This window comes from Falco biarmicus, chromosome 12 (assembly GCF_023638135.1).
Source record: "Falco biarmicus isolate bFalBia1 chromosome 12, bFalBia1.pri, whole genome shotgun sequence".
Lineage (NCBI taxonomy): Eukaryota > Metazoa > Chordata > Aves > Falconiformes > Falconidae > Falco > Falco biarmicus.
Window position 1 is genome coordinate 8,018,871 of NC_079299.1, and position 135,495 is coordinate 8,154,365.

At 42.0% G+C, this 135,495-nt stretch overlaps 4 protein-coding genes across 9 annotated transcripts; 1 reads left to right on the forward strand and 3 right to left on the reverse strand.

Annotated features, from left to right (window-relative positions):
- Positions 1–18,535: 18,535 nt before the first annotated feature.
- On the reverse strand, positions 18,536–28,995 carry LOC130157599 (mitochondrial amidoxime reducing component 2-like). Its single transcript, XM_056357433.1, has 7 exons — positions 28,564–28,995; positions 28,223–28,396; positions 24,641–24,803; positions 22,830–22,970; positions 21,756–21,817; positions 21,596–21,667; positions 18,536–21,055 (listed from the first exon to the last, which is right to left on the reverse strand). The coding sequence occupies exons 1-7, from the start codon at positions 28,824–28,826 to the stop codon at positions 20,929–20,931; spliced, it is 1,002 nt and encodes a 333-aa protein (XP_056213408.1). The 5' UTR covers positions 28,827–28,995; the 3' UTR covers positions 18,536–20,928.
- Positions 28,996–29,747: 752 nt separating this feature from the next.
- Positions 29,748–30,319, forward strand: PFN3 (profilin 3). The gene is given in 2 exon segments (XM_056357731.1): positions 29,748–29,866; positions 29,868–30,319. Coding segments are annotated over 2 exon segments (402 nt in total). The 5' UTR covers positions 29,748–29,801; the 3' UTR covers positions 30,205–30,319.
- A 7,446-nt stretch (positions 30,320–37,765) lies between these two features.
- C12H1orf115 (chromosome 12 C1orf115 homolog) lies at positions 37,766–41,973 on the reverse strand. The gene is made up of 2 exons (XM_056357704.1): positions 41,675–41,973; positions 37,766–39,272 (listed from the first exon to the last, which is right to left on the reverse strand). The coding sequence occupies exons 1-2, from the start codon at positions 41,936–41,938 to the stop codon at positions 39,153–39,155; spliced, it is 384 nt and encodes a 127-aa protein (XP_056213679.1). The 5' UTR covers positions 41,939–41,973; the 3' UTR covers positions 37,766–39,152.
- A 3,320-nt stretch (positions 41,974–45,293) lies between these two features.
- Positions 45,294–107,647, reverse strand: MARK1 (microtubule affinity regulating kinase 1). 6 transcript variants are annotated; one of them, XM_056357337.1, is made up of 18 exons: positions 107,233–107,647; positions 82,350–82,553; positions 81,592–81,645; positions 73,705–73,753; positions 72,475–72,540; positions 71,413–71,483; positions 70,357–70,413; positions 66,282–66,518; positions 66,073–66,192; positions 61,874–61,973; positions 61,185–61,297; positions 59,835–60,009; positions 58,516–58,709; positions 55,765–55,865; positions 53,419–53,580; positions 52,368–52,622; positions 49,533–49,577; positions 45,294–47,400 (listed from the first exon to the last, which is right to left on the reverse strand). In XM_056357337.1, the coding sequence occupies exons 1-18, from the start codon at positions 107,281–107,283 to the stop codon at positions 47,046–47,048; spliced, it is 2,409 nt and encodes an 802-aa protein (XP_056213312.1). In that variant the 5' UTR covers positions 107,284–107,647; the 3' UTR covers positions 45,294–47,045. The 6 variants fall into 6 exon arrangements, with proteins under 6 accessions (XP_056213312.1, XP_056213315.1, XP_056213314.1 ...); XM_056357340.1 differs by having other exon boundaries at positions 52,368–52,619; positions 59,856–60,009; positions 107,233–107,646; XM_056357339.1 differs by having other exon boundaries at positions 59,856–60,009; positions 107,233–107,646.
- Positions 107,648–135,495: the final 27,848 nt, after the last annotated feature.

Genomic DNA, 135,495 nt, shown 5'->3' on the forward strand with positions numbered 1-135,495 from the left:
CTGCATCCTCCCAGCATCCAGAGGCTCTCAAACCTCTGAGCAAGACGACCCTGTACCACAGGGGCCTGATATTCCCTGAGGAACAGCCCAGGCCTTCAGAGTTCCGCGTGAATACAACCACCAACAGCTCCTGGCACCAGGTCCAGGGCCACGGAGCGCCAGGGCAATGCGGTCAGCACAGCACCGCCCGTCCGCCTGCTTCACCCAGCAGGTCGGCAAGGGGCTCCCGCAGGGTGGCCAGGGCACAGGGGCAGAAGCAGCAGCTCACCCATCCCTGGCTGGAGCAGAAAGAGCAGGGCTGGTCCTCCAGGGCTCAACCCAGACACCTGAGCTCACCCTCTCCTCCCTGGAACAAGAGGACTCCGGCCTTGGCCCCTTACCCAGGCTGACGCCATTTACACTTTCCTAAGGTCCTAAGCAGCCTTGAAGGGCTCAGAGCAAAGCACGCAGCGAGCAAGCACGGTACAACCAGCCTGTTCAGGTACTTGTAAATTAGAAGAAACCCCCCCCCCCCATGGTTGTCATCTCTGGACATTATCCCCCACAGCGTGGACAAGGCTCCCTTTGCCGGAATGGCAGGCACGTGTCTTTTCTGGGGAAAGACTGGCCTGCTCACTCTGCTTCCAGTGACCGCGGTCCCCGAGGGCAGGACGTGCCGAGCATGAGAACAGCACACATTCTGCTCAGCACAGCGCTCTGAGGCTGTCCCCCACCGCAGCGAGGCAAGCAGCTGAAGGCAGCTCCATTTGAAACTTGGGAAGATGCATATTTAAGGGAGAACAATTTTTCCAGTCGGTTGTTTCACGTCTCTGCAGTTCCCGCTCCCAGCTTGAAGAAGCTCCACGAACCATCAGCAATTTGTCCAGTTTCAGAGGAACATCAGAGGCCAGGGACAAGGAGTCAATCTCCCTGTCTCTCTCGTTAAGTGGAAGGGTTTGGGGGATGGGGGTACTGCCTAGCCCCCGGGCAGGGCAGCAGGCTCAGCCCCAGGGCTCCCCGCACCGTCCGCTGTATCCCACTGCCCTCTACCCGGCGGCGTGGGACGTACAGCACGGCTGGAGCAGCCCAGCCCAAGCCCACCCCTCGCCAAGCAATGCCATCAATTATAAAAAAAAAAAAAAAAAAAAAAAAAGAAATGCATCCAGCCCTTAGGACATACCCTCTTTATTTTCTCAAGACTCATGCCACAACGCCCCGAGTAAGGAAAATGTGCCATTGCAAATGTTTATAACATCTGATTTAATGTTATGCAGCTTCTCCCAGCCATAAACCAGAACAAATACTCCCAAGATTTATTACATCCTTCCTTCCAGGGCCTGAAGCAATTGTACTTGATTAATTCAGCAGTTAAATGGCACCAAGCAGAAGCTTGATAATTTTGCATCCAGGATTCCTAAGACACATACTGTTTTCTGCAAGGATTTAGGTCTAAAACCAGAAAGATGAGTTTCTAAATATGCTCTTACCCATTTGCATGGGATAACAACACACACTGGATATTTTCTCCTTGCAGAGAGATGCTGAGCAAAGTTTCTTCTTGCTCTCTGGCAGTAAGAACTCCTCATCACTTTGTACAATACCTGTTCCTCAGTGTACATTCTGGATACTTGTCCTAACAAGTATTCTCAAACTTGACTTACTGCAGTGTCATTTTAAGTGACAGAAATATTTCTTCAGTTAACAGGAATGAGACCTTCCGGTGCATTTCTCCCGAGCTCAACATCTGCAAGCAGAGTCCAGAAACTTCCCTTTGCCCCAACCCCATGCACAGATACCCAAATTTGCCTCCATTCTGCTTCCTTGCAAACCTGTGACGGCATTTTGGAAGTTCATTCTTTTCCTTGCTCTGCATGAACACCTTGCAGCAACGTGTCCAGGAGGGGAGATTCAATTGCACTGGCAGCACGCTGGCGTCAGAGATAGGTATGGTGACAGTTCCCCCCCCACCCCCCCAGAAAGGCACTGGAAAAACAGAGACCACAAGTTTCTTACACACTGCCCCAGGACCTCTCAGACCAGGTCTATCCACATGACAAGAGCCCTTCAAGTGCCAGCTTGGAAACATGGACAGGAGCTGGAAGAAAACAGGTAGCCCTCCTGCTTCAAAGCTTCTTCCAGGGTCCCATCATGCCCCGCAAGTGACCTGTGTCCCCAAGAAAGGGTGTAAGCCAAGGAAGAAAGCAAACCTGCCTTTTGCATAGAGTTAATGAATTTATGGCAACAGAACCAGAAAGGAGTGCTTGCGGACAGTGTATCAGCTCTGAAGTGCTCCAGCAATTGAAAACAGCGAGCCTATTTTATATCATCACTGCAGTGAGCAGGGGGCACCGAATAAGGTGCACTTCAGTTAACAATAACGCGCAGAATTTATTGCAAATTAATCTGTTTACTGTACAAAGCAATTTGCAAGCACTGTCACGCTCACAAGTTTTTTTACTGTTGACTTTTCAAGTATTAAAACCCCATCGAAACAGTATTAATTGAATGCTCCCTATGCCCTTCCATATCCTCAAAGACATTTACGCATCTTCAAGTAATCCAGAAAAACGACCGAGATTGTTTGCATCTAATGGGTCATTACTGTTCTACAATACCCATTGGAAAATGCATGTTAACAGCGGTTTGACAATAATGTATTTGAAGAGACACAAAAAATTGCGGAGTGTATAGACTAGTGCTTCAATTGATTTGAAATATGGTCTAGCATTTGTCTTGGCTGCATTAACAAGGTCTGTTTTACCAATACATTTGTATTTATGATGACTAAGGGCAGATTATAGTTGTTAAAATTTGTCCTCCTGACATGAAAACACTATTTTGTCATTAATACATTTTGTAGCATAAACTATGATGTCAGGTCAATGTAAAGGGTAAAAACTTTCCTAAAGTATGCACACATCATTTTTTTTAAAGCTATTGAGCCTAATGGAATAACAGAGGTCATAATAACAAACCATTACAGCTTTGGTCTTGGCAACTATGTCCACAGAAGAATCCTCCAAGAAACAATCATCATTTCTCCAATGTTATGGCATTAGGACGACAGGAATGGTTCACAAATGAGTCATGTGAGCCCAGAAACGCAGTAGCTATGTGAAAGCTGAGCAATCAATTATTCAATTGTTTACCAAGAGCTTTCTCAGCTGACATTAACCAGAACTTCTTAAAAAGAAGAACTTTACAGCTGTCCTTGGCTGTCCCATGAGGCTGCGCTCAGAGGCTGAAAAGATTGCTTAATTTCTCTGTAAGTAATCTGGTATTTTTATTGAAATAAACAACAATATATGGATTAATTGAGTGGGTTCAACCTGAGACCCAGCAGGTGTCAAAATATCAAAGACCCAGGGCTGGGGTGACGGTAAGATGGGAGACCAGGGCAGAGAAAAGGATGGTTTAAGCAACCAAAACTCTAGCTCTTGCTCAAAACGCAGTACACAAAATCCCAAGTGAGCTGTCCTGTACGTGGCATGTTGAGGATACAGGGATACATCTTGGTTGCATTAATACACATAAATAATCCACTCTGATTAAGTTACTTTTTTCTCATTTTGTAGTGACTGTTTACCCTAGATCCTATCAAAGTTGTTACACTGAAATCTTTTTCAACCACAAATGAGTAAGATTTAAAGAGGTTTAAATAACGCACCTTCAACTCTCTTTAATCTATGTTCTTTTTACCTTTTTTGGTTCGAACGACCCATCCAAACCAGGGAAAACTGCCACATGAAAGGAACTGAGAAAATCTGGACATAAACACAGCGCAATCAAGTGCAAAGCAAGCACATTAAAAGAGCTGATCTGAGTGGAGTTAAATTTTTTTTTTTTTTAAACAGTTACTTCTACATGCTAAAGCTATGAGGAACGCTAAAGCTTTGGATAAATGCAGAGAGCAGAAAAATGTTTATACATGGGACTCTACCACATTACATCTGAACTCCATTAATATTTCTAGATGAAACAAAACTGAGAAAAACCTGGAACAGTAAAGTCTTTCATGCTGAACGTGCCCATCACGTCCAGGGTAGATTCTCAAGATGCCATCTGTGAGACCAAAGAGAAATTATTATGGAGTTGGGGATTTCAGTTTTTCAAAATTGCTAGCAAATCAAAAATCCTACCTTAACCTTTTGATATTTACCCTGATCAATCAGCCTCAGCTTAATTTTGTTTTCTTTTTCAGACAGAACACACAAAAATGTGTGCACACTTTAGGAAACGTTTAACCCTTTACATTGCATCCACCTCTAGCAATAAGGGCAGTAGAAAGTACACTGTTTTAACAGCATACCTTATTGGTTGGACTCGATAATCTTAAAGGTCCTTCCCAACCTAGATTATTCTATGGTTCTTTAAAAAGCCTGTTATATTCCTAGCATTTGTAGCAAGAATTCAGAATTTGTCAAGAAGAGCCTCCAGCAGGATTTGAGCGGTGACGAGGCGCTGCTGTGAAACCCGCTTGCTGAATAAAGAAGAATCTCACTTTTCATAGGCTCTTTTAGCATTTCTAAGTGTTTTACCTACCCACCCTACACATGTTGCTCGAACCCAGTGTCCCTCCTCCATCATTTATAAAAACAACTGAACAAAAATCAGCAAAATCTTGCACTTACTGGAAGAGCAGCTGGGATTGCTAGAGTGCCTCGGTAGCCAGGGAAAAGCTTGGAGAGGACCCAGGAGTCCTACTTTTACTTCTTCCCCCAATTATGCTTAACGATACTGACACTTCAGATAGTTTATTACTAAGCACAGCTCCGTCTTCCTGCTTTATGAGGAAAGTGAGTATCAATCCACCTACGTCAAAGCTAAAATGCAGGAGGCTCAGAAAGGCTGCGCAGGGTCACTTTAGGCTGAGCTAGGAACAGAATCCCTGCCTAAACAAAAGTCTCAGCTGTTTCACCCCACTACTCTCCTCTAAATGATTATGCCAGTCCTGTGAGCTATAGGCTGTCTATAGGTAAAATCCCACCCCGTCTACTTTCACTAACAGAAAAATGAAGAGATACACTGTGAACAAACAAAAAGCGAATGAGAATAGCTGCCTTTCTGCATTAGCCACTACAAAGAGGAAATTCAGGAGAATAGGGAAATCCTGGTTCCAATCATGAAGCTACAGCCAGAAAACAGATGGATGAAATGTGTATCACCACCCTTCCAATACATTTATCTCTACACCATGGGCTACTTCTCAAGGTATTTAACCATCTAATACAAAAGTCTGTGTAGAAGGAAGAGTCAACGTTGCTTTCGATAGACCCGCCTTGAAAAGCAATTGCCTCTTCTGTCAAACGTGTGACTGTCACCTGAGAATTGTGGTTTGGTTTGGGGTTTTTTTGTGCATATATGAGTTTAGGGATGGAGGTGTACAAAACACACGTAACAAAGACCAGGAGCTGATAAAAATGAGAACGCATAACATGAAGCCATGTATATCTAGATTGCTTTTAAAAAAAATAAATACTGCATTTAAACAAACTTTTTAGCATTTCAGTTGATTTGAGCTCCTATACGTGAAATGCACTCTAAGTATACACACTGTTCATTTGCATGAGGTCTGAGCTGCTTATTCAGATCAAAGAATGAAGAAGTCACGAGTAAAGAGTGAGAGTTATCACTCACAAAAGGTTGAACATTCCCAAGGCCACCTCTCCTCAAAAGGGTCTCCACCTTCGGAATATCTGAGTTACAGTCCTATCTGCAACAGGTAGTATAATACTTCATGCAGTTAGTTGGAAAATCAATCCCACATTGTGACATATGAAGGCACAGACCCCAAGTGAGACCCCCCAATTGCATACAGATATATAATCACTTATCCACCCAAGTTTTGCTCTAGAATATACCTACCTGCAGCAAAGCACCTTTGCAGCCAGTTCACACTCCACCAAGCTGTTTACTCCCTCCCTGCTCATCTGAGGAGATCTCTTCTTCCCCGATACTTAAGCTGTGGGAGGCTTTGGGCAGCCCCTCACTGCACACAGGTGTGCACAGAATTAATTTGCAGGTGAGCTGAGAGCGCCACGTTTAGTGTTGGTTGTTTCCTCACTACATTTTCAGGTGTAATCACTCTGCAACCTGGCACCCAGACAATGAAAAAAGCCTTTTCTCAGAAAGGGCCCCTACACTACATATTAATTAATTTTCCATGGAAATAATGACACGACATGACATTATTTCTATACAGTTCTAATAAGTTAATGGAAACAAATAATGCTACACTAATGGAGCTGCGCTAGGGTGAATGTAAAGTTGCCACCTTCACCTTCTTTGCCCCAAACTGCTAACTGGGAGCAATGCAAATGAAATCCCCATCTTCTGATTTCTTTCACTTTTCCCAAAGCCATTTTTGTCACAGATGATTAAACCTTCCCTGGCACTCTGACTACTCTTCTCCAGCAGCCCAGTTTGAGGAAGGGTTGACTACGGGTGGCACATCAGCAATACAGCGGTAGCCAGCTGCTGCCCCAATATATTCTTCATTTGGAAACCAGCCCCGACACCCACCCAGCTACCATGTGGCTGGTTCCTGGCTCTGGGAGATCCTAAATCCGTGGCCTAATTTTGGACATCCTTCTCAGAACAGTTTCCAGCCCCTTTTTGATAAAAGCTGATCTTATAATCACTGCAGCAGAATCGCTAGGTTTCAAACGCTGACACAGCACTGCTTGTTTAAATATCCCATTGCTAAACCACCCTGCCCCTTCCCTCCTTTGTCCTGCACACCACCACGCTCATGGAAAGAGCCACCTTCAGTGCTTTAGGGTTTCACAAACAGGCAGCGATGGGTACGGGCTGCAGGAGGTTGCATCTCCTCCCGGCACCTGCCCAGAGGCACAGCGAGCTCCAGCTCAGCACTGGCCGCATCCTGCCCGAGATGCTCAGCCCCGCTCTGGGAGCAGCAGAGCCCAGCGCTGTGGCACTCACCCTCTGTCACTTTAGCGCTGGCTGGAGTATCTGTGCCTTTCGGAAAAGCAGGGGAAAACAAGGTCTTGTGGAAGTCAGTGGGAGGCTGAGCAGGGATTATCCATCACCAGGCACGTCGGTAGCTCATGGGTGTTATGGAGAGACAGCAAAGGCAAGGAACAACCACACGAGCACCGGCAAGCAAAGACAAAGTAAAGCCACAAGGACAGATTAGCACAGGGGAAGCAGACAGGTGGCAAGGAAAGGAAATTAATAAAGACTATCACAATACAGATAATGATGCTCATGACTAAGTGACTTGCCACAACCATTTAACAGCATTCTTTTTGGTTGAGAATATTTTTTCAGGCCATTGCCCAAGTTGTAACTGCACAGAAAAGAAAGCAAATTTCTCTCATCTAACCTGTGTTCTAGTGAACTGGTCTGCTAGAAAAAGTACCGTAAACAAGAACTGCCTTCTTTGTCATATTCCTTCTGTTTCACTCCCCCACCGACCAGATAAAAATACACTCTGAAATAAAATTCATATTCATTTCAGGACTGTTCTTTTATTAGAAGGAGCAAGCTCATGCTGTAAAGAAAACCTGAAGATTGAACACGGATATATCACCTGGTGACATGAGAGGAAAGAATAAATAAAGTTTGTCAAGTCCTAAGATCTGTGTATGGATAATACTTTGCCAGAAGTCTATGTGATGCAAAACCCAAATGAGAAGGGAATATGGTAGTTATTTCAGAAATACAGTTTGGAAAAAAATATTTGCAGATAGCTTTCAAGAGAAATGTATTCCCTTGCTCAGTTTTTAAGTGGGAGCCTGGATTCCCTCCAGCCAACTCCATGTATGAGATTATCTTTGCTTTCTTCAAACCGGAAAGACAGAGGCACCTCTTGAGGATGGTTTGGCCCTGGTAACTCCAGATTCCTCCTCCAGACGCTGCAGCTAGGTGGGAAGTTTTCTGGAAGGCATGTCTATGCTGAAGTGCATCACCAAGCAGCTGATGCTTTCAGAAAGAGCCTCCTCACTGGAAGTGAAACCAGTTTATTAAGATGATTCAGAGAAGGATCATTTAAGCTGTACCTTGAGTACCACTAAAAGTTAAACTCATCAGCAGAAAAGCAGAAACACTGTTTCTTAAACACAGTTTTTAGCTGGCACTTTTCCTCCCCCCGTGATAAGAGGGCAAAATATACTGCAGCATAATGTGTTGGCAATGCCTGCTTGTGGATGTGCAAAGCTTTGCTTTCTCTCCCAGCTCATCATTAGAAACCCCTCATCTGCTGCCAGAAGAGTTGGGTGCTTTCGGAATTTGCAAGGAGCAGAGAAGTGTATCTGGGAGAACCTGAAAGGCCACAGGTTGCCTAGTATGGGTGGCCTTGTTCCCCGCTTTTATTATACATTTTTCATTCAGTGAGTGAATTGAAATGCTCTGAAACAAGGAAAGCACATAAAATCAAACTGTTAAAGGTCTGATCCTCTTCCTATGGAAAACAATGGCAAAACTTCCACTGATACACTGGGCAGGCAATTCAACAGTAAAACAACCAGCGGGGTGTTTGCAGACACACCCCAAACAAGCAGCACATGGGAGAGGAAGATCTCTCCTAGGATCCCAGCCAGAAGAGTTTCATTTCCAGTAATACCAACACCCCCAAATACACTAAGGGAAGCAAAGCTCCCTGAAACATTCAGCCCAGGGTGATCTGAGCTCCAGTAACGGCAACAGAGCCCTGACAGGTGAGCAAGAGCGACTCGATTCAAATGTGGGTTTAAAGTGAATTTATACTTTACCAGTGACTTAAGATCTTAACTTTTTTATTTATTTAAAAAGCAGCAGCACTGTCAAACAGCTGACAATAAGAGTAAAATGCAGCTTTACCTCTTGAACATCTGGAAAAGGATAGGGATAGGAGAACTGTTTGCTGACAACTGCAGAGCTAGCACAGATTTAGGACCCCGCATTGCCAAACGCAAAACCTCTCCAGGCAAAAGCGAAGAATCCTCAGCTGAATCTGTCATCTGGGATGCAGCAAAGGACATCAGTCCCTCAAATTAATGATTCCCTTTCCTAGAAACCTACGCTTTGTTGTATTTATGGGAGCTTAAAGTTCATGCACAGTCCTAAGGGAGGCTAGAGAGCTCAGGGTGAATTCTTTTATCTGGGAGAAGTTTATGAGTTTTTTAAGATGGTTGAAAATGGGCAGAGTTCAGTTTATTTTCATTGAAGTCCCTTACAGACACAGTCCTTATTTATCCACACAGACACTCTAGTGAGCAGGTACACAGCAGCGCAACACATCAGGACTTCTTGGAGTGTGGACGTCAGCTAGAACAGGTCTCACAGCAAAAGTGCTATGTTTCCAGTGCTCCATTTTTTAATATAAATAACACAGTAACAAAACCAGGGATGCTCCTGCGTGGGAAGTTTATCAGGCTAAACAGCTCACAAAAAACCAGAGCTCTGAAGAAACAGCACAAATCCCTGAGATATTGTTCAACAAAAACATCTCGAAGAAAGGGGAAAGGCAAAGAGCATCTGTAGCACACTGAGATCTCAAGTCCAATCCTACTCACCTTACTCAGGTGAAATCAGTCTTCAGTTTCAGGTCTTGGAGATGCTCACTCTTGGAGATGCTGGATGTATGGCTTCTTAGGGCTTACAAAACCTTAACAGTTCAAATAAGATAACTAAAAATGCCTGTGCTAAAAATGCCTGTGATTCAGCCTGTGTGTATTCAAATGAAGAGCTACTGAACTGTGGAACATGTCAGGAACCACAAAAAGAACACAAATAAGGAATGAGTCAGTCTAGAAGCAATTTCCAGTGGAAAGGGAGGGTGAAAATGTACTATATTGTGCTGTGCGATTTGACAAATATATATGAAAGCTGAAATGAAACCATGTCAGTTTGTTGCGCTCTCTGGATAAGCAAGGCTCATTCAGCTTTTCATTGTGTCCACAGATGACATATGCTCTAGGTTGGGTTATTTTTTGTTTTATTTTGTTTTGCCCAGAAGGTGCAAGAGTTCAATAACAATCTAAATCACTTCTAGCCTGTCTATTCTTTGTACGGAGTTTTCTATCCAAAGTTATCTATTCCAGCATAGGCAGGAATTAGCATTTGTTTTTAATGACTTAAAATGCCAGATCTATACTGTAAGTGGCTAAACCCATAGGATACACTGTTTTAAACACCATTCCAGGCCATGCCTGCTGGGCCATACCTACCTATGCATACTTCTTTCTTACATCGCCCAAAGACCACTTCTACAGTTGGAAGAACGCATCAGCACAGGCCAGCGTGTTTTCGTAAGCAGGGAAGAGGGACGTCATAAAACACATCTGTGCTGCCAGCACCCTTGGGAAAGGACATCACTGCTGTAAGTGCTGCACTTACACATCCAGAAAGAATTTACAAATTAAACCAGCAACGCAAAAAAATAGAACAAGGGGATGGAAAGGACTGTGATAAATCATCCAATTTCATCCCTGCTCTAAGGCAGGATTGGTTACTATGATATTTCTGGGCAAGGTTTGTCCAACTTGTCCTTAAAAATCTCCAATAGCAAAATCCAGTCCAGCTTCTCCCCCTTTGCCACTCAGAAACGTTCTCCCCATGCCTAACCTGGATGAGCTCTGCTGCTCGGCTACCCACAGACCTAGGGCTGCCATACCTGCAAGTCTCCTTAAATCCTTTTACGCCCTAAATTTATCAGGGCAGGCTGCTTGGGCTGCAGCAAAATGAGGAAGATGGGACATCTTGCACAGAAGCCTTCTGCCCTCCTCCCTGAAGGAACAAAATGCTGGATCCACTGCAGCTGTGGATCAGCCTTGACAACCCATGACGGTGACACACCATTATCACCAGTCTTTGCTTCAGAAAGGGAGACAACTACAGCCTACACCTCACGGGAAGAGGAGCTAAAGGTGTTTCTACCCCAGGAAGCCAAGTACAAGGCAAAAATGTCCTCTGTAGCACCAACCCAGTCTCACGGCACAGCCAAGCACCAAGCAGACACCTTCAGCAGGATTCACGTTATGTCCATGCTGCATTCAACCCAGCCAACCCTGGGTGCCAGGTCCACCCCGCACCACCACGGGGCTCCCGGACCCAGGTCTGGCGCAGGGTGCCCCCCGGCACGCCGGGGGCTCCTGGATGCTGCCGGCTCACTGCACACACCCCATGCACTGCCGGTGCCCAAAAATCGCCTGGCAGCCCTCCAGAAGCCACTGCTTTCTGACTGTGAAATGCTGGCAGGAGCCGGGCTGTCATTACCAGAGCACTTTGCCGCTCGTGTTTCACCCTGCCCCTCTCCGAGCAAGAGAGGACGGTTGCCCGTGCCCCTTGGGGGCCGCAAGAAGCCCAACGGCTGCCAGGTGCAGAATTAACATGCCCGCGGTGCTGCAAGCCCTTTGCGGGGCAGCCGCTGGAGTATTTTACGTGACTCCTGGCTCTAATTCAGAAGGGGTCTCCTGCCCACTCAACAACATTTTCACGAGCTTGTTACCACCAAGATAAAAACCAAGAGAGACTGGAGACTCTTATCCCTCCACCCCCCGCTGGTGCCACCTCCAGCACACACAGGCAGCACAGCACTGCTGGGCAGCAGTGCCAAGCAGGATGGTACCCGGGGCTGAGTCATGCATCCTGGTGCCCAGAGGAGGGATTTCCCTAGGGCTCTTCCAAAATGTAGTGGAAGTCCATTTATTTTTTTGTAACATGCACAGAGTGCTTTCTTCCACGTCTTCCGATCCATCAAAAGGATGTTAAAAGAATGATGTTAAAAACACCGAACTTCTGGCCAAAAGGAAGGCATGTGAGAAGGCAAACCACTTCCAGGAAGCCATGCCCCTCTCCAGTACTGCACACCCCAGGAACACCAGTACCCCAGCACCCTTGCTCAGGGTGCGCTGCCCAGTCATTACGCACCCACGTGTCCACAGATAACTTCTCAGTTATTGCAACTATTCACATGTCAATTCAGCAACCATAGGTTACTGCAGATAAATCCTGCCCCCCTGACTCCAGAAAAGACTCCCTGAAAGAACTGCTTTGTTGAACGAAGCGTCATTTCTGCAATGTCACTTAGGCCTGCCTTGAGAGCAGCTCCCAGAGATCTAGATGATTGCTTTCCCACTTGTTTAGTCCCTGTTGCAGAATTTGTGAGGGTATCTTAAAGCAGAAAAGCAGCTTGCAAGATATTGCCTAAAGTAGTTATTCCTTTTCAGAGACTGACAGTGTGCACAGCTTTTTTTTTTTTCCCCCCAAGAAGCTGATCTGTGTGAAATCTTCATGCATTTATTCTCACCCTTGTGTTTCTGCCTGGCTTGTCCCATGCAGTTGAAGGAAGGCTCCCTAAAGCACTGGTTCCAGTCACAGATCCAACCGAAACAAAAATAATCATGCACAAAACTTCACTTGGGACAGCTCTGAAGAGAGAATCTCAGTCCGTTATTTATTTCTTGGTGCTGCTGATTGCCAAGATTTTTTAATTTCAATATGGTGTGGAGATTCAAAGCAGAGAAGCAGAACCCCTGACACCAATGGGATTACACATAAATACATTCACTCTAACCCAGTAAGCCTGGGACATCTTACATCCCAAACTGATTTTGCATCTTTCTTTCTCAGTATATATCATCCTCAAGAGGTAGCTATTTGGCACGCGTCTACAGTAAAGCCAGGTGATAACATTAATCAAAAGCTTCTGTGACAGCACAGGTACAATCAACATGTAGGAAAGCGTATCGCACTGGAAAACCCCACGTCCCAGCACAGTGCACCTAAGAGATCACTTGGGAAAGACAGGGAAAGATTTACCGAAGCTGCAAAACCTAGATAAGCAACGTCATTCTCCAGAGAAGGCCAGAAGACAGCCTTCCGCAGAGAGCACCTCCCAGTCACAGCAAAAGCTAAAGCAGACTACACACTGCAACTGGCCATTAGCACCCACCAGGCCGGTTTCCAGTTCCACTGGATACCTCTGGGGATGCCACCCGTTGCCATCCAGCATGCAGAGGCTTCTTTTACAAGGCTGCACAGATCTGCACATGTTGGAGCTGTCACTCGGCTCCACAGCACAGGGGAAGGCTGCAGGACCAGTTCCTTGTCTCCGTGCACAGTTACCCCCGCAGATGCCACTGGGATGGCTGGTGGAAACCCCAGCTCACCCCAGCATCACAGACTCCCTCACAAGCACGTACACCTGCGACGCAGCCAGGTGCAGCCCACCAGGCACTGGGGGTTGGTGTTTCCAGGATGGGGCTGCATTTACGACCATGTGCTCATCTCTTTCGGAACCTGCCAGGCACACCGGGGTAAAACATGGAAACCAGCCAGCAATGGTGAGGGTCCTGTGTTCTCGGCAGAACATGCCCTTATCCAGCAGAAACACATTACCTCCTGGGCCTTATATCAAACTATTTCCCATTCTAATGAATTATGATCATTGTTCTTCTCCCTTTCCTTCCCCTAACCTCACTACACACTAAGGTGAGCGGAGTCCCAGTGCCATCCCACCACCTGCTTCCCACCCGACTGCACTACACCCTGAGAGAATATGTGAGCAACCGCACCAAGAGCCACTGTAGGTCTAGGAAAGATTTTCAACTTGCAGAAAAGGTGACTGAGTACTCAAATACACTAAGGGATGCACCATCTGTATGACAGAGAGGGATATGAAGTGCAGCAGGGAAGCACCGAGGCCAGACATTTAGAAAAAGCTTCCTTTAAGATCCCTGACACTAGGTAACTTCCCAGTCACTAAAGATGGAGAAAGGAGAAAGAAAACTCAGCCAAGAATCACAACTTCATCCAGGGCTGGGACACTACGTACCATCTTGCTTTATTTCACTGATGCCAGGAGACTTTTAATCCAAAGGATGTACCAAAAGTGACGCCTCCATTTTTGTTTTTTTTTTAGTGGAAACCTGCCAGGAAAAAGAACAAAAAAATCCATGCAAACATCTATAATAGGTTGTGGTGAACATGAAACCAGAATAGCAAGCCAGGGAACCTTCACATTTTGCAGGAACGGAGCTTCCATTCCCTTACACAAGTTAAATATGTCATTCAAAAGGATTTTCTCATGGGAAAAAGTAAGCAATCAGGAATGGAAATAAAGTGGTCAGAGCTGATTATCTTGCCAACTTGAGATGCCTTCCAACATGTGTTTGGGGCAGGGGAGCCTGACAAAATGAAGTATTTGAGTATGAATGCAAACCATGCCATTTTGAAACAAAGGTTGGTTTCTTATGCATTCAACGATAAATATGCATGCATGCATATATACACCTAGACACACACACTCTGCAAACAGCTGACCACAGTAAGGGTTTAAAAGGGATGCAAATGCAATGTCCATATTGCATTACCCCCTAAAGAAAGTGAGAATTTGGAAGAATTGAATTGCTTTCTCAAACCCACATCTGTGTTGTATGATTTTTGCGGAGAACTTCAGGTTTTTGTGATTTTAGGGGGAATATGCAGATTAAACGTTGACACTCCACAAATAAAACCTAAACAAAACCAAAAGCATTATCTGAAGCCTATTATAAATAATGCACCATCAAATTTTATTTTTTCAAAGGAATAAACGAGCTTGGTTAAGTGTGGTTGTATTCAGACTCACCTGTGGGCATGCTTCCCTTCCCCCCTTTTAAATTTGCATCTTGATGTCTTCAAATCCAGCTCCAAATCCACATTGACAGCTCCACCTAGATGAACAGATAAAATACACTGACCTCTCCTACTTGAATTAACAGAGGATATATTAAACAGCACCTGTGGGAGGCCCCTTCAGAATGGGCCAGAGACACATACTTTACCCAAACCTACTCCTTTTAAAAAGGGCAAACAATCCCAAGGGGACCGGGGAGGGCAGGAACTATCCGTGATGCTAATAGCTTTAAATATACTCTATTTTCTTCAAACGTAGCTGGCATCAAATATATTTATGTATGTAGAAAGTTCAGCAGGGTAGGAACAGCTATTTTTGGGTTGCAGAAATGTCAGAGGAATGCAAGCTAAGCATTGGTGTTCCAAAGCTCTTGTGAGGACGCTAAACTTGACAGGGCTTTTTAGGAAAACGCATCTTTAGTAAAAAGATGCTGGTTGATAGCTTGATGATGATTACATGTATTAAGGACTCTACTTGTCGATCAGCGATAGGTCTTTTCTACTGTTTGGAGATGTGTTGTTGGGAATCCTTTTCACAACAAACAAACCAACCCCCCAGGATTTTTTGGTTTTAGGGGTTGGGGTTTGTTTTTTCTTGGGGGGTTGGGGTGTTGGTGTTTTTTTTTGGGGGGGTGTTTTGTTAAAGTTTGTTTTTTCTTTTTTAAGTAAAATGAATGATATTTTAACATACCTGTGCAGCACCACTTTCAGAGTACAGTTGGAGCTCAGCCTCCTGCCATGCTGGAGGAAACCTGCTGTACTGGAGTGTTCGAATAAATCCCAGCTGCCATCTGCCTCACACCCTGCCCGCAGATCCGGTGGCATTTGGGGCTCAGAAGCTCTCAGCCAGGGCCACGGATGCCCAGGTCCCAGAGTACTTTTAGCAGCAGCAGAGTTGCAAGCAGGCTTTGGAAGCACAGCGCTTTGGATACACTGCTACCTCGGACCTCTCTGGGTGCAGGAGCTAACCACTTCTGCTCTCCGTGCAAGAACATTTACCTATGCCATCTGTGTTTGCAGTTTCTCTACAGCTGGCAAGTGCAACAGAATAAAAGAAGGGGAACTTGTTTTTTTTTTAAATAAGCACACTAATCTTTTTATTTACTCTAACAAAAACTTTGTATCACCTGTCCCTTGAGCTAATTGCAAAAAGGTTGATATTCTGCTCTACCTTACATAAACCCAAGGAATGGAGAGTTAATATTGACCATCAAACCACACAACTGCAAACACAGTGGAAAATTTGTATTTTGAGCTCAGTCTTTACCTTTGAAAGCATGTAGGACATTGCTGGTACTCTTATTAATCTCTCCCATGATCTGCTTGCAGTCCAATTATTCCTGTAGCATTTGATCTTTCACTAAAAACCTAAAGTTTCCAAAGCACTACAGGCAATGCCCTGTGGCCCATGATAAGTGAAGCCAGATGAAGCAGGAATTCTCCAAGCCTGAATTTAATGTCTATTGCTTTGTTTTCTGCAGTTAAGAGAAGACTGCATTCTGTGATCTGTCTAGTTTCTTTCAGTCCTACACTTCCATGAGTGAAATCTTGGTAAGAGAAGAGATTTAGCGATCACCTCTTACTCGCGCCAAGGTGATACAAGTAGGTCTGTCAAAAATAACTGTCCACGAGTCAGTGCATATAATGGTTCCTGCTATGACTGAAGAATCATCATTCTTCATAATCTCTGGAATCCAAACCTCAATTAACAGTGAATGCAGCTGGTTTTTGGAGTTAACAGCAAAGAGGTTATAAGGGTTAGTGCATCAATGAAGCTTGGTAATTGCTTCACCGTGCTTATTATCTCGCCCCTAAAGAGAGTGAGAACAGTCAGCTGGTAAACAAGCAGTGATAAACTGTCAGAGCAATTTTGTGCACTAGAGCAGATACAGTTCTTCTCTACAACACCGACCCTGGAGAAAAGCAAAGTTTCACTCGGCTAGGTGCCTAGTGCATAATGGTCCAAGGGTGAAGGAGAGATGCTTTAGCTTTACATAGGGGCAGAAAAATGAGAAGTTCTCACCCAAACTCTTCACGATGACGTACCACAGCCTTCTGCGGGTCTATTGTCTGCACAGGTAGGAGACAGTCCCCACCTGCTGTTTAGCTCAATTACTCACTTGTGTTTTGATCTCCTGAAGTCAATGTGATGAGCCATTGCCCACTGGGAGCATGGCATTCCTCAGGCCAGGCTACAAGCCATTGTGATGCATATCGGAAGCTGACCTACCCCACAACTAAGGCTCATTCTCAGTTTGTCTGCACAGACACACCTTGAGAACGTGCAACCACCCTGTTCCCTGCCTTGGTTCGCAGCCCCGTCTCTTGCAGCTCCAGCCCTGACACCCCCCCTCTACACACCTGAGCCTCACCCACCCTTCCACCCAGCCCTGTTCCATGGCCTGCCTGACCAACAAACTGCCACTTGCCATGCTGACACCACCCTTCCCTTCGCTGTAGATGGGCACCTCCGCAGCTCTCTGCTTCATGGCTCCATGCCAGTCTCAGCCGTGGCAGATGATACCCGCTTTCACCACAAGTTCAGTCCAAGCTTCATTGCTAGGCTTGACTGCCCACATCCTGGTTGTAACCGTCCCAAAGAGGCATTTCCCAGCTAATGAGCCAAGAGGTATTAACCCCTGCTTCACCAGCACTGACCAGTACCGTGTGCTTCCACACAACACAATGCAGTCACGCTGCAACATCCAGCACTCCCCTCGGCACCTCCATACACTGCCCAGGCAGCAGCTCTGCTAGCAGACTGGCATGGCACTGTTGCAAGACACTTGAAAAGAAACACCAACAAATAAAAGCGAGGAAAATTATAAGTACATCTATAGGTGAAACCTCTTGTCCCATACCTGGAAACTCAATACAAGTGAAGATTCTGGCTCCAGAATCCAACTATCATCATGCTGAGTAAGCAGATTTGTTTCAGAGGCGGCCCAGGTCTGAAACCCTTACCGACTTCACCAATTTCTCCAGGTAAAATGCAAAAATAATTACTAGCAACAGTGACACTCAAAGTAGAGATTGTTAATATTAACACAACGGCTATGTAGAATATATAGAAACAATAACCTTTATGAGGTATCAGTGCTGCTTCTCTTCCAGTTGAAGGGAAGACTGAAACATGTGGGTTTGATGCCTGCATTATCTTTTAAGAACCTTGTCCAAAAGAAACAAAGGCTGTAGTCCTCAGCCCTGCAGTGGCCCAGCACAGGGCATTTCTTACAGATCTCAAATGAGAATAAGGCAATTTAAAGTGCTAGAACAGACCAGAAATGATCAATCTGTGGCAGCCCTGTTTGAAACCTTTTCCACTGGTAGTGGCAAGGGCCAGGAATCCCTTTTCTTCTTAGGGAGAAGTGCAGCAATGGCTTTGGAAGGTTTTTTTTCCTCCTTAAGATGCAGAAGCATAGATATTTCTCAGTATTTTTTTTTTTTTTGGGGTGGGGGGCAGACATGCCTGAAGATGTACCCACCTCAAATCTAAACCAAACAGGAAATTTCTGCCTGCAAGGACTGTCTTCTCTGATGGTCTTCTGCAAGAATTATGTTGGTGCAATTAAGTGCTGTAAAAAAAAGTTCTAGCTTTATACTTAAGAGACCTGAGATAGGAAACACGACCTTCTGTTGACTTGAGTGTGCAAAACTTTTCTGCTTTCAAACCCATTTTGACCTAGTTTCATGTGTCTGTGGAAAAAAGAAGATAGCCTGCAAACAGACTACTTAAATCTGATGGTTCTCTTATGCATATAGCTTCCTCTGGTTAACTGTGTATTTTCCTGAACTTAGAAATAAGAATTAAAAAAATAAAAATAAATCATCACTGTTAATTATATATGAGGACCTGGAAACAGCAGAAGTTAAATATGAAACAGAAACAGAAAACAAAAGAAAAAAGAAGATTCACAAATTTTACACCTTAGAAGAGTTTGGATTCATAGAAGTTGATACTTTTTGTTTTCTCCCTCCAGAGTTAAAAAAGCAATTAACATTTTTTAAGTAGACAATTTTAAAAAGTGTTTGATGATTGACATGTTTTCAGTTGATTTCCTGAACAGCTTAGGAAAATCAAATACAATTCCTACAGTTACAGCAGTTCAACATTTATACGAATACATTTATACTGTAATGTTTGTAAGTTATGCTCTCCACTTCCCAGAACAGCCCTCTTTCATCACATAATTGATTTAAGTGTCATTGTGGCAGGTGGTGTACACTAGAGGCATACCTGATTTAGGATTCTAGCTTCTAAGGTGCTTTTACAGGGATAAATCAGTTTTAGATCCATGGCACTTTCTTAACAGGCACGCAGATGCAGTTTCTCATTGGAAAGACAGTTCCGTTTCCAAATTAGCCCAATTGACAATAGCCTATTCCACACAATTTAGGTTACATAAATTTTAATGTGGTGCTAAAACAACAGTGAAAAAAAATTTTCTGGCTAGAGGCAAAACTTCAGCTCTTTTCTTCTTTCTTTTCCTTCTGCTTCTTTGACTTAATGAAGAGACTCACACTTAAGCAGGCTGTCTTTACTTAATAATGCCATTAGGAATTCCCCAAGGTATTAAGGATCTTTAACATACGCTTTTCAAAACTGAACTTCAGGATTATTTCCTTTTCAGAAGACACTTTTTCTCTTACTTCCTCCCACTAGTTTCTGCATCAGGCATAACAATACACAAAGATGCATCGTGCAGTCTGAACTGGGCACTTATCTGTCACAGAAAAACTTAACACTTACAGAGCACTCTGCTAATAAAAGAATATTCGAAGCAACACTGAGCTCACAAATAAAACTACCTTCCTCATATGCCTTCTTCATGCTTCATACCTCTGTCTGAATTTGCTCAAAGGCTTAACAGCTTTTCATTTTATAGGTCTGAGTTCTGAACATGCCGCAGAATTGCAGTTTCATATTCATAACAGAAAACAAAGACTCTAGACACCAAATTGTGTCTTATTTATCCCTCTTCACACTTAATTAGATTCCTCTTTTTGTCTAGTTAACACACTTCCTAGATCTAGTAATCCACAACAAAGCAACAGGCATTTGAAAGATGGCTGGCTTTTGTCTTGGAGTTCACTTATTTTTTTAAAAAAAGTCATATAATATTTAAAGTACTGCTGCCATAATCCAACTAGTTTCCTGCCCTCTCTGTTTTATGCAGTATAAAATATAGCAGAAAATATAATTATCAGCCTCCTACAAATGCCTGACATTTTAGTTGTAATGGGGCAGGGGAGGGGGCAACCAGAGATCTAAATGCATAACCAGCAAGGAGGTCCACATGCTCAGCCTAAAACTGCAGCTTTCCAACTATCTGCTTAGCAGCCTGCCTTACTATAGCAAGAGATGCACTGAGCCAGAGAGGAACTATGCATGAACACAGAGCCACACAATATTGGCCTGGGCATCAGCTTCAGTGGGGCAGGCTCAGAATTAGATCCATCCCAATAGCTTTTCTTCCCCTCCAATGTGCGTGAAGTGTCTGACACAGCGAACACCTAATTCTTTCAGTCAAACTGGAAGTTCTACTGATACGTTACCAAATGCATCACTCCCCTACACCCTCGGTGTTACAGTATGCTTCACAGGAGAAAAAAGATCAACGGTTCAAACTCCATCAAGCAGAGGTCATAAACTAAACAAACCCACAGCCTTACACATCATTAGCCAGTGTTTCCACCTCTAGACTAGAGCAGCATTCAGTCAGCTCGCAATCCTCCTTCTGATTTGCTCCAAGCTTGAAAGACAGTAGCAATCTTCAGAAAACAATTGCAGGGTAAGAAACATTGCAAAAAAGTACCTCCATACATAGATAGGGTTAAGATGATTGGGATCAAAGAAGGGTGGAATCTAACACAGAGACTTGCCACCTGCACTCCACATTCACTTGTAAAGGCAGTTCCGTAACCAACGCATTTACTTAATGCTTGGCATGACTGGTTCGGTGGTTCTTCATAGGCACTGAACGTATGTAATACATGCCCTTGTACATGATTTTGGATTCTGATATTGAGCCTGACATAAAATTTTAGGAGGCATGATACCCACAGTAGTGCTGTGAAGTCTGTCTTGGATCAGTTTCCTCTATCACAGCCTCCAGAAAAACTAAAGACATGGTTGCTACCCGCGTGCTAGTAGATTACATGATCTGAAATGACTGGCACTTCCCAGCCTCAAAGACCACCCTGCACCTTAGGAACGTAGCACAAAAAATACTGCAAAGAATAAGAAAAAGTTATGCTGGTGACTATGTTCATGGGAAAACAATTTGCATATCAAAGTGAAAAGGCATCTTCCGATCAAAGTCTCTCTCATTACTGGACCATCTTGTACACAGGGTCGCCAACTCGAATCGTTCCAGTTCTGTCAACAGCAAAGTACCTCCCAAAGAGAGGGCTGGATTTGTATATGTGTTGCTCAGATGGATCACATAAGCGGTAACTGCAGAGAGAGAGCACCCCTTTAGAATCAGTGGTAGCAAATTTTAAACATCAAAATATCAGTGATGAGCGAGAGGACGTATGAGCAGTGATGCCCTGTTTTGGCCACTACGCTAGACTAAAAATCAAATAAATATTGTAATTAAGAGAACCCAGCAGTTCAAATAGAGGAAGAAAAGCCTGTCTGTATGCACACATCTGTCTATAATACACATACAAGAGACATTCTAAAAAGAATTGCCAAAGTTGCAAAGTCAGACCTTTAAATACCTTAAATAACTGTTACCCCAGGCATTCATCGTAGCAGAGATGAAAGAGACAAGGAATGTAAGGTTTGAGAGAAAAAAGAGAAAACTTCCTGAATTTTCTTACTATATAGAATTGCAGAAAGTAGAATGGAAGCCAATACACACAGACCTTTACACTGCATTATTATGTCCCACACATACCTCAAACCACTTTTAAAACACTAGTCTAACATCTGTTGGGATCTAGCCTAAATCCACTCCCACAGCCTAAGAAGCACTGGTATTTTTACAACCTTTTCAGTGTTTCCAGAGGCTCCTTCCTGTCCAGGACCCCAGTGTCTGGGTTAACAGTTGTTAAAATACACCTGCAATGACAGACAGCACCAAATCAGTAACAGCTTCTTATCATAAATCTCTATACATCTATATAAAATAATGGTCTCAGATGTCTACCTGGCACAACACACCGTCCCTTTCATCTCCACATCACCAATGAGAATGTCCTCCCAGGTATCCTGAAGGAAGGTAAACATGCAGAGATTAGGCATAGCCACATGCAACCATTTTTGCCAGGGTACCACAGTCATTCCTAGAAGCAGTATCATTCCAGATGAGTACCTTTACTTGTACCTTCAAAGTAAGTACAGTTCTATTACGGCACTATTCTAATGAAAACCCTACGGTTACTGCATTCATCCAACTCAGGAACAGCTAGTAATTATATCTGGAAAGAAAGATATGCAAATAATAAATCCCGTTCTGCAGTGTGCACTTGTCTGAACCTAAAGCAAGCTTATTCTTACTGTATGTATGATAATCTGAACTGTGACGTCTGTTAAGTCACCAGTTTTGCAGGTAGAAAATTTTTAGTAGAAGTAACTTTTCACTTCTTGTCTACACAAGCTTTCTATTGCAACCTCTCTTGGAAGACAAAAACCCATTCTGACTTTAGGAACTTCTTAGATTTGGGAAATTATCAAATATATCCAGAGCAAATTCTTTGGAAAAATAGCAACATGACATAAAAACACGTAAACACCAGCATTACAAGTTCACTTCATCACCAGATACCTTCCTAGGTAGCGTTTTTTGAACTACTAGCATATTGTCAGAGATGCAGTGATAGACTGCAGTATTGCAAAGGTCGGTTTTACTCCTGTGCCAAAGGCTATAAAATATAAATTAACAATTTGTAAATTGACAGTGTGATATCACTAATTGATCAATTACAGCATGCACAGCTTTCCCTACTTTACACTTAAAAGACGAGTTTTCAGTAACAAGCCTGTCATTTAAATACACATATTTTATCCTTTGCTAAGCTAAATAAGCATTCGCAGACCCGTCTCCTCCCTCAATCTTTTATATGCACTGATGTGAGCAGCAGCTGTATCTCTCTGGAATACAGCTGTAAAAATCACAGGCTGGCAGCTTTCCTCACCCTTGTAGGCACCATCACACAAGGAAACTGAGTTACAAAGAAACACAACCAAGCCTTCAAAAAGACATTTAAGACCATTATTTTACCTCCTCAAAAGCACTGCAATCTGTCACAAGAATATTTGGCCTGAAGTTCTGTATCTTAACCTTCTTCTCCAGCCTGGCATTTAAATCGTCCAGTGAAGCTTCTGAGAGGATCAAGACTGGGCTACAGTCAGGATAGGCAACCTGCATAAACAAACACAAACAAATCCTAATGCTGCTGTAAGAACACGCGAGGAAAGTTACTAAATGGCAAAAGGGCTGATATGTTGGAACCAGTGGCCACATATGAGCCTGCCCGTTAGGCTGCTTCATTCACGTTTTAATTTTCCTGGAAGTAGGTTAACAAGTAAAATAACATACCCCTTCCTATTTCAGTAACCACAGCAAGTTTCATTTGCTCAAATTGTAAAAGTAATCTTCTACTTAAGAGAACTTAACCAAAATTATTTAAGCTACCACAACTTCTTACAAAATAATACTGTATGCATGTCCCAGATATTTATTCTGGATGTTACAGACAGAACTAGTATATCAGTAGAACACGTCATGAAATGTACTTAAGATGTTTATGGACCTGCTGAATTTACCTGGTTGACCATAACAAACTAACTGGATTTTTCTATATGATTAATCTATCCTATCACAACACCAGAGGGAGTTTCACATGCAGAATAGCAATACTAAATTGCAACTGTCCATTCGTCAGTCTAAATTTGCTTGGAAGCAGGAGGGCTGCCATTGTAGCAAAGAAGGCCAACGAACAGTATTAAAAGAAAACTACTAAATATGCTAGTTCCACAGACAAAAAAAAATTAAATTTGGCAATAATGTTAGTATACAGCCCTCCTCCTGTCTTTCTATTATATTATCCTTCCCTCTACCCCCCTGTACATGCCTTTACAACCACAAGAAGTTGAGTGTTGAAATAATTACACAAATAATTCTGCCCTCTTTTCCTGCTGGGATCCCTGAACGTCACCCCTCCTAATCTGACATCCCTTTTGCTGAAACCTGGTCTTCTGTATTGGTCTCAGTGTCCTCACACAATAAATGCATATCTATAAAAGTCCATTAATTGAATTCTTTGTGCAACAGCAAGCAAAACATCGATGTCCTATAGATAATACCATCACATCGGTAAGGCAAGGTACTCACAGTCTGCATTTGCTTAAAAAGCTTATACTCATCAGGTACAGTTCAAACCACCTTCACATGAGAGAGTTGTTCAGACAGAAAGAAGGGCATCAGTGGCTCCAGTGATACGAGGATGCCTGAGCACAGCACCTGCTTTCCCTACCTCCATTAACTTTCTCTAATATCACACCTTCAAGCCTTTTCCCACAAAAAAGAGAGAGAGGAAACATCTGTAACCTTCTCTGGACTTTAATTCCTAGGCCCACAACTACAGGCCCCTGGGTTAAGCATTGCTCCTTTAAATATGAGGTGACAATTTATATCAGTGTACTCCTAGACCTAACAAGGGATAAGGAATGGAGTATTTCCATGCAACACAGATTAAACCATCAAAACATCTTTAAAAATGTAACTTTTTTTTCTATTTGCTGTGGCACAACAGGAATGCTGTTCTGCAATATAATAGTCACTCTTTAAATATTAGTATCAGGCTCTTTAGTTGTGAATGGTCAAAAGCTTACAACAGATTTAAAGTAAAATTTAAGCAAGTCATCTCATCATAGAAAAGGAGAATATTCATGTGATTTAAGCACATGACTACACACCTACTAAACTTTGCTAAACTGGGGTCATTCACCAATGACAGAATGGACAGGTTTCAGTGGGTGGCTGGGAAATGGTTAAAAGAAAGTACTTCCGAGAAAAAGAACATTCATTACCTCATCTGTGTTTCGGAAAAGTTTTATTATGTCCTTTGACTTTCTTGGCACCATGGAGGGCTCAAAGTGCACCAGTCGATACGGCTCTGAATTCAGGAAAGTGGTGATCCACTGAGCCACTTCATCTCCGCAGTCCCTGCCTTGGATATCCAGTCCAAACACCCTGAAGAGTCACAAGATGCATCAGTGAGTTAGCTTGAAAGCCAAAGGGTCAAGGATGCTTATTATTCAAAGGCAAACAACTTGTTTTAATAGCAGTAGCAAGACACAGTAAACAAACCACCTGGATTATAATGAGGTGAAAGTCAGGTCTATGAATTTGGCACGAGAATCATTCCCAGCGTGCAACCTGCAAATGTGGCCACCTTGTTTTGAAAGCTAAGTAACATGGACATGGCTGGACGACGCCAGTTGGTGAACGAATGAGCCAAGAAGTAGCCTTTAGGTACCCAGAGCTAACTGCCACATCAATGACCAGTCACAAACCTACTTGCTGGCCACACTTTCAGCAAAAAAAGGGTCTACTCTTGTGTTTGTTTGCATGTGATTGCAACACCAAAAGATTTCTACCCAGAAATCAACTGAAAGGTAACTAATTTCAGAAAACGAATGACAGTTTGAAAGGATGAGGTTAGTTACTGTAACTGACATTTGTAAATGTTATTAATTGTGCATGTCCCCAGCTGTTAAGGAAACTTTCCTCCAGACTTTACTGCTGTAAAAATTTAGCCAGAGCTGAAACTCTTAAGCCCAAACTTAGCATACAGAATAGCTTAGTACCTTAAGCGTGGTCAAAGGTTTATAATGGAAGCAAAGTCCACGAGGCACAAAAAGCCAACGGCAGTGGAATACAAACAAGTTTACACAACGAACACTTTCTTGGCAAGAAAAGGTAAACCTCAACTCATCCTTTTATTAAACTTCAACACCAATCATGAGTAGTTTTACTACTCTTTTCACAGTAGCAATTTTGACCCAGAAGCACTGCAGTTTCCTCTACCTCTGCAATCATATCCGGGACAGTTTAAAGCACAGAGATGCCCTGGCAGTCCATCTAGCCTGAGCCCAGCTCCTAGGAGCCCTCCTTCACTCAGCTGGCAGAGAGATGAATCATAAGGGTGCTGGCAGCAATGTCCCTGCTCTGTTTGTTGGGATCCCTGTATCAACTCTTGTGTCACAGGTTGGGATTAAGTGCCATTGCCCCAGACAACATTCAACCGCCTTTCTCTTCCCTCCATTCTCTCATTCCCTGTGTGCCTTCTGGCTGGCAGGACAACAGAGGTGAGAGTCTTAGAGCTTCCAACACTACTGTTTCCTACCCATGAAGCAGATCTACCCTGAGCACTCGGTGGAATAGGGATAATGTGATTTAAGTATTGCAACACATACAGACAAAGGGCACAAATGAACATGAGGCTTCTTAACCAGAGGGCTACAGAAACCCTCTAACATCTGCACAGATAGAAACTGTACCTACACAATGGCTTCAGTCCTACATTTGACCTCCTCAAACACAGGCTTTTTCAATATCCACATTAAAATCTGCAACCGGACTTGACAGCTTTAAAGACCAGCATCTGCACAGCCTTTGGAGCCAGACACGCTATTGCACTGCCTTAGCTCCGAACTCCCGGGCACGAGCTGGCACCAGTCTGAAGGCAAATACAAGTCCATGCAGAGGGCCTTGCTGGCAGAGCGTACTGTGCAGTAAGAGAGCTACTCCCACTCCCAAGCTGGAAGGCAAGAAACTAGGAGCAAAAGCCAAATCTTCGTCTGGCTGAACATAGTACTACTCTCAAACCTCATTCTTACAAATGGCTGAATGGATCAGAAAGAATCTGCCTTGAGCTGACAAATGGTAAATTGTTTAAGCACGGCAGTCACACAAAATCTCAGGATTCTTCCTGTGAAGTACAAAGCAATGTTTAACTATGGGTATTACTAATTCCACATCCTATGACACTCCCTACAAAACCAGACGACTCGGTTATTTTTAAAGTCCATTTACACGCATCTAACTTCTGCTTATTTGCATTCCCAAATTCTAGCAATTTTAAAACAAAGAAAGGAAAAAAATAATAAAAAAGAAAAACAAATCACTGAGATTTGAAGTTGGAAAATCCAAGACAATTTTTCATTACTGAAATTTATTTACCCTAAATATTTTTCTAACGGCACAAAAAATTTTAGAAAAATAACAGCTTGAAAACCGTATGTTTTTGTAGTCTACGCCATTGGTTAACATGTAGGCATTATAAGCAGATCTTTAAGACTTTAAGTCCTATTTCTCCATAGGAAATGCTATAATTTGTAACTTGCACCTGCCTTGTATAAACAGAGATACTAAGCTATGCTGACCATGGATTTCCACAGCAACACATTTATGCTAAAAGCTAGCAAACACAGTTCCTTTCCAGCAGTCTCTTAATAGCAGCCTGACACATTAACCTTCTCTGCTACCCAAAGAAAAAACACTTATCGGTATCTTTGTAGGGGCTAACACCATTAACAGTTACTAGTTTTACATGCTAATTGACATTTCAGCAGAGAAAAGGCTTCCTGCTTCTCCCTGGCAATTTTCCCATATGGATTTCAATACATGGATAAAATAACTAGGCCTGCATTTACACACCGAAGCTCTAAGCACACAGCTAAATGACTATGTTTGCAACCTGTTCACCTGAAACCCCTTTGAGATAGCACCTACAGGGAATGACCGGCTCTCTGGGGATGCCTGTCCTTCCCCTTGACCACAGAGCGAGCCTTGGGCAATCAAGTTTTTAATTTAGGCACCTCAGTTAAACGCCTGCACACAGAGGTGAGGGAATCCAAACTCTGATATCTCACTAATTCCAAATGGCCAGCATGTATCCAAATAATGCTGGTGCATATACTAGTGGTGATCAAGAATTACCAATATGCATGACTCAGGCTGAGATGCAGTTGCCCACCCAAGATCACTGTTCATTTGGCTGATGTATAACATATGGTCTTTGAATACTGTGTCATCTTTTCTCAAGATTTGTTTCCACCAGTGTTTAGCAGATTAAGACCAGCTCTTTTGTTGCAACAATCAGCTCTGGCCTCCTGTATAACACGCTGCAGAGAATGCCACAGAATCACACAGTGGTTTGGATTGGAAGGGACCTTTAAAGATACTTAGTTCCAACCCCCTGCCACAGGCAGGGACACCTTTCATGAGACCAGGTTGCCCAAGGCCCTGTCCAACCTGCCTCATGAGCACTTCCAGGGATCGGGCATCCACAGCTCCTCTGGGCAACCTGTGCCAGTGCCTCACCGCTGTCATCGTAAAAAATTTCCTCCTTATGTCTAATCTAAACCTACCCTCTTTTAGTTTAAAGCCATTACCCCTTGTCCTGCCAGTACAGGCCCTGCTCTGAAGCCTCCCCCCATCACGCAGATGGGGACGCAGACCCATGCAGAGAAGCAGCAGCACCACCCAACTTTCACCCTCTAATTTCTGTGTAAGAAAACGCAAACTAGCACACGATCTTGAAAAGCAAAGCGTGTATGCGAGGCAGTATTTAGAGAGAAGGGAGAGAAACCCCCCTTCTTCAGTACCTGCAGTTCAGCACGCGATTCTTCCTGGGGACCTTCACGGGCACGCACAGCCTCTGCATTTCGGGGGCCTCCAAGGTCAAGTGCCCATCTTCACAGCCGACAGAAACGAGGACCAGCCGCGGCTCCTGGCGAGCGGTGACCATGTGCCCATCTTCCTTCGTCACAAGCCAAAACCTGAGGGCGCCGGGGGACAGAAACACGCCGCACCGTCACAGGCCGGGCCGGACACCGCAGGTGCCCCTTCAGGGGGCTGAAGGGAAGCGCTGGCGATGCCGCAGCCCGGCCGGTGGGGGCCTGCCCCCGCCACGGGCCGGCCCGGGCCCCCCGCCTCCCCGCCGTACCTGTCCCGCAGCTCCCCGCTGCGCAGCCCCATCGGCGTCACCTGCGCCCGCGCCACCGCCATCCCCCGGCACGACTTCACCGGGTACACGAAGAGGTTCAACACCGTCCCCACCCGCTGCAGGCGGCGGCGCGCCCGCCTCCGCCCGCCGGCCCAGCGCCAGGCCCCCAGCAAGGCGCCCAGCGCCGCCAGCGCCGCCGCCCCCCACAGCCAGCCCGGCCGCGGCCGCAGCCAGGGGCCCAGCGCGCCCCTCGCCCCGCTCATGGCGACTGGGCCGCGGCGGCGGCGCGCGGCCGGAGGGGCCGGGCGGAGGCGGGTCGAGGGCTGGCGGCCGCCCCCCCGCGGCCCAACGCGCCGAGCGGGCCGCGCCCGCCCCGGCCTCCGCGGCCTCCGGTGGGAGAAAGGCCGCGCTGGCGGCGCCCGGCACGGCAGCAGGGAGGCCGCAGCCGCGCGTTCCTGGCGGCCGGGCGGTCGCTCGGAGCAGCGTCGCCGGGAGAGGGCGGGCTCGGCGGGGAGAAGGGGGAAGGGGTGGCGAAGGGCCGGCGCGGGGGGCAGCGCCGAGGCTGGGGGGTCCCGTGGGGTTTGGCCGCCCCGGGGTGCCCCCTGCGCCGGCGCCTCCCTGCAAACTCGCCAGGCCCCGCCGAGAGGGTCCCCCCATCGCAGGGTCGCGGCAGGAGGCATGACAGGCCGGGGGGACGCCATGGTGTGGGTGGGAGTCACGCCAGGCCAGTGGGAGGCCATGGCGCGGGTGGGAGTCACGCCAGGCCAGTGGGAGGCCATGGCGCGGGTGGGAGTCACGCCAGGCTGGGGGGATGCCGTGGCGCAGGTGGGAGTCACGCCAGGCTGGGGGGATGCCGTGGCGCGGGTGGGAGTCACGCCAGGCTGGGGGGATGCCGTGGCGCGGGTGGGAGTCATGCCAGGCCGGGGGGATGCCGTGGCGCGGGTGGGAGTCATATCAGGCCGGGGGGATGCCGTGGCGCGGGTGGGAGTCATGCCAGGCCAGTGGGAGGCCATGGCGCGGGCGGGAGCGGCGAACGCCGCTGCCATCACACATCCCACCTCACAGGCAAAGCAAGAGCCTGGGCTGTTGGTTTCCCCCAGCTCCCCCTTGCAGGAATCTGGCCAAACTCACGCATCTAAAATTTTAGGATCAGTGTGCCGAGACCAAAGCCCTGGCAGGCAGAAGATGGGGAAGCTTGGCGCTGGGCGTTCCTGAGCGGTTCGGACAGCCCAGCTGCCATGGGTTGCTGGAAGTACTATGTCAGTGGCATCCCGGCGGGCAGGAACGCTGATGATGGGGCTGTTTGGGGCCTCTGGCAGCAAGTGTGTGTGGGTGGCCAAGCCAGGGGGGCTCCTCGCAGCCATCTCGCCTCAAGAAGGGGGCTTGATCACAAGTCAGGATCAGAAAATGTTCCTGCTAACGGGAATCACTGTAGCTGGCAAAAAGTGTGGTGTGATTTGTGACAGCCTGCTGGTGGATGAAGGCAACGTGCTGGATGTCAGAAGCAAAGGCAGTGACAGCAGATCCATCTGTATTGGCAAGACCCCCAGAGCCCTGATCTTACTCATGGGTGAGAAGGGAGTCCATGGAGGAGCCCTCAATCAAAAGGTTCACGATATGATTGTGGACATGAAAGCATGAAGCAAACAGCACAAAAGAGACAGACATCATCTGCCCGAGCGGGGGGGCACAGTCATTGCTGTAGGCCAGAATGGAGATAAACCTGATTTTGTTGCAGATGTCTTTGCCTGCTTCTTTTGGGGAGGGTGTGCTGGGCCGGCAGCAGTGCAGGGACACCAGCAGTCTACCAGACCACCTGTGGTGCAAGCAGGGAGTGAAATGAACATTCCACATCAGGATGCTCAGTATTACTTGAGTGGTCTCCTGGCCACCTTGGGTAATTGCTCCCTGTTATTCCCATTTTACTGACTGATTTGGGGGTGAAGGTTTCTGATAACATTAGCTTTGGGAAAGGACAGGAGAGAGGGCAACCCTTGTGCCCTCTTGCTCAACACTTTGCTGTTTAAATCATGCCCTAAATGCCAGTCATTGTTTTTGAGACCTTTCTGCTTCTACAAGTAGGACACAACACTAAGAATAAGCAGGACTGGTGTTTATTTTGAATTTCCCCCTGAACAAGCCCAGTTTGTTCTGGAGATTATTGATGAGCAGAGCCTTGTGCTGCTGTTGGACTGCATGGGAGGCACGTGCAGAGACAGTGTGCCACCTGCTCACCTTCCACATAATTTGAAACCCCTTCTTAACGCCGCTTTGAGAGCCCCTTGCGCTCTTTGATAACTGTTAATCTTCTCATTTAATATGGAGTCAATATTTTGTAATTTAATTTAATTCACATGGAGATCTTTAATCTGCAACTGCACCCGCAGGAGCAGAAAAACACTGTAAGGAGAGCCAGGCATCTAATGTATTAGCAAATGTTCAACAAAACTGCAGTGACTGCCTAATTAGTAAGCACCGCCTGATAAGCAGTGTTTACAAGCATGAATCAAAACAAATTAACGTAAGTACTAAAGGGATAAAAACACAAAACCACAAACTGGTTTTAGAATCTAACAATAAAAGCAATGCATCAAATGCAAGAAATGAAAAAAAAAAGTATTATTTATGTTGGCCACAAGGTTTTTAAAAAGCATGGGCACTCCTGATGAACATTCATGCTTATTTTCACAAGCTTAAGGCAAAAGTAAGTAACTGTCTCCTCTGATTTCTCAAGTACTGGTGTTGCTCTGCTGTGCAAATCACAAAATGCAGAAAGCCTTTGCCCTCTGAACTTTGGTCTACAAGGCATCAGAATGACAAGATTTGGAATAAAGGAAAAAAATTAGGGTGATTTATTGCTTGCTCCCTTCTTCTGGGTGCGAGAGAAAATAGATCTGGAGTGCATACATATTTTGCTGGCATGAGAATTTGGAGAAGTACGGACCTATATAGTGTGATGGTGGTGTGAATTGCTACAGCTCCTCCCTAGTTACACATTACAGGCAGCACAATGGTATACAAAACCAGATTCTTTCAGTTTGAAGGACTAAACTGACTAGTTAAGGACTAGCTAAATTCAGAAATAACAGCTTTGCTAACAATTGCATATTAATTTAGAGAAAAATTTCTTTCCAAATCCAAGAAGGACCTTACATTTTCATTCTCTAAATCTACCAGCTTGGAGCCTAGTGAGATTTTGTTCAGCCCAGGCCCAAGAAGCAGCTGTCACATTCAGCCCTGACTTTTCTTGGAGACTATGGTGTGAAAGAGCTTAAAGAGGAGTAACAGAAGGCGGCAGCATCTGCATAATCTCTCCTCTCCTGCTGTGATACAAGGAATGTAAAATCAAAAATAGCTGCAGAGAGCACGGTTGTGGCTTAGCATTTCAGGTCTAAGGCTGCAGCCTTGGAAGAAAGCCCTGTTCATCCATACACCAGGCACCTCAGAAAGCCTCCAGTAAATAGCTTGACCCGCAGGTTTGTTTAATCCTCCATCCCAGGTACACCTGTGCTTATCTAGCAGCCACCAACTCCTGCTGCTGTAAAGCAATGTGAACAGAGCCATGCAGACAAAATGCAGGTATTGCTTTTGCTACAGTCCAAACGCAGCATCTCGTGTGACAGAATTCTGTTTGCTGTAGCCAGAGCGGGCAGGGTAAAAGGAAGTGACTGTGTTTTCAACTGCTTAGAACTTCATCAGACTTCAGGACAGTTATGCTCAAATTCTCTGGACCAGGTTCTTGCCTCAGGCTCCTTAAAATGTGTCTGATCAGATGAAGGATTTGCAGTGTCGGTCCCACAGCAAACTGGGGCTGGGCACTCTCAGTCATGAAAGCGGGAGATGCTGGCCTATCTTGAAAAAAAACCCATGGTGTCTGCTCAGAAGCATCCACATGACACATTTTCAGGTGGAACAAATACTATGGGGAAAGTAATGACATCCCTGCCTTCAGATGCAGTAGGCAATTGGAGATAATTCTTCTAGAGTTAAACCTGGACTCTCTTGTAGCAGCGGCTCAACCAGAGGTCTAAGATGAATGATGAGGAAGGAGTTGAAAGATCTTACTTGCTTCCACTAAAAAAAAGACAAGTGACTAGGGTCTTGTAGGTCTTCAGTATGTGCACAGTGCTGTACTTTGGAAAGGCATAAAATATCACCCTGAGGTGGAGATTTGGATGGGCATTGAAAAAAAAAAAAAAAAAAATCCAGTAACAAAGACAGCAAAATGCTTGCCTAGAATAGGTGACAGAGTGTTAGGACGGAGCTAAATGCAGGCTGGGCTTGTCTCAGTGAAGGAATAGGGTTAAATGACCACACCAGGGATATGCCAGTTATTTTTCCAGTGAATCTGATAGTTCAGCAAAAGGCAGGGACGCGGAGATGACGTGGCCAAGCATGCAGTCATCCTATGCTGATTTTAACAAGATATGATGAAAATTATATTACACCCACACAAGTTATATCCTTCTTCCAAACTTAGAACAAACAATAAATTCAAAAGATCTTCATAGAGAGGAGAGGAGGATAAAAGCATTGCTGTTTCCTCTTAAAATCTTCAAAGAAATCAGAGTTCAGTGAGTCATGCACTAGAAATGAGCCAAGTGAAATTCATGTATGGAAAAATCTCAGATGAATAATTGGCGATGATAGAATTTAAAATAGAGCCATTAATGATAAATGCCTTTTAATGGAGCCAGAGCAATGAGATAAAGGGATTTTGTGTGTGTGTGTGATTTTTTCTACACAGAGAAGCATAATACCAAAAACCCAGGCAGGTTGGTAGACTGCTTTGTTCACTGTCCAGTCATATAGGAAGATGAATTGAAATTTTTCTTTTTCCTCCAGTCAAATGGGAAACTTCAGTCTCTTTAAATTCACCAAGACAATACAGAAATGGTTATTCCAGGCAAATGTTCGTCCCAGTATTAACTAACACAGGCTAATTTAATTTTTTTAGATTTCATTAAAATTTTAATCAATAAAATTAAATCACCATTTTAATTTTAATTTAGCATTACAAGTTCTCCCAATGTTCTGTAAATGCAGTTCTCCAGGTGACTATAATACCCGCCAGGCAGCTTCAGGAGTCTGAATAGTCAGGGTAGAGCTGCATGTCATCTGGGAGAGCAGGTAAGGATGAGAGGAGAGGCTTTACCGGGGAGCAGTGCATTTATTCTGCAGCACAAGCACTTTTGCAGCTATGGTTCAGCAGCCATCACGGGGAAGGATGGGATTCACCAAGGGCAGGCAAGTCCATGCCGTGATTCAGCCACAGCTGAAAAAACAGTCTGATGCTAGCTTAGCGTCCCAGGAAAGCAAGGAACAAGGATTCCTTCATGGGCAGCACAGACAGGGGGATTCCAAAGTATTAGGAGGCAAGTACGCACGGCGTGCTGGAGCTGGGGTCCAAGGCAGCTCCTGGGGGAGGTCATTCCAGCCTGCCGACCTCCATTCCTCCTGCATTTGAAATCACATGTCCTGCCTCAAGCAGTTGTGATCCCTCCAGTGGAGGATGACCTTCAGAAGCGAGAAGTGGCCGTGGTTCATCCCTGTCCCTCCACTGAAGCATCCTTAATGAACGTTTCTAAGGTACAGCAAGAACCTCGGGGCAAAGCGTAATGCAGTTTCATGTGTTGAAGGAAAAAAAAACCAGCTCAAGAACAGTGTTCTACGGCTTTATTGAAACACGTGCTTACAGGAGGCTCTGGGTAGAAAACACTGGTATATGGAGACGCACATGCCACTGCTGGGACCCAGCATCCCGACGATGGGTGTGGACAAACCGGGAGGCCAGCCTCCGGGAGGACGGGAAATCCCTGCAGGAGATGAATCACAACAAGGAGGCAAGCTGACAAGGCTGGAAATCTGATTTTTTCCCAGGAGATGGCACTAAAGGACAATCGCCTTTCAGCCGGTAAAGTGCGATGCGGTGGAAACTTTGCTGGGGGCCAGACTGCTCCTCAGGTGCTTCGCGCTGCCACCTTCCCAAGGCGCTCCTAGCAAAGCTTTACTCGTAGTGTCTGGGTTTTTAGCAAGAGTGAGGATGTCAGTCTCTTACATCTCCATACAGTAGGTAAATATAAGCTTTCTGCCTCTCCTGGCAGAATCCACCCACCGGACCAAGGACCCAGGAGGTTTATCCTCCAGCCCCCTGCTCACAGCAGGGTCAACATGGAATTCACACCAGGCTGCTCTCCACTTTGTGCAGTCATGTGCCGTGAGAGCCCCCAGGGCCGGACGCTCCCCAGGCTCCTGAACTAACCTCTTCTCATGCTTAATTACCGTGTTACTGGGTTTTCCCCACCTCGTATCTGGCTGGAAACTCCCCAGTTTCAATTTATGGCCATGGCCTCTTGCTGTCTGGCTGCAGACCTCAGCAAAGAGCCTGGCTCCATCTTGTTGGCAATGCCTTCTTAGGTCTTGAAAAGCTGCTGTTGGGTCCCTCCAAAGTCTTCCCTCCTGCAGCTGAACAAAGCCGGAGCCCTGAGCCTCTCCTCGCAGGCGACGCGGGATTTAGGAAGGAGCATTGCCCTCCCTGAGCTCAGGCTAGACTTCACCCCCAAACAGGCCCGGCAGCCTGATACTACTTCCTATGAAGAGAATGAAAGGAGAATTTTATTCCTTTACTTTCTTTTAATTTAATTATCTTCATTAATCTACAACCTTTTTAGGGTCTCTGTTGCTTTTTGAAGAAAAACTATTTCCAAAGCGCACTCTGTACAGCTAACTGCAGCAGCTTGGTACACATTTTAGGAGCAGTTTTGTCTCAGAAGAGGCCAGTGCCTAGCTAACAAGGGGCTCGGGGTACAGAAAAAGAAAGAACTGGTTTTACAGCACCCCAGTGCAAAACCTGCCCTCTTGCCAGTCTTGCAGACCGGCAGAAGACAGAAAGGTTGTTCATCCCTGAAGGGAACCTTGGCCGGGGACTGGCAAAGCACCGAAGTGACGCGGTGTGGCGTGGTACGGCTCTCTTCAGTTACAGCACTTCAAAAGCAAGCTGTGCAAGAGGGCTTCCTTGTGCTAACCTCGCAGGACAAAGGACAATAGCTCTGCCATTTCCTCAGAGCCTACGGTAAGCCCGATAGTAATTGAATGCCCTGGAAAACCAACAGAAATAAGCTTTATACTGCTCTGTGACTCACCGAACAGGCACTAGGAATGGCCAGGGATTTAATTTAAAAGCGACTTGCTAGGCTGTCACGTTAGTGGAGTTCATTCCTGAGAGAAGCCTGGACCAGTTGACTGCTTCTTGCCACGCTTGCATGTAGTCAACTTCCTGAACTTATTTATCCTGTTGTTTGTTATAGGACATGGTGAAAGGCGGGTGGAAACCTGGGGACACACACTGGGTAGCACAACAGCACACCGCTGAAAACAAAAACTTGCAAGGTGAAGTGGTGGGCAGAGGTGCCAAGCAAGTGCCTGAAGGGAGGAACGTATTTCATCCAGCTCAAACATCAAAGCTTCCCCTCGTGCCCGCTGTACCGTAATATCTGCCACATCCCACCTTTGTCTACTAGAGGGTCAAACGCCTGGTTTGTTCCTCAAAGGCACCAGGCGAACCCATTTTAAAAGGAGCCGGCCTGTGCCTGTGGGTTGACAGCTCTCCCCGCTGGGGTGGCTCCTCCAAAGCCAGCCTCATCAAGAGCACGTGAAGCCCGTGCAGAAGCTGCAGGTGAATCCTGGGCTGCCCTCCTGGCTTGGCACGCCGTCAGGGCTGCCCCGGCGAGCCCAGCCTCCACGCCGGCACCAGCCTCTCCTCCGGGTCACCTGCAAACTCCTAGCACAACAGCTCTACTTCAGGTGGAGGTTGCCATCTCTTGCTAGCTCAGCAGGATTGCCGCCCGATGCTGAGCTAGGTGGGGTATATTTCCTCACCTATTACGTCACTGAGACAACATTTAGCAACAGCGCTGCAGGACCTGCCCTGTCCCACCTGTTTGCGTGATGGCTAAGCCAGACCTGGCGCAGCAGGGATGCTGCCGTGATTGACAGGAACTACAGCCCTCTGCCATCTACCCCGCTGAATGAAAATCAAACCTCAGGCCTCTGCCCCGATTCAGATTTTCTAGACACTGCTGTTGTCAGCTGGGGCTGCTGAAGAGAGCAGCAAACCCTCAGGCCAAGGTTTGGCCTCACAAATTCACTCCACCAGCTGAGGAGTAAATTACTGCTCAAGGAGAACTGATAAGCAGCACTAATTGGTAGCCTCAGTGAGAACCATCAATTCATTCTGAGGAAGGAAAATAGGCTGGCACAAATCACCAGCTGTTTTATAGCAACAGCATAGGTTACTTGCCTACTTTATCTTTCTCCTCTTCGTTTTTGGTCTATTTTAGAAACACTGTTCAGCAGAAGCTGACTCACCAGTATGCATCAAGCTTTTCTTTTCTCAGACTCACACAGAAGCACCATTTACATATCATTTGGGTTCTGCATAGGTAGCAACCGCGTTACTCCCTTAAAGTTGCTCCCGGTAGGCAGAGACCGTAGGTTAGCAGGCAAAAATCAGTGGCAACAATTGTGCTGAGCAAGCGGTTCATGAGCTGAAGTTCATGTTTACCTTTGTGGAAAGTCCCTGCATTGAATGGGTTGGACCCTGGGTGTTGCAATTGCAACAAGGGAGCAGCCTTTCCACTTGGAGGACACAGGGACAAATAGACGGACACTCCTTTCTCACAGAAGAATGGAGACACAAATCTCCCCCTGCACTGCTTTAGTCATTTAAAAAAAAGCTCTAATGATTCATGTTGTAAAAGCACTGTAAAACATAGAGTGTTGTAAAAAAATCTGTAGTGAATCCCAAAATATACAGGCTGGTGTGGCACGGGGATGTTAGGACAGCCCTGTTCTTATTGCAAGACACAGCAGTTATCAACACCCTCTGGCATGCTGGTGGGGCAGATTGAAGGGATAGAATCTGTCCCCACCAGGAAGCTCGAGAGGAACAACCAAAGGCATGAAATCAATGACTGAAATCCCTTTGTGGCTATTCCTACCCCAACCCTAGATCCTCTGCAGCCTCATCTCCCCACCCTGCCTTTCCTGTGCGTTTCCATGCAGCCTGGGCTACAACTGGCTCCTTCCAGCAGGGCACGGCAGAATGCCATGGGGATGTTTACACTGCAGCTTCCCCTCGCTGCCTGGGCCACCACCGAGAAACTCCTTTGTGCGCCTACTCGTACATGTAGGTAAACACATGACATGGACCACTTTACTTTTATTTACAGTCCAGTTAGAAAAGAGCAATAAAAAACCCACCTTTGTTTCATCTGCTACATTGAAAAGAATTAGTGAGGCTTGCAAAGACGTGCAAACCTCTTTGTTCAAAAAAGGCAAAGAAAGCAAACAGCATTTTTTTCCAGATAAATCAACGCCTTGATTACAAAACCCAGTATCAAAACTAGAAAGATCTATAATAGAGAAAGTGGTAGCAGAGAAATAAATAATTTCCTTCTACCACAAAAGACAGAAAAAAACCCCAAACCCCCAAAATTTTGAAGGCACATCAACCCCCTTGTTTCTGTGTCATCAATACAAAATTTATATCCCTGGAGGTGTGACATGGAAGCTGCTCCATCCGCACCATGGAGCCGAGCCGTCTGATGTTGATATCCTCTAGCTAAACTTCCACAAATGGAAACAAAGATGGAGCTGGCAGGTTATGTGGCCCCATTCTTACACCAAACAGTTGTACATTCTCATACCAAACGCTGTATGTACTTTTTTTGCAGACGTAGTTAATCATTCATTTTTTTTCCTGGCGAACATCACAGAACTGGGTGTTCTTATGCCCCAGCTTCCAGAATCAGGTATATCAGATATAAAACCAGCTCTGTCAAAAAAATACATGCAGATTGCACAGCAGCAGAGGAAAAGTTTGAAATACTAATCACAGTGAACCTTTAATGCCCCCAAATCAGAAGACAAACACACCTCATTTTCTTTCTGGATTTTTGCATCAGTCTTAAGACACAAACTCATTATGCCTAGTGTTTGAACTGAACAGCTGCAATGCAGCAAAGCTCTCTGCGTCTCAGACCACAATCCATCTCTATCCAGGTACATTTTTAAGTATACTCATAATCTTAACCCTCTGAAGGAAAAAAAAAAAATACTTCAGAACCCCAAAGACTTATCTTTTCCTGATCCCCTGTTACCCGTTTCCTCCACTGCTCTGACAGTTCCTCTCACTAGCCAGACTCAGACCTCCACCTCCCCACCTGCTCCTGCATCCTCTGTTTTCTTTCATTTCTCTCCCCCTCATCTACTTGCTTTTCCATCCATCCTTGGCTCCCTTCCACACACAGCGCAAAGCTCTAGAAAGCCAACTCATATCTGAGAACAAACTTCAGCTCAATGAATTGAAGATTATTTCCTTATCCTTGCATTTCTTAGACCTGATCTGATTTCATAAAGCGCTGGAAGTTTTTGCAGAGAAGAGCCCCCAGTCCTGGAGAAGGGGCTGGTGGAGGGGCTCCGGGCTGGGAATGTTTGTCCAAGAGGTTTCTCAGGTGCGGGTTTCAGATTTAATCCTAAGAAAGCAGCAATGTCCTCAGGTCCTCCCCCGTGGGGTGCGTGGAGCTGCGCTAGCGGACGAAGGATGCCACCTGAGCCGCCACTCCGAAGGGAGCAGAATAGGCCGTCGCCAATCCTTGCAGGCCGACCACCAAGTAGTGGCATCCCTTCTGCAGAGCTTTGCCGACGTTCTGCAGAGAGAGATGGGAGAAGGGGATTAAAAAAAAAAAAAAAAAAAAAAAGAAAGAAAAAAGTGGTGATGGAAAATACCTTCACATAAAATCGTTCTGACAGCCAGCGTCACTGACCCAGAAAATTAATTTCTCCTGTAGCTAATGAGGGCTTGAGCATGGAATAACATTTTACCATCTATTTTTATACAGAAACACACCCCCACAGAGTATAGTTAGACCGAACGGATGCAGCCTCCACAGGAAGCCAGGCTTTCACATGGGCTTCTATTCAAGAATAAAATTAGTTTAAGTTCATACCTAGTCTGTAGAGGTACATGTTTCCCACACACACGTTCTAAGATTGTTAGTATCTCCTAAAAGCATGTAAGCTGTTAAAACTGGTCCTGAACAAGGCAGCAGTAAACCACTGAGAATACTTCTGCGGAAATTTCCTTGTTCTTTGTCAAAACAAGATTTTTTTGGTCAAAATAAGAATGTTTTGACCCAGTTCCATGTCTGTATGTGTTTAAGAACTCATCCGTATACTGTGTTAGAGACAACTCACTACAGATTACTTAAACTAAAAACCTTAATCCAATTTTAGTTTCACTCTTGATCGTTTTTGCTCATATGGCTGCTCGTGACTGGGGAATTAATACAATGTGGTCAGTTTGGGAGGAATATTGGAATTAACTGTTAGTAACACTCGCTGATTGTGGGGGACTAGATCAAAATCATCTCTTGTAATATGGAAAACACTGAAACAGAGAATATACTTTTAAATGGGTGAAATCCAGTCAATATCTGTTATATTACTGGGATTACTGGGGTAGCTGGATTACAGTAGTACTGCATGCCATTACATAGCTGAACTGCACTGTATTTACTCCTATGGAAACTGGCTTGATGTGAGTTAAGATGGCAAAATCAAAAGGCAGCTCGAGCCCGAGGACGGAGAAGGGGACGCGGGGCCTTCCCTTCCCACACCTGCCCCCGTCCCACTGCGCCACACCAGCGACCCCTTTCCTCCCTCCCGCCCCGCACGCAGCTCACCCACCCGGCCCGCACCTGTCGTTCCTCACCGCCGGAGCCAAACTGGCAAACCTGCCCCGGGGGGATGTGGCCTGAGCAATACGGAGGGGAATACGCGGCGTCCAAGAACCGGCCTGGGCTCTAAACGCCGTCCCGACGCCCTCATGCCACCAGCACACACAGCAACAGCAGCGAGGGCGCACTGACGCATGGCTGCGACGCAGCAGCACCCATCAGCCGGCGGACTGGAGGCTGATGGGGGTTTACTGGTGTAAGCTGTGGTTTACTGGAAATCACAGTGCTGGGAACTCGAAGCATCAAATCCATCAGGAAAGAGGAAATATTCATCTCTTTATGAAACAGTAGTGTTGGTCAGGCAGCTCATGAGTATGTCTTACACCTGTAAACACTGTGAATTTCGGAGTAACTTTGCCAGCCTAACCAGCATTTTCTGCGTGTCGGACATCACAAGCGTATCATCGTTTTTTAAAAGAATGCATAGAAAATCATGTCTCGTACTGGTATCTGTGATCTCTCTGGTAGGAAAAGGATTCCTGACACCAGACGGATTTTTTCCTACTAACACCAAAACTCTTTTTTGCTAGATATCCAAGACATACTTTAACTGTATTTGGGTGACACGAACAAGTGGAAAATAATCAAATGCTTCCCAACAGCACTTTTGTAACCAAAGGCACCTGCCCGGGGGGGCCACATACAACCCACCACGCTGCAGGGCTGGCGGCTCCGCACCGCAAAGCCACAGAACCATTTCGGTCCCAACCAGGTGCCACACAAGGAAGAACATGTTGCATTTTTTTTTTCTTTTAACACCTACCAGTGATTTTCAGGGGACACCCAACGGGTGAGGTGGCAATGGAGTGGGGAGGGATGGTGGTGCCCTTCCCTGCGGGCACTTGGGCAGAAGGAAAAATCCGCCCCAAACCAGGGCAATTCGTGGGAAGTTTTAAGGAACAGTGTCAAAGCAATGACGCCGGGGGAAACGCTGAACAAAGCCGGGCAAAGCACTCATCACATGGATCGGCTTAGTGTCATTTTTGCTCCCAACCGGCAGCTTTTCCCTGCGCTGATCCCGGCCCGGGGGGCTGTCCCGTCCCGCCCGGGGGGCTGTCCTGTCCTGTCCCGTCCTGCCCGGGGGACTATCTTGTCCTGTCCTGTCCTGCCCGGGGGGCTGTCCCGTCCCGCCCGGGGGGCTGTCCTGTCCTGTCCTGCCCGGGGGACTATCTTGTCTTGTCCTGTCCTGCCCGGGGGGCTGCCTGCCCGTCCCGGCTGAGCTCGGCGCCCCAGGACGCAGAGGCCCTTCCGACAGCCCCTCGGAAAAGCCCGTGCCGAGACCCCCGGTGCCCACCCCCGCCCCCTGCCCTCACCTTGCCGTACTTCCTCAGGCGCTGCCCGTAGGGCCGCTTGCGGGCGGCCCGCGGCGGGTGCAGCGGCTCGTAGGAGTCGGGCAGGAGGGCGAAGCGCACCCTCCTGGCGGCAGCGCCCTGCTCCTGCTCCTGCTCCTGCTGCTGCTGCTCCTGCCCCTGCCCCGCCGCCTCCTCGCCGGGCAGGATGGAGACCTGGTCGTCGCCGGCCCCGCGGCGGGAGTAGCGGCCCCTGGCCTTGGCGCCCAGCCGCGCACCCACCGCCATGGTGCCGCCGCCCGCCGCCGCGCCGCAGGTGTGGCTGGAGGCGGCCGCTGCCCCCTCCCCGGGGCGGGACGGCGGCGGGAAGCGGCGCTGCGGGCCCTGCCCGAGGAAGCCGGGCCGGGGCGGGCGGGTGCGGCCGGCGGAGCCGCGGCGGCGGGCGGGTGGCGGGTGGGCTCCGGCACCCGCGGGCCGCCGGCGCGGAGCACCTCGCCTCGCTGGGGCGGCGGGGAGCCGCTGGGGCAGCCGGGGCTCGCTCCGCCGGCGGCCCAGGGGAGGGGCAGCCCGGCTGCCGCCACCGCGGGGGGACACCGAGACCGCCCCGGCCCGGGTCGCTGCCTTCCCCCCGCAGCCCCGGCTCCTGGCAGCCCCGCAGTGGCGGTGTCCCCGCCGCAGCCCCGGGTGGCCGTTCGGCCACCCCTGGGGTGCCGCAGCCGCCACCCCACGGGCAGCCTCCGCCGTGGGTTCTGCCCGGGTGCGGGCCGTGCCCGGCGCTGGTGCGGGCCAAGAAAGCAGAGCGGTGTCGGGAGCATCGATGTCATTTATCGAACTTTATCGACCTTTGATAGACGTGCAAATACTTCAGCTAAGCAGATGCAATAAGGGTTCAGACTAATCCTTTCCCGTGGATTTTTCTTACCGAGGAACAAAGCCTCGAGCTGGTGTCGTGTGTGTGTGTCTGTGTGTGTGTGTGTGTCGTCCCCCCCCTTCCCCGAGACGCAGCCTTAAGGCTCAGCCAGTGCCTCCGGTGCCTGGCGTTGTGACCTGCCCCGGGGACAGCGCTTGGCCACCGCCGCTCCAACCGGAGAGCTGCAACGGGCGGCTCGGCCGCTCCTCGGAAGGGTAGAAGGCATGGGCCGAGTCTCGGGTCTGTCATCGTAGGAAAAGTGCTTCATCCTTTCCCCTGTTTTATATTAAAGGCATCGGCATTCCTGTTACCCTCACCAGGTTTTTTAAGTTACATCTCCAGGAGGTCGAGTGGAGACCTAAACCCAGGAGAGGGTGTCATGCTCAGTGCACCTGTCCCAGACACCTTCCACAGGCCACGTGCGGCCCTCGGCACTCTCCTTCCCCCGGGCTCCCTCCTCCAGGCTCCGGCTGCGGCAGCACCCGCAGGGCCCCTTTCTGAGCCACCCAAGTTCTTTCCCCAAACCTGCTGGAGCCAGATGCCGAACTTGCCTATGTCCTGCACCTGCAGGTGTGTCCTCGACACCACGGAGACAGTGAAACAGAGGAGCACCACGGGTCCTGTCCCGAGTGCCTGTTGATAACCCCGTGGCCGGCAGCCTGAAGCAGCAAAGGACAGGAGTTACACTTCGCATGCTCTGCTGCGTTGCTGTAGATGTGCACGCGATACTTCCTTAAATGGTTTGAGGGATGAAATAATTGCTAGATTCTGATTAAGTAGTAGCATCAAGAAATAAAAGATCGGTAATCTGTAAGCAGCTGTTGAACGGGATCCTTCATCTTGTTAGCCTCAAGGTCTCCTGAAAAATTTTGAAGGGAAAAATGCATTAAGTATTTTTTCTGGGACTTTAAAAAGTGTTCGCATCTAGGTTTCTATTTATAGATCCATTACTGCATGTATACTTTGCCCCTAAACAAGAATTGCAAAGATAGTCAAAGGTAAGCGGTCTTCTCAAGACGGGTTTGTACCTTTCCCCACAGACTGGGTTTGTACCTCATGAGTTTGTTTCATTTTCCAGAGTTCAACTGTCAAAACCTCAGGGAATATGTCTCTCAGCTGGGATTTACTGTCTCCATTTGCATGGCACCAGGGGAACCACAAGTTCTTGGATTCAGAGGTCCAGAGCACCTCTTGGGTGTGTGACACTGGGTATCCAAAGCCACGTGTCTTAACAGCTCATGGAATCTTAGCATCATCATAACTAATTAGCATTAATGATGCCACTTGGTGCTCAAGCATTATTTTTCATCCAGAGAAGCAGAAGCAAATGTTTATAGTCCTTTCATTCACCCATATCCGTGTTAATGTTTTAAACTGGACTGCATGAAAAGGGATCTACTTAGTTTGGAAGTGTCTGCGTACCTTAAAGAAAGCAAGCAAAAAACCAACCCCAACCAAACCAGCAGAACCATGTGGTATTCCAACTGCTCCCCCCCACCCCGAAATGCTGCCAAGAAGTTACGATCAAACACATAAGCCCCCTGAAGATCCATCAGAGACCCATCACTTCCCAGAGCCGTGGAACATGACGTGGCATTTGACTGTCTTTTGGATTTCTCAGGATAACGCCACGCTGACATAATGCTGCACTGATCCCTCCCATGTGAAAGTCAAGCTGCATTTCTGATCCAAATGTTCTTATCTCATTCTTACCCAAGGAGTAACTTACACGAAACAGGTATGTAACAAGGCAGCAGTTGAGGGACCCAAAAAACAGGCACTGAGGATTCACTATGCAACATGTCACTGATTTCCACACAAAGTACGCTCTGCTTGCCAATAAAGCCAGCAATTCTGAAAAAGCTCCTTTCTCAGATCCTCCCGTCTTATTCCTGCCAGGCACAGGAGATTTGGAAAGCCAAATGATGAGTTTGGGTGCAGCTACACCCTTCACACAGATCATACTCCTTAGTGTATTTGCTAGGGAGAGCATAAGGTGGTTCACAGCTCATCTTCCAAGAGGGCAGAAGGAAGGAGGTCAGCAGGGTTGGGGAATCACGGCAATTTCAAATCGCTGGCAGGTGCTGGAAATATTGCCATTAGCAAGCTGTCTGTATACAGAAACATTACACCGGCACTTTGGGGCGCAGCGTTTCATGGGAGAGTGGAAGTAAAATTTGTAGCCTGTTCTTTGGAAACGCTATCTGTGTTTTGTGGAACATTAATACATCTCCAGGTACACAAAGTGCCGAAACCCAGCAACAATCTAGGGCAAAGTTAGCTAGGTAGGCACGGGGCACGTAAAGCAGGGCGCTGTCCTAAGCGCTTAATCTACCGTCTCGGCATGACCTATATTTTTGCTACTGAACGCTCCGAAAAGGCAAAGGGTTTTGTTTCATGACTAAGTTCGTATGTGATCTTGGATTAACCTCACTGTTACGTTCCAGCGGTGTGTTTTCAAGGATAACTAAACATTCATGGACGTTTACGGGTAAATTGAGCAGACACACAAACCCCTCCTGAGGCTGGCTTTTGGTGAATTTCTGGAGAAGCTCGTGGACATCCATTTCTGAGTGCTAAACCACCGATAGTTTCTGGACAGCGCAGGACCACAGAACCAATGCAATGCTAATCCCGAGTTCGCACGATGCTGAAGATGAAGCCTGGCCTCCTTCAGCCTATTTTGCTACCTGCAGTAATTACTGCGCTTTTATAAAGGGCAAACAACAAGTATTTTAGTATGAGAACTGTTCAAGTAAGTTTTAATAGAGTGCACCAGTGAATCAAGATGACTTGCATCAGATTTTGTTTCAATGAACATCAGATGAAAAAAGAAAAGGGGCTACAGTTCTTTCTTTCCAACACCACCCTTTTTCTAAGGCAACAATACACGTCCATTTCCGAACATAACTGTTACATAGGAAAGCTACATCACAGTACAGTATGTAAAAGTCCATCTCGGTCAAGAAGCCATTAGAGAATGGCACATTTACTACACTTACAGCCTTCTAACTTAGGGTTACAGAGTTTACCACATCTTTTTTTTTTTTTTTAATTTTTATTTTTTAAAGTGACAGTTTCTTAATGAACTTTCTATTCTTCACAAGAGTGTGCAGATGGGGCCCATATGTTGATATTACAGTAATTACGACATTAAATAACATTGCACAACCAACCTCTATGGTTAATTCAGTACAAAATAACAAGTATTAAAATGTACCAGTACTAGTGGTTTTACATAGTTTATAATCATTCATTATGAAGGAAAAAAATGTGGGTGTTTTTTCTTTTTTTCTTTTTTGTCTTTTCTGTAGGCAAGTGCCTAATTACAAAGCTGCACATTACAGGCATAATGATGTGGAATAAATACAAGAAATCTGGTAAAATATTAAACACAAACAGGTTACATGGGAACAAACTGTACAACCACGAAAGCATAAATCAACAATTTATCATTATAAACAATGTATGTTTAGCTGTAAAATATTACGTGGAATTGCATGTACTCTTTGGGGGCACATGTTCCAAAAGCCAAGCTAATTCCTGAGGTGGTATTATTAACTCATACAATTGGTCAACACTTCAGATTATCTTGTGCTATTAAACAGTCCCAATATTAATATATTTCCATAAAATGGAATTTCGAGTATTCTGAAGGCAGCAAACAAGTGATATTTTACACCATGATATTCAAATGAAATAATTACGGTTCTCCATTTTGGTGCTACATTTGTTAACGGGCCATGGGAGTGAGCACTGTAATTTGCAGACAGAACGTCACCTACGCCTGGTTTCTGTTCCCCCACAGCTCTGAGCTGGCCCAAGGCAGAACAACGTTTTTAAACTGTAAGTGCCAACACTGTAAACATGTTTGTATTTTTTCAACTAAACACTGTCCAATAACAAGGAGAAGAGCCAAAGATAAGCAGGAACAGTCTCGTGTAGAACAAAAGCCAATTATTCATCGGCTTCTGGTTCAAATCATGAACGATCTTTAAATAATTAAAAATGGTCATGCTACAGTTGTGAAAACTATTTTTGTGCATTTGACTCAGGACACAAGTTTTTTAAAAAACGCACAATAGAGGTAAGATTTATAAAACCCACCAAAAATGTAAATGATAGGGAAGAACTTTTCCAACTCAAAGCATCAAACATACATTTCTGTGCAGAAATCTAGACAACTATACAAGATCTGAATTTAAGCAGTCATCTTTTTATTATACAACTCTATGAACATAAAATGAACAGAATGCTCTATATACTTACCTGTACATGTGAACATAACTTCTTTAGCTACAGTTATTTAATATAGGTCATACTGGATTTAACTTTACAATTCTGAATAACTATGTATAACCTTATTGCAATAAGGACAATTTCTACATGGGGGTTTCACAGGCCAATCACATTAGGCGCAACCAGTACATTCAAAGTGTAGATCATGTATGAATCTTCCCTGATCCCAAAAAATTTAGGTTCTCTTTACAGCTTAAGCTCGTTTGCTATCTTGGATGCAATGTTCTTAAATGCGATAGAAGTCCCAGATATTCTCTTGAAACGAACTCCATTGAGCGACAATCGCGGCAGTTTGCAGACTTCCATCTCCCACTGAACAAGGCTATCTTGTCGTGCATCACCGTGCACACAGAAGAGCAAAAACCTCTCTTTTTGTTCGTAATCACAGTTATTAGCATCTAACACTTTCCGAATCTCTCTCATCATATCGTTGGGGTCCATAGAACTAGTGGTCTTCATACTCCACGTGAACCGCAAGGAGCGCGGCTTCGAATCTTTGCTGTCCTCCTTCTCTCTGTCTTTTGGCTCCCCAGAAGCACTCCTGGAAGAAGTGACATACAGAACAGTCAAAGATACAAGGGGTATAACCACGACACAGAAGAGAAATACAGCTCTTGAACAGGGGTTTCTAAACTGCAATTGGCACACCACTAGTCACAGGAAAGCGAATTCAAAGAGTCAGATGGATACTGCTGGAACGGCTGTGCACTATCTCCTGCATGTGCGCGTGCTCTGGCACAGTGCTGGGAGCTGCTAGAGCACCGGCGCAGCTCCCAGTAGCGGCACAGGAGCAAAGCACGTTTGGAAACCCCTGCTCCAAAACGTTCTGATGACATGTGCAATGGTAATTGCAGCAGACACACGTTACTCCGTACTGCTCCAAAGAAAGTGGAATCTATGTGAAAGCATGACTGAGTTTCTGCTGATTTCATGATCTGGAGCATGCCATACACCAACAGAACTGAGGTTGAGGGACACAATCCTGAAGCATAAATCATACTATAAAAGCAGCAGCAGAAGAAATCCCACCCTGCAATTCACAAGTCCTCAGTTAATTCCCTCCCCTCTTTTCCACCTTTTCCCCTTTTGCATTTATCACGTATTTTTGACCTCTCTCTGTGTAAAAAGACCTTATGATAACATGCTTTCGTTTAATTGATGAAGCAGAATTTTGCGCTGTAATTTGGTTGTGAACAGCTTGTCTGTCAACCAGTTGAGCACACAGCCAGCAGCTTTTTCACAGAACAAACAGTGACATGTAGACACAAAGTATTTTCAGTTGACACAATGACTTGGACAAAATTTCAAGGGAGTGATTTCCAATGAATATTCTTACTCTGATGCTTCCCTACCAAATAGATTACTTATTCCATTGTAGAAATCATTTTGAGAAACAGCACTAATTATTTTAAAGTGATTCCACAGCCAGCTACTTCTGTTTTTGTCCCAAGTACTTGAGATGCCTAATGCCTCCCCATCCGTCACAAGGGGAAAGGTGCTGTTCTCATTTTGGTAGTCTATAAGCCATCGCTATTCAGAGAGGAGTCAAAACAAGCATTTTTAATTTAACTTTCAGAGTGATCCCCAGAGAACCACAACAATATTAAGGGATAGAGCATGGCAGGGATAAGATCTCAAACGACTTTTAGCCCAAAACAGACACTGTAGGATGACAAAAAGTAGAGGAAGCTAGAGAATGAAAGCAAGAGCTGAAAGCAACTTCACACTTCATTTCATTTGAACATTTGATTAATCTCTTTTCCCTTTCCATGTCAAGAATTCGACAGCTAATAGACTTTGAATTGCAAAGGGCTAACATAGATAGAACGCATTGTGTATTATACAATGTATCCTGTTAAGAATGTGCTGGGTTTTTTTTTTAAAATAAAGGCCTTCTGTTTTGAAAACTAAGTTGGTACTTTCTGTAAGTGACCAGTTTAGAATGCAAACTACAATGCCTGTTCATTAGAGAGCATAAAAATAAAAAATTATGCACTGTGCTAAGCACACCAAAAATGCAGAACCAAATGCTGAAACATGGCAAAAGAGCAGATATACTGGAAAATGAGCATATGAAGGAATGCTTGATTACTAACAAAGCACCTATAGAGTTATGTACAGCAGTTGCCATACAAATTCAGTATTTAGCAGTCACCACCCTTTTTGTCTGAGTGTCACTTATGTCTCGGTGCAAAGTGACATTCATTTCTCAGGGACTATAAGGTGTTTACTTCTGGCAAACAGCAGCTTTAGTAATGAACAGAGTATGTAACTATAGTAAAAATTTAATATATACATATATATACACAGACACACACACAGTATACTGCATTTTCCACTGAAACCAAAAGTAAACACCATTAAATATTTATAAGCCAAAACATGGTTTTAAGTGCCTGAACGATTGGTTAACTCCTACAGGGGGCTTTATTATTCAAAGGAATATGCTTAAATAAAATTTTGTATTAAATACTTCGCAAGAAAGCAAAAACGAGGGATAAAGGACCTCACCAAAACCCCCTCCCCCTCCCCCCCTCAAATAAAAAACATTTTTGAAATGCACATTACTTAAGCACTATTCTATTTTACATCCTGATTAAAAAAATGTTTAAGAAATCAGTTAAACCTTGATGCGAAAGACCTAGGAGCGAAGTATTAATAGTGGCTCCTCACCTTGAGGTGTCAGTTCTGCCACTGGCTTCGCCTTCACTTGGATCCCTCAAAACAAAGTTAAGGTTGAGATTCAATGATAAAGGTGAAAAATAAAAGTTAAGAAAACCTACATCTAAAGCAATGTTAAATAGCTACTGAACCAAAAAAAAATAAAATAAAACCAGTAAAATATTGTCAAGCCTAATACTGTTTAATAGTATTTTTGCACAGCTGTAATTTTAATTTCCCTTTATGAATACCTTTGCTTCTTTCCACTCTGACATGTAATTGTTTAATGTTGGTGTTTTTAACTGATGGTAAAATTAACACGCTGTCGACCTACTGCAGACGGAGCAATGGCCACATGTAATTCCAGCAGCACAGAGGAGCAGCGGCTCAGGGTGGTGCAGGGGGGCTCCACTCTGCACCCTTCTGGGCCAGACCTTTAGGCCTTGGTCCGTGCCCAAGCTTAAGCACGTTCAAGTAATTAAAGACGTGCCTAAGAATTTGCGAGACCAAATGTTTGGAGCCCAGTTCAGAAAGGCGACTTCAACGTCTGCTTAACTTTAAGCAAATCAGCTGTTAACACTGACTTGGGTAAGATTATCAGTGAGCTTTAGGTTACACATACCATTTTTTTGTCTTGTTGAATTAGAGCTGTACTTTACCAAGTAACTGTTCTGTATTATGCCTTTTTAGTCTGAAGCAACTTGAAAAACATCCATAGATTGTATAAGCCAACCTAGTACATTCCTAGTGTTGCTGTACAAACATTTTAGCACCCATTTTCAATTAATACTTTCAAAACACAAACACTTTAGTAACTAACATCAGAGGTGTATCATTTGACATAAACTGTTAATACAAAATACCTCATTACCCTATTCATTAAAGCATTGTCATTATGTTTTTATTTAAATACTTACCAGAAAAGGCATTTACCTTTGCCAAAAGATAGTAAAAAACTCTTTCATGACACCTTCTAATCAAAGTGTGCTTTAAACAATAATTTCCTGAACAGTAAGAAGTTAAAAAGTATGCAGTTATGTGACCAACTAAAAGAACAGCAACCCCCTGCCCTGAAGCTCCACCCATATAATCCCAGCCACTCAAAGTCTCAAACAACCCAAAGTTTTAAAAAAATAAACACACAACAAAACAACAACAAAAAGAATCCACCAGCAACAAAGCAAACAAAAACCTCTACATGTCCTTCACTATAGGAAAATGTATTTTTAGCAGTATAAAACATAACAGGAAATTGTATAAAAATGTTCTATAGTAGAGGTCATTTTAAAAGACATCAATTTACATTGTTAATTCTAAATACATAGTTTACAATATTATTTTAATACTGTAGTTTAACATAGTGAAAGAATTAATTCTTTGGCCTCACTCTTCAAAAAAAAAAGTTCAAGATACCATTCCCTGTAAATCACAATGAGCTACAACGCAAAAAACCAGCCTGTGCTCTTGAAATTGGTTAGTTACTTAACAGAAAATACCTTGCTTGCCATCTGGAAATCTACACTGACAACACAGTTGACTAACTTAATGGTAACTTTTTTTTCTTTTTAAAACCAGAGAATAAGCTCTCTACCCCCCCAACTATGTAAATGCTGGAGGTACCAATAATGGAGGATCATAGTCCTGTATCTTCAGGTTTCTGAAAAAAGAAAATAATTCACATACTTTTTTTTTTTTTTAGTTTATCATAGGAGGTATTACTTAGACACACACTGACACACTAACAGCTCACCAGGTAAAATGAATTTTATGAAGAACATCACTGCATTTCTAGCTTTCTAACTCTTTTTCTCTCTTTTTTTCCCTTGTAATACCACCTTATGAAATTCATGATATTTTACTTACAAGTTTATGACTACTAGCTCAACTTAGCTTTGAATTTGTCTTTTTTTTTTTTTTTTAATACACAGAAATAACAAGAGTTCAGTACATAACAGCATGATTCTACAAAGAAAATAGAGGTTTTCCAGATACAATTCTGTTATAAAACACAATAATGCAGTATGGACACATCCACAAGTGGGGTTAAAAATTATAGGTATATCACTGTTAGAAAGAGGCAAACTGAAAATTAAGTCCCCTTTTGGGAAAGCGATTGTAACTGCTAAGTCAAGAGTCACTTGATATTAAACAATGTATTTGAAAATCTTTCCCAGCACCTCTCCTCACAGTATTATTACTGTTAGCATCATCACAGGAATGAACGCAGGTCCAGGATGTGTGGGTTTTCTCCTTTCAGAATCCTGAACTTACGCTTGAAGAACCTGATAACCCGATATGAGGCTGCATGAGATTGAAATACTAGTATTTCCAGACATCCAGACTTCTGCCCACTTCTAAACTTTTATTCAGATTTTAGAATTCCCTGAAATAATCTGTTAATACCAATTCCCTCTAAGCACAGCAATAAAGTCGTAAATATAGCCCTTGCCAAAAACTAAATCCCATTAAAAAAGTGAAGTATTATTAACATTAAATAATGACTGATTTTTAAGTCACTGCTTTCAGTATTTAAGTTAATTCGATTTTAACGTAATTGTAGCATCTTTGTATTTTAGCTGTAAAGCATGAGCAAAAAAATCTTTTGAGTAGTGTTCTCTGGCTCCTTTAACATAAAGCAGCAGAACAGCTCATCAAACATAATGGTTACAATGCACACAGAGAAGTAAAACAAAGCAGGTTCTAGAAGGTAGACACAAAACAAGCAGCATTCTAGCTAAATTTACATTTACTTCAGACTTAAACTGGAAATTCTCAATGACTTTGCAATTATGGCCCTAGTTATAAGCTGGGCTTTTATTTTTTTCTCTTAAAAATCGAGGTACTAACCTGCGAACAAACTTGGAAGTTATCTTGCTTATTATACCAGTTGATGTCCCTCTTCTAGCATGTGCAAAAGCACCGGTTTCATGTGATGGTGAGGCGGGCGGTCCATTGTAAGTGGCATTACGCCGCTCCCTTAGCTGCTCACCATGGAAAGTGCTTCGACTTGAACTCCCCCGAGGAAAGCGGGTTCGGTCTGGAGTGGTAGTGCTAATACTATGAGCAGACGGGGAAGCAGCAGGCACTCTTTGAGTTGCACTGCTGGGAAAACAGAAGCATAAATAAAGAGAAAGACTATGCTAGAAACCCTCCTACATGATAACCATTTCTCAAAGACAGGAAAGAAACACCACTTTTGATTCTTTTTTTTTTTTTTTTTTTAAACCTGAATCTGCTGATTTGCTTTTATGATTCATACTTAGAAATAATCAAGAGATATTTTCATTGCAAAATCAAATTATCTCAAGTAGTAAGAGCAGTTAAAAAAATATACACAGATAATAGAACACAGGAAAAAGGTAGAAAAGCCTGTAGTAAGATCTGAAAGTGTTCCCAGCCCTCTTCCAGAAAAGTATGTTCAAAACTTTTTAACACACAAGCACTCCAAAAACTTAACAGATATTTCTTAATAAGTAATTATCTGGCACAAAACAATGTGTAAGGCTGTTTGGGCAGTTAATAGTAAAAGCAACTATACTATTGTGCTTTTAGACAGAAACAAGCCTAGCAATCTACAAAACCAAGATGTTAACATTTCAGTATTTCATTTGAATTTATGATCGTCTGCGTTGTACGGTCCTGCTGTATCAGTTAAAACTCAACTAGTTCAGTTTTGCAGAAGCTTCCAGAGGGAGGCAGTCAAGGAACTTCTTTAACTGTATGCAAACATGCGTGATGAACAAATTCAGGCTTAAATACCTACACCACTTAAGTAAGCTACTGTTTCGAAGCAGAACACAACGTGACAGTTTTGAATAGATTACTGGAGCTTATCATGAACTGAACAATAAGATTTTTGAAGTGTACAACATTAAAGAAATAATAATCAATTCATTACCTTGGTCTGTAAGCTTCAGTGCCATCTTTGATGGTTGGCAGTGTAACTTTTATAGGATGACCAGAGGCAGACATAGACTTTTGATGTCGAGGCCGTGCTGATACAGCAGAAGCTACTGCAGAGCCTGCAGAAGATGTGCTGCTCGCAGACATTTCTGTTAGGCTTTTACCATGGCAGCAAGGCAGGAGGGACAGGCAAATGAAAAGGGAAGAGAAAAGTTAATGTAAAACCCCACAGAAAACAGGGAAAATAACAACTAATTTCTTCTTTTTGAACATAGCAAGTACTGTTTAAATAACCAGAATGCTGAGCGACCAGGCTGCCTTAGTCAGCTAAAGTGAAGAATAGAGAATTCTGAGAAAATTATGTTCATCCATAAATCAAATCACCATGTGTGTTAAATTAGGCCTTTTCATTCCTCCCAAGATTAAAGCTTACAGACACATTATTCAAAATAATAAAGGAAGACTACAAAGAGTACATGGAAATAGTAAAAACTACTGAAAAAGAAATTCACAAACGATTTGAATAGATTGATTAAATAGATTCTCCTTTTGTGAAGTGAACATCCTTATTTTCAGTTCAAACTCGAACACCTAAAAGCTGAAACATTTGGAACTGCTGTCACATTACCACTTGAAAGTGACTGTGCTTTTAAAAGACCAAGTTGTACTTCTCTGGACTGTCCCAGCCACTGCTAGGCTGAGCCAACCCTTTCAAAATACAGTTCCTTCTACTGGTACTGTTATTTCTGCTTTGTCTAAGTGGCGAGGAAGAGATGAAAGTAGTGGCAAAAACTACTGTGTTACTGATTTTTTTCAAACAAAAGTCAAATGACTTAAGCCAAACTAAAGCTTTGCCTCTACCAGCATAAACAAAATTGCATTAATAATGTATTAGCAACAACAGTCCCAAAGCTAAAAAATATCTGTAGCAAAGAGGTAAAGATTTCGGGTGAATGATCCGATGACACAAGCAGTTCAGCTACATCAAACCCAAATTCAACTGCAACACAATGTGTTGTAGGAAAGGCAAATAGACAACTCAGAAGAAAGTTATCCTTCACTTTTCCAAATATACTCAGACAGCTGAGCATATTCATTGCACTCATGAAAGGAATAGGGATTAAGAGTTGTCTGTCTCTTCAATATTAAAAAAAATAAACATTAAAATGAAAAACTTCAAAATAAGATCCCTTCTCATTAGTTTTTTGTATTAAATCTATCGAAAGAAAAACTTTATCAATCTTTGAGATCATAAGAATTGTTTTAGTATGTATTTTAACCCTAAATCTAAAAAGCATATGTTCCTTCTTTTTGAAAAAGGATTGTTACAAACTTTGTTCAAATATTTTAAACTATACACAAAAATTTGGAAAGATGCTTTTTAAAACACCCATTTAATAACTTGAAATAAATACTGAAAATTAGTCTCCTGTTTTTTAACATACCTCCTTAAAGCACTTTAAATAGCTGTGCTGTACTTTACGTGTTCCATAGCTCATCATTTTACTATAGATCAACAGCCCTATGCTCTTCCTATTTCCAAAATTAAAGGCGTCATTAGAAGATTAACACTAAGACAGAAAAAAACCCCCAAACTAGTTTACTAGATTATGTTATTTCATGCTAGGGATTTTTTGGTTCATTTTATCTTAACTGTTTTATTTAAGTACCTAAACCCCCAACAGAGTAAGATCTATTGCTTTAAACTAAAAAAAAATCCAGGTTTTGTTACTCTCCATTAAACCCAATTTTTTATTTTTTCAGTCAGGTATAGGGGTTAACTAACACCAAGGATGAACAAAGAACATATTTTTAAAAACTGTAACTGTGGCAGTCTTAAATAAGATAGTATTTAACAAAATATACTAAACTGAGTGTAAGTATCATCCCACATACAGATACAAAATGGTTACCATCACTACTAAAATACTATTTAGGCCAAAAAAAATGTATCAAAAAGGATTGACAAGTCTTAACAATTTAAACTTTTTGAGTGACTACTAGGAGAAGTAAAAAAGGATCAGGCTACACTGTTAGGGTGATCCATCTCAAGTTATTGCCTACTTAGTTGTGAGCATAGTTACTTTGTGTTGGAGGACAACCCTTGGTAATAAATGTGATTCCATAAAAAGAGGCAAAGGCAGATCTACACCATTAGTTATGATATTTCATCACAAACATAGAAATTGTGGTGGAAAATGAGATGAAAACATACAGTCAGACTTCATGTATTTCACACCATGCTTCAGCTTTACAATGGTATTGACTGACTGCATAACCTGCTGCTTCCGTGCCGCAGTTATTGCACCCAAATTAATAAGCAGGGGAAGTTGAAGAATACCTGTTGTCCTTCCCATTCTGTATTGCAGAATAGCGATCTGAAGAACGTTCACAAACGTAAGTGTTCCTCCTTGTCATTCCACTACCAGAAAATACATTACTCTAGAAGAAAATTAAGACTAAAATTAAATACTTTCTTATACTGTATATTACGTTGTTAAAAAATGCAAGCATTGGAAACAAATCAAGACAGAGTTTTAGCCATTGATGTATATGCTTAATGCCTTCAAATGTACTAGGTTAATCTATTGACACAAATGATATATATCATCAGCTATTATCTTCCGGTAGCTCATTCATCATCTCATTACTGTACCAGTGACAGCACGCTAAAAGAAATCAGAGAAATTTAATTTTGCTGACACTTGCTTTACTAATTATTATTATCCAATTCCCACATACTGCGTTACTGAATTATTGGTCTCTGGGATTGAAGGAACAAACTGGAATCCCAGAGAACACATCTATCAAAAGCTTCCCTGTGCAGCCTTACAGTTTGTTGCCCCCTGTCAAAAGAGTTTTCAAGAGAAAAATGAAAATATTATTGATCTGTGTCAGTCAAGCCAGAAATTATGATGCAGATAACATGGCAAATAGCTCTTGTAGCAAGAAATACTGATGGGACTTTCTTTCTGTTACAAATTTCAGTTGGCACAGACTTCATAAAATACCTACAAACATTCTCCTCTGCCACCTGCCATGCACAGACTAGCTGCTGAAGATTTACTTCGAGTACATGATGTACAGTTCTCAGTTTTTAATACAGTACATACTGGATTTGGGCTGGGAGAAGTTTGCAAAGGGCTAACATTACATAGTGATGCACGCTGGCAAAAGAGTTCAAATACTCTGAGCTTGGGTACTGTAGGGCATCATGAACTACACAAGATTTACTGTGTGTTTAGGTTCCCCATAGCTACAGCTTTTTGGCATTAGTATTGTCCTGCAGAGACTACTGAATAAACTGTTTCAAAGCCAAATAATAAGGAAGGTTAACAACTGCAGTAACTGTTTTTGAAATTGAACTCTCGTAAGTTAGACTAGTATGACTGAAGATGATAAATATGTTCTTAAGAAGTCCTGCCTTCACTAACATCATAGTTACCCCCAAAGTTGCACAGAAGTATTTTAAAATATTATCCACATTAAATTAGTTTTGTTCATTTAAAATGTCTGAGTTTTAAAAATACTAACTTTTTTTCTGTGGAAGCTGCTCAACCTTAACTACTGGTGTAACATCAGACGCCACTATTGCTTAATTGTGCCCATACAAAGCCTTCCTTTCACAAAGTTCCCAAAATAGTAACAGAACCAAAATGTACAAATACTGAAGTTGCTATTGGCAAGTAAATCCACTTCTCATTCTTCATAGCAAGGATACTCCATTTAGTTAGTTCTCACAAAGCAGAGAAATATTTTTGACATATCAGCTTGTGCCATACATGACTGTTATCAGCTTTGGGGCAATATAGTTTTAGAAAGGCTCAGATATGAAATCTAATCTTAGAAGTTTCTGCAAGCAACCCACACAGCCATAGTTTTGAAGACTCTTTGTTGGGGGGAAAAAACATTTAAAATTAGGAAAAAAAAAAAATGTTTTTTGCATCTGTGGATGTATTGCGAACACAGCCTGCAGAACATTAAGAGTTAAATGAACTTCAGCATTTAATTTGTTTAAAGAGAATTCTAGCAGAAACGCATATTGTCTTCAGAGAACATTCAAGATGGGAGCCAGCACATAGAATCCCAAAGGACAATGAGAATTCCTACTGCCTGTCAACTGTACTATAAGATAGCCAGAACTTTTGTATTTAATACAGCATGTCTCTTAAATAGCAAACAGTATACTTGAATCTTAAATTATGATTCATTCATATTTCTGCCCAGACCCACCCCCCCTTGAACCTTGCTCCCAGGTAGGTCTTTAAAAACCTTAAAACTTAAAAAAAAACCCCAAACACTTAAAAAAATATTTTTCCATTGTGTATCCTAAATACTGATACTACTGCACACGAACTTCCACAAGGCAAAATAGATACTTTCACATCAGAAGAGAGAGATTCCTCTATGTGGAAAAAAGATGTCTGAGGCAGTAATACTATAGCAGTTTACAAAACTACAAATGATATTGTAACATTATTACAAATTATATTATAACAGAAGAACTAGCAAATTAATGATTTCTTAATACAAGAGCTAGGTTGTAACTAATACCATCAAGACGCATACACACGAGGGAACAAGTGTGCTGTTCTCCCTCACCCCATTTCTGAAGTCCAAAAAAATGAACTGGTTTCAGAAGGGTAAACAGACAAATTTACAGAGAAAAACTGCATGTGGGATATTATGCAGGATTATTCAAGATGAAATCTCTGATTCAGGAAGTCCCTCGACTTCCTTGTAGATAGACATACATCAGAAACCAGAAAAAGAGGACTCTACATTGGTTCTGTTCTTTCATTCTTTCCCTAAATATCCACAGTTTGTCTTGAGAGATCTTCAGTCTGCCCAAGTGCAGACATTCTCCTGCTTACTGTTATGTCAGTGTTAGAAAAAGTAAAGTTGTGGGGGGAAGGGAAAGGTTTATTTTAAAAGACATCCACTGTAACCTATTTCGGTCCGTCAGTAAAAGTTGCCAGAAATAGACTTAGTGGCTTATTCAGTAACCGTTATGTCTATAGTAACCTTATGTGGCAGATTTTGTTTAAATAGGGAAAAATAAATATAACAAGCCAAAAGCACACACACTCACGCTGGGAACTGTAGTTGATTTCTTTCTTTCTGGACCCACAAGTGGACTTGCAGCCATTTCTCCTTTGGATCCCACTGTAGTGCTGCTGAGTTTGCGTGAGACATCCTTGTCCCAGTCTTCTTTCTGTTCACTTTCCACGCTGTTTGCCTGAGCCCTTTTTGTGTATGACACGGCAGGAGGAATTGAGGGACCAACTGCCAAATAAAAACAGTATTAATAAATACCTAAAAATAATCACTGCATTTTCCTTGGCCAAAATAGTCTAAATATAATTCCCCGAGTCCAAAAAAAGCATTTGAATAGCTATGACTGCAAACTCAGCACATATACCAACCTATTAAATTGAGCTTTGATGGCCTACGTTCTTTTTACCCACTCTCTCTTCATTACCAATTTGCAGTTCAGAACTAGTTCCCATATTACATCAATATGTAAAACCTGAAATAGTATCTTCATCCTCATTTTAAGCTCATGCTATTTGTGCAATATTAAGAATAAAGGAATTCATCGATACTTTTCAATTTTTTTCAGTACTTTTTGCTGCATTTTTTTTTCTCTGAACACTATGAAAGATCCTTTTCCCCTGAAAACCCTAGAACTACTTTGTTTAAAAGCATGTTTATACTTGGAAAAACAACAGTTCTTTCCCCCTCATTTTTTAAAATGCACTGAGGCAAATCCTCCATCAGTAGATTTTTACATTCCCTTGAAATAAAATCAAATCAGCTATTGATCTTCACAATATTGGTTACTTTTTTGGAAAAAACACCACCACACTAACACAGATAGAGAATAGTAAAAAAAAAGGGGGGGGGGAGAGAATTACAAATAACAGTGTAAATTAGGCAAAGAAAAGGGCCAAAGATTTTAGAAGTATTTCTAGTAATTTGATAATTTTCTTTAAATGACAGGTGATTTTTTTCCCCTCAGTGTTTTAAATAGGCACTCTTTTTTGATGTAACCACTTTCACCTGAAAATGCTTCCTGAATACTTGGTAAAACTGTTGTCTCTTGGAAACCAAGAATTTGGCCCCAACTCCAAATATACTGATAAACATAAGGGTTTGCTCTTTTGAGTTTATCCAGACCAGTATTTTGCTATTACTTCCTAAACAGGAAACATCTTCAAGCTCTTATTTAGTGAGCCAATCAAGTAACAAGTCTGAAAAATCAAATCTGTAAATTACATTGAAGCATTCATACAAATAAAAGCATCACAGCGGAGCATGATGAGATACACAACAAATGCACAGAGTGGTGGACCTGCCAGGTTCACAAAACACTGCACATTCAGACTTAATTTGTGTATGTTACTTTACTTGTTGGAATGTCATCCCCACCATGATCACTGAACCGCCGTTGTTTTTGATTAGTTGATATACTCCGTTGGACCTTCAGGTGAGCGGGAGACTGCACAGAACTGTTGTTAAGGTCACTGCTAGGACGAGACCTTTGACCCAAGTTGCTGCTGGACAAGGACTCACCTCCTTCAAACTGCAAGAAAAAGTTTTTCAAAGCATTAAAAAAAAAAAAAAAAAGTAATTCAACATTATTGGTACTTTCACAGCAAAATAAAGCCCAGAGTTCCAATCAAAGGCCTTTTATTTTTTAAATTTAAAATTGTCTCTAGAGTTTAATTTTCTTCAGGATTAACTTTATCACTTCATCTCTGTTTAATGTGCTTTAAAAACACGCAGCTAAAGCTAAGAAGTTAATAAATGCTCAAAATAAAATTAGAAGAATCTTGACCATGACAAAAGCCTATTTTAAAACCTAAGCCAAAGAATGTCTCCTTTTGCCTTTTTTATTCAAAAAGCTTAAAGAGCATTTATAGTTTCAGAACAATTTCAAAATGCATTGCATTGAGTTAAAAGGGTTAAAAAAATCAAGTGCTACTGATTCAAGTATTCTTTACTGCCTTGAACACATATTTATAAGATGTAACTCAGCCACCAGTTTGCTGATATCTAAGAAGCCTAAGCTGTAAGCAAGAGCAGTGGAAAAGACAAATATCCTCTTCCAAGAAGTTTGAGTCAGAAATCATTTTAGACCAATTTCCTTCATGCTCTGCCATCACAAGGGAATTCTGGTTCAGAGATGTTGTGGGAAAATGCACTCAAGGACGCACATATCAGATCTACACTATCCTGGAAATGAAGGAAGGGCAAGGAAGCAGCAGGAAAAAAAAGTCCTTAATAAAAATAAATCCCTTGGTCTCTGCTTGATTCCTTGAAAAAACGTTGTGGTTCCCCCCCCAAAATCTACAGGTCCCTCTCGTTCCAAACCAGTCAAAAGATTTTCTATCACAAATTTATTAGTGACTATGATGCAATTATTTATTAAATAATGCAATATACTATAAAACAGTACACGAGTGAGAAAGGGTGAGTACATTTCTGGGAAATAAAGGATGTCACATCTGAGAAGAGTAACTGCTCTCGTCAAATTCACTACTTCAGATTTTAACTGTAAACACACGTGACAGGAAGAACACTCAGCATTTACATATCCAAGAAGATGTGAGAAGAGAAAGGCATTAATAAGTTATCAATCACAATTTTTTAAAAAGAGGTGTTACAGAATAGTTCATAAAAACATTGACAACCAGAATATTCAACTCAGCCAGATACAGAGTCCAAAATAGAAGATGTAAATTAGGCAGCACTTACTTCAGGTGGTTTTCTACCTAGAAGCAGGTAAGTAGCCATGACTTCATCGTACTTTTGGTTTACTAAAGATTCATGGATTTCTTCTCTTGAAAAGCCCATTGTGACCATAATGTCTAAAAATAAAAAGAGCTAGATAATTTAGCAGAATAATTGCTTGGGTTTACTGACAACTTCAGAACAATGAAAACAGAGAAAAACTTGTAAGTTAACAGGTAACTAGGATTCAACTCAACCAGCATCATCTTTGCTGTGCAAAAGCAAAAAGGCTACAACTCCTCTCATTGTTATTTTCTTTTTGAAAGCTCTCAACTGTGTTTTTCAACACAGTTCAACAAGTAAAACACTGGCAAATAGAATTATGAATAGCTACAGGGCCAACACAGGATCTTTCTCTGGCCACAGCAGATAAAATCTGTTGCCCTCGAAAAAAAAAAATCTGTTTCCTTCTGCCTGTTGCATTCTGTAATCTTATTTGCCTTTTTCTGTGCTTGTAGATTCACGTCAGCTCAGTGAAGTCACAACAATAGTTATAAGGAGGGCACTGTAATGAAATTTCTCATTTAAATAAAAAGAAAACGTTTTACTTGTACAATGAGTTTGTATCTCTAATTCGAGAAAAGAGTTTAGTTTGACTTAGAAGATAAAATTGTGTAAGTACATCAGATGCAACATCCTTGTTAAAGTCTTACCTATTCTCTTGGTGTCATTAAAATCTGGTTCAGGCTCAGTATATGGCTTTAGTTCTTCTTCTTCATGGCCAACATTCATCCACCGATCCTTCATAATTTGCTAAGAGAAGAAATGAGCTTTAGGTTGATGTGCCATTTACCATACCTGATTAGATCTGTACTAGCTGGTCTGGGGAAAACCAATTTAAAATTCACAATGATCTGAATGCTGCTCCTCTCCTCACATCTTACAGTTTCCTCTTATCTTTCACATAATTATGTTGCCATTAGTTCATTCCCCCCTACTATTTACCCTTTACAATACAAGCCCTCCACCAAAAATATAAAAAACCCAAACTACTGAGAGAAAAAACTTGCAGCTCCAGCACACAAATTTTTTTTATTTTGTACTCTTCCACTTCCACTATATCTTAATCTTGTCTTGCCGAGTGCCTGACACTCATGCCCTAATCTTTGTTAAGATCCATAGATGTAACTGCAATACCAACTCTATCACAATAAATAACTCCTTCAAATAATAACAAAGGAAGTATTTAGAAACTAAGGAATATTTCAGGAGTGTGCCAATGCTTCCTACAGTCATTAATTTCAAGACTGTGATGCCAACTGGTCATTTTTTCCTATGGATCTTCTCACTGCACCTGACCTAAATACGTTCACAGTTTGGCTGGAGGGAGAAAGGCCTCTTAACTCTATCTATGCCGTGCAGATATTTACTTTAAAATTTTCTCCCGCATTCTTTGCAAAGTTTCCCTTCTGCTGTGGCCTGGATCTTTTATATGCCTGCAAGACTGATCAGCTGGAATCTCTGACCACCAGAATTTCTCCTTAAGGACATATTCATCTTTAAAACAGCTAAAACCAATTTCCCTCCTACAGCAACAGGAACACATGCCTCTTTAGGGACAGATGCTAATATTGCTCACTAGATTGACAGAACAGTGAAACAAGTGCCAGCAAGTCAAGTTTCCCACAGGCTCCAAATATGCCTCGCAAACACTGAATTAAGTTATTTCTCACAAGGAGCAAAAGACTCAGTTTTCCACTGATATAACCAAATTCTTTGTATGTAGTGCTGCTGCCAAATTACAGACCCAAATAGCTGTATCCTTACAAGAACAATACAGAATTTTGCGCTCCGCCCAGTTAACATTTTGCTGACTGTAAGACTTCAAGATTTGTTCAAAGTTCTGCCACAGAACTGAGTTTTTTGGCTCTTGAGGAGGCTAAAGGGGAAGGGATGGTGAATACACATTGCTATATTGCATTTCTGACACACAGAGTACGAATCTATTTGACAATAGACTTTGGGGGAATCTATCATGTTACTGCAAGGCTACAAATCCGTAACCAAAGAGTACTATATAGTATCTACAATTACAAATTTTTTTAAAGATACTGTTAAATCTGAAGTTTAAGCACAATGAGGTGTTTGGATGACAGGAATCACACTGCTCAAATCCTGCCTCCCTTTCTTGATCCTTCTGGAACTAATAGGTTAACGCAACAGCTCCCACTTAAGAGTTTTTCATGTCTCTTTGGTAGGTGGATTTATAATTCAATGTAATCTGCTCTAGCATTCCACCTGCTAAACATCTGAACTTTTGCTAGCTTCTGTCTTTTAAATACATGACCTCATAGGCATACTAAGTTACTGTACAACTCCTACAACAGGCTCTTACAATCAAGCGTTTTGAAGTGACAGAAATGATCCCATTCCAGGTTCACTACTACATCTGTGTAAGTTCAGCTGGGCTTCCAGTCAGCAGATCAAAAAGTAGTAGCCTAGCAGCCTTGGTCAGGGTATTAAAAGGTCCGACCCAAACTGTATTCCTTAATGATCAACCCAAACTGAATTTCAACCAACCAGATATTATTGATGAGGTTTCCTTCAATTCTCAGGAAAACTGTCTAATAAAGACCTGGACTTGCTCAAGACCTGTCTGTCTCAGTATTATCCGCTTTACTACTCTTTGTAAGCGTAAATCTGCTCTGTGGGTATTTCACATTGTGTTGCTTCAGAAGACTGGGGCGGGGGCGGGCAGGGAGGAATTTGTTGAAATGCTGATAATTAAGAGAGGTCCACATATTTTCTGTCAATGCATTTTTCCCATCTCTTCCTGTGAAGATTGACTGTTTTACAACAACATTCTCTTGCTTCTGAAATGTTTTGTCTCTGTTACAACCATGAAAAAGACTAGGCAAACCATTTAAATAAGATTTGCCTGGTCCTTACCAGAGGAAAAGTGCCAAGCCTAACTCATACGGTGCTGATCCTGTGTCAGTCTCAGCTTTGAGGCTAATGTGACTGACAAACATTGTATTGGTCTGCGAAAAACATGAATGGGAACTGGGCAGGTGTATGGCTGGGACTGAGCAAGTAATTAAAAGACAAAGCACAAAAGTCCCCCTACCTAAGGTGATGTTGTCTTTCTACCTTTAGAAACTTAATAAATATGAACTTTCATTGTAAATATGCGTTTTTAGGAAGTGCTCAGACAGAAGAAATAGTAATTTCTTTCTAAAGCATGCATCATAGCATTCTAATACAAGAAACGTGATTTCAGGAACATTAGTTTAAAAAAAGTTTATGATGCTTCTCTTCCTCAGATTAGCATACTGATCAATACCCGTTATCATCAGCATTTTGGTACTGGCTCAAGACCCCCTGTTACACATAACACTTAGTTCCTCTCAATCTGACAACTACACCGTTCCAGTGAAGCTGCTATCCAACACCTTTTTCCAGGGATGGGAAGGAATTTTAGAAGAACTGGATAACACTGTAATATCTATAATGAAAGTGAAATCAGGTCTGAAGAGAAACTGCTGAAAATCCAGAGGAAAGGTCAATAAAAGGAAAATCTATTTTCCTAAAACTTAAACACACCACAGGAAACAAGTGATCTTTCACCATCTTTGAGTGACTATGCTCTTACCGTTTTGACCTCTAGACAGTAATAAATGCAACATAACTAGTGAATATCAGTAAAGTAGAAGCCACCATTCACTATTCTCTTCAGCACAGATTTTATCCAAGTTAAGACTATTTATAACAAGTAACAAATCAGCATCAGCTCGAAATGTTACACGCAGACAGAGCTCAGTGAATGCATGCTTCCTTGCACAGGTAGCATCCATGCCAGGAAGCATAAGTCATGCCACTACAAATAAAAAGCTGCTTAAATGGGATTTATTCTCTGGAACACCATCCACTGCTGCGCAAGTATGCACAGAAAGATGAAACAAAAGTCACTGGTGATTAACTCATGCAAATACTATTTTAAAACCGTTCTATTTATCTTCTGCTCTACTTTCATCTCTACGGTAAATAGATGTTATTTAAAAGTCTCTCTTCATGAAAGAATTCAGAAAATAGAACACAGCAGCATTTAGAGTGAACTCTACACAAAATATTTGTTATCAGCTTCAGAGTTATCCGGCAAGTATATACCACTACAGCAATCCTGAACAAAACAGCCCCTTAAAAACACTGAACCTTTCAGACACCTCACAAGTTATGCACAGATCTTCTCTGCATACCACAAAAAGAAAACCCAATTTACTAACAAAAAAAATTAATAATAACTGTAACTCCCTAGAAATCCTCAAAACAGATACCAGAAGGGGGAAAAGAAAGGACTGAACAGAAATAACTAGCAGTTATTAGCTTATCATTCAAAGAGTTCTTTGTTTTAGTGCCATAATACAGATAAACACTCACAAAAACCCCCACATAGTTTTCTATCACAGCTGTTCTTCTTGCATCTATCCTTTTTAAGAAGTCATGCTGGAAGTGGTAAGTTAATTCATAAATGCTTATGGTACTGCCTGCTGCTGGTTTTTGTTTTTCTGAAAAACTCCAAGAAGGTATTTACAATCTTGTCCTACTTTCCACATATTTTGAACTAGCTTCATTATCTGACTGAAACAAGTGGGAGAAGTTTGCACTTTGAAACACTCTTAAATGATAGTCTTTAGTGAGCTGCAATTAAGGTTAGACTTTCATTCATTAACACTTTCTATTTTCAAGCTGCACTGTTTCTGGGACATTTCCTCAATTTTTTTCAACAAGACTTGTGGGCCCTTAAAACAGGAAGAAGGTACCTATTGTGAAAAATAAAGAAGTCTTAAGCAATTATCCTGTTTTGTCCTTTCTTAATCTGAACCCCCTTTTTTTCCAAGATGAAATTACTTACTTCCAAGCTGCCTCGTTTTATTGGGTTCAGTACTAGTAGCTTCTTAAGTAGATTTTCACAGTCTGTGGACATATAGAATGGAATGCGGTACTTCCCCCTCAGTACTCGCTCCCTCAGTTCCTTTAAAACAAAGTTTTAAAAGGTGAGCCTTCTAATGACATAGAAGATTTAAAGAGAGTAAAAGCCAAGCTTTCATATTGTAACTGTACCTTTAAATTCTGACCATCAAATGGCAATGATCCACTCACTAGCGTGTACAAAATCACCCCAAGGCTCCACACATCCACTTCAGGACCATCGTATTTCTTTCCTTGGAAAAGTTCAGGAGCGGCATAAGGCGGGCTTCCACAAAACGTGTCCAGTTTATTACCAACTGTAAATTCATTACTAAAACCAAAGTCTGCAATTTTAATGTTCATGTCTGCATCAAGCAGAAGGTTTTCTGCCTAAGAGAAAAACAAAAGAGGAAAAGGACAATTTATGTATCAGAATAACATCAATATATTACAGTGTATCATTTACCACTAAATGCAAAGATGTTTCTTCTTCTAAAGTGGTTCACATCTGTATCCTTCTTGCAGAACAAAAGAAATTAATCCCCCTGAATACATTACAAAGATTGAAAATGACTATGTTTACTCAGGAAAATGTAAGTGTTAAAAGCAGCTAAACAGACTTAAGTCAGCTAGTGAGTCAACTAGGAAGATTTTCTTTTCTGGAAGAAGTAACTTAGTTCAGCTTTAGACAGAAGTATCTAGGCATCTCAGAATAGCAGTTTCAGATTTTGACAGGTTCATGCCAATTTCTGATGCCAAGGAGCATAAATCTAATCCCAAACACCACCTACCATTTTGGTGGGGTAAACGTTAGAAGGGATTTAAGACTTTGAAAGAAAATCTCTTCTGCTTACAAGATGAAACACTTCAAGCTACGTGCTGTATCTTAGCATTCTGTACCAGAAAATTCTCTCCCCTTTGTTATCAATGTTTGCTTTAGCAGTAACACCACCAAGGTGTTTAACACGCAAGTATTACATTGTGTATGAAAAAATGCACGTATTATACATCTAAGAATATTAATGCCTGTGCAGCAATCACCATGTGAATGCAATGCGTCACACAGATGCAAGTATTCCGGAACCTGGAGAATCAGTAAACAGAATCTTATACTTAGTATCAAAGGTAGGTCAGATGATTAAAAGAGCTAGGTCAGAGAAATACTGATACATTACCGGAAAAAACCAAAGTGCATTTCTCACAGCGCAAGGATGCTATGCAAGGAGCGCAGCAGAACTGGGCCATGTTCACTCGTATAACTGGGACCCAGCTCCCGATCTGCTTATCAGCAACACAGGAGCAGCACTGAGCAGTGCAGGAATCCTTCTTTTTCAGCAAGAGGACAGAGACATTTAACCAGAGCAGAGGACTCACCTAATTGCCAAACATCAGTTTTATAGCAAACACAGACACCTGTCATTGGATGTTGCACTCAGAATTGAGCTCACAAAATAAAAAAAGTCTTAGGTCAGGATCGGAGAAGCAGCAATAAATTTGTTAGTTGCTTTTATTAAAAGGGTAAACAATCTTGTTTGCATGCATTTTTTTTAAAATTTTGTTTTTATTTTTAAAAATTTCACTTGCACTCAATGAACAGAACAGGAGACAATTGACTACCAGTATATCAAGGCAATAGCTACGTGAGAATTCAGCCTTTATCAGGAAAAAAAACACAGCCCATTTTTACAAACTAACTTTCCTGGAAAATATTTTATTTTCTCAATTCATGACCTGTAATCTCAGCTGGTTCCAGCTGATGTGCCTGCAGACAGACTCACAGAGATATTTTCCAGATTTGACAGCCTTCTACATTACTGCACAAAGACTTCATTCTCCTTGTGGTGAAAACATAACTGTCAGTGCAGCTGCTCTGCGATTACAATAGTCCTCCCAGTTCAACAGTACTCTGCTACCCAAGTACCCCATGCTTTTAGGTTTCTTACTTCAAACACACATACCAAAACCCCCTTTTTAATATGCCAAATACAAAGACTGTGCTTTTGTTGGTTACATGCTCAGAGCAAAAAATATTAACAGTCACTGAAAAGGTAAGATAAGTTCTGTGCATCACAGGATAAGCCAAGTTGGAATTGGTTGTAGGCCTTTCTATGCAAGCTGTTTATCATCACAGAAAATTAAAAGGACACAGTTTAAGTACCCACAGGCCTTGCACTCACTCCTCTTCTGCCAGAATAGCCTGGACAAGCTTCCACAATTTCTTGTGCTTCTTCCTAGTTTAAAGTAACTTACATTTGATAGAATTTACCCTTTCTGATATTAAGGCCAAAAAGGCTTATCAAAAATCTCCAAAGTGCTGCCAGACATCCGCCCTGCGATACCAACAGTGTCAATTGGTCGGCATGCTGATAGCATTGAGAAAGTCAACAGAGGCAGATACAAAAGCAGACACAACTTTAAAGTTGCTTCTGCCTTCTCTGCAGCTCCATGAGAAGAGTTTTAAGTAAAACAGAGATAACACATAACATTTGAAAAGAAGAGAAAGTGAGAACACCTCCTCAAAGCCAGATGTTTAGGCCTTTTTTCTTTGGGTAATGTATTTTTCATTGGCTAGGCTGAATGGCTCTCAATCACATCACAGCACCACGCTTAACTTTTCAAATTAGTCTAGCACAACTCCATCCAAGAGAGGACAGAGAGAGAAAAGCAGACAAAGACATTATTTTGGAGCCTGCCTGCCTGTCTTGCAAATAGGAAGGAGTTCAGCAGCAGAGGACTCGTGACAGATGGTAAAAGGGATCCTGTGCGAACACTGCGAAGCGGTTTTGGATAGTCCTGTGACCAACGCGGTGAGCTGTACGTGTGCTATGGAACTAAGAAATGAGAGAAGGGTTGGAGGTTGTAACGGGCTCTGGGAGGAAGAGCGAGATGCAGGATGCTAAATAACTGCAGGGTTTAGTGCAGTAAGGCTCACTAACATAGCTGGGCTGAGCAAGCCGGTGCCAGATAAGCAGGCAGAGAGGGCTAGCTCCCTACTGCCAGCCAAGCACAGGGCTGAGACAACCAGTGAAAGCGGCTTATCCAGCCAAGCCAATAGGTCCCTAGGCGCAGCCTTCTGGAAAGCTCAACAACAGTGGCTGCAGTAAGCTCCAGGGAGCTTGACAAAACATTCATGGGCTTCAAACCACCATGCAAGATGGGGAGGAATTTTTTTAATTAAGATTTCAATGAGATCCAGCCCTTTCCTTCCTTGCATTCTGACTTCAGAGTGGCCAGGCACCTCCTTCATTGTCAGATGACAATGGTCGTGGGGCAGGTAGGACTCCGCAGAAAAAGATGCATTATCCAGCACCATATGCACACGCAGGAGCTGGCAGATTGACAGGTATTAGGGAACAGATTTGTGAGAAAGAGGTTGTAAGCATGCTGCAGTTTATTAAAAGCAAGTTAAGACAAAAGATACTGGTGAAAAAAAAAACCCTTAGGAATTATTCAACCTCAGTTTTTCACAAGTATTTAGATACATCAGTAAAAAAAGAACCTACACCAATATCTTCTTTGTAAATGTACAAGACGAAAGCAAGAGCACAAGCCAACTTTTAAGCAGGTGAAGCTCTTGTGTCCACGTCCCATGGTTTCTAAACCTGGCACTAAGACAACTTCAGGTTGAAGGCTTAGGTTGTACCTGCAATGGCTGAACTCTTTAACAGGGTCTGGTACATTTATACAGATAGATATATCAGAAAGCATCAAAAAAAGAAAAACCAGCCAGGAAGTCCAACTTATTTCTGTTTACATTTGATTTATTTTCTGTCTGAATTAAACACTAGAGCATAAACCAGAAGTTCAAATGGATTAAAAACCTAATATATTTCTTACGAATCACGAAGAAAAGATCATTTTAAGTATCTTGCAATATATTTTAACTGAAAATATTTTAATTAAGTAGTGCTGACTGGTATCACCGAACTTCTGTAGCTTCGCAGTGTAGATATCTGCATGCCAGCAGTTATAATTCTCTGGAGAGCAAGTCTTTTTCTTAAAGCCAAAACTGGAATGAAAGTAACACATGTTCTATTCTTGTCTCCCCTGCTCTACCAGGCAAACTACACCATTTTTGTGCTTCAGAAAACTGAGAATAAAATATAAGTCATAATTCCCTCATTCACATGTTTGAGGCATTCAGACAGTAGCAAGGACAAGTATATAGAATGAAATTAAGTCATTAATTTCTGCCAAATAGAAAAACGAAAAATAAGTAACAGCCTACCTTAAGATCACGATGAACTATGCATTTCTGATGACAGTACTGCACAGCAGATACAATCTGAAACACCAAGATGATCAGTGAAATACTTTATTTCAATCTCGGTACAAGTTTTCATACATAATTTAGTAATTTTGGTTCCTGATACGATCCAGTAGGACATAAGGAATTAATAAAAACAGCTTGCATTTTAGAAAAATATTCATGGAAGTTTCATTAAAGCCCAAATAATAAAATTAAGAAGTCCCTAAAAGCAGCTTATTTTCTTATTAAAAAAAAGTTTAATACATACTCCTCAAGGTAATAGGAGAAACATCTATTTTAAATACGGATCACCCAATACCAATAACTATAGAAGAAAATTATTCCATCCCAACCCAACAGCCAGATGTACTGTCTCAGATTTTATCTTCTGAAACATTTGCAGCATACCTCTGCAATTCATCCTTAACAGAACAGTTCCTTCAACATTTTCCTATACATGCGTTGCATATATATAACAAAAAACAAGTCCGAAACAGCAAGTTAAAAGCAGTTTCTTTACATGCTAATTACATAACTTAATTCTGAAAAATACCCAATTTTGTTTATTTATCTAATTAAAGCTTTTCACAGAATAATCACTAAAAACAGGGTAAGAAAAAGATTAAGATGAGAAAGTTTGTAATAAGAACATGAAAACTTGTTACAGAATTCCCTTCATATAAAAAGTGTGACATGACACAGCAATACATGTCATTGTATCAACATCTCTAGATAGAACATCTGTTAAAATTCTAAAATACTCAGAAAAGGATTAAAACCTCAAGTGAGTCACAATAAAAAACGTGGCTCTTAGGAACATCCACTAAAAAAGAATGTACAACAGTGTTACTATTTTTAGATAGTACGTAGGAAGCAGTTATTTTTCCCTTCAGGGATTTTTTCCATTCTAGCTTTAATAAACATTACCACAACAATGAATATTTTTTTAAAAGTAAAAGAAGTATGCTCACACTCATCTCTATCTGAAAACACCATAAATAGAAACAAAAGGAAGATTGAATGTTAATTCCATACCTGCCTGAATTTTGCACGAGCCTCTTTCTCTTTCATTCTTCCATGTGCAACTAGGTAGTCAAACACTTCTCCTGACCACGACAAGGACAAAACATCAGTCCTATTGTCCTATTTTATTTTTGACTGTCATGCACAACTGTATCATGCTTGAAAACACCCCCCACCCCCACCCCCCTTTTTCAACAGAAAGGAAATAGAAGCAGCCAGGAAAAATTCCTTTTTACTGTTTGCACTGCATTAAATTTTTCAGACATGTCAAGAAATATAAAAATGGAACCCTCCCTACTAAGGCTTCTTCAATTTTTAAAATTACTTAACACTGCGAAACAAAAAAATAATTTACTTTAATCACAAAAACCCATTCATACTGCATAAGACACACTGGGAAACAGGCAACTTCTTATGTACCAGATTTGTTTCACATCTCTCTAGTGGCTTCACTTAACAAAATTAACTGTATTACTTTTGTTTTTTCCTGCTTCTTCTCTTTCTAACAAAGCTGCTCATATGCCCTTCAGATCCCCATCTTTGTACTGTCTGATGAGTAGCCTTTCCTAGCTGGTCACTAGCCCTGTGGTGGATTCCCTTCCCACACTCAAACATTCCCCATTCAGATGCTAAGCTGCTTCTCAAGCGGGCACCCACTATCCTTTACACTCTTATGATCCTGCTGGTCCCCCTTCCAGTGTTCCTTATTCTCATTCCTCGAGCCTGCCTCTCCAAGTGCTGTGGCACACATTTTCAAAATAAAACAGGGCATCGGTGCTTGCCTAAATGTAGCAGATTAATACTGAGCCAAGTTTTTGCCGGAATCAGTACCAGATTACCTCCCAGCATTCCAGTACAGAATATGAACTACCCTTAAGCACAAGCCTAATAGGTTACAGAACGTGATGCAAGCAAGCAAGTGTGCCCTGGGAGGTCTGCTAGGACTGTTGTGAAGGCCAGACAGGAATAACTGTTTAACCATAAAATCCTTAAATCATGTATTCCTAGGCATGCAACTAGCACAGTTTTCTATATTGCAGTTTATCCTTAAATCAGAATTAACAATCTACTTACCACCACTGGCATACTCCATTACCAAATACAACGTCTTTTCAGTTTCAATAACTTCAAATAATTTTACTGTAAGAAAAATGAATGAGAGAGAGATTGCAGCAGGGAGCAAAAGCACAGCACAAAACCCCTATACTCATTAAGTGAGTATACTTTATGGCCAGTGATAACACTAAACCATAGGAAAACTTTTAATCCTTTAGGTTAGCATTCTTTTGAGGGGGAAAAAAACAAAATTAATTTCTAAATCACGGTTGACAATAAGGCACATTAATTCATCATTTTCTCAAAAGTTTATGCATACTGTACAAACAAGGTCATGCTGAAATTAGGGTTTAATTTGACACAGACATCTTTAAGATTATACAAACCTTCCCGGATTCACTAGTAAACTGCTCCCAGTTAGAAATCTGAGATTCTGACCAACTGAAAACTGAGTGGATACCAGAAACGTTAAGTCTGAAAGACTTTCCTCAGATTGTAATAGTAACCACTCATTTAAAAACACACACACGCCCACCGCCACCCCCAAGAAAACAAAAAACAGCGGAAGCTAAGAATGCTGGAAAAGCAACAAACAATTCAAGGGATGAGAAGGGAGTGCCTAGCATGTAATAACTTGTACACCTCATCCATACCTTGTATGCAACAAGCCCTCTGGCCAATTCAGGACCATTAACTGTCTCTGGAACAAGACTGTCCAGCCCTCCTCAGCCAGAAGAATTGTCATCACAAAGTAGGGCCCTGAAGCTGTGGGGTAGGTGAAAGAACTAAAGCAGAAAGGGAAAATTACATACTTTGTAATTCTAATTTTCTGGAAATATCAGTCAACGGGAGTCTTTCCTAGACTGAACTAATGGAGTTTTGCTACTTTCACCCAAGAAACTCATGCTTTTTGGCCTCCAGAGTAACTTAAATGGAAGAGGGGAGTTGGGGCCCTCAACAGACTGGACTGCTCAGCATCTCCTACTTTAAAGCTTTTTCGGACTGAGCAGTTTATCTCCTCTGAGCAAAATTCTTGTTTCAAGCACAGTCAATAAAAAGAGGTGAGTGACAATGAAGTATTTACTGAATGCTCATTGTCCTATTATCTCAAAAAAGTTTAATGAACAAAAGCATAGCAGTAAAGTACATTCAAATAAAGCCAAAGAGAATAAAATGTAAACAGGATAATTAAGAAAAAAAAAAGAAAAAAAAAAAAAAAAAGACTTTGCAGAAATGTAAGGTCCCTACCAATATTGGGATGATTCAGTATCTTCATTATTCGTACTTCTCGAAACAACTGTCAAGGAAGCAAGACAATTTTCTTAGTGTGTTTATTAAGGAAAAGTTACACAAGATATGCTATTTTAGATGGCAAAAAGAAGCAACATAACCCCACAGAAAATGGCATTAGCATAAAATACAGATAAATAGAGTGCAATGAACTTCAGAAAACTTAATCTGCATCTTATAGGTCACATAAAAATAACCACTACCAACTGCGTATCAAAACCACACCGATCTTTAAGCTTTACATAGACACAGGTAAGTTTTATAGCCCCTTCTGGAATTTCACATTGACCAAACCCAACAGATCATTCACGTAAGTTTTTGTTATATCTCTGCTTCAATTTCTTTGGTGACTTGCAAGCTCAGCTAACTAACTACTCCTGAACACAAACATAACTGTGGGTGAAAATACAAGGTGTAGTACTACAAAAAAGTCAAATGCACAGTTGTTAAAACAGAATGGGGTATCAGGAACCCTGATGTCCCCCCGTCCTACCACTCCACAGAGGTGAAGCAGGCAAGTTCGCTTTTCTCACAAATACCAGATTTTATACTGGGTCTCTCACAGTGATGTCCTGAAGATTTATGATTGATGAAAGACCATTTTATGATCCCAAGTCACATAATTAAGAACAACTGGACAAACTTATAGTTTTAAGTGTATATACTTAAGACAATGGTGGGTTTACTTTTTTTTTTTTTAAACCAGAAACAAGAGGTCTTTGCTCTTAAATTTCTAGCACTCCTGGGTTTATTGATTAAATAAGAGGTGAAGCAAGACTAACCTAGGTGCTCAGAGGGAAGAAGGCAAACAAAAGGAATCCAAAATGACTATATAGTTCTGTTACTCTATACTTAAGGCTGTCAATACTGATAAGCTTGCACTGTTTTACTTCAAGTGAACAGCATATCCCCATCATCAAATCTATTTACTCTGCTGCATGCTCTTTAGTCCCGCATTGGGCTGAAGGAAGATGCTGAAAGGAAGGAAGAAAAGCCCACTGGCTTCCACGTAATGCTTACATTTTGGAAACATTTTAGCACTACAGTCCTCCTTAGAGAGAAAAGGCTCAATGCAGAAATGATGTCTCAGAGACAACTCTCTCCATTTTCAAAATCAGTCCCATTTGTTTGGATGCTACCTTTGCAAAACAATGATGCAAGCCAGAGAGCAAACACCTCCTCAAAGACTAGCACTTTAGTTTCTATTTTATGACAGCTGAGGCTACAAGCCTACTTGTCTAAACAAGTAATTAAAACTCTTGTTTAGACAACATTGATGGTTTTTTACTCCATTTGTACAACTTGGTCATAACAGTTCTAAAATTCTGTGGTTATTCTACAAGATTATAGAGCAAAACCTTTTTGAAATCCAGCTTTTGATAGAGTAATATTGCAGTTATTGTTTTACATTATTTAATTATTTCAAGATAGTTACTAACTACTCACCTTATAATTGCCACTAAAACAATTTCAGAGGGAAGCAAAGACTACAAAAGCATTTTTCTGAGAAAACATGAACAGTATGATGCAGTTTGTTCAAAATGTAACACATGGGTATGTAATACTGTGCACTAGAATTAACTTCAGCAAATTCTTGTTGCCTCATAAAGTCAGTTATTTCCAGGAAAAAAACATCATACCAGGCTGTTCTTTGTGCATTTTTTTTTCTTTTTTTGCTAAATATATGAAAGTCTTGCACAAGAAAAAGTTTCTCAGCTAAATCAGTATCAGTTAGTCAGAAACTAACAAATTCAAACCAATAGATGGCACAGCTTCAGAACAGCTTCTAAGCAGGTGTGTGGAAAACTGCAATTTCTGCAGAGGACTGGAAAGTTATTTCATAAATTAACAGTATTAATGCTGGTATAAAAGTTACAGCAATGAGTATGTGTCTTCATAAGCAGGCTTAAAATATTAGACTTCTATAAAAAATAATTTCATATTTAGAAAAAAGATCATTTAAGAAGCAATTTTACGTGTAATGTGAAGCACATAGTAAATAAAAAAGTGCGTTACTGTAATCAATATTCTCACAGATTTTTAAGTTTACTATTGGTTTAAGATTCAAGTTGATTTCACAGTGATATAGTTTGTTCCACACAGTATGCAAATTCTTTCCTCCATAAAGGAAAAAAATCTACTAGGAAATGGACATAAAAGTCTATTTTCCTCAAGACAGAACAATACTGACCTCTAGCCTGATGCAGATACTTTGTTATATGAAAAAAATACTTACTTGCTCTGGTTCTGAATATTAGTCATCACCAAGACCCAAAGTATGGGCTTAGGTTTATTTTGCACAAATGCCAATAAAATTCTTTACAACATCTTGTATTATATATCTTGTTGAACAGACATTTTTCAGAAAGCTGAAGTGTATGTTCTCATATAAAAGCAGGTACGCAGTCATGGTGGTCACCATGGGTACATCAAGAGGAAGTTGTTCGTCAGTCTTTCGAAAGAGAGCAGCTATTTTAAGGCAAATTCTAAACGAACTCGAAGTCATGAGGTGAATTTGGGTATTTTCTTGCTGGTTAGCAGCTCAGAGGTGAGCTGCTGCTTTGGGGATTTTTGACTCAAAGGCACTTTTAATGCTGGTCGAAATGCATTTGCATGCTTAGAGCAAGAACTGGACAAGGCTGAAATAGCTGAAGTTATCTTAGGTGATGCTCATCCACACAAATCATGTCAATCATAAGCTGAATGGAAACTGATTATTTTATTTTACAGAGGGGATGGCTTCAGCCTCCCTACAAACATATAAGAGCAGGGCAATAAAGAAATCAGCAGAGTAAGAATTGAAAGAATAGTTGAAATCTTGGAATCTACCTGCAGGTACCTGGCTGACTAAATCCCTTGCCCTGAGAAAAGATTAAAAAAAAAGACCCTAAGTCTTTTAGGTAAAACAAAATTCGTCTCCCAGCTGTCTGCCCACTGCTGAAACTACAGCACACAAGGCAGCCACCTTCACAGGGAGACCTATGTTCCTCAGAATTTGTATTTTGCAGTTGTTACTGGATTCTAACAAGTTCCCAGCAGCTGCTCACTTTGAAACCGACATTTTCAGATCTTTTTCTGAAGTAACTCAGGTCTAGGCACCTTGCAAATTAGGCATATGTAATTTAGGTATTCCGTAATACTGCTACATCACTAAGTCAAGCAGTTTTGCTAAAGCTGCTTGGTGTAACAAATACCTTCCAAAATACCTTCCAACCCAGGAAGAAAGAAATTACTTGAAAGGCTGAAAGAACTGAAATAATGGAACAGCACTGTGCAGAGACCACAAACACAGCCACATTACACCTTGTGTAGTTCCTGGCCCATACAGTCCAAGGGGATGTGTAAGGGTCTCTAAAATGCAGAGTGGGGAGAAAGATCACAGAAGCCTACTTCAGTACAGATGTTCAGACAGCAGAGGGGGAGTGGGATGGAAATTGGGCAAACTGTGCTCTGGAGTCCTGGTGTATATTCAGGATTTTATTTGGTCCAGTATAAATGCACATTTATACAAATTAAAAAAATGCCGGCATTCAGTCCTCCAATTTTCTCTCACAACAGAGAAACAATCTAGAAAATCCCTGAACAATGGATAACACCTGAATAAAAGCATTAATGGTGTTCAGGTGTCAGAGTACATTATTTTACTTTACAACTCTGCATCCCGTGGAGCACTGCTTTGGGAAATCACCCGCTGCCACCTTTCCTCTTGTAGAAGCATGCTGGTCATTAACACTGGTTATGTCAATAACTATGTATTTACAAATAGATGTATCTTTACACAATAGCCACTACACCCCTCAATAACACCCAGGATACATCTCTTCCTTTGTGTACAGTGGTATTAAAACAAGATCATGCCTACCTCCTACAAAAGTTTGTTAATTTTATAGAAATCTGGACAGAACAGTGAGATTAGCTCTCCTTTCACGACAAGGCAAACCATAGGATTATAAAATGCTCTATTTTACTGATAAAAAAATAGTGCGTTCAGAATTCACATGCCTCTATTTTCTTGAGCAGCAGCATACTTCTCTCTCTGAAGGTGGCAAGTGCTCCCTGACTATTGTCCCCCCATCCCACCACACACTTATAGGACTGCTCTTCATTCTTAACCAAGTGCTACCATTCAAAAAAGCTTTCGAACAAGTATCTCCTTGTTGCAAATGGGTTGTAGCCTCAGCTTCACTTAATAGTAGAGGACCGCCAGCACCATACTCAATTCATAGAACTTGGACCTATGGAAAAGGCACAAGGCTTGAACAATTGATTCCTGCTTTTCCAGTTTCATTTTCCAGGGCACAGACTGCAGAAATACAAAGACCTTCTGTCACACCATTGCTAACACTTCTAAATGCTGTCAGGTTGACATCTACATTTAAGATTTACTATTTTAAGTCACTACAATCAAAATAAAAATCTTCAGTTAACCAAAGTTTTTTCTTGCTTTGAAAGATGTGCTTGAATATGTCTCTAGTTTCCAAGTCATTACTGAGAATGGCTGTTGCAAAAAAAGCATAGCTTTCAATAGGTAACATATTGAAGTTGTTCCAAACCTTCTACTTCTTTGTTTCTGTTCTGCTTCTCTTAACAACAGAAAGAACCAAAGTTTGAGGCTTTGGATATGTTTAAAGAATAAAAAGAAGCCTGCTGACCCCTAAAAAGGGAAAATTTGAAATGCCACTTGCTAATAAAACCTATTAGGAAAGCAGCACCTTCTATTCCACTAGCAGTCTGCAGAAGACCAACGGAATGCTATTTCAGAAACATCCCTAGTGAAGCCAGTACAAGACGACACTGTAAAAGTAGCAGACATGCAGAAAATAGAACAGCTATTTTGATATAAATTCCAGTTATGATAAAACTCCAATACTTACCTTTGGGTAAAAATTACAATCATGACAGTGGAAAAAGCTAACTCAGTACAGTATGTTACTATCAAGACAGCAAGTTCACAAAAAAGCCAGCTTTGTCTTCTAAACAGGTGCTCACCGAGTAAGATGGGAACCACATACTGAACAAATTGAAAACAAAATAAAAGGCAGTGACCTTAATTCAACATTGTTTATCTATTTAAATAGATAGAGGTCCTGAAGCAAGAAATGTAATATAACTTAAGACTATCGCATTGCATGCACAAGGATGCAAAGTTAAAAATTCACGAGGTCAGCTTACTTGTGTTGTCTCCTAACATTTGATGGTTTAAGTTAAAATAACTGCATCTGTGAAGTGCCCTGCCCATACTATATGGCATAAACAACATTGGAGTGGTGAAGAACAAACTAAACACTTTCCTTGCTTTCATACCCGTGACTAACTACAGACCCAGCTTGTATGACACTTGCAGCAACTGACGTATGTGCTCAAATATTTCTGTTTACAAAACAGAACAGTGCATGAGAAGCTATGATGCCTCAACTCATTTTACTTAATTAGGTCAGTAGCAAGTACTATGGCGATACCTACTTGCACTTGGCATCCTTTATATTGTAGTGAGCAGAAAGGGGATGGTCTTGTGAATGACCCTGTACCAAAGATCCCTATATTTGTCTTGTTTGATTAACAATAACCAATAGTGGTTGAAAGCCTAAACATTTTGCTGACCTGCATACAATTTACCCGCTTTGAAGTTCTAGAGACTGTCCTCTCAACTATGCTAATTTAGATGGGTTCACACTCAGGAGTGGTATTTTTGTGGCAGTAACACACTCCAGTATTCCCCTACAGACATTCCTTAGAAAAGTGTCTGTTCCTACTAAAACAATACTACTATTGTAGTATTCTCAACATTACCTCTTGAAATAATAAAAAAAAAAATCGACTACTTAACAATCCTATGTACAGTTAAACCTGATGACAAAATTATAAAATTTCACATTGCAGTGATACTATGTAGAACATGATCACAAACTTTATATAATAGCTCAGTGCAGAAAGAAAAACAGATGACTGCTTTCACAGAACAGAATAAGAATTTTTTTATTGTTTTATTTATAATACACAAATGACCTATCAAAATACTAGCAGAAGTAATTTTAAGCATGCTGATGAACCACCCTCCCACCCTCATTTGCTTTAAAAAACTACAGCTGCTTGAATGACTGTGCAAAAAACTGTGCTTAAGCTTACTTAAAAGCTTTCAGGAAATCAATATTCAGCTTCACTCAGAATTCTCAGAAAATTGTAGGAAGCTGAAGACATTTAAAGCTTCAAAACAAAGATTATTTTTTCTGAAAATTACAATCAAAATGTTACAAAGGAAAACTTTGTACAACAAACTATCACTTTCCAGTGTAAGCAGAAGATGCATGGTATAAATATTTCTATTAGCTATTGAAGAAGAATGGAATTGTGGTTAAATGACTAAATTTAACTTCTGTCCTTAGTTCTGCCATAAGATACTTCTAACTGTACCTAAAAACGTTTCTCGTTATCAACTTCCCACTCAAAAAACAAGTTAACAGCAGCAATGTCCTATTACATGAGTATTTTGTGCGCTACTTGTACAGTATGACAGCATCTTTTGCAGGCTATGAAAGTTTCATTGATACTTGGAATGATTTATTGAATTTAGTATTTTTGTGCAAAATACAATATATTTATCATTAAAGCAATTATCCCAGAAGTAAGGTGTTCATGCTTAGTTTTCCAGAAAGTTTTATTATTTTTTACCCTCTCATTGCTCACCAATGAGACAAACTCACCCAGCTCTCCAAGTGTAAATACCAAGCTAGGCAGGAAACAAGCTACACGAGCAGCAAAGGATTTCCCCAATATGCTCTGTCACGTACTGCATCTGTGGGTCCCTCTTCACTAGCTCAAATATTAGCAAAGAGATTTGCTTAATACGGGATATAGGACTTAAGGATAGCAAAGCTTTTGCATGGACTCTGCACAGCAGGTTGAATTAAAAAAATAATCCTAAAGAACCCATACTCAAACAAAAATTCTACAGAAGAGAAATTAAAGCCAAGTTGGTTATAACTCCCCATAACCAAAGTTACACAATAAAATAAATGCAATGGCAGGCAGAGATAAAAGAACAGCATTAAGCCCTAGCCTCTTTCTCTCATTCTACAGCTACAGACAGCAGCAGCCTAGTATTTGTAAACAAAAAATATCCCAAATTTTTCCAATAGGCACCCTCCAGTATAACATTTCTGTGCTTCAGCTAAAACCAAACATATGTATAGTTAAATAGTAAAAAACTCCAAATCAAACAAAAAAACCCCCAAGGTTTTGTCAAAACACTTACTGTAATGGTTATGAAGGATTCTGAGTTTCTATCTACAGGCATGAACAAGAATGTTCTGATTACATTCAGTCATTTTGTCAATTTAGTACATGAAAAGTAATGCCAAAGGTCCCTGGAGTCTGACAGATGTTTTATTCAAGTTGAAATAATATAAAAACAAAGGTAAAAACCCCCAAACATTAAAGCCATGAAAACTGTCACTCTTACAAGTCCACAAAAAACAATTACTACATTAAAGAAAAATCCAAGAAAAATACTATCTTTAACAGCATTACATCTTGATTTAGTATTAAGACAAACTACTTATGTTCCTAATTAGATACAAATTTTATTGTCTGCAAAAAGTAAAGCTTTTGGAGGAAGGAAGAGCAAAGAAGCAATGCTTAGACAGGAACCACACAGAATAACTGCTCTCAGAAAAACTGCACATGCACACTACAGCAAAGACAGTAGCATACTGCTGTCTCCCAAGGCCATATGTACACAAAGATGGGTGTTTAGCAAAGTAAAGGGACCAAATATTTTTGTCAAGTAAATAAAAGATCACAGTTCAACTGTTTATAGAATTTCAGATATTATGGTGTATTTCTTACCTTTTGCAGACTAGTAGGATTTAGCTGGGTTTTATCTATTATTTTCACAGCAACCTTGAGGAAAAAAACAACCAACCATGGATTATTAAACTCAGAAAAAAGTTTGAACAAAAATATACTGCACCTCTGTAAGCAAAAGCATGGATGTGCCTCTATGACATGCATATATATCTGCTTTTATGTATTTTACCACACAAAATTTCCTCACCTATTGGGATCTACCAGCAGGAGCTCAGAACTTTGCCACCCAATGGTACCACCAAGGAATCAGTTTTATACTTCTGTCAGTGTTTGGACAGAACAATGTTATCTTGTCCACTGCAAAACCAGGCCCCCCAAACACAAGATCAATGTATCAATAGATTTCAATATCAAGGTTCTATAGATTATAAATATCAATGAAATTATCTATCAATAGATTTCTCTTTGGTTTTGGAAATACTTGGGGATGAACAGGTGTCCTCCCAGGCCCAAAATATCCCTTGATATGCATCAAACTTTTTGTTCTCTTCACCAAGAGGTTACATTTTAAAAAAAGAGGCGAGTGGTTAGAGGGAGAAAACTCGGGCACCTCAGGTAACTTTTCCTATATCCTGAAACAGCCTCTTTGCATCTTCCTTTATGATGACAAAAAATGTGCTTTTTCTATTCAGAAGAGAAAGGTAAAACAATAGCAGAAATACTTATTATAAAGATAGCCAAAGAGAATATAAAAAACACTGTCAGTATTTTTTTTTTTTCTTTTTTGGAAGGCTTACCTCTCTTCCAGTAAGTACATGTCTTGCCAGTTTCACTTTGGCAAAATTTCCTTTTCCTATTGTTTTCAGTAAGCGATAATTTCCAATGTGAGGATGCTCTTCATTGGTAGACGTAATGGAGTTTCTACATCGGGGAATGTTCTGTCTGCTACTTGACTTGATAGGCTGGACATGTGGTTCAGTGTATCCATCCACAGAGGTATGCTGGAAAGCAGATAAAACAGTTGCAAATTTAGCTACTTGGATTTTAGACAGTTGCAGCAGAATAGACTAAAAGCATAACAAGGTGTAAAGGGAAGTAATTTATTTACTTTCACCATATAATTACTAATTTTGGATGGTAGCCTAAGCAGAATATGCTGTCTTTGGGCTGAGTTTGATGCATGTCTCAAGAAAAAAAAGTCTGCAGAAAGATTCTATCAGCTCCTAAAGTAAAACAAGGAACATCTAGGCAGTAATCAACAAACCATTGCAGACTTTTTTTAAATATGGAACTATGCCAAGCTACACACTATACCACTATGTTGCAAATAAACTTGTCTAATCATAACCAAATTTAGTGTTTTAAAAATACACAGTACAAAAAAATACTTGTACTTTGGCATATTTGGAAACAAGGGTTCACTCAAATTTTTTTTCTTAACTTTCTTCACTTGAACAACATTACGAGAAAGATTTTTTGAGGTAAGTTTTGCTCCCTAAACCTTGGAAGTCACAGAAGTTCTCATTCAAGTGACAAATAACTTACATCTTTATTTAAAAATAATAATTTATTCTTAAAAAGAAAACTCCACAATATCTTGAAAACATACTTTAAATCTCAAAAAGTCTGAAGAACTAAAAGGATGTTATTTTTAATGCATGCCAACCCATCATCCCACATTAAATGTTAGTCACCAAAATCAGCAGTGCTTCTGTACTCTTTTAACTTCCAAGTATGTAAGAGGCAAGATAGAGATGGGGCTTGGAAATGTTCCAAGGAGAAACCAAAGTAAAGGAAGATGTCAATGGGGTGTTAAGTGTTTCAGTATTTCAAATGCTTTCTATGATTAGCGGCAGATGGGTACAAATGTTTAACAAGTAAAATTTAGCCTCTAATCTTATAGATTTTAAGGCAGGCAAAAACTGTAGGTAGAAACAGTGTCTTCTCAGACTAGTTTTTAGATTTGTAACAGAAAGCCATGCTTACTCCTAGGCCACTCAGTTCCTGCTAAGCATCAAGCACCAACAAAACTCAAGGCACCTTCATATTTTCCCATTATTCACTGCTTCAATCAAAAAGTGGGTATCTCAATATCTCTGTGCAGAGCACTAACTGAGCCTGTTCCTTTACAGACCAAAGATTTCAAGATCTTTGACCTTAAGCTGAGAGCAGAGTCAGAGGAGCACTCAGCGCCTCAGCACTGGGAGGTTCCACTGTTCCACCCAGTACCCAGCCTAACGCTGGTCTATGCTGATATCACCTGTCATTCCTTACACAAGTAATTATTTTCTTACACAAAACACATTTTAAAGCACTGCTTCCAACTTCTATGTGTATTTATTATAGACCAAAGTCAATCCTCTCCTGTAAACACCCATGCTTACAGATAGTCCCACTGAGCCAAGCAGAGTTATTTCAGGACATAAGGACTAGCAGAGTTGGGAAAACTAGCAAACAGCTGCAACACAACCGGAAAAAACAAGGAATATATCACAACCTGAATATTCTTCCCAAATGTAGCACAGCACTGCTTACATCACCTCCAGCATTATTAATTCACTATGCCAGAAGGAGGGTCCTAAATAGAATTTTCTGTTGGTCTTCATTACCCACGTCTCTGCAAAATACTACTTTACCCCCACTGATAAACTGTTTTCCAAATCACTGCAGAACCAAGCAAGCCAGGCATGTTTAGATTCAGCGTATCAGACAAATTTATTCAACCATGAAATAACATGCTAGCAATAGTATTTATCCTTTAGAAGCACATAATTAAAATACTTTCTTTGGGCTTGGAAAGAGAGGATCAGAAGGACATCTCCAGGCAAAGAGGCTTTGAAACATTCCTTCAACATTGGACACTAGTCGTACATGCAATAAACCAGAGCCCAAGTAGAAGTCTTGCCTAAGACAACACCCTGCAATATCAATATTTGTATGGTGCTAATAATGAATATTATAGCTGTACCTAGAACCCCATCCAGAGCTACAGCACTATGCTACACAAACAAGTTTTAGAAGTCTTTAAGCCTGTTCATGCACAGAATTAGATCTTCACTACTTGAAATAAAATGCCTACCAGAAGTACTAGCAACCCTAATACCAATTGCCAGTTTCACACGTTTCAGAGGATTAGCCTACTTCCAGTAGATACTTGAAGGTATCTTTCAGATAAACAGTTGGATAGGCAAGCAAAACCAATGCCACAGGCAAAGCAAAAGATGGCTTCACAGGACAGATCATCTTCACGCAGATTTAACAGGGAAAGCAGTTATTTAATCATGATGACGATGTAACACAGAACAAAATCCAAAGAGAAAAAAAATAAAGAAGGTTCATGGTCATGACAGTTCTGGATTTTGGTCTTTACGGGACAGAAAAAATGAAGCCCTCTGGATAGTTTCTTAATTATTCCCTCTTAGACAGACTTATCTTCAGAGTCAACCATTCTCCCCAGCTATGCCCAAGGATGACAGAAAATATGCATAAAGGCAGCCAAGTTTCTTAGTTTGTGAGCCACATATATATAGCATTTCTGAGTTTGAACAGCACTGAATGAAATTCCAATTATTATTCTTAAGTCTTGCAACAGGCCTCCCTTTTGCACATAAACAGCTTGCTATTGTTGGAAAGTACGGAGGAATTTAAACTAGAAACTCATGAACTTCTAGAAATCAGCATTCAACAAAATCCAAACATAACAAAGTTAAGATGTTGAAAAAACCAACCAAGTTAGGTCAAATAACGGTATCTCAGAGATTATTTCCAAACAATGTTAAAGCTGAATTCCACAGAAGCATGCAATATCCACACTGCCTAGAAAGACAGGCTACGTAGTTTTAAGATCTTTCTGGTCCATTACAATACATTCATTCATTACACATCAGCTACTACGTGACTATTTAAAAACGCCATTTCAGAAGAAAAAACTCTGAATTCTGAGAAGTTTTTCAGGGTGCTGGAAACAAGTGGGCTGTAAAAACCAACATGCTCCTTGAAGTTCACTGCCATCTAAAACCAATTCCAGCTAACAACCTTTATTTCCTACACAGGATTTTAATTAGGGATTCTGATATTTCTCTAGCTACACTGATAATATATCTTTATATGTACATATGTAATGTAGTGGGAAACGCTGTCTTACTAGGATATCATAAACATGACTCCCTGTATGTTGTTTATGTCACTGTTAAATAAAATGTCTAGAAATAAACACATAAAAATTAGATGTTTCTTAAAATAAAATGCAATTTTAAACAAAAAAAGGTGCAGTAGTGACAAAAGTTTAGAGCTGAAACAGTACATTAGAACAGCAATTTAGGTATTTTTCACATTAGTCAAGTGTTTTTAAAAAAATAAAGGAAGAGCACATACAAAACATTTACCACCTTTTCAGAAATCTCAGAAGAGTAATTCTAGTATTCAATTTTAGATTGCGACTGAAGAGAGCTCAATTAACAGTTATTACTCCTAACTAAGGTTGTTTCTGACACATTCCATTAATGTTATTACAGAAAGTCAGTGGCATTAAAATCACAAGAGATTGACCCATTGCTTCCCGAAGACTCAAAGCTATCGTCTTCCCCAAAGCAGTTTTGCGAAAGCAAGATGACCCAATGCCCAATACATTATCTCTGAGAAAGTGCAGAATAAATACCCGCACCAAGCAGATACAACAAGTGTGGTCTACTACTTATTCAGCATCCTTTAGTCACTCACCTAGCCACTGGAGTAGTATTCTCACAGATTATACACCATAATTAAACTTATATCATCACATATATTAACTGCTCTTACAGCTTAGTCTGAAATAGTCCCCAAAACCATTCTGGCCACCAAACGACACAGCCTTTCTCAATCAAACAACACCAAACGCCTCTATAGTCCTTCTGAGTAATAGGATAACTTCTACACATTGACCTGCCTACAAATACACCTCATATGATTAAGCAAACATCTTAGTCCTGAATTTTCCCCTTCTTGAATTACTGCAAGGCAAATTCCTTGGTACAGTCAGCCCATGGAAGCAAAGTATGCACATGAGGTGCTAAAAAAAGCACATCATCACACTTCCTCTTCTCAGTATTATCTCCAGTTCTGAACTTATGCTTCTTACAGCCAATTTTTATATTCATAGCTCCAAACATTTTCAAGCATGTGCCATACACATGAGCATTTGTAACAGCTGTCATGTTTTGCAAGGTAATCAAAACAGCTAGCCCAGACAGAGGGAGGCTGAAGAGTTTAGAAGACAGTCTTCTGAACAGCTCTCATCTGCCACAGCTTTGATTCACAATTCAGGGGAAGGAAAGGGGAGAAAGATGAGAAGTAATGTCCTGGATGTCCAGCTGTTTTCATGTTTTAACTGCTTGCTATCCCTAACTATTCCTTTAGGACCCAGGAACTTCTAGCAAACCACCTCAAACAAATATTTTTTTTTCCCCTCTGAAGTAACAATCAAAGTAAAGTAGAACCACCACATTTTTTGAATGATCTCAGTAAACCTCAATGTAGGAACCAACAAAAATGTTCACATCAGCTTGTTCTGCATCACATACCAAAAGCACCCAGAGGGTCAGGTTTACAGGTATGAAGCATCATGCAACTCTGAACTGCACAAGATGATGATGGTACGTGATCCATCAGCTACTGCCAGAAGAAGGGGATTCACTCCTCTCCCAGGTAAACCTCACATCTGCACAAACCCACAGCTTACCCTTGCCACATGTACCCGTTGCATCATACTACAATTACTAAAGCCCCTCTGATCTCAATCAAAACATTAATAGATCACTATCTACTCTAATTTTTTGTCTCTCCGAGACATGTGAAAAGTGCTTTGGAGGAGGCAACTAAAAGTCTGAATGCATGTACGTGTGATTCTTTTCATAATTTTTATCAGCAATTAAAAGCATGTTAGACTGGGAATGTGTGATAGAAACTTGGTTATTAAAAAAAACCCCAAAGCCAAAGCAATCAACCTACTCCACTGAAACAGGATAATATGAAGGACTTGGCTCAGAAAACCCCATGAAACAAGCAAACACACAGAGTGAGTGGAAAAAGTATATATAGATTTTAAATCAGATACCAAGGTCAACGCATGCCAGACAGAACAGAATCAGACAAAACCGTGATGTTTGTCTTTAACTTACATGCATACCCTGAACCTATTCACAGAGGCTTTCCAGAGGTGTACACAGAAAATAATCACACACATGCATGTGCATCTTGCTGTTTCTATCAGATTTACATAATATGTAGGAATTCCAGGCATGAACTTTTGAAAGTGCTTGAAGCTATCAACAATAAGAAACAAAGACTTTGAAAATAGCTGGCCTCAGTCAAGCATATGGAAACATTTAATTAACTGACGCTGTAACTCTGAAAAGCATTTTGTAAAACTTTTTTTAAAATCCAAACTATAACCATGGACTTCAATATATAGTAACAAGTGAGTTATTAAACAAATTAACTTCCCCTTACTCTTCCTTTTTTTTTTTATCTCTTTCCTTTTCTTCCCAATTGTAATAGCCTGTATTTTAAAAAAAAACAAACAACAAAACATCTTCAAAGCTAATAGTAAAACACTTCTATAGCAAGGTGAAATACAATCCCTTAACGTCAATACACAATGAAGATTCTTTTCTAAAAGCATACATACACACTTGTGATAGGCAAAATTACACTGAGCACTGAGTAAATCTTATCCTGTGCTTGTTACTATGGTACCTAAGCCCCTTAGAAGTTTTGATGGGTTTTTTTTTTGTTTGTTTCGTTTGGGGGGTTTGTTTGTTTAGGTGCTGAACATAGCTTTTTTTTTTTTTGACATATCAGAAATAAGTTTGCTAACTTGGAGACAGAATTATTTTTCTAATCACAAACTACACAGCATGCAATGTTTACAACTCTGTACTTGAAGCAATCTAGGACAGAAAACTGAGCCCATGATCTACCAGTGCAGGGCCAGACACAGCTAATTGTTTCAAGAGTTTACACACAAGGTTCTTCAGAATACTTGCAATTTCCATACAGTGACACTAAGCTGTCAAAAATCCTGTCCATGTTGTAGTAAGCTTGCTCACCGGTTTTGTTTTTTGGTTTGTTTTTTTTTTTTTTTAAAGCACAGCAGTGATGTCTCATGGAAGGGTGGAGTTCATTATCACATAGAATGACAGATACTTTTTATTTCAAGGATAAAAACACAAACAAAAAAAGGCACTGGTCCTCTCCTGAAAAGTCAGTCAAAACATTTCAGAAAAACAAATGCCTTCACAGCATTAAATCAGGTCTGGTCACCGAACTCAGCTAACACGCTTCCTCCTCTGGCTGGGCCCGCAGCCCTCAGCCTGGCCAGGGGGCAGGTGCAGAAGAACAGGACCTTCCTGCCTTTGTTCCATTTCACTCGGAATTGGCACAGTTCTTTCAACCTGGCACTTTCCTTCCTGACTCATCCCAAACACACAAACAAGATTTTCCAGGACTAATTCAGGACAGTCAGCCCATATCATCTCCATTAACTGCTACAACAAAAACTGAACCCTCCCTGTAGCCCTGGTGAAAAATGAAACTGGCCAGCTAAAAGCTGCTGCAGTAAACCACAGGCGGAACTGCGTGGGGGCAAAAAATATATTTATTTTTTTCCTAAAATCCTCTTCCATTTACTCACTTCTGTCATTTGCTATAATACTAGAAGCTACAGTCAGCCCTACCAAGCAAAGGAGTAAAACATTTCCTTTCTTGTCAAAATAAAACAGTTCACATCCTTCACCCATGAAACCTACATGAACCTGTGTTTTTGAAGAACAGCACTTACAGGAGGGGGGGAAGGAAGGAGAAAAGCTATTCCTGCTCCAGCCTCCTGCATGCATTTGAACACTGCCCTTCACAAAGAGAGAGTTCTTTCAATATTTTTTGCCTTTCCTCAAGAGGTGATCAGTTTAACCTCACCAGTCTTTGACTATTTTTTGTTACATCTTCAAACCTGCCAGCACAGAGCTCCCAGTGCGTGTTCCCAACTGACCCAGGACATCCTGCCAGCACCCGGGAACACAGGCAGCTACAGAGCGCTGCTGCTGAATGCCACAGTACTCACAATTTTCTCAAAAACCCACAGTAAAACAACAACAACAAAAAAGAAATGCTAGTGTTGATCGTTAATTGAACCAACCAAACAAGAACAGGAACACACCCAGAAAGCGAAACTTCTGGCAAAGGAAGCTTGCAGGAGTTTTTATTGCACTTACAAATGATGCAGCCAGGTCATTTTTTCAACTGGCCTGATGAAAGGCAGGAGAAGAGAGACATGAAAAAATTTACAGTTCAGGATTACGTCAAGCTCAGAGAGCTTCTCAAACATTTGCAGGAATACAAGAAGTGGAGACTACTTTAATATCAAACTTCAAAACAGAGGGAAGAAAAGCTGTTTCTTCAGTCTGGAGACTACAATCAGGAAACCTGAGGCTTGCCTCCAGACGAGAACAGCAGCAAGAGGCAAGGTTTACTCACAAAAGAGTGACCTGATTATAGCACCAAGTGTCTCTGACACTCATGATCAAACAACCAGTCTTCTGGGCCAGCTGAGGTTCTTTCTACAGAAGGAAAGCGTACATGCAGCTAATTGGGACCAGGCTCTGAATTCTAACTCATTCTTTCTCTCAAAGTTTATGAAATGGGAATTTCTTCCTTGCCGACTGCATACCTAAAACAACTCTGGAAGAGTCCACACGTGGCATGATGGTCTTGGTGGTATCTAGTTCATTTTCACTTATGACCCCATCAACAATAAGGCCATATCTTTTGTCTTAACGGTACACAGTGCTTTGGTATACACCATGTATGCAATCATTGCACTAGGATTAAATCACAATGGAGCTATACTCCATCCATTAGAACACAGACCATGGGCCCAATGAAACAGAAACAAATGGCAAACTATTGATGTTAATGCCCGCATTGTACAGAACAACAAGGATTTATTTGTGAGAGCAACACTATCAAAGCCCAAGACATTTGTCTTCATACTGAACAAAGTGTCATTTAGAAATACATCCTGATGAAACCCCTGGAACTGTACCTGTATATATTGGAAAAACACGTGCTTGTATGAGAACCCCTTGTGATTTTATACTTGTAGATAACATTACTGTAGATACAAGTAATCACTCAAATATTTGTGTTTGTAGCTTTACTAAAATTATGGGGGGTAAATATTTGTGTTTGTAGCTTTACTAAAATTATGGGGGGTGACTTAATTATTCAGCCCCTGTTGCTTCTTATCAATTATTATAATCTAATTATACACTGAGTCAAGATTTATTGCCTACCCCCATCAGAATGAACCTTACATCGATGAAGAAACTACTGCAACAAGATGATCTGTGTAAACTGCTAGAACATGTCCAAAACAACGGACACAAAATTCTAATCAACATTCATCATGATACAGAAGAGATACACTATGTCTTGGAAAGAGTGAAGAAGGATGGAGAGCACACTGGTGGGAAACGCTTCTTGGATGGTCACTGACAGCAACAGGACTTTTTAATTTCACGTTTCACTCAGCCATGATTTTACTAACTCTGACTTTAGTATGTCTGTTACTTATAAATATATTATATATAAAGATCTGCTACATCATAAAACATATAATCCAACTTCAACCATCCAAACCATGCAAATTAGCACATTACAAAGAGCAGTGCTTGACTATCTACTTACTGTGGGTCTGTAAGTGTACAAACTACGAATATACTATTTATGGCACAGAGGCAAAAGGTGACCACACCACCACTCTGTGAGGGTAAGATGAGTTGACTATAGTCATGGGGTGGAGTGTGGTGGTGTGCTCCCCCCCTCTCTCCATCCTGACCTTTGTTTCTGTGACAATGCTCAAATGATAACCACCTGCGGCCATCAAAACGGATGTGTCTGGTTGGGATGGCTGTATCTGACTCAAAGTGGATTCAGGGGGACATAGATAACGATACGATAGCTAGCCAAGGGCTAATCTGAACAGTGTGCCCACTTAACAGTGCTGGTCAAGGTCTGACTCAAGCCATGTTTGAAAGAAACTAACTTCTGTAGTCAGTATGCAAAGATGACCATTACTCCATGAACAGTGGACAGCCCAGGGACCATTGAGCACTCCTGCATGGCAGCAGGCTGCAGGCCATGATCTCCCCTTGCGTAGGGACGCCTCCCAGGGTTACTCCTTGAGGCTGAGAGATTCCTTGCCGCAACAGATTCTCTGTAAGTGATTAACAGCATGCTAAACTTTGAAATCCTAGCTAAGTAACATAGAGGACTGATAAACTGTTGACCAAGTCTAAGACTAAGTCTGGACCTAGCCACACCTAAACTCCCCTCTGAGAAGGAGTTTAGAACACAAGGGCGTCCTTTCTGAACCTCAGGACTCAACAGGAGGACCTCCCTGACAGTTTTGTCTGACCCTGTCCTCTGTGCAGTAAATAATCAAGTATACCTTGCCAGCAAATCTTGTTAAACCACTGTTGCATTTACTATCAAACTTTGTTGAATCACTGTTTTATACCAATAAATATATTGCTACTTGTCTCTTCTGAGTGAAGTGCATCAGTCCATCCATGACAGCTGGCTGCTGAAGCCAACCCAACACTGCTCACATGCCTGCACCCACTTACAAGCACACTACCACTGGGGTGGCAGGACGGAAAGGCAAACCAGAGAAAACATAGCAACTCCTCTGCCGGGGTAACCTCCAGCTCCCTGAGCATGTGTACCCACAGACAGTTTCCCAAGCACCGGTGCAGGCCCAAGGAGGAAGGGGAACATCCAGTACTGGGAAGAGAGGGCCACATGTTAAGCTCTGCTGGAACCACACTGTCAGGACAGGAACGACATGGGAAAGAAAACTGATCACACCGCTTTTCTTGATAATTCAGAGGCAAATTGACACCAGTAGTGAAACTTTAGCTAGGAGATACTTATTCCCATTCTAAAACAAGGTAAAACCCCAGAAAGACGACAGAAAAAAAAACCCAACAAAAACCACCAACCCTCAAACCAAACAAAAGAAATACCACAAACAAGTTAGCAGACTTGCTTGTTTGTGTTGTTTACCTGCACTGGGTGTGTGAGACAGAAGAGCAGACAATGTGAGCTTAAGAAGCTACCTTTTAGAAGTGACATGCATGGGCAAAGCACCTGTAACATTTCCACTACATAAAAGAGAAAATGAAGTTACGACTTAGCAAAGTGGACAGCATTTCCAAAGTCTTTACAGCCCCATTACTGGATTCATCCAATGATACATCCATCGAGACAGATCACCATCTTATTTTGCAGACTATTTTACCTCAAGGTCTTACTAACTATCTGGAGTAAAGCCTGCTTCTAAAAAGTGATAAGATGATCAATTAACATATCCAACCTGATAGCAATATAACCTAATTGATGCACACATGTCCTAGAAAGGAAACTGTGGGGCAGTACAGGACTCTGAGGAACATGTCAAGCTATGCTTCAAACAAAGTTACCCAATATTCAGGAGGATTTTCCAGTATTCTTTTGACATAGGGATCTCGGAAGTCTAAACTAAAGGGTACGGAGACTCATCTTAATTAATATTTCCCTTCATACAATACAGTACATACAACACAAATGTATTTAAAGTAGTTGGGCAACCAGTTAATTTGAGAATTAGAAGAGGAAAAAAAATGCATGGACCTACAGTAAATTACCAGGGCCTCTCTCATCCCTTCCACAGGAGATACGGCCTTCAAGGGAGGGGCAGGGAATTCTTCCTCACCTGGAAAGCACTTTCAGGGATGGCCTCTTGCACTAGAGCATACTAGCTTAGTTTCTTCACCTTCAAGGCTTGATAATATTTTCTATTCCATCTCTCTGCAGCAAGGCCTCCTCATGTCATTAACAAGTCTTACCTCAGAAGGCTGAAGTGCAGAGTGCCTACTGGACCCCATCTGCCAAGGAGATGCAATTTAATATTTAAGCCAGGATACAATCAGACTCAGCATTCTGCAGACATTAGGTTTTTTTTCATAAGCATAGATACAAAGGTTGCCTCTGAGTAGTAACACATATTTTGGCACACAAAACCAGCCACCTTCGTAAGAGGAAGAAACACCTTAAGATGGTGTAGGACACTTCTACCGATGAGCCTGCACTCAAGCAGCATTCAGTTACAATGGTTTTGTCTACCAAGAACAGTCTAGCAGAGTCTGATCTGACAGCAGGAGCCACAGGTGAAGTAAGTTATAAGGACCTCACTAAACTTGGTCTTCTGAAAGCATAACCCATGTTTTACACACAGAGCAAGATTACGATGATGTATCCAAGCAAGCTGATGTAATGGGACATGGTGAACCCAAAGGAAAAAAACCAAAGCAAGATGAAGACAGTCTTCTGCTGAGTGCTCTCTGCCCCGTTTTTGATATAAGTGTTAATTAACAGAACAAATAAAATGTCCTTAGTTGGGCTGTAGTAACTATTTACCTTTATGTGGATAATGCTACACCACATTTCAACTTAGCAAACACATTCCCAGCCTTGCACAGATTTATGCTTAACTTTAAGCTGTCCAAACACTGTATGCCCCTTGGACCTGCTCATATCTTATGATCAAAGAGTGTGCTCTACAGAGAGCTCAGACTACAGTCTCCTCAGAGCCCTATTCAACCACCTATTTTAACCTTTGAGCTTCAATTATTTATGATCACAGACTACCATGATTTAGCACTTCAGAAATATATGCAACTGGGAAGCTAAATTGAAAAAAAGGAAAAGAAAAAGCAAACAGCAGCAACATGCCTCAAAGATCTTGTGAAGTATGTAACATAGCTAGAAAAAAAGAATATATTTCTTTGTATGTTTTACACCGGCAAACACGGTAATACAGTAGATAATTAACACTGACAATCACACATATACTGCAGATATCTGTCAATGTACTGAATTCAAACCATAAACAGAAATCATGTGTGAGTATAGCTGAGATGTAAATGCCAAGCACAAAAAAAAGAATGAACAAATGAAATACTCTACGTTATGTAAATCAGCAAAGGAATTGAAAGAAAAAACATCACAGGATACAAAGAAAATCCTAAAAACAATAGATGCTGGATTTCCCCAGCCCATTAAAATAAAAAGGTCAGAAAATATGGAAGAAATAATGTACATGTATATAGATAAAGCTTAAGAATACAAGCAAAAGAATTCATGATTAAAGGGTTGAACAAAAACTAACATGTATTCAAAATATATAGTCATTAAAACAAGCAGCCAATCCAACAGAAAGTAAAAAAAATAATAAAACCAAAAAGTATGACTTTCTCTCTTGAGTCCTTGACAATCAGTGGGTGAGGAATCCCAGATGCCCAGCTATGGTCCTTAGACAGTACCCCAGCCTGCAAGCTGTCAAAGTCAGGCATTTCCAGACTTCTTTACCTACACTGTGAGGTACAGCAAAGAGAATCACAGAACGGTTTGGGTTGGAAGGGCCCTTAAAGACCACCTAGTCCCAACCCCCTTGCCGTGGCCAGGGACACCTTCCACTAGACCAGGTTGTTGCAAGACTCATTCAAACTGGCCTTGACCCCTGCAGGGATGGGGCACCCACAGCTTCTCTGGGTACCTGTTCCAGTGCCTCACCACCCTCACAGTAAAGAATTTCTTCCTCAAATCTAATCTAAGTCTACCCTCTTTCAGTTTAAATTCCATTTAAATTAATTTGATTTAAATAACCAGTAGCAGCAATGGTGGCCTCCAGCCCACCATTAGCAGTGGTAATTTGGTTCTGGCCTGAGCCGGACATCAAAACAGTTTGGGTAACACTAAAGCAACAAGTCTTACAGTCTGCAAATCTCAAATTGAGGTGACTTACCTAATCCAATGCTCTCTCATATTAAAATAGGAATTAATTTGATTCAGCCTTAAAGAAAAGGCAGGAAAGCAGAGAAGTCACAGGAACCCAAGGACAATGTCAGCAGGTGACAGGGACTATCAATCTCTGTACCAGCAACTGAGAATCCATCCTCAAAACCTTAAAAGAAAGTCACCCTTATGCAGACTTCAAATGGACATCACTGAATTATTCCAAGTCTTAGGATGGGTCAGACAGCAGTGTTATGTTCTTTCTTCCACCATCAGCCTGCCAAGGGCCCCTCTCAGTCCTCAGATTGCTCTCTGCCTCGTAAGAGATGAGGAAATCCACAGCACTGTAAGAGAGACGATCACATATCCCCTTGTGCCATGTTATGATCCCTGAATTATCACAGGCTCACTGGAAGCTCCGTCTGTAATATTTTTCCTTAATTTACCAAACTAACTAGAACCCTTCTGATCCCAGGGGATGAGAGCTATCGCATTAAATATCCTTCTCATTTCACCAAGCAGCTAACAAAGAATAAATTAATTTTCTACTGTTTTCCTACCACCCAACAGCCGACATGAAGTCAGGCACAGCTTTCTCCTCTTTCTCAAGAATTATCTGGAGGTAAACTTAACTCCAACAGTCTCCCAGTTTGCTTTCTTTTTTTCCTGTTTGTCACCCACTGAGCCAGTCTTAGAAATCTTTTCAATTAAGACAATATTAGGAAAATGGCTCATGCACCATTAATATTTCACTTTATCATAGTAACTTTAGTGTAACAGTCAACCGCTACATTTAATTCAGCTTCAAATTAACAATTGTTATGTGAAGGGAATGAAAACAACAGAGATGGATACAGGAATCCAGTTTCTCTCTTCTATGCTACTCCAGAATGCCTGACACCACTCACTTTGAAAATAATTCTATCAAAACAATATATGACATGCCACTAAGAAAGACGTTTAATGAGTAATGGTGAAGAGCCTTGTACACAGTACTGAAATATAAAGTTTTACAAAAGGTCACACACACTCACAAATAGCAGCAGCAATAATAATATTAATAATCATCATCAATATTTTATCTTGTAGTATTTATAAGCCCCCCAATTTTATTTTTATATAAGTGCTATACTTCTGCAATCACTGGATAAGCAAGAATAATTTTCTTAAGACCTTTAAATGCAGTTTTTATTTTATCAGCCTACTTTGCACAGGTTGAAGGATTAGATTTCCCTTAGCCTGTCTACAAACACTGCTGTAGGCATACATTCTCTAATAATTATGTCTTCCACTGACTAATTCCAGTATCTATATTAGATCGACCCTCATTGCTCATACCAACTTTCTGTAGGTAAGATTTCTCTGCACTATGCAGTAGATGGAGCAAGAGTTTCATTGTGAAGTGCTTTCATAAATGTTCTTTGTTCCTATGCATCTTACGTCCATCACTGGAAGAACTCTAAAATCAGCCAGCCTTGTTCATTTAATATCAAATTAAGAAAAGAAAATTTGAAAAACTATTATTCATAGGTACACCTGGCAAAGACTACTCAGAGACAGTATTATTAATATTTTCTAGTTATATCTCCTTGTGTTGAATGACTACAATTGTTACTCCTTCTGAAGTCTGATCTTACGGAGAAAATGCTATTTTAGTCCTTCACCAAGTAATGACATTTTCCTGATTTTTTTTAAGGACCAGTAGACAGTCCTTATTGTAATAATTGCAAGGGGAAGAAAATCTGATTACTGTTGGGGAAAAAGAAGAATTACTAAATAAAACCCCAAATGCTTAAAGGAATTCTATTACCTTCAATCGATGATATTATCTGGAATAGAGATACGAGTAAATACATTACACACGTAATCCATTTGTGGAGAACAACCATATCCTTTGCAAGAGCTCAAGGTAGCATTTAACAGGATAAGGTAATTTCTATGGCAAAAATCGGACTCTTCTTAACACACATGATTCTCTAAATTTTTGAGCTATGCCTCTGCTTTTTTAAAGTAATGACAGAAACATCTAAGAATTAGAAAGATACTTCTATACAACTGAAGCCAAGCACGCACTCTCAGGAGGAATTTCAGATATTTACTGTTTAAGCGCAAGTAATTTACGCTGTTGCTACACGTACTGCAGTACACCCTACACCTCACTTCCCTAACTCTGCAATTCTTGCACGTTAAATTCCTTGTGGATCTACTGAGTTTATTAAGACAATCTCTCTCTACAAAGAGCGTTATAAAATTGTATGTCCTTTCTAAATAAACATTATAAAGCTCTGGTTACTCTCTGCTGTTATCTGAGAGAAGAAAGCACAGTAACTTTACTGGGGGAGGGAAGGAAAGGTAGAGTGAGGAAAACATAATCTAACATGACTATTTAAAGTTGTAACAATCCTTTTTGCTAATAATTTCAAGAAGAGCCTCCAAAACAGAAACAGCTCCGCTCAACCCACCCACAGCAAAGCATTTCTTCACTTTCTTTAGCTTTACAGTTCAGATTATTCCCATACTAAAATGTTCATTGGGATTCATACACAAGGGTATTATTTGAAGGATAAACAGAAGCTACAACTACATAGCTTTAGTAAAGCTTTGTATTGGTTTTGCTTATGTCATTAAATGAGCAAAACTGGAAAAGGTCCCAGAAAGAGTGAGAAGCATAAGGAAGCTGGCAACAAGTATGCAAGCACAAGCACAAAAGCATGTTAGTAAGCAAAATGTGGGGGAAAATAAGGGGGAGAGGGGCAAGAATGTGATAGGCCAGGAAATTACAGACATTAAATGGCCAGCAACTTCACAATGGGTAAATGGAATCTCAGAAAGATGAATATTGTTACGTATATAAGGATAAAGCTGGTGTGGAGGCAGGTTATAGACTATCACCAGGTTTAAAATGAAATTGGTCAAATATTTGAAGGACTAAGTAAGAAAAATGGTCTATGTGATAACCTTTAACATTAAGATTACAAATCAATGGCCTTTTTCCCCTCTGAAAAAGGGGGGTGCCTGGAGACAAGTGAAAGATATTTTACTTTATTTTTCTTTAACTTTCTTCCCAAGTATTGGGTTAAGATGGCAAAGATAAGAACTAACAGTAGGGAAAGGCGGAAGCTGGGAGGAAAGCTTCCAAGAGAGCTGAAAATAGCTCTCTATCACAGTGACTAAGGCTGTGCCTCCACTTACAAGAAGGTGCATGTTTTACTGCATCATGAGTAAGGCGTGGGTCCTCCTACAGAAGCACAGTGGAGCAGAGGCACTACAGGTTTTACCATGAGGTTAGCCTTGGGCAGGAGACTTTACAGCAAGCCCTGCTAAAGCCTAATCTATCAAAATCTAATCTATTTCCTCCAACCACATCTGCCTAATGAAAGGTACCACTTCCCTCTAACAACCTTGCCTAATTTTGTCTCTGCTTGAGATTTTAAAAGTTATCATGCACTACTATTACTTTATAATACAAAAACAATTAGACTTTGTCACCAGTAATATTATCATTACCTGTTCTTGCAAAAGATTGCCATGGGCTATCCAGTAACTCTGTATGTTCAGTTTTGTGAACATCAATGTACTACACAAGTGCTTTCATCAGAGGTGAAATAAAGTTCTGTCCTATTATTCAACCTATTCATATCACAACTATGTAGCAACACAACTGGACAAAGCTCCTTATGTTGAATCAATTAAAATATACAATAAGTTTGGATATCATCCTCTGCTTTTCTATGTTTTTCTACTTTTGTGAATTCTACAGGCCACATGTTTAAATGTAAAACAGGATTATTACTGTACTTACTGCCAACACACCATTAGGGTCATGGTGAACAAGGCAGACACTTGACGTGAAATCATGAACATGTTTCATTCTCTCCTCAGGTTAATTTAACTATGTTTATCAACCTTTATCTGAGAAATCATTTGAACTATGAACACATATCAAGGTATTATACCTACTGGGCATTCAAAATGACTGAACAATTTAAAGAATGTTTTACTGCTCCTTTTTTTGCAAGTGCTTCTTTAGATTTGGTATACAGATTAGAAATTTAAACAATGAAAATGGCTAAAGCCTGTACAGCTAAAAACTGTAACCAAGAGTCCTCTTTCTGACATATTGCCACCAGTCTTTTGAAGAATGCAAGTGCAAAGAAAAAGAACGCATTTTTTTCCCTTTCAAACCATGTTTTATTACTGTACTATGATTACAGGTTTCTATAACACGTCTTGCATTTTTCTAAAACATTGCAAACTTGAAATAGTTTGCACACAAAAGGACCAAGAGTCATTGGTATTGAGCACTTAAATCTTGAACAGCTCAGCAGGAGTCTTTACAAAAGTCATCTTGATAGTAAGCCACGTTAATGCTAACCAAACAAGTGTAGTAAGGTGTCTCATAAGCATAGGAACAGCAAGATAAGGAAAATTCCTTTTTCCTGGGATCCGTATACAACAAACTGCAGAATACCAGAACTTGAAAACACACAGACAATGCATTCATTCATTCCAACAGAAGAGTGCCTGCTTTCCACAATGATTCAAGTGATGTAAAGTGACTGTCAATCAGCTGTCCTGTTAAGATGGAGAATTTCAGAATAATGTAATGATCTTCTATTCTACAGAGATGCACAGAAAACCTGTGCTTTTGGGTTTTACATAAATACACACTATTGATCAATCATTACAGCCTAAGCCATGGCACTGCTCCATGAGCACGTCCAGTTCATTGCTTTAAAGGTTAATTGTAGCCCAGCTGAATTTAACTGTGCAGACACAGTTACTGTGACTACGAACATCTGTCTTTCAGCATAAGTTGGTGTTTTCTTTGAAAGCATACATAAAGAAATCCCTGGAAAAATGCTCATCTGAAAAAAACCCAAAACCAACCAAAAAATCCCCAAAAACAAACAACCAAACTTTTCCAATTGCCATCAGTTCAAAAAGCAGCAGGATTATGTTAAGCACAGAGAGTGCCTTTCAGTGCTTCTGCCTTAAACTATTTTACATCGATAGCTATAGTGTGTTTGGTCAGTACTTAGAGAGAAGAGGGGGGAAAAAAAAAGCTGAAACAAGCACAGGGAAACTTGCCTTAACAAGGACCATCTTATCCCCTTGGAATTTTTAACCTTAGATTTCCTAGGATGCTCACCAAGACTAAACTGTATCACCACATACAGCTATGAAGTCTTAAATGGACCTCGAGATCTCACCAATCCTTTGATTCTACTATTTTACTAAATTATTCACAGAAAAACAAAAAAGGAGAAATTTTCTTTCTTAAATGAGATACAATTGGCCCATTTAAAGTTTAATTTAGCACTGAGCAGAGAGAGCACACAAAAAAATGTTAATTTTCAATGTGAAAAAAGGAGAAAAATGTTAACAATTAAACAGGCTTGGTAGTTGATGTTGAGAAAGAGCTTATTAAAACTCAGATGATTGAGTTGCATTATATCCATTACACTGAACAATGTGAATGTTTCAATAGAACTTTCCTGTTTTCATAGCTGTTTTCAGAAACATTCAGCTGTGGAGAACATTTCTTAATTTACCACTACCTAGAGGTAAGTAAACATTCAAGGATGAAGACCCAGAAAATACTGTGAAAAAAAAAGATTTTTTTTTTGTGATTCTGAAATTCCAGAAAGTCAAAAAAACCCCAAACCCAAAGAACGCCACAAAAAGCAAGCATTACATTTCCAACAGCAACAACAACTTAATAGATCATTTCACGACCACAACACAAATAAGCTAAGTTTGAAACATGTCACTGTCTGCAACAGTTTACAAGTAGTATATTTAACCTGGAGGGCAAAACAGAGCATAAACACATATGAGAGAGAGAGAGGTTGACACTACTAAAAGATAATCTCTAAACAGAAGCAATAAAATGCTTTCTCTCTGATATCACAAAATCTGAAAAGTTTGCTCAAACTCTGAAGTTGTTAGTAGGTCGATTTGTAAGAAATGTCTTAGGGCTTTAGCTGCATCAGATTTCTAGCTCCACATTAGTAGTAAAATAATCTCTCCTTTTTAAAGGATAGTTTCTCAATGAATCTGGACAATAGTGTCTGAAGTTCTCTCTCAAACATCAGTAAGATATTAAAGGCTAGGTCTATACTGAATTCTGAGAACAAGAAAAAAACCTCTGCAACTGCAAATACAAATAATTGATCAACAACATAATTTAACAGAAATCACTATCTGCACTTAAATAACTACTTTTTCTGTGTTTAAACTATTGGTGTCAATTAGAATTTAGCAGGAGTTCCCTCTGCTAAACAACCGCAATTGTGATGATAGAAACTTACCACATTTATAGCAGAAACATTAATTTCAAAATATAATAGGGAGCCATGGGCGGGGGGGGGGGGGAATCCTGCCTTTACTGATGTTTAAAACATTTTAAGTGCAGACTTAGAAAATTTTAAAAGCTATATTAATATAAACAGTAAATCCACATCATTGGAAAAATGATAGCTGAGACCCCACCAATAGCAGCAAGGCTCCATGGAACATAATCTCCTTGTTCTAGTTCAGCGTTTAACTCCACTGACCGTGTAAGTAGTTTTCAGAACACAAACCACAATCTATGTTTACCTATGAACCTCAAAAACCCCATGAAGTATGAAATTTAAAAAGTACTACAATCAAACTGCATTAACTCTTTCTGAACTTCAACACTATAGTCTTTTATGACACCTAGAAAGAACACTGAAATGTGAAGCTACATTTTCACTTGTTTGTTCTGAAATATTTCTCTTTACAGAAGGAAAACGAAACTAAACATCTGTGCCACCTGTTCCGTGACTCTCTATGATTCACACAGAAGATTAACTTCAAAATGGATAACATACTTCATAACAAAATGAACCTTGCTCTCTCTGCGCACAATACTCTAGCTAAATGCGTTTTTCCCCACAACATCGGAGCTTGCTCAAGACCTGAACCAAACCAAACCAAAAAGTCTGCACAGAGAAAACACAAACCTTCAAAATAAAGATTAGAAGAACATACCCAGTTCACACCATTCAAACAAACATACACCTAATGGTGTATTCATGATCAAAGAAAATAATCTTACAACGAAAAAACCCAGGCATTCTCTACTTTGCTAAGGCCCATCTCCTGTGGATAAGAAAGATACAGCTGTACTCTTGAACCCATAAGGCTTGGAAACTAGGCCATTCTTCTGCTTAAGGCACTGAACGAAAGAATTCTTGTCAGATACTTTCTCCCACACCCCCTCTGCCCAAATCAAAACCATGTGTTCTTATTGTGCAAAAGCAAATCCAGAAGGAAGAAAAAGAAAAAAAAGAAAAAGAGAGAAAGAAATTAAACATAGTTTAATTATTACACCGACCTGACCACTCCATTCCATCCTCTCATCTCTTGCCCTGTTCAATTTTTTTCCCCTTTAAAATGCAGCTGTCCAGTAGCCTCCCCTATCAGAAAGTCATCTTTAACCACACCTACTTTAGCTGGCATCCCAGCCATCGCCCTTCCCTCGCTAGCTTGCAAATGGGTGTGCGTGTGTCAAAATTATAATTATTTGTATGATAATTAAGCAAATCACATGATCATCGGTCACTGTACTATCCTTCCTTAAAACTCCCTTTGCCATGACATCTCTTAATCACTCTCATACGGCACTGGCTAGGTAAGACCAACCACAATTCCCACATTCCTCCTCAGCCCTGGCCAGTGTTACCAGCCAGCACTCCTGCCTCGTTTGGTCTTTCTTCCGCTGTAAACATGCAAGATCTCTGCAACGGAATTAACAGACTTTTATGTGTCTGAAAAGTACAAAGCAAAATAATTCCTTAAAACTTAGCTAATGGGTGACATCACAACACAAATAAAGAGTAATACCTTCACAAATAATAGTAATACCTTCAAAAGATTAAACTACACTCACTGTAGGGAAAAAAAAAATAGTATTCTTACGCCAGACTAAGAGGTCCTTATGTCACAAAAAGCTAACTACAACATTCTCATTTTTATTAATTTTACTAAAGTTGTATGTAGCTGACTGTTGAATCTCTAGTCTTTCCTTATACAGAGAATGTATTACCAGCTTATTTCTTTTCTTTTCCCTTAATTCAGAAAAAAACATTCCCCGACTTAATGACATGATACAACACAGTATGAAAAACATAAAAGCCTCTCTTTCGTCAATTAATACCAACTCAATGAAAACAGAAGAGCTACTCTAGCTCAAAGCTTTTGATTTGTGTCCCTCTCCTTCTCCAGCCTCAGAAGAAATGGGAAGCTCAGTTTACCTAAACTCACCCCAACTGCAAGTGTTTGAATGCACTGAAACAATACCTACCGCAGCCTACTTACAATGTATCAAGAGGAAGCTGTAAATAGCTACATGTACAAAATCAAAACACAGAAAAATTATTATTTTTAATATTACTCTCACCCCTCACTTGAAAAAAATAAATCCAGTAACAAGCATGAAAATAATCTTTACCATACTGCCTCCACCCATTAATTTCCCCAAGTTTCCTAATAAACCATTCAACAGGAATAAATGATTGACAATCATACTCTATTTCATTTCCCCAAACATAAATTTCATGAAAGAGAAATAACATTTTCAATGAAAAATATTTACGGATGTATGCTAGAAAAGTTAAATATAGCACTGGGAGATGTAAAGAATAGTAAAAAGGAAAAGAAAAAGAAGGGTGTGAATTTCTGTAACGCAGACCTATCAGTTATACACATACTGTTTCACAACTGCTGTTTCCCTCCACCTGTTGTTTGTCCATTGTCGGCAAAAAGTCCCTGTACCTTTCATCCAGCTTTCTGATAAGACTTATCAAGTAATCTGTTGCATGATCTTACCCCTCCTAGACTATTTTCAAAGGGTCCTGTGGGATAAAAGGTACAAAGAATAATGGAAATAAGCATGTTTTTCACCCATCCCACCAGGAACTCCTGTAATTCCTCAAGGAACGTATATTCTTATAATAGGTGATATATGCAATTATTGTAATTTTTTTTTCAAAAAATCAGAACATATGCTTGCATACTCACTGAGAAAAGCACACACTGACATTTTTTTTATTTTCTATTATAAAGAGCACTGAAAGCAGCTGCCAAGAGACGGGGAGGGGGGGTGGTAGGCTAGTTTGCCATGATTTCATGCAACGACCTCACGCCACGTGCAAAGCACAGCTGGACGCGTACGTAGGTTTGTACTCAGAACCATCAATCAGCTCTCTCCGGGATACAGAGCTACAGTCTGTCCCTTGAGAGTCACACAATGGAGCAACATTGCTGAGATGGCCACGCGTATGAGATGGAAGAAAAGAGCGATCTCCTGAAGATCACCATTAGCTGTAGAACTTGGGAGAGCTTTGCTAATATACATACTCAGGAACTGCAAATATGCACTATGAAGATAGATTTACTTACCAGGCCAAAACCACTCATACTTACTCTGCTCTCCTCACTCCTTCCAATAACTTCTCCCTTTATTTCCAAGTTCTTACCACCCCAGTTACCCAGAGCTTACTAGCTACACTCTGCGCATCAAGACCCATCAGCATAAACACTTGCCAGTCCATTAGCGTTTATTAGCAGGAGGAAGCATATTAAAAGTAAATTAAGAGTCTCACCTCACCCTGACAGAGTCCATTTTAAATCAACAAACGCTACAACGGACCACCTCCTCCACCCACATTTTGCCACTTTAGCAGAAGGTCTGATGTAAGGAAGACCTCAGGTAGCAAAGAGGGGCTTCCCGAGGCTCCCTGACAGGCAGAACCAACAACCTCCAGATCTCTGCTCCAAAACCCAGCAGATGCCATACTAATAGCAGCACTACAATTACTTTGTGCAGATTTGGGAACTTACTACTGCACAGCTCTTTACTGTTCATCTGACCGGAGGATTATATTCATTAGTATTCGGTTACAGACTAATACCAAGATTTTCAGAAGCAAATGTACAATTTAGAGTATTTTGATATCCTGTACAAACCTGTTTTTTTAGATACCCAACACACTCTCTGAAATAATAAAAATAAAAGAATCCTTACTTATTTCTAGGTATCAAAATAGAGCATTCAAAAGTAGCATAACATTTGCTAAATGAACTACTAACACTGTAGCTGAAGTTTTCATTCTACAGAAGTTAGTGATGTTTGAGAATATTTCCTTTTGCCTTATGTAAATGTACTTTGCGAGTCTTATGTACTATATTACTGGATATGTGCATAAATATTTCCCTTCCTGTCTTCTATCTCTCATCTACATTCCTATACATGCTTGAATGGACACTCAGGAGTAACATGTATCGCTCAAACCTGGCCTTTGTCATTTAATTACATCTAAACTTTCTTTTTCATCTCAAGGACTTGTTTTCATTCTGACAGTAATACAGGACTCATCAGTCCACGAAGAGTAAGGACAGACCAAATGCATCTACTTGCTTTAACTTGTGCCCAGGCTGATACTGCTGTCAATTAAACTTCCACTGAGTGACTGATACTAAAAGCTCATTACAATGAAGACACCAAGGTAGGGTTTCACTTCTTTAACTATATTATCTCACTTGTTACCTTTGTCTTCCAAATTCTCTTCTCATATCCACTTTTCATATAATTCAGTAACCTATTCATCAGGCACTGCTGCTTTGGCTCGTACAGTAACAAACATTATGAGCTCCTACTGTTGACCTCTTCAGATTGATGCAATGCAAGCATACATCTTCTTCAACCTATTTCAACCCACCAGGTTTCTTACTGATCAGTTTCCACCCAAGTGGAAGCTGAGTGTGACTGCACGCGCCAAATCTCGTATGACTTTTTTCCCCTCCCGTGCATTTTGCCAGTTTCCCAAAGGCAACTAACGATACCTAGCACACATTCCAAACATACCTCTTAATACTGGTCCCCTCACCTAAAACAAAAATTTCACACCTCCTATACTACCCTCTCTTTAAATAAAAACCACTGACAGATAGGACCAGATACGGGCCAGGATCTTAAGATTTCTCAGGTACACCAAGACTGGTTATTTTCTGCGGGAAGACCACCACAACGGAGAACACCGCCATGCTCCTACTCCGTCAAGTCCGGGTGGAGCAGAGGAAGAGCAGAAAGATGTTTAAACAGCACAAAGGAAGAAACAAACAATCAACTCGGGAGGCACCAAGGGCACACGACGACAGCCCCGCTCAGTCGCAACACAAAGCAAAACCAGAGGAAAACAGCAACGCCGGGGACCACCTTCGAGGTGCAAACAAAGAGCCAAGTACGGCTGACTCCCAGGCGGCGAGCCGGGGTCGAGTGCCAGGCAGCTAGAGAGCCCAGGGGTGGGTGCTCCGACCCCGGCACCGGGGTGCCAGCGCGGGGGCTGGGGGGCCCGGCCCGCAGCCCGCGGGGGCCGGAGGCCTCTCCCCGCGGGGGCCCGACGCCAAGCGCCCGTGCGCGCCCGCAGCCGCCGGCTCCAGCCAAGTACATATAAGGGCAGCCCGGCCCGGCCCGCCCAGCAACGCGGGGAAGGGGCTGCCCGGCCGCCGACCCCGCGGGAGGCCCGGGCCGCGGGCGGGCTGGGGCGACGTGGAGCCCAGCGCGCCGGACCCGCCCCGGCAGCGCCGCACGGAGGAGCCTGAGGCGCGGGCAGGCGGCGGGGACGGCCCGGCGCTGGGGACGGCCGCGGCCCGCCCACCCCTCGGGTACCTGGCCCGGGCGGCAGGGCAGGCCGGGCCGCCGCCAGGTGCCGGGGAGAGGCGGCCGCGGGGGGGGCGGGGGACGGGGCGCGGCGGAGGGAGGCCCGGCGCGGCACTCACGTTCTCCGTGTCCCGCTCGTTGACGGTGGGCAGCGGCGTCCGAGTGGACATCTTGTGGGCCGCGGCGGCGCCGCGCCCGGCGCGCTGAGGGGAAGGCCGCCCGCTCTGTTTAGGCCGCGGCGGAGGCCGCCGGCCGCCCCCGCCGGCAGCCGGGCGCACACGGCGGGACGCGGGCCTCCTGCCGCGCTGCCGGCCCCGCTAGGCGCCCGGCGCCATGGCCTCGCCCGCCCGGCCGCCCCTCCGCCCGCCTCGCCGCCGCCGGGCTCCGCGCAGCTCGGCCGCCGGCTCCTCCTCCCTCCTGCCCGCTCAGGTGAGCGGCCGGCAGCGCAGGGGGGGCCGCGGCGCCTCCTCGCAGCATCCGGCGGCACCGACTCCTCCTCCTGCCGCCGCTGCCCCGCGCTCCCTTCCCCGTCTTTCCCCTCCTCCCCCTCCTCCTCCCCCTCCCCGCCCAGCCGCGCCGGGCCCGGCCCCGCCGGCCAGGCTCCGCCGCCCCGCGCCGCAGGAAGCGCCGGGCGGTGCGGGCGGGCGCGGCAAACGCGGGCGGGCGGGCTCCGCCGGTGCCGCCGTCCCTCCTGCCGCGGCACCCGTGACGGGTGGCACCGCGCCGGGCCCGGCGAGGGCGGGAGCCGGCCGGGAGGGCGCGCTGGGCCCGGGCCCGCGGTGAAGCGGGCTGGGGCAGGTGTGCGGCTTCGTGAGGGGGGCGGGCGGCCCGGTGCCCCTGCCTCAGGGCCCGCCGGCGAGGCCGGCCGCATCCCTCAGGCTGCCGAGATGGCGGGCCCGGGCGGAGGCCGGCGGGGCTCGGGCGGTCAGTCAGTCAGTCAGTCGCCCGGGGAGCCCCCAGCATGAGGGGACGCGGGACGGGGCCCGTGTGGGGGCCTGCTCCATCTTGGCGAGTGGGTTACCACAGGGACTCGGCCTTGGAAGGGGCGGTGGGGCAGCCCAGCCTGTCTCTGTCACAGTGCGGAGGCCGCTGGCCTCAGACCTGGTGGACAGTGGTGAAACCCAGGGTACACGGAGCCCAGCGTACATGGCATGGCTTATCTGCAGGCCCGCACCAGCCTCCCTCACCCGCTCAAAGCTGGGAGCGGATCAACAAGACTATGAGACATGTCCATCTGCTCGTGCCTGACCGGCACACAGTCCTCGAACACTTAAACCGATGACCTCATGTGCTTAAAATTAGAACCATACACATGTCTTTGAGAAGTTACTAGTGTTTATATGGCAGCAGTGTTTGCTATAAAACCACTCGAACCCTTCAATAATCTGTAAAAAAACCAAAACAAACCTAACAAAAAAACCCTCCCCTGCACCAAAACCAGAAGACAAGCAATGTGCCTGGATTTCCACTGCGATACCTTGACAGATTTTTGTAGCTGGGGCTGTGAACATCTTCAGAAATGCTGTGAATGCAGTCCTTGTTCTGAAAGACCTTCCTTACGAAAAACACTTTGGAAGGCACTTGATGGGTTGTATGTCTCGTCTCCAGGAAGCCTTTATGTGCTTGTGAAAGGGCATGCACTCTTATTTCTTTTATTTATAGGTTATGTATATATCTCCATATGTGTGCTTATATCTGTAGGTGAACACACTAAATAGAGTATATTTAGTTCTGGCTGTGTTAGCGCTGGCGTGATACAAGAGGTGTCCCCAGCTCCTCAGCACTGGTCAGCTGATGGTGGAGTTTTCCAGATGTTTGGGAAAGCAGCTCTTTCCCTGTAGCTGATGCAGAGAACATCCCTGCATTGTATGAGCAGTGTGACTGGAATCGCTCTTTGCACATTCAGCACCACGTTGCTCTGAGCATGCATGATTTGCCTGTCTGGAAAGGTAGAGGTTCCCAGCTAGTCCTCAGCTCAAAGCCTCCCAAATCCTTGCAAGGGCCTCTGTGAGCTCCTAGTTCTCTTCTCACACAGCTGGCACTACCGACTGCGAGGGAATGTCAGGGTTCTTCATTCTTCTGGGAACAAAATAATCCAAGAATTGGTTTACTCAGGGTAAACAGCCATGGTCTAGCTAGCATGCCAAAACAAGTTTGTTGACAAACTGGATATTAACCCAGTTTGGTTGCTTAGCTCATCAAAGTGCATTCACTTTTATCCCAAATAAGAACAAGGCTGTGTCTGGGGCTCTGCGTGGGGCCTGACTCTGCAACCCTTACTTGGTCAAAACTCCCACTGATGCAAGCCCGTCGTGGTAAGGATTTGTGTACGTGCTAGTGGTTGGAGGAGAAAGGAGTATAAACTCATATGTCTTCTAAACGTGTTTCATGGCACCAATGACTAAGAGAAAGCTTAGAAACACTTCCTGCCCTAGAATTTGAATATGTTTTGGTCAGTAATGCGTAGGAAAATGCTGGCTCATCAGAAATTAAAAACATAATAAAGTAATAATTCTTGTTATCTGAAGATCTGCTTTGCAGTTGTTTTGGTCATGGTTGTTACTGTTATCATCTTTCAGACTAATAAGGTCACTCATTCATTTAATAGCTCAGTTTAATTTTGTTTGGTTATTACTACAGGCCTCTTGTCTCCCCTGACTAAGAAAATGCAGGGATGATGACTGAGGAGCTGCATGGCAGAAAGAGTGGCCACAGAGATTGTCCCATCATCCCCCAGCCGCTCTCCAAAGAGACAAAACAGGAGATAGGCAATGGGCTGAGCACAAAAATGGCCTGCAAGAAGGATGCTCCAAACCCTCTGAGACCTACACTAAAATATACAGAAAGTTATTGCTGCTTCAAGTGTCACAAAGTCCTGCTTGGTGCCCAGCGTGAGTCACAGAGCACAAAGCAGGGCTCGGATGGTGGCGGCAGTGCAGCCCCCGCAGCTGCAGAAGGGTGCAAACAGCAGGCAGCAAGGGGAAGGCTGTCATTTTGGGAAGGCAGGAGCCAGCAGGAGTGTTTTGTTTGGGATCCACGTTTTGAGGGGCTGGAGGAAACCTTGACTCCTCACATCAGAAATGAAAAGGACCGACTGCTGTCAGTAGAAAGCCCTGGGTAGTGGTTGTGATCTTTTACCCTGATCTCTGAGAAACCTGCACAGGCCTGTGCTCATGCCTGGGTGAATACCCAGTTGCTTTGTTTTTTCAGGCAAAGGGAAAGGATGCAGAGCACAAGACTTAAGCTCTTACACCATTATTATTCTGAAATGTGCTCATTCTCTGCATTTTTGCCAGAAATGACATGTTTATTTATGATTAAACAACTTTGTTTAGTGAGGAAACTAAGGTGTCAGTCAGCTTTGTAGGCATTTGTCCCTCCCGAGGGGAGCTCCAGCAGTGAGTCAGCTGCAGCTCCCCAGCACACAGGCAGAACGGACTCGTTGCTTTGTGCCTTGTGGAAGACAAGCCCATATGCCTCCTTCTCCACGAAGCCAGCTGGCTGGTGCTTAGGCCACTTTTCTTCTTGGTTGCAAGGATGTGCTGGGTGGGAGCAGTGCAGCCAGGCAAGCGCAGAAACCCCGAGCCCTCAGGCTCAGCACAAGGCTGGTTTCCCAGCTCCAGCGCTCCCTCCGGACCCACCTCAGATGATCTGTAGTTCATTTAGTGACTGGCTCAGACTTCAGCACTGGGAGGGTGGATGTTCCACCATCTTAAGAGTAACTGAATCCCGTCCACAACTGTAGCAGTGATTTCAGACACTGACTTGAACGAAATCTTTTCCCACAATTTTAAAATTTAAATCTCAACGGCAAAAAGGTGAGAGGCTCAGAAATAATGCAGGAACAGGTGACCATGAGATGGGAATAAAACAGAGCAAAATCTTGGTCTCTATTGCCTTTCATTGCACCAGGACATGTGTTGCGGAAAATGAAATTAAAGACCTGGCAAATATTTGAGAGTAATATACCTCCAGCTGCATGCACATAATAAGACTGCAATAGCATTAAGGACTCCCGAGGTCATTACAAACTACAGATACAGGGCTCCTTGGATTATTTACTTTCATGAGGGACACTGGACAAAATGATATGTACTCTGAATGTATGTAGACTTTGTAAATATATTATTAGTTATAGTCAAGATTCTGATACTGCCGTAAGTATCGTTAGAAAGTAAAATCTTGGTGAAAAGTTAAATAACATATTATTTGGGGGAAATAATTTAAGCCTCCAAACAAATGAGGTTGTTGGTTTTTTTCCATTTTAATAGGGACATGCCTCTTACGAATACTCTTGTCATGTATATTCAAAAAAAAGTTTAAATATGTTTAACAGGCCAGAACTTGTCTCAAGGTCAATTGTACTGAAATTTATCCCTAAATGTAGTTAAGTTTAGGTCTTCACATTTCCTGGGTAGCTGCAGATTTTTATAGTTTTGATGCCATTGTGAGAAACTTCCATAAGAGTGTCCATGTAAGAACTTCATATGAAAACAGTAAATAAAAGCAGCATTTGTCACTGATCAGCCTGGATCTCTGGGAGGAGTATAACAGAATCATACAGAGCTTTACTGCGCACCTCCAAGGCCTCTGAAACGGTATCAGCAAATTTATTTCACAGAAGGAAGACTAGCTCTAAAAATCATAGGTTGCCAATGGTCTGAAGAAGCTAGTAATGACATTTGCTTCGTCCCTGAGTGTGCCTCTGATTATTAGGCATTATATATTGGTCCTACATTGCTAAAGATCTCTGTACTGGCTCTTAATAATCATTGCTAAAAATAATTAGTTTCGATTGTTTCCTTCAGCTTTGATATCTCATCTTTCTTTTGACGCCCCCAGTCTCTACAGCCACAGCCAACTTCTTCCCACATCTGAAGAGTTTCAAAAAGGAAACTAGCAAGCCACCGTAGTGCTGAGGTAGAACCACAATGAAACCTGGGGCAATGGCATCTGCATGAATTTCAGCCCTTGTTTTCATCTGCTGCAGTCTTTTTTTGACTCTTGTGGCGTTCAGTAGTGGTTTCAAACTTGCTTTTTAAAAATCTCATTTTCTTTTTTTCCCTTTTTGTAGCTTGAGTTTAGATTAAGTATATTGCTAGAGGAGGTAAGGCTTGGGTAATTTTCATGCATCAGCACTGACAGTACCTTTTTTGATACTTTATTGGAAATACCAACGCTCTTAGAAAAGACTACGTATCAGAGGGTAATAGCAACAAAAACATAGTGTAACATGTTGAAAATACCTGTAACCTACTGCAGTATCTTGGTATCCTTTTTACCTGAAAATATTTGTTATGAAGGCATGTTAAAGAGTAAAGTGACTATTTAAATACTTACAGGTACTTACAGGATTCCTATCACAGCTGTATCTGAGATATCACATAAGATGTAACACACCACTGCATTAGAACTGTGAACCTGGGAAGCTTCTCTAGCTGTTGCTCAGCTGTAGACCAGTGGTGCAGAGGGACTAAATATCCTGTCCAGGAACAGAGAGGAAGCCAGGGACAAAGGAGACAGCAGACTCTCTATAAGTAGTCCTTCGGGACCCTCTGGGTACAGATTTAAAACCAGCTTTAGATAACCCCAGGAGAAGGGGCAGGATGGCAGAAAGCCTGCAACAAGATGCCTGGTGTTCTGCCATTGATCTTCAGAGGGCCATCAGAGACCAGGAGTGGGGGAAGAGTTGGGAAAGGCAATTAACCTAAGTGGTCACAGATGTTCTCACTCTGCATCTGCCCTCTGCAGACTTCAGTGGTGTGGTTTCTGTGGAAACAGAAACTGTGCTAAATGGAGCTGCTATCCCTGGCAGGATCTAATTTTTCCAAAGATGTATTCTACAGTAGCGCAACAAGAGCTTGTTGATGCAGAAAGGTGCAAAGCTATGCTGCAGCAGCGTTGCATGTTCTGATGCAAACCAGAACAGCTTTTGATCCAGGAATAATGTCAGGGTCTGATATGAGGTAACCCAATAAATGATTCTGTGACAGGGAAGTCTCTAACTGTTGCAAAGACCCTACATAATTGTCAGTGAGTGCAGGGTCAGTCCCAACAGTCTTTCCTCCCCCCCATTTGAAAGTGACTAAGGAACGAAAGATTTCATGTAAACTCCTGACTGCAACATTTAAGCATATATGTGTGTCTGTGTGAATGAATATTTTTTTACTTACTTCTATTTCATATTTTTATAATATCTTGTTTGGTTCAGATACCTTGTTAAGTGGACTAGGTTGCATTTTACTGAGTCATTCTACCACTTTAGAGGCTTAAAATAGCTTGGGATGTTGGGTACTTTTTTTTTTTATCTCCCCCCCGAATGCCCCCCCCCCAAAAAAAAACAACAACCCAACAACAAACAAACAAACAAACAAGCAGTCTCCCTGTTTTGTTTTCTGCTGATTGCACTGAGCTGGCAGAATAACCTTAAAGATAATTGACAAAATGACAGGATAGAAGAAAATGTTGGAAGGGAAGAACTGACACAGGCATTCCTGGACTTTTTAACAGTTAAACCACAATGGCCTGTTCAAGTGAACACATTGCTCCCACAAGAGAAAGTAAATTTTATCCCTTCCAGAATTTGTATGTGGAACAAAATGTCGAAGAAACACTTACTGCCAAGAGTTGTACTGACCGTGTTTTGAAGCAGACTGAAGGCTAAGCTGAAATCTGTCCTGCCGCCTTGGAGGTTGTCAGAAGCAAAGAGAGGCCATCTCAGCCAGAGCTGGCCATAACCTTGGCTGCACAATAACCATCAACGTTTACTTAAAAAAGGATGGATTCTAGAGATCTCCTTTAAAGAGTCCTAAGAGGGTGTGAAATGACCAAGGGAGAATGATCGGCAGGAGGGTTTGCTTTGCGTGGACTCAGTGACTGCACAGGAACAACACCCCAAAGTCAGGCGCGGGGAGAGGGGAGAGGAGAGAGGGGAGAGGACTTTACTCTGGGTTACCTGGTCACCCCCGAGATGTGACAACTGAGCGTACGGGGCTGTAGCCTGCCACCATCATCTTGCAAAACCACATCATCTTGCTTTCCCAGCCTGTGAAGGGAAGGTGCCTGGGAAGAGACAGGAGAATGTTGCAAACAAGAAAAGAAGCACGTTGTCACATTTTACTTTTTAAGTTAGCCAGAGAAATAAGAAACAATGTCAACCCAATTTTCAGAATGAGCTAAAAATAAACCGAAGGGTTTATTTTTGGATGTACCAAGTTATCCAGTAGCAGCTCAGCTTTACAGCATGTAGGAATAGGATCCAGATTCTGATTTTGGTTATATTGCTGGAAGTTTTCCATTGGCTTCAAAGATAATTAGTAGTTTCACCAAAGTAATTTGATCAGAATTTGGCCATAGATCTATTGTTCCTTGATGTGATGCACTTCCACGTAAGTTTTAGTGGAAAAATAATTACTAAAAAAAAAAAAATAGAAGCAACATACTTCACAGTTTTTTGAGGTTTAAATGATTTTAAGTGTGTTCAGAATGAACAGTGCTATATGTATGCTAAACATTATTATGCATTATATAAATGCATAATATCAGGCACGCTATTTTCGTCTTTGCCCACAGCACAATAATGACGTTTCTGCAGTAGGATGAAATGCAACACTATATTTAATAAAGGTTATGGATTACGTTTGTATTTCATGTTGTTAGGTGATATGCTGCTTCTGATTATCTAGATCACTGTTCAAATCTGGCAGGGGTTCACCATGTCCTCCTCTCTGACACCTGGCATGCTTCTGCTGCTAAAGGGAAAGTTGTTCCCCTCTGTAACTCATCAACACCACTGAAAATGCTCTGTGATGGTGCCAGCATTTACAGGGGTGAAAAAAATACCAGTCTTTATTCTGGGATAACCTATTCAAAACTCAACTAAGCAGTGTTGGTAATAGTGACGTAAAATGAATTAAGAACATATAGCTAAAATGCTGTCAAGTCCAGCACTCCAGCACCTTTTAGGGGCACTAAAAAGCTAACTAAAATATCTGAGAAGAAGTTTAGTAAGCTAATGGATTACTTAATATAATAGTTCCTTTTTTTAACAGAGATCTGGGATGGTTGCAATGAAGTATGGGACAGAAGATCTCATTGGAGTACCAAAACATTTCCCAGTATGGTTTGCAAGTCCATCTTTGAGAACACTGAAGTTTATTTCAGTTGCAAAACTGAAATACATATGTAGAAATTTTTCAGGTTAGATTTGTGTCTCAAGCTTAACTTTTGGCACTGCTCCTGTATTGCCAGTATCTGCCCCACAGAAGTACATTGAAAATCCACCTGATCAAATCTTAAGGCCTTCTGGTCAGTTTTTATTGAGCTCTTACTAGAAACAGCGTGCAGTAGTTCAAATCCTGATGGATAAAATGCAGCTGAGCACTCACCCTTCCCTCTGATTTCCATAGCAGTTGTTGCTGAGTAAGAACTGGATGCGTCTCCTGCTCCTGCGTCAGGACTGCTGACATGAACAAGTGGGAGGAGGATCAAGCTCCAGCAAGGACAGGCTTCAGAAGCTGGTCCATTCTTCTTTCACACGGATGGGAGTGTCACAGCGCACTTTCCTGCCTAATCAGTCTCAACCCAGCCTTGCACAACTCAGCCTGTTTTAAGCTTTTAACCAGGGTGTAGGAGTTCAGAAAAAAAACCACCTCCCTTCCCCCAAGAAAAATGTAATTGCAAGGATTTGTTTTGATGTAGCATGTACAGTAAACTTGAATCGCTGTAAGTGAACCACACATTTGTGCGACTATTTTTTCTTTCCCTAATTTTCATTCCTAGTTAGCTATTCATTTTATTTACCTCCTTGACTGGATCTGACTCCCAGTAAGGCTCGCAGTGGAGCTGCCAAAGCCATGATCCCCAGGGCTGTAAGAGAGATCCTCTCTGTTGACTCCGCTGGGGCTATCCCAGTATATACCAGCAGACAGTCTGGTCCCCATCATCATTAATGCAGACAGCCTTCCATATGACTCATTTTATGGGCCAAAGCAAATGTTAATGCACAGTAGTAATATCAAAATAGCACACGGGGATAGGTTCCACTCTCCTTGTAATTGTGTTACTTATTCTCTATAACACTTATTTGTTTTAATACTCAGAGAGATCAGGAGCCTGGCGCATTTAAGGCGTCCTACAAACAAAAGCCTCAATGTTACATGACCTGCACAAGAAACCAGGCTTATATGCAACTTCAGTGTCAAGATCATGGTCCTTACAAGTTCTCTAGACCTCTGGTGAAGCCAACACAGAGGCTTCAAATTTATTCTTCTGTTAACAAGGTCAGAATATGGATCTTGGTTATCATTATTGCCAGTACATAGCATGCCAAGATGTGGAGGACAAATGGAAAAGCAGTCTAAAATTCAAATTATGCAATAAATGGGCATAGCAAATAGCAAAGCAAGAATGGAATACCAAGGGACAAAGCCAAGAAAATGATTGTTCAGTTTAGGGAAGATGGTGCAACAAAACTGACTAATATTTAACAATTACGTACTCACTGTAGAGTCATTTGTTGTGACCAGCAATAAGAAAATGAACGTCTAAAGAAATATACGGATTTTCCCCCTTAATATAGCTTCAAAACAATACCATCAATGAATATGGGAATTCCTTGACAAGATGAAAAGGAATATAATCCTACCTCCGGTACTTATACAGACTCTTTTACCATGGCACCTGAACATCTTTCTCATAATAGTCCTCATATTCCATGCAATTGGGAAGATTTAGAGCTGGCCCAGAGCAGCAGGCATCCCTGGGAGGGGGTAGGCTGCCAGGGGTGGCACAGCCGGGATGGGTTGTCCTAGCCTGAGTGACTGATCCCTACCTCCTACTAGCACAGCTGCTGGAACCATCACCCAGCAGCAGCTCTCCAGGGCTTCCCCATCCCATCCCACCCCATCCCATCCCATCCCACCCCACCCCACCCCACCCCATCCCATCCCATCCCATCCCATCCCATCCCATCCCATCCCATCCCATCCCATCCCATCTTTCTCTTCATGTTTACTTCTTGTTTCCCTGCAGCAGGACTACGCTGTGATCTCAGCCTCCTTCCGCTCTATTCCCAGAGCACAGAAGATCTGGAGAGAAGGCTGTGAGTGCTGCTTCTCTGGGGAAAGGGAGAGCTGTTGCTTTTTGGAGAGAGAAAGTAAACTCTTACTCTTCCTGTCCCCATCTGCATTTCACTGATCTTACCAGCCCTCCTCACTTCAGACATGCTCAGTGCAACTACACAATTCTTTTTTACCCAGCTATCTCGGGATTCTTGGGAAATCTTATGCCCTTCATGCTAATGGGAACAGAAGCATGAAAGAATAAATGAGGCTATCCAGAAAGTCTACAGTAGAGAGACCCAAAAAATGAATCTTCTCACATGCAGGCTGTTACCTTAGCTACCGAGACTCTTTTTGCAGAGCTGTACTTTCTATATGTTAATCCAGGCTTCTCTTTTTCTCATATTTTTGGGTCTTGAGTTCATTAAGAATGTTTTCTTGCTTCCTCCGACAATGTTGATCAACAGAAATTCATTTGCAAGTGTATCTAGGTAGTGAGAAACTTCTGCAAATATTTGTGCAAATGTTCTTCCAGTTCACTAACTGCATGCTTTGACCATCTTGAAACCTTCCTGTGGGTTGGAAAGACATACAGACAGGGGTTAGAAATGGTGCCATCTGACAAATCAGGCCAAACTATAGGCAGCTGGTATTCTAAGCAGTTGCCCTAATGCATAATTCATGAGCGAGCCGTTGGCTGCAATATGTTTTAGCCATTTATCAAATAATAACAAGCACCAAAGGCTAGATCCTGTGAATGGATTAATGGGGCTGATTCCTGCACCTTGGTATGAGGAATGTGTCTTGAGGCCCGTGTTTATGGAGCTACAAATTTGTTCTTTGATCTCTTACCAATAATAAGACTAAAGGAATGCAATTTTTGTCGTTAATATTTTGCTTAATGTTAGTCCAGGGAAAGGTTGTTAGTATTCTATAGCTATCTCATCAGTCGCAAGGGACATGTCATATACATTAAAGGATACAAATAAATAATTAGCATAAAAACTTCCTAATCCTAAAGTCAAATATTAACATCCTTCCTTATTTTTTTTCTTTTCTTCCTTTTTTTTTTTTTTGGCTTATGGTGAATTCTTAAAGAACCTAAGGCTGAAAGGCTGAGAGTGGTAGAATTTTGGCCAGAGATTACAAAAATAATGAGATAGCCATATGCCTGCCTGTCTGTGCCAGATTTCAGGCATATAAATCCACAGTAAACTCAAAAGTTAAATATGCAGGGAAGTGCTTTATGATGTGACATAGTCCTGGAGTTTGCTCTGAACAAAAGAAAGTTCAATACCTAGTACCTATAAAACAAGAATTTTTGGAGGATAAAACATATTCTTCTCTGGATTAAAGCTGCTCCTTTCTAAAAGTCTGTAAAAAAACCTAATTGCCATTTATAGAAACAATTTGGTTTATATAATCCTTTCAAATATGCCTATTTAATTATTTTTGAAATTGAATATTGTTAGATGTTTCTGAAACTGAGTTATGAACCTGTACATAAAACCTTGTAGCAAAAGCTCTGTTTTCACCTTGCAGCATTAGCATTTAGAGCATTTTAAAAGGTACAATAGTGCCGCACGTTCGAAGCAATTCCAAATTCCAATTAAAGAGTAACATCATGTTAAACAGTTATAAAGTTAAATATATGTACATAATTTATTAGGTATAGCATAAAATTTTTTTCAAATGTCTACACACATCTGAAAATGGTACTTATAACTCTATATTCATACCTGTATGCATAACTGCACACCTGTAGATAGACTAGGTAGAGGCGTATAGATAGTTCAGATACATTCCCAAGTCATCTTCAGTTTTGTAATGTGATCTGAAATGTAATTTCAGATACTAACACAGTGGGAAAGAACGTGATCTTTCATAACAATGAAGCAATTGTTTATTTTCTCCTTCCCATTTTGTTGCAGATATTAGACATTTTGGGTTACTTATTACCATGAGATAATTCATGCCAGTCTGCTGAAGGCACAAGCAAGGCAAAGTGTTTCCTAATTCCCAGAAGGCGTGTGTTATCTTGTGGTGTCACACATTGCAGTGTGACATTTCTTCTTGATACCGGTAAATGGACCGTACTGTATCCAGGATATAGCTTTTTGCTTCCGTTAAAATCTCACTTGTAGTTCCCTGCTTGCAAAATACTTCATCAAGCTGGATAGTACAGAACAAAAAAACCACGGAGTGCATGTAGCACTGCGATTTTAATAAAATCCAGAGAAAGACTAAACAGAAACGTATGACTGCTGAAAAGCTAAGGGGCTGGCATTTAGGTGAAAGTTGCTGTCTTTACTCTTGGGGGGGGGGGAAAGCATATTGATAATCTTGTGCTACTGATGGGCAACAGTGTGTGGATAGCTGTGTTAAAATAAATTGTGAACATAATGGAAACGTATTATTGCTAACTCTTTTCAGGATGTTGCTGTCGGAGCCTGACTATAACAAGGTTTCCTAATTTCAGTCAGAAAATCAGGTGAAGAGCCTTGTGCAAGTCTTCTCCTCCCTGGCTGCCTGTATTCAGTGCTCTCAGTCAGGAACACATCCAGGATGCATCCCAGTTTTCAGACGGCCTCTAGTACTGTCGGCTCTGCAGTCAGTCACTTAGAAAGATGGGCAAATCTGTGTGGTGGGCAGCCATGTTGCATCACCTCAACCACCCTCTGGGCCCAGAATAAGATCTGACTTATTTTTCCACACATTGGTTTACTCTGAGGTGGAGATTCTCCGTGCTGCTAATGTCTGCTCAAGGGAGATGTAAAATCTCCCTTCTACGAGATGCAGGAGCAGAAAATAGAGGAAGACAAGCCCCAGAATCCATCACTAATTTCTGATTGCAGCATATTTTTCTCAGTTCCCCATAGCAGAGTCTCATTTCACTACTTTCAGCTCTTCATTTGAGTTTAAAGTCCACTGAGATCAATATACAATGAAAGTGGACATGAGAGTACAGATCAATGATGGAACATAGAGAGTGAAACAAGGATGGAAGCATGGAGAGTGAAAATGATGGAACAGACAGTCAAAAGGGTCTGCTAATTATGGCACTTGGGGACTTCTTTCAGAAACTAAGGTTCTTCCAGATTCCCTCTAGAAAGGAATCTGCAGCCACTGGCCACCTACACTTTGTGTCAATAATTTATTGTATACTGCCGATGAGGCAATACAGCCCTTTCTTTATGTACAATTAGCTGTTACACTTGCAAATAAATTCATGCATATCGTATTATAAATGTGATCTTTAAACCCCAAATTCTTCTGTGTTTCAGAATCATCAACAGAGGAACCTCTTTCTTCTGTTAAATGGGGACATTCTCCACAGGGAAATCACATATACCATAGGAATGATCATGACCCCGGTTATCTTCTAAATACGGTCACAAATCATCTTTTCCTTTTTGTTGGTAAAAATCCCCCATATTACTTTGGAACATTAACAGGCAAAGATTTAGCAATAGCTTTTGGTGCTTCAAATGCTTTCCTTCAAGAAAAAGGAGGAAAAGACATTTGGACTGGAGGGAACTGGGGAGGCATGCTGACTTGAACACAGTTAGCTGCAGTAGCATGACCAACATGAAAAACAGATTTTTTGCTTGTGGTTTTCTTTTTCCCCAAAGTTGTCTGTGGGACTAGCTCCCCTACAGATGTATTTCTTAAGATGACAGCCTCTGCTTTGCGTCTGTTACATACAGACCTGAACATGGGCTCTGAAGTTTGAAATTGGATTTCCAGTCAGTCAGAGTTCAAGGAACACTTGGCATTTTGGCTCGGTTTCATAGCTAATTACATGGGGCAAAATCCCAGCTGTCTTGAAGTCAATGGCACAAATCCCTCTGGTTTCAGTGGGGCAAGAATGTCACGCCTTGCAGTTTAGAGGACAATTACAAAACCAAAAGAACTATGATTCTGACCATACTGTGTTTATATCATCTTTATGAATGCCCATGCTCATCATGTCATCAGTCTACTGGATCTATCCATTTCCCTTACTATATATTTGTAAAGGTTTCCCTGCCTGCCTCTTTCTGGAGTTCCTGTGATCTGTTCAAGGGGTGTGATCTTCAAACGCAAGAGACAGAAAGACCACTAGGAAGTCCATGAACTTGGATAAAATGCTGATAGCGTTCTGGAATTTAAATTCCAAATCCCAATGGAGTCACAAGGCAGATTCCATTTATTTTAATTGTCATTACATCAGTTCTTTTTAGTGCTTAAGGAGTACTGGACACCATCAGATAAGATGTGCCAAAAGTGTTCGTCAGAACAATTTGGCAATAAACTTCTGTGTAGCTATAATCTTTATTTTTTTTTTTTTATCAGCACATCTTCCTCAAATATTCCTGGCTATATATGGTATGAACTTTTTGCCTTTATTCAGCAATCTCCTTTTCAATTTCTCTTTTTTCTTAAGGCAGCCTGTACTAGGACAACATGAAAAAATTCTGGAGTGTGATCCAGTCCCTTGCATTCATATCTGATAAACAGATGGTTCTGTGAACTTCAGGCAGCGGAGGAATATCGTCACATTTATGGTTTTAGTGATAATGCAGACAGTTACTCCAAAACATCATATGTTACACCAATATTTTGCACCAACTGAGTAATGCGGAGCATTCTGCTAAGGCTCCTCAGTGTGCTTTTTCACAGCTGGGATGCTGTCAGCCCAAAGACAATGCCTGCAGCAAGGAGCCCCGCGCTCCCACAGACGCTCAGCTCACTCGAGGCTGGATGGCAGCCAAAAGGCTCCTGAAACATTTTCCATGGGCTACATGCTAATGTATATTGCCTATGTGTTAGTTCTTTCTAATGGCAGGATGGTTTGCAGCATAGCTGCTGGGCTGGCTTGGAGTCCACTCTGGAGGTGCAAAGGCAGAGGTCCCCTCTGTAGAATTAACGGTGTTTTCTATGCCAGCTATGCATTTACACATAGATACTGTGTTGCGTTACTTTGTTTGCTCAAAGCTCGTTAAACTATGTGGTGTTTGAATAGACCCCAGCCGTGGTGGTTTATAGCATCCTCCTTGCTGCCCACTGTTGTAGCTCTGACCTTGTTTGACTGAACAGTGTGGTGCTCAGGGAAGACAGCCTCCAGTGTGATGAGACGGCCCTGTATTCTGCATGTGATGGTTTCTCTGGCAGCATGCTATGGGATGGCCAGCATGAAGTATAGGAGCTGAGGGCCTGGAAATTAATGTCCCTGCTTCTTCTCTAGGTATGGGTTATGAAGAAACTGAGCAAGCACTTCAGAAGAGCATTTACCTGCAACAGCTGTGCCCAGTGCAGCACCACTTTGGGTGCAGCGGTGGGTGCAGCAGGGTAGAGGGGCCATCCTGGGGTCACCAACGAGAGCAGCTATTGCACGGAAGAGCTAAAAGTTCCACTCATGCCTGCGTCAGCAACAGGCACACACACAGAGAACTCCTCTCCAATTTCCACTCCGGACTGCTAATGGCTGTAGCAAGCCAGTTTTGCAATGGCTGATCAACTGTAGAGGTTGTTGTTATATAGGCATCTGTGATTTTGTGAGAAGGTTGCTGCTGTATCACTTATTTTTTATTAGTTTATTAGTTGCGCTGCATTTCAAACAGTTTAGGAAAAGTCCTTACTGACAAATGGGCTTTATCAAACACCTTTAGCAGGTAACATGTTAATACTCTGAGTACTAATAACATAAAAAATAAGATGACCACAAAAAATTAAATCACATACCCCAGGTCACAGGTTCCTTCTTTGGTGAAGAGGTAATTTATGCACACCTAAGTTCCTTTCACGCCCTTCATGCAAAGACATCATCAGTGAGAATGGTTGTTTCTTAGTGGATTTTGACGTATGTCACTTCAGTGCTCCATATCATGACAGACGAAACACCTTGCCTTATGGTTCTCTGCTTTCTAACACTTTTTATCCGTTGGTTGGACAGGAGAAAACAGTGGTATAATTCTGAATGATGTGTTTGCAGAGTGCTATGAATACGCTCTGGAGTAGCTGAAGTCAGTAGGAACACCTGTGTAAAAGCTGATGTTTCTTAGCATCCTGAGTCAGTCATGCCAAGCGCCTGGTGGGTTTTGAACATTTTTGTGAGTGCAAGAGAAAGATGCTGAAGGACTGGGGGAACGGGAATTCAAGAGATCCTCTGGGCATGTGTAAGCCAAAGAGGACATGTTGGCGAGCTGCCTCCTGTGGTCAGGAGACCAGAAAATAGTTGGAGGGAAGGAGTGTCATGTAAGCAGGAATATGCGTTTGCATTTACTCATACTTGCAGTTAATGGCATGGAAGGATATTATGCCATTTATAGGTGGTACTGCAATGAAATTTTGCAGCTGAGTGGTATCAGAATAAGTTTATTTTGTGATAAATAATAACAGAAAATAAATGTAAAAGTATAGGTAGCACATTGTTTCTTGAAAAACAAGCCCCTGGTGAATTGACCTTTTGGTAATTAGGTAGGTAAGTAATAAAACAAGCAGATGGTGTAAATTAATGGAATACAAATCAGGACCTCCACTGGAAAAGTGCTAGAGGTTTGCAAACCACAGACCACTGGTTAAGAATGACCACTGTAGGTAATGCGTTTGTTCTCAACCACCTTCTGCAGGGTGGGACTGCACATTGCATGCTGTGGGAGGCCCCTCCAATCCCCCCCGAATGGTGTATCTACTCCAGAGTGCAGTACTTCGGGATGTAGTCATTCAAGCTGATTATAAAAGAAGTTAATCCATGACATTCCTCCCCTGCAATGCCTGTGTCAGGGCTCTTTCCAGGGCAATGAGCTCCATTTCACTCCTCTGAGGATTCTCCGGGAAATGCTTTAGGGCCTTCTATTGGGTTACGTCCAGTAGCTGCTGGAACAGATCCTTCTCTCGCTCTTTTTACTTTTTGAACTACATGTTGGCCATTCTGCCTGTACAGTACCTACTGCTTCGGGGTAACTGTGGCATCGAAAAGCCTAAAGCAGATTTTAAAAAAGAGAAAGGGATTTAATATTGTGCCTTCTTAATATCAGTCCTCATGCTAAATGCAACAAACCTGCTCCCTTAACACTGCTTCTTCAGTTCACACTCTGGAGTCCAGATGAGGCAGTGAAGTGTAATACAAATTGCTTTTGCTTGCTGTAGGTCTTCATGTGGCAAAGATGAGATGCTTTGGAACATGGCAAGACAGGGGACAATTAGCTAATTAGCTGGGGTGGGGTGGGGGGCTGTGGTGGTTCATGTAAATAGAGGACATCAGTCAGCAGGTTAGCAATTCTGCTGTACCCCCGGTTCTCTTTGTACAGGAGGATATTGCAGCCTCAGGAATCAGAAAGAGCCTTGCAAGGGTCTTGTGCAAGAGAAAGGACTTTGTCATGATGGTGGCCCAGTGGCTTTAATATTCCTCCCTGTGCTGGGCTCTTGTGCAATTTTTAGCCCTGCTGATTTGTGCAGCATTGGCTGCTCTCATAAATCTCCTGCCTGAATCCCAGTGCATACACAAGATCAAAGGAGCTTGCAGTGGGTTTTACGCTGTTTGTTTGGCTGCCTTCAGTGCCTGCGCTGCAGCCTTGAGTGCTCTGCAAATAGCTAACCACCACAAAATATTCAGAGCCTCTGCCTGCAATACTTCCAAAAAATTGGCCCAGCTTGTCCTTGGGTAGTTCACCTGGAGGTCTCTAGCTTTGCCTTGGTAGAGTGGCCACCACGGTGTAGTCATGATTCCCTATTTGTCTTGAAAGTGTTCTCTAAAGGTGTCCGCATTCTGGTGGGTCTCCTGAGAGGCACCACAAAGGTCTGTCTGTACGAGTGCCAGTAAAACTTTATCTCTCAGAAAAAGCACACTATGGTGCTGGTAGTTATTCTCCTTTAAAAGAATAACCAGTAGCAAATTCACACATAGTATTCCAGCCTGGGGTCTTTATAGACCCCAGAACTAACCCCATATGAAGTGCTGACCCCAAATCCTCTAGCTGCTAATCTAAATCTCACCTGGAAACTTGGCAAGTCCCAGCCCTAACCACAACTTGCCAACACTTACACACCATGCAGCTGTGAGGTGTGAGGCTGCAGTGACCATGGCCTCTGCCTGAGCCCACGAGCTGCAGCAACAGTTGTAGGAAGGAGAGGTATGGAATATGGGGTGCTAAGTACAGAAATTCTGCAAGACCATTAAGATTTGTTTGCTTTTGCTAAGTTGTTCCTGATGGTCACTTTCTTATAAGCCTTGCATGATGCCTCTGCTTTCTGCTATGCTAGTTTTCATTTTACCTCTGAAAATTGCTTTCAGATAAGACGTGATGAGGCAATTCAGCTTTGCTCCATAGCTCCATTGCAGGGCTGCAGTCTATCATTTCATACTGCTGTTTGTGGCGGTCACGAACCACGCACTGCGATTTTATAGTCCGCACTTCTGTTAAAAGAGCAGCTAGTTCTGATTTCTTCAGGCTGAATATTTGCATGTTTATAGCAACCTGCTCCCTGCCTGTCTATGCGAAAATACAGGTTCTGTAATCTTCGACACAGCTGTTCACATGTGGAGTGTTTTCTGGAGACTCAAAGCTATGTGATCAACGCATGCATCTCCTATTCCAATCTGAAAGGTACAACTTTGTTGTTTTGTTAAAATCACAAATGGCCTGTATGCACTACAATTTATAGGGAAGCTGGTGGGGGCTGATAATGAGGTTTCTACCCCCACATCAGCCAGCCTTGCCTGCAACAGTGGCCTGTCTCGCATTCTCAAGCTGGAAGTGATAGTATACCGGTATGTAGGAGCACCTAATTTCATTTTAGCATCCATAAAGGGTTTTGATCTCTTCTGCAAAATTAACTCTGATTGTCATTTGATGAAGTAACTTGATGAACTTATAAAGTAATGGGTACAAAAAACATTGCAGCAGCAATTATCTTTTGCCAGACGATTAATACAGTGGAATAGGGTTAATTGGGAAGTGGAACAAATAATCACAGAAATATATATACTGTAGAAACATAATTTTGAAGTGTTGTTGATCTCTTCCAACATCATCATGTAGTCAATTTTAACAGAGGAAATCAAGACAAATATAAGCAGTTACTGCTAGAGGTGAGCAACATACCAGTCTCTTAAAAACTTCTTAAAAACACTGACTGACTTCACATTCCAGAGACTCCACAGAGATCATTCCCTGGATAGTGTTATGAATCATTTGCCCATCCCAACGTTTTGTTTGAACAACTACTCTACTAGTCATCTGATTTGTCAGACAACTGGATGATGTCAAATTTCTCCTCTGTGTCTCACTTTGTGCCCCCAAGGCTGAGAAAATGGATTGATTTTAAAATGGGACCTATCGTGCCAAATTTCCTGAGCACTTCAAATGAATACTCTCGCTCAGTCATGACTAATGCCTTCTCAGATTCTGAGAACATGTCCGTGGCTTGCATGCTCTCCTGTTGGTTGAATAACAAAGAACCTCCATTCATAAAGAGATCTTTCAAGAAACTTCTTGTAAATCAATCACTGACAACTGCATAGTCAGTCTTCTTGGTCTTTTTGGGTTTTAATTAAAAAGTTACACCAACAAGTGATGACAGACACCAGCAGCACAGTCCAAATACATCTGAAGATGAGCACGCAGGGCAGGTTACTGTGCCACTCACAGAGTATCAGCTGAAAATGACCTGCCGTGTAGAAATAAAAGCCAAACATTAAAAGACAGATTATTTTTTTTTAGTTCTTTGTGGTTTGTCTAAAGCCAAAACGTGCTCTCTGCCTTTCTGCCCTAATCCAGGCCTAGATGCAGCCCCAGAATAAACAAGCTGACTGTACTTAATCCTGCATCATTTGACAGCATGACATCAGCATTCACTCGGTGGTGCTAGCTTACAGGGAGTGGTGGAATGGCAGCTCTGTGTTTCTTTCCATTCGTATATTCCCCTGAAACACACTTTATTTAGTGTTTGCATTTTAAATTAATTAACATGTTGAGGAAGGAAGCCTCTGCTGTAAAGCTATCCAGCACTGAGTGTGTCTTTCCCTTCACATCACCTCCTCCTGGCAATTTTAACCAGCTTGTGAGAAGTATCGACATGCATCCTTGCAGGATGCCAACAGATGTTCATGCAAAACCAGTGAAGACCCAGAATTGACAATCCAGATGATATGAGATGAAAGGAAAGCAAGGCAGTATCATTTAGAGGTTAAATCTTCTCAGGCTGCCTTTCAACATCATAAAGAGGGAAAGGGAGAGAGAAAGGACAAATCAGTTTAAAATTACTTCTTTCAAGGCAGATAACCTTAAAAATAGAGAGAAGAAAGCTGCTGATTTGGGTCTTGTGAAATCTTCTGTCCCTAGACTCATAACGTGTGTAGTTTTCTGCTTGGTCAGGAAGTAGAGATTAAGGATATTGGCCCAGACTCACAAGAAAAAATGAGGCTCATTTGGAGACCTTTTTTATCTTTGACCCCAAATATGAAAGTTTACATTTTTATCATTCAGTTAGTCAACTCCGGATTACCTCAGATATAGGGACTTACTGAGGATTTGTAGAAGTCTTTTCAAAGGGCTTTTGTTGCTACACTATGAAGTAGTTCACGCTGGCAATTTCAGAATTCCCCACTGGTTTTGTTTTTGTTTTATGTCAAGAGGTGCTTCATACAGCTTAATATGAGCGTTATTGTTTTGCTTTCCATTAATAATTCAATGTCTTAAGAAAGTGCCATGATTTTGTCTATTTTTATCCTTCCATTCTTTGTAGCAATGTCTGAGATTAAAGTAACTAGAAGAGGGTAGAACAAAAACAGATCAATTTTCTCAACTTTATTTTATCCCAGCACATTGCATAGCTTTTAATTTCTCACTTTTTATGCTATTTCACCTGCATTGCCTAGTTATGGCGTAGTTCTACCCATGGATCCAGCAGTACTGACTGCTGCAGTTATGTAGTGTTTTATTCTCTGAACCCTGTTTTCCTTGCATTCTGAGTACTCAAGGCAGATCATGGCCTTAAAATTTAACTTTCTGCCTACTTTTTCATTACAAGAAGATCCTTTTAGTCTGTGCAGGTTTCCAGGAGTGCTTGATGCTTGGTGCACCAAGTATATGCAGTGAATATATGTGAGGTACATTACTTGCATGGCCCAGCACATTTTATAGCTGGTAGTATTTGAGAAATATATTTCACTGTAGAAAAGGCAGAGCACAATGTTATGCAGGCAGGCAGATCTGCTGGGAAAGCAATCAAAAATATTAAAAAGAAAAAAAGAGGAGAGAAAAGGTAAAAGACCAAATCAATGCTATGTAGTTAACAACTCTGTAACAATCAATAAACCCCTGGACTTCTCAGAGACAGGCAGGGCAACCACAAGAACATTTACAGAAAAAAAATCCGTAGTTACAGATCAAGAAATAACATGCTTATTCATAACTTTGTCATTACAAAGAAGTGATAAATTTGTAGGAGGAAGCCAAACGTATTTCCCTCCTCCCGATAAATGATTTTGCCCCTCTTTAAAGAGCCATAATTTCCCAGACAGAGAAGTACTCGTCCATATCTACCATACATTCTTTTGCTGAGGTTTGCATTATTGCCTAAAAAACCCATATGAAACACTTTGGCTGGACCCATAGCTTCTAGACTTTTCTGTAACATCCCTCATGACAAGGCAAGGGTAGCACTGTGGTTAAGGTATGGCATTTGGGCTCAAAATATAGGGGAGCAATCCTCTACAAGTTATCCCAGGCCTCCTTTGGCAGAGAGCTGTAGGGCTTGTTTTCCAAACTGACTTCTGATTTTCGTTGTGTTTGGGTTTGTTTGCCCAGTTGGAGGCCTGGCCTTCAACGCTCTCAACTCCATATGAAGCCCGTGGGACCCGCAGCTTCCACCATGTGCAAATCAAGGCCAAGATGCTCCCAGAACAACCAGAAGTGGCGTATCCCCAAATTAGAAGCCATGCTTGAAAGTCAGGTTTTTAATCTCTTTGCGATAATTCAGAATACCTAATTTAGGTGGCTGGGGACTTAACTGACTCTGTAAGGAGCCTAAGGCTCCTATGTGCCAAGCCAGAAGCTTAAAGGTTGGCAGTGTGAGTTTGTAATCCCCTGTACAATGGGATACCGTCCCATCGCACACGGGCACTGTGAGGCTGAACCCCTGCATGTTTTTGAAGTGCTTGGAGTGCGTCAAAGACAACATATAGAAAAGTAGAATAAGCCTCTGATGAGCCTCCAGTTATGCCAACCACAGGGACGGAGTGGCGTGCTACCAGTTCCCCCCCCAGCAAAACCCCTTGAGCGGGGCCAGGTTAAACTACGTGGAGAAATCCCACCAGCATCAATGTCCCTATGGCAGGCATAAGGGACAATGGTGGGCAGCCAAGCAGAAGGTTAATATATTAATATTAGGGGCCTGAATCTCATCCTTTTTATTCTCGTTCAAACCAAAAGCATCTCTCCTGAGACAGATGGATTTGCCTCTGTGAAGTTCCTTCAGTGGAAATTAAAACCAGGCTCTGACTGACAGGCTCCTCACTTTCAGCTGCCGGTACGTAGGCAATAGACGTCGACAGTGAGAAAGGGCTTAAGATCTGTTTAATCCTCTTAATGACTTATTATATGTTCTAGTGAGTTTGATGTCATTTTGGGATATCATCCAAGACTAATAATAATTATGATACTATTGCATGAGGATTGGCTTTTGCCTTTACCGGAGCCCAGTGCAGCAGCAAGGAGGAGAGAGAGGAGGGAGGACACAGAGACCCTTCACGGCTTTTCCCCATCCACATTGTGCACAGGCACCCAGGGAAAACTCATTCTGTCGTCTGCAACACAAACATGCTTTGGATGAGGGTCAAAGAAAGAATAATGGCGACGCTGGCGGCTATAACTCTGCCAAACCCCTTCCTGATGTGGGATTTACAAAGGTTATCATGGACTGGGGAATAATTTCAAAGGACTTCTTTATTGCTATGGCCTGGGGCCAGGGGAATAAACCTGGAGCAGAGGAGGATTCTCTTTACCTTAGGCTATTCGTTCTAACTGTGAACACAGAGTGGAATTGGACCTACCAGCCTCTCCCCTCCAGAGGATCCCCAAAGTCTCTTCTTACAGCACCTGAAGAAAACCAGCTGCTGCTGGAGATGAAAAGATTAGAGCTGAATTTGCCGGTACCAAAAGCACATTGTGTAACACTGTGGAGGGAAGAGACTGGGCCAATGTCAGGGGAAATACGTGCTCCTATAACAGCAGGAGAGAGAAGCCAAGAACTGATTTCCAAAGCCCCATGTGAAATTCCAAGACTATAGAGATCTATTTTAAAAAAGTTAACAGATAAACTCACAAGTTAAAACGGGAATTTTTTAATTCTCTGAAGCCTGTGGTCTGAGGTAAATAGCTTGTCAGCTCTTTTGGAAGTCCCAGCCTTCATTTTTAAAAATGACTTCTATTTCTTAGCAGGTGGTTATTGCTTTCTCTAAGTCGGGCATCATCTAAAGCTCAGGTGAGGCAGTTAACTTTCCTCCTCCTAAAACCAAGGTTTGGGTGCTCCAGGGTAGGCACAGTTGGACTGAGGCAACAAATGGGAAACTCCTGGAGAAGGTGTTCGATGCTGGGAGACCACCACTGCCAGCAGGACCTCCTCAAGGGGTCTGGCCTTGTTTGAGCATTTTTACTTCTTCTTTTTTGCCCCCAGTCCCTCGTTTCTTTGAACTCTGATGACTGCTGGATCACCACAGCTGGTAGGACTCAGCATATGCCTTTTTTTTTTTTTTTTTTTTTTTGCTTTCTAATGGAGATGTTGTGTAATCTTTGTGTCCTAGGCAGGTTGACATAGTTGTGGTTTGTATATGAAAGAAGGCTGGAAACTTTCTCTCTCTGCTGTCGTTAGTCAAAAGGCTACGGCACAGTCACCCTGGTTTGGCTGTGCCCTACCTTGCAGCATGGCAGAGGTGCTCATAGACCAATTTACCTTTTTTTTTTTTTTTTACTGTGTTTATTGTGGTTTACTGTGCAATATACTAAAGCCCCAATTTCCACCCTCCCCCATCCTTTATTCATTTTCCCAGTCTCTTCTTTCCATGACAATCACAGCTGTCATCATTCTTTGCCTAAAAACAATTCCTAGCCAGTCAGGAAACAGGCTGAAATCCTGGGAGTGGCCATACGCTGCTGGCAGCTTTAATGCACATCCTTCCCATCGGCATTAAAGCTTGGGGTCACACGGAGCTGATCACCATGGACCGAGGGCAGGGCACGAACATGTGTGTGCAATTACAGGACTTACCCCTCAGTCAGTGGGAATTCAAAGCCCATCCCTAGGCCATTATTAATTTGGAATCTTGCCTTTTGCTCAGGTAATTAGGATCTACTTTTGGATGATGCTAAGTACACCTAAACTCCAAGTAACTTCAATGGAAGCTAAGACCGAGCTTTCCAAGCACTGAGCATAACAGAACAACAAGAAAACCTACCCCTGACCAGGTCTCATTGCTCGGCTAGTTCGCTGCTCAGAAGTGAGCTTGTTTCACAGCCCCGGAGCTGATCGTCTTGTCCTACGTGGTAAGACTGATGCAGAAGAGGTTTTCTGCTGCAGATTCCAGCCTGTGCAGCTCCTTCTTGGAATCGCTTCTGAAAATGAATTTACAGCTTCAAGACTACACCTGCACAGGAGATGCCTGTGGCAGTCAGTAGGGAATGTGGCTAATTAAATAGGAACAGATTTTCAAAGATTACTTCATCCAAGAAGCAAAAGCTAATAATTATATGGAACAAGATGATTACCTGGAACAAGATGATAAAACTGCTAATGTTCCTGTTTATAATATGACTGTGAAGTTTCTCTGTTAATGCTGGGCTGCAATGCATTACGGTTTATTTTCTAACAATACAAGAAATAATGCTGCCAGTATTCTGTCAGAATCATGCTTCTCTTCCAAATAAAATTCCACCTGGAACTGACCCATTCAAGTAACTCCCACGTTTTTCTTTGCGTTATCCTTACCTGGGAGGAAGGAACGCTTAAGAATGGAGAACTTGGTTTTGCCTCATATATTGATTATATGTGGGAACTTCAGTAGATGCTGAAGGATTGGTCCCTTCGTTACAGGAGGGAACACTCCCTCCCCCTCCATTTCTATGAGATGGCAAATTGCAGTCAGCAGGGTAGATCTGTGATCCTGTGCCTCCTCTTTTGTGTGATGAAAATGTGCTGACGCAGGGGCCACAGCTACCCCCCTCTCCTGGATTTTGTTTTAAAAGGAGAGCTCTGCCACTGTGTGCGCATGGTCAAAAGCTACCAGAGATCGTTTGTTCATTGTCAGCTGGGGGTGGGGGGTGATTGCAGGGTGTGCCCGAGCCATATATTCAGCCATTACACAAGAAAATACACCAGTTAAAATGTTGATATTTCATCTGTCATTACTGAGTTAACACCTCTGACCTCTCTGTAGCTCTGTGCAGGCTCCACTCTGCTCTCCACCCAGCCTCTATGCCTTTTTATTTATATTCACATTTTTTCTACCTTTCTCTATTTCTTTTCAAGAAACCTGAGGTTCTGGCAGCTGCCAGTTCTTACGGGAGCTGCCAATGTGTTGTACCACGAGCATAGCTCAGTACAAGCGCTGTCTAGACTCAACCACAGTACTCTATATTTTACTGAGGACCCTCTGCAGAACATTAAATTACTGCTTGTCTCAAAACCAACTCTTCCTCCTGCTTTACCATCTCCCACATCTTCCCTGACGCCATTTATAATGACCTCCGCAGGTTAGCTTCAAAAATTTGGAAGCATCTTGGCATCTGCCAGCCATGTGAAACCTGCCCCGAAGTGAATCTTGAGAGTGGGGGTCAGCATCACTGGGGGTTCGATGCACCACTTAAGTCTTTGCAAATTTTTTAATTCTTTCAATTTCTGTGAGACAGGTCACATCTTGAGAGCTAAGTATGACTTGGAAAGGCTTCTTGGATCAGGATTTAAGGCTTTATGTGGACCGTGTCTCAGGGCTGGGACCTGCATTTCTCTATAGCCTTTGGTGTGCCTGCATAAAATCTCCAACAGGAGGGATCCTGGAGTCTCTGTGTCCATAGGGCTGAGCAGCCATTTCCAATTAAAAAAAAACTTCGATAAATAATGGCTGTGTTTCGGTTGCTGTTTGTTTTTAACCATTTGTGCAATACCTCAAGCCAATTGGCAGGATTAATAGGTTAACAATGCTATATTAATTAATATCATAAAATTGCTTTGAAGGAGGGAAGAGCTAATTAACTACGAAGCATTAACACTCCAACCAAGGGAGAACCCAAGGGAAAAAGTCTACAGTGTAATTAAGAGAGAATACATTTTTCTTCCTGCCCTAGAGTCTTCCCATTGTCACAGTCACTAATGACTTTCACTTGGCTTTCTGAAAGGTTTTCTGCTCTCTGTCAACCGATGCCACGCATAAAAATACCCAGAGGCAATTTTTATTATTTTTTTTTCTTTCTCGACCTTTTTTTCTGGTGATACCCTCGATGCAAGCTATGAACTCTCCTCTTTCCTTTCCCACTGTGAAATACTTGTGCAGCTTCTTTCTTACACGGTGGTTAAGACCCAGTCTCCATCCGCCAGTAACACAGGCACGGCAGGAGAACAGGGCATGCCGCAGCAACCCATTCCGTTCTATACTTTCCCTTCCTACTGTACATCCCACATTTTTCCTGTGAATGTCAGATGACTCACTGATTTATTACAGCCTTTTTTTTTTTTTTTTTTTTACCTAGTTGGCAGTCAATCTGCTTCAAACCACACTGCATTTTATTCATTTGCCGTTCGCTAGTAACAATCCTCAAGAAACAAACAAACAAAATGACAAATTACAGACAATTAAGGGGGAGAGAAATTAACAAAAATGTGCTTGCTTCTATAAAATTCCAGCTGTCCTGAGATGGGGTTTGAAATGAAAGCTTTCTGCCTTGCTTTTTTTGTTTGGACTTCAACCACCTGCGCAGCAAATGTTTGTGAAGGTGCCCCTGAGTGAGGAACTGGGGAAGGGCACAAGGAGAACTCTCAAAATAAACATTGCATAAAGTGAAATAGCTACCTTCTTGCCGTAAAAATATCTCCATGCTAGCGTTTAAGCTCAGTTCACCAATGGCATCCAGGAAACAAACATTTATAAATGTCTAAACCGGAATTTACAAACATGCAATAGCAGCTTCAGTGAACTAGCCAGCAAAAACTAAAACCTTTGTCCAGATGAAAATGCTTTAACTACACCAGTACACTTGAAAGTGTAGAACAAACAAACTAATAAAACCCAACTGTAATACTGAGGCATGTACACAACATACAGCTTATTCTCTGGTGAGAAGTATTTTCATGCATCTGCAGCAGTGACTTTGCCTAATTATTCTGTTTAAGAAAAAATAATAATATTCAATTAAATCTATTTTTTTAAAAGCCCAGGACTCCAACCTATACAGTCCTTCGAAGTTATTACGCTCCCCCGAGCTCTGCTTTTGTAGTGGAAAGCAGTTTGTCCAACTATACACCTGAGTCAGGGGGTTCAGGTCTGAGTCCAACATGGCAAATCCAGCTGTGTGGTATCGCCAGGAGAGTGCTGTGTCATTACAGAGTCTGTCTTTCAAAGGAGAGGTTAAATCAAACTCCCTAATCTCTGGATGAATAATCTCATTCTTTTCCTGAGAAAACATCTCACTGAGCAAATAGAGTTGAGTCTTGCCCGGACATGTTTTCTATAGGTGGGAATTGGTAATAGGTGGATGAGGGTGTGGAATGGCCCTTCTTGATGAAGTCTCTCTACATTAATCATTACATGTCTCATACACGACAAAAAGTGTTGATGGAATAGGTTTAGACATACTTCTGAGTTAGAACAAAACCCATGTCACAGCAGCTCAACAAACATTACTTTTCGTGTTGGTGGTTGTCTGGTGTGATGCAATGGAAAATTGCTAATAAAATTCCGATGTGCTGTCAGCTCCCGTGAACTTTATCTGCAGGCAGGAGGGTGTCACAGAAATAGAGCAGCTCCCCAGGTCTCACCACAGACACCTTCTGAGACAGGAGGAGGGGAAGTCTGAGATTACCATTGTGAGAGATGACTTTTCGCACAAAAGGAGGTTTGGCTTTGAGGGCTTTGCGTCTTTATTTTATTTACCCAGGGTTGAATTTCCTTTATCACCTTCTATTAGTCTGTTTAATCCACACGGGCCAAATTCACCTGTCAGCTTTATAGAGGTAGGCAATGCACCATGATCCCTGTCACTGGGCCAACGCTTCATGTGGGGAAAGGTTCTTGCCACCTCTTCTGAGAAGCTCCAACACCTATAGTTTGTCTCACACTTTGAAATCTGG

What these genes read in the sequence shown, in the direction of transcription:
- LOC130157599 (XM_056357433.1), bottom strand. Translation starts at nt 28,826, where the DNA reads ATGAGCGGGGCGAGGGGCGCGCTGGGCCCCTGGCTGCGGCCGCGGCCG. An exon ending in ATTGCAGTGCTTTTGAGGAG is followed by an intron (nt 21,818 to 22,829) that starts GTAAAATAATGG and finishes ACCTTCCTTCAG; the next exon opens with GATACCTGGGAGGACATTCT. An exon ending in GGGACGGTGTGTTGTGCCAG is followed by an intron (nt 21,668 to 21,755) that starts GTAGACATCTGA and finishes CTGTCATTGCAG; the next exon opens with GTGTATTTTAACAACTGTTA.
- C12H1orf115 (XM_056357704.1), bottom strand. Translation starts at nt 41,938, where the DNA reads ATGGCGGTGGGTGCGCGGCTGGGCGCCAAGGCCAGGGGCCGCTACTCC. An exon ending in GCCTGAGGAAGTACGGCAAG is followed by an intron (nt 39,273 to 41,674) that starts GTGAGGGCAGGG and finishes CTCTCTCTGCAG; the next exon opens with AACGTCGGCAAAGCTCTGCA.
- MARK1 (XM_056357337.1), bottom strand. Translation starts at nt 107,283, where the DNA reads ATGTCCACTCGGACGCCGCTGCCCACCGTCAACGAGCGGGACACGGAG. An exon ending in TAGTTCATCGTGATCTTAAG is followed by an intron (nt 66,519 to 70,356) that starts GTAGGCTGTTAC and finishes TTTTTCTCTTAG; the next exon opens with GCAGAAAACCTTCTGCTTGA. An exon ending in TGGGGATGACATTCCAACAA is followed by an intron (nt 58,710 to 59,834) that starts GTAAAGTAACAT and finishes TTTATTTGGCAG; the next exon opens with TTGGTCCCTCAATTCCTCCT.